The following is a 144179-nucleotide window of genomic DNA, read 5'->3' as shown; positions in this document are numbered from 1 at the left end:
GCCTGTACGGAAGGTGGTGGTGGGGGGAGGAGTGGTGGTGGTGGTGGGGGGAGGAGGAGTGGTGGTGGTGGGGGGGGGGAGTGGTGGGAAGAGTGGTGGTGGGGGGGGGAGGAGTGGTGGTGGGGGGAAGAGTGGTGGTGGTGGGGGGAAGGAGTGGTGGTGGGGAGAAGAGTGGTGGTGGTGGGGGAAGAGTGGTGGTGGGGGGGGGAGAGTGGTGGGGGGGGGGGAGGAGGAGTTGTGGTGGGGGGAAGAGTGGTGGTGGGGGGAGGAGGAGTGGTGGTGGGGGGAAGATTGGTGGTGGTGGGGGGAAGAGTTGTTGGTGGGGGGAGGAGGGGTGGTGGTGGGGGGAAGAGTGGTGGTGGTGGTGGGGGGAGGCGGGGTGGGGTTCATAATGGCTGAGTTACAGCAACCGAAGCAACACTGCTTCCCACCTGGGTTTAATCCCTGTCCACTGGGTGGATTGTCCTCTGATGAGGTTTCGTAATTGCCGTGCTCTAATGCAGAGGCGCACCGCTGAGAGATGCCTCAAAATCGCTGGGTTTATTTTAGGATTGCCTCTTCAGGCTCATTCAGCTGAGAGTAAAACCACTCCTCGGTGTCACTGGGCAAGCCTGGGCCCCATTAAGGGTTGTGTTCAGCGGCTGGGCAAGGAGCCAGGCACTCGCCCCCCCCACCCCCCCACCTAAAATTAAGTTAACATTTATATTTTCCGGGATATAAGAAAAAAAAACAAAGGATACCATCATCACGATCCATGGGCAGATAGCCCGTACATTTCGTCATTTGTTTCTACGTTCCTGAATGTTGTGCCAGCATGCTCACGTAGTGCCACGTCTTTCTGGCACCAAGCTCTCGTGTCGTCGTCAAGCCACTGCTTTGTTAGGTATTCCTCTCTCTCCGCTTCCTTCCATTTTTCCGAACAGACGGATAATTTCCCTATTGTTGTCCATCCTACATACATTATTAGGGTATACACAACATTTATCCCAAAGCGAGCGAGCACAGAGAGTTGGCCAAATCTGAGACTGCGATTATAAAATAAACGGCACGTGCATGATTTCCGAACGAAATAAAGAAATAAAAACTAATCTTGACAAATGTCTAGAAACAATAACGGCAATGATGTCAAACACGCATACATAATTGGACTCTAATTGCGCTGACGTCAGCACGCTGAGCTTGGAGACGAGTAACTATGGCAACCGGACTCCTCTCCATCACAATGAACACGTGACCAGGCTGGCGGAACAGCGCTGAGCAATTGCGGTGATGCTGATGATGCTGCTAGTGATGATACTGCTGCTGCTAGTAATGATACTGCTGCTGCTGGCGCTGCAGCTGATGATGCTGCTAGTGGTGCTGCTGCTGCTGCTGCTGGCGCTGCAGCTGATGATGCTGCTAGTGGTGCTGCTGCTGCTGCTGGCGCTGCAGCTGATGATGCTGCTAGTGATGATGCTGCTGCTGATGGTGGCGCTGCAGCTGATGATGCTGCTAGTGACGATACTGCTGCTGCAGCTGATGATGCTGCTAGTGATGATACTGCTGCTGATGGTGGCGCTGCAGCTGATGATGCTACCAGTGATGATACTGCTGCTGCTGATGGCGCTGCAGTTGATGATGATTCTGCTGCTGATAGCGCTGCAGCTGATGATGCTGCCAGTGATGATACTGCTGCTGCTGATGGCGCTGCAGCTGAAAATGCAGCCAGTGACGATGATACTGCTGCTGGTGCTGTTGTTGCTTATGATGATACTGTCAGTGATGATGATACTGCTGCTAATAATGCTGCAGCTGATGATAATACTGCCAGTGGTAATGATACTGCTGACGATGGTGCTGTAGCTGATGATGATGCTGCCAATCATGATACTGCTGATGGTGCTGCAGCTGATGATGATGCTGCCAGTGATGATGATGCTGCTGCTGGTGCTGCTGTTACTGATGATGATACCGCCAGTGATGATTATACACCTGCTCGTGCTGCTGCTTGCGTATAATGATGCTGCTGATTATACTAGTTATTCTTATTATTACTATGACAAAGATGCCGATGATCATGACGATGATAACAATGATGAGAATAATGATGATCGTGTTTCTGTAAATTGCTGCTACTGCTGTTGATGAAGACGACTGTGACGACGACGACGACAATGGTGACGATGCCACACAAAAAGACAAAGATCCCCCGTATAGCCTTTAACCGGCTGTTGGGACAAGCACACACCCGACTCGTACAAATACAAACACACACTCATGCACACAAAGACAAAGGTTTCCCTCATAGCCCTCATAGCCTTAACAGACGTTTGGGACAAGTGTTGTTAACGAGAACCTATGATGGCCGGCACGGTGCACGAGGGGGTGGATGGCCGGCACCACTGATCTATGGACCAGAATGTACCAACGTTTACATGGCGCGGGGGCAGGGGGTGGGAGAGGTGTGACCCACAGTCAGGGATCAGCAACCTGCGGTTCCAGAGCCGCTTGTGGCTCTTTAAGGACTTGCCTCGTGACGTTCTTTATGAAAGACTCCGCCGTCTCGTGTTCACCACCACCACCACCGCAGTGCTCTTTAGATATTGAGGGGGGGTTTGTTTTACTGATTTCGAAAAAAATGCCTCTTCTTGTTATTTTTGTTGCCGAGCCCTGGCCACAGCCATCACAGCGACGTGCCACCCTCCACCCAACCAGAGTGGTACGGGCCCAACCCTTTAATGCCGCAACAGACGAGGCATTTGAAATGGCTTTGATGGAAATGCATTGAAGGGAAATCCCAATTTGCTGGCCTGACTTAATTGAAAGAGGGAGATCGTTCTGCGAGCAGGAAGCGCCACCACCTCATCTGCGCTCGCCTGATCCGCTCACGCCTTGATTCCTCTACACAGATCGAAAGTCAGTCTCTTGGGACGAGTCCTTCATGCGGCAGGTACAAAGATGAATTAATGCCACAGGTAGAGGCATTGTGGAGAGTGGTGGCGCGAGTGGTTGTCGCACTCTGGCTATTAACCAGTGGCGTAGAGGGGTTGCCACGGGTCCCTGGTGCAATGGAATTAAATGGGGTCCCCTGTTTAATTTGTATGCACCCCTCCCCCCTCCCGCGCACCCAGAGCTTGGGCCCCTCCAGCCCCGTACGACCCCGGTGCAGTGGCACCTCCTGCACACTCGATCGCGACGTCACTCGTGGTGCTATGAACCCGGTTACCTGAGTTCGATTCCTGGGCATGGCTAACAACATCAGAGATATATGAAGGAGTTTGCCCCCCCCCCCCCTCCCATCTTGTCCTCCCCCCATCTTGTCCTCCCCCCATCTCTTCTCCGCACCAACCACTTAATTAATCCACAATGGCAATTACCGGCTACGGTAATACTGCAATTACAGTTGGTTACTGATTGTAACTGTAATATAATACCATTAGATGTACTGCTGTTGATTCGGAACAGTAATGCAACACGATTGCAAACGCTGCGGTGGACTGGACTCCGAGGAGGGCGCGATAACAAACGAATCAGACATTACTTCTTTACTTACTGATGATAACAAACTGTCGCACCAAATACGACTATTCGTGACGCATATTTAGTTTTGGATTAGAACACGTGATAGCGGTGGCGGTGGCTTTATGCAACATTCTTGTCGTTAACCCCTCCACCACCTGTCACTGTTTCCAAAGTGATAATTATTATTAGGTGCCAATGTATCGATCAGATTCTGACCAAGAACGCTGCTCCTGCTCCTCCCCACAGGCGGAGGCTTACGACTTTTCACGACTGAATTCAGTCGACGTCAACCGCTTTGGACCTCTTCCTCGCCCGACGATGTCATCTGGGGCTGAGGGATGTCGCTACCCAAAGACTCCACAGATAATGCTCAGCAAATCTACAAATATGCTCTTGTGGGAATTTGCGCTCGGATCCCCATCAGTTTGCTACTCGCGATCACCACGCAGACCGCGCCTCCGATTATCACGGTTGGCTACGTACGGTGCGAAAGAAGTTCAACATACACACATGCATCATTGCAGCGCCGCGACACGGCTCTCCCAACCTCCGAGCGGAGGCTGTGGGAAGCCTCCTCGTTCTCAGGCGTGGGACATTACAGACGGTGATAATGTTACGTGCGCTGATCATCTGGTAATTGCTGCACACGTCTGTGAATCTCCGCTGCTGACCTGGAGCTTGCCACCAAGAGACGGTGCCTTGCAAGCGGCCACTCGGCAACAAAGCATCTGCATGGCTAGCGCATGTTGTCAAACGCACCACTCACCCTCCTCTACTCTCTCGAGGCAATGAGGCAGTTGTGGAGAGAGTGCGGGAGAGTGAGCAAACGCGCATGGTGGTGTGCTCATGACCAGCTCTGGTTTCCTATCGGAGATCTCAATTCAAATTGGTCGAGCAACGTATTTTCAGCGAGTGCGTGTAACGCCTTGTGGAAGTTTCAGAGCCCTGTTGCCTGAAAGATCTGGACACAGTCCCATTATTAGTAAGCTCCTGTGACAGGCGAAGCTGCTGGGTCACGTAAGCCCCCATACTCAGCTACCGCTTGCTCAAGCAGCTTCTGTTTGGCCGGATAGAGGTGGCTAAACGGGCGTGGCACTGGCTAGATAAGAGATGTGCTAATGTGGTACACCGGAGGATGTGGAGCTGAGTGGACTTGCCAATGAGCGCTACCAGCGGTGTCCAGATCGGCATCTATGGAGGAGGCTCGTGAAGGACGCTGCTGGGCAGTTGGAGGCAGTCACCCTCCGGCAACAGCTCACAACAATGAGCGGAGCGCCGGGCGACTAAAACGCAGCAAGTTGGCACAGTAGGGAGCAGAGCTGATTCACCTTCCAGTCATCTCGCTCGGTCAACCCATAACACCTTGGTCTGTCCCGTGACCTGCCAGTAGTCAGCCTTCCGACACTCGACGTGGCCCCAAAGTGCACCTAGTCTGGCACAGGCGCGGCGGTGACGTCACAGCCACTTTGTAGGTGAACGACGGGTGGTCGTGTGCATTTGTCGTCTGAATCTGTCAATGTGACATTTAAAATGTTGCTATTTAAGTGCAGTCAAGAAGACCCGTTGCGCAAAACTTCGCGGATTTACATGGCATTTAATTTTAAGGCGACGGTGTTATTGACGAATGTGTGGAGTGTTTTGTGTTATTATTGTTAATCGTGCTGGTGCAGCACTGCCAACGCAACAGCAGCATCACCAAATAATATATTCCAATGTGCGCGCGTGTGTGTGTGTCTGTACACGTGCGTGTGTGTCTGTACACGTGCGTGTATACATGTGGGGAGCGGTAGTGGAGTGGTTAGCGCGCTGCGCTGCGAACCCGGCCGCCCGAGTTCTATTCCCGCTCACGGCCAACACCTGTAATGATTATTTGAACCGGTCCTGGGCCTCCCCTAGATCGACTCAGCCTCAAATGAGTACCTAGTGCGGTGTGTAAACATCGTCACTGGGGAAACAAAGGCGGTCGGGCGTGGTACTAGCCACTCACCCCCTCGTGTGCCGTTCCGGCCTTCATAGGTGCTCGCTAACAGCCCTCTCCCAACAGTCTGTTAAAGCTATACGGGGATCTTTGTTTGTGTATGTGTGTGTAAGTGTGTGTACGTGTGTGTACGTGTGTGTGTAATAGTATTTGTGTGTGTGTAAAGTCCTGACCGCCCTGGGGGCGGGGGGGGGTGTGGAGATAATTCTGATTGAACCCTTTTTTAATGGAACCATAATCCCTGGGTAATCGATGACTCTCATTTAGGCTGCGTATCAAGATTGGTTTTGTGTTTGTGAAGAAGCGAGACCAACGGACATGATTGCAATTGCGAGGGAGATTCATTCTTGTGGCTGCCGTTGCCCGAACTGTGGATGGGATGATGGAAGGTGAAGGGGACGGTAGAGGTTGTCACGGAGCCTTAATCTTCTTGAAGACATATTTGGTTCTGCAATCTCCTTTATTCATCCCCGTGTGGCCATATATATATATACCACTGGGGCTATGTTGGGGTTAAGGTCAAGTTAACAATAGCCACCCAGACAAAGGTCCCAAATCATCGGCATTATCGCCATCATCATCACCATCATCAATTTCATCATCCTCCTATAAATAATCATCTTCGTTGGTAAATTGATGACTTTCATCAGCATAAAAGACTCGGAGTTATCATCATTATCGTCCCGCTATTCCTCGAATTGGCAAGTTAAGCAGCTGGCAGCAAATTAAGGCGACTAGACTCAAAAGTACCGATACGATCTTGGTGAGGAGTGGCAATGCCCGAGGATAACCCGACCCTCAATCATACCGCACCCCTATTCATAGCCCCGACGACCTACATTCACATTTACCATAACCCTAACCATACATACGCCTGTCCCTATGTATAGCCCATGTACACGAATCTTGCGCATAACCCTGCCGCTAATTAAACAGGGGAATATATGGTAATTGGTGGGGCGGCCACTATACATGCACAAACAAGTTTCCATCGGGCTGCGGGGCTACGTGATGGACATCCGAGTGCAGTGCAGGAGAATCCAATGTTTCTCCACATCAATTCTGCCATGGCTATCGCCCCCCCCCCCCCCACTTCCCACCCTCCACTTTCACGAACCCACACTGACCAGCGTGGTGAAGTATGGTCAAATCACTCCCACGACGTGGACGGCGTGACAAGGCTGTCATCCAGCAGTGGATTGACAAAAGGTCTGTGCATATCCCCCAAAAATACTGCCCAACATCCTACCCCAAGCGTAACCCATACCCCGAACACGACTCGTGACCATACCCATAATCATACTCCTACATGTCTACCCCTAACTCGACACCTAACCCTCACCCAAACCATTGGCAGAACCCTCTGATCTAACCCTATTACTCATGCGACGCCTACTCCTAACGATGCTCATATTCATACCCTTAACCCTAACCATATATAACCCTAACCCATATACCCTACCCTTATACCAACCCAAAAGCTTACGTGAACCCGAACCCAACCGCTGCTCATTACCCATACACACACCCTATTCATAACTCAAACCCCAATATCTACTCCTAACACTAACACTGCCCAAAACCATGAGCCTAACCCTAACCACTGCTCGAAACGTACCCTTACCCCAACCATTATATCTACTCCTGACCCTACACCTTACACTAACCCGACCCCTAATAATGACAACAACCCCACCTCTGCTCTTCACCATAACCCTATGCCAGACCCCAGACCCCAAGCCCTACCCCTAACGCTCAACCGGATCACTACCTCGAACCTCCCCGTGCCTCACATGCAATGCGCGTGTGCGTGTGCTCCGTGCTCCCGTTGCCTGGAAACGGCTTCCATGGCAACGGAATGGTTTTTCGAGCAGAAACTACAACCTTCTGTATCCCTTCCCCCCCCCCTTATCCCCCCCCCCCCCCCCCAATTTTCTCCCCCCACCTCCCCCATCCACGTATCTTTGCCCGCAGCGTCGTCTTGTCATGGTCTGAGCTCCGCATAGGAATGGGTTGCGTGCAGTCAGGGTAGCGGGACATTGAGGCAAACCCATTGGCTAATCAGCAACAGCAGCAGCATCACTGGCATCGGCTTCTTTGTCGCCATCATCATCCGTCTGCACCAGCAGCATCACTCCACATCAACATCAGCAGCAGCATCACGGTTATCCTCCATCAGTGATGGTAGCGGTAGCGTCGGTCGAGGCAGTATGTAAATATATGCAGCGGCATGAATATTAACAGCAGCAACAGCAGCATCAGTCGCGGGCAGAAATATCAAGAGTAGCATCTTAAGACGCCGCATCAGGGGTAGCGTCACCAGCAACAGCGGAGGCCGCATTATCATCATGAGTTAGTGAAGCAACATGATTACCATGAGCAGCACCAGCAGCAGCAGCATGCATTTCGTCATCAGTTGGGTTGATGGATTGCATAGAGATGCTGTTATTGTGTGTGTGAGGCGCCCACCTGCGTGTGTCTGGAGAGGGGGTACAGCAAGTGGGTGTCTGTTTCATGTTTTTTTTTTTGCCCTCGAGCACGCGGAGAGTTTTACTTATTCGTACTCGCAACGTTGACGGAATGATTACTTTATTCATGGAAATAGCGCAATTAGATACGTGATCATTATTATCGTCAAATCACGATTTCTATATGTAATTATGCTGACTGGTTGTTTTTTAATGTAATTTCTAGAGAGTATGACAGTGCGTGCGTGCAGCATTATGAGGCTTGGTGAAGATTTCCATTTATGGCACGGTTACTGGATTGTGATTGCGATTCTTATTGTCGGGCAGCTTTGCGAAAACGGACGATGATGATGATGACGAGAATAATGACGATGGTGCCGACTACACCTGTTAGCGGGTTACGATGATTGCCACAAAAACACAACATTTTAATGATACTCGTTACTTGGTGATGCTTGCTGCTCCTGCGTTGGCAGTGGCGCACAAGCACAATGAACAACAACAACAACACTCAACACGTTCGTCAATAACAACTATGTGTGTGTATGTGTGTGCCCTGAACAAAATCAAAATAAGTTACGTTTATGGCAATTACCCTTCGTAACACAGAAGGGTCATTGCCTGAAACGTCGCCTCTTGTAAATAGTATTTTTGACGAAGGCCACACAGTCGTGTTATTGACAAGTGTGCTACGTTTATTGTGGCTCTTCACGATGGTCATCATCATCATTAAAAGGTCACTAAATTCATGATTGTAAACATTATTACATTTTATACAAACGGTGCCCGATGTAATTATGTTATTTACGTGTTTATGTACGTAAATATGTGTTTGACTGGGTGTGTGTGTGTGTGATATTCATTGCAAACCATACATGTTAAACATGTAAAATGTGTGTACTGTGTACTCGGTGTCACCACGTGTTTGCTATGATGCGTGTGTCGATGATACCCTAGACAACCCGTGCAGACGAAGTGATACATCTGAAAGGGTTGTTTTCCAGGTGAAATATCTTCATTTATACGTACGAACAATGACTAGACTCGAAAATGACTAGGATCATTTTGATTGACAATGTTGCTAAATCCCGATGATGATGATGATAATGAGAATAAAGCAACCGGGCAGCGATTGTGGCCCAGGACGTGGCCTGTAATCCAGCACTGTGGAGGTTTGGTGGATCACACAAATGCTCTGCAACTCCTTTCCCGTGGACCTCATCGAGGTGCTGTACCCTGGCTCGCCAGCAGAATGCGGTACAGCGAAATGTGGACTCCACGTGTTCCACCTGTATGGGATGAAGTGTTGCACCCCCTCCCCTCGCTCGCACGTGTTGGGTTTCTCCAGGTGTTCCGGTTTCCTCCCATATATAACCCCCAATTAATTGGCCGATAACACCTTCATATATAGAGGACCGCAGAGCTTGCGGGGGCTGAGTTTGCGCCGGCTCACTGCCTGGTCGCTGCCTCTCCTGCTCGTCTGTCATTCCTTTTCTCGACGAGAGTGAGCTAATTCTGTGCGGCAGCGCGTTACAAGTTGACATTCGATTATTATGACTCTAGCGGTTGCATGCGCGCTGCAGAGTAACACGCGGCTGCACACGGAAAAAAACCCCGCGCGGTCTTCTGTGCCCCCTCCCCACTCCTTCAGTAAACATCGCGGTCCTGCACCGCCGTCGTTAATAAGACGAGAGCCCCCCTCCCCTCCCTGACAGGCGAGGGCAGGTGAGACAATGGAAGGGACAATCGGTCACTTGTACCGTCGAGAAAGAAAGAAAGAAGAAAAACTCCACCAACACACGCGCACAACAGAAGTGGCCCACGCCTGCCTCCCGGCAAATGAACAAAAAAAACAGACGCGGAAAGAAAGAAAAACACAACAGCCAAATTTAAAGCCACGACCGCGACTTGCACTGCACACAACAATGGGCTACGGTCACAGGCGCGTCCAGACGCGACTTTCTGATGAGCTCTGCACGCGACGCGGAGGGAGCAAAATTGCACGGCTACGTGATGGATGGCCGGGAGGGTGGTTGTATTGGCTAGCAGTTTGATGATGATGGTGGTGGTGGTACTGCAGCTACAGTTGATGGTGGTTGTGATGCTATTTTTGATGGTGATGCTACTGCTACTTTTGATGATGGTGGTGGTGATTATGCAACGTTTAATGGCGGTGGTGGTTGTGCTGCTGATACTTTTGGTGGTGGTTGTGGTGATGCTGTATTTGACGGTGCTGGTGCTGCTGATACATTTCGTGGTGGTGGTGGTCATGATGATGCTACTTTTGATGGTGTTTATGGTGCTGCTATTTTTAGCGTTGGTAGTGGCAGCAGCGGTGATGGAAGGGCCGCCACAGATGCCCCGAGAGGCATAGGGCTTGAGGCCCGGGGCAAAATGTCACGACAACAAAACAAAAAACCAGGCCCATTGTGGGCCCTCTTTTGTGTGAGGCCCGTGCCAATTCCCCCACTTTCGTCCCCCCCCCCTCCACCTCTGGATGGCCCTGGGTGGTGGCGACGGCCCTGAGTGATCGTCACGTGACCTCCTGCCAGCGAACCGTCGACACTGCACGTGGCCTCAGTGAACCTCGCTTGGCACAAGCACTGTGGTGACGTTACTCTAATTTCGTGGCAAAGTGGCGGCTGTTGTTGGTGATGATGTTGCTATTGATGATGGCATTGATACTACGACTATCAATGGTGGTGTTGCTACGTGTGATGATGGTGATGTTAGTGAGGAGGGGTAGTTTAGTTATGAGCACGCTGCGCTACGAACCCGGCGACCCGTGTTCGATTCCCGCTCACGGCCAACACAGGTGACGAATGTCTTAACCAATCCTGGGCCTCCCCTAGGTCGGCTCAGCCTCAAATTAGTACCTGGTGCGATGTGTAAATATCGCCACTGGGGAGAAAAAAGCGGTCGTGCGTGGTGCTGGCCACCCCACCCCTTATGTGCCGTTCCGGTCTTCATAGGTGCTCTCTAACAGTACTTGCCCAAACAGTCTGTTAAGGCTATACGGGGGATCTTTGTCTTTGTTGGCGCTGCTGCTACTGATAAGGATGACGGCTGTGGTGATGCTACTGTTGTTGATGATCATCATTATTATCGTACTCTTTGGATATAGATGTTCGTGTGATAACCAGGTTACATTCATTAATATTTCTGAAACACTATAAATAAGAACAAGATAAACCCCAAAAATAATCATGTCCCTGTCATTAGCAACGCCTTCAATAACAAGACATCGTAATTATAAACATCATCATCAATATCACCACCGCCGCCATCACCAGTATAATAAAGAAAATATTCGAAAAAAGGTTTGCTGGCTGGCTGGAGGTAAGAACAGATGAACTATCACGTCCAAAGGGTGTGGGGATTGTTAGTAATAATTCAAATCACAATCGTCTTCATCATCAATACAACTCTCATCAGCATGATCGTCGAAAAGATCATAATTTATTTCCAATAATATCATCATCACCACTTAATATCATCATCACCGCCACCACCACCACCACCATCGCACGCACCCACCTTAGCCGCCAGGGAGGAGTTGGGTTTCTCCAGGAGGTCCCACAGCTTCTTGCGCTTCTCCGCGCAGTACGTGGCGTCGAACTGCTCCCCCTCCCGCTCCCGCGCGCTCTCCGCCTCCCTCCTCAGCTCCTCGTTCATCTGCTCCTTCTTCTGGTGGTACCTCGCCTGGCAGCACGACTCCAGGTAGATCTCATCCACGCCCCAGTAGTCGAGCTCCTGGCTGAAGGACAGCGCGCACATCTCCTCCATCATGTGAAGGCGACCCGTGCGGTAAAAGTTCAGGATGGACGTGAATGCGCCCGGGTGTCGATCGAAGAAGAACTCGTTGTCTGCTCGACTGTAGTCGTCGCAGAGTTCCATGATGGCCTCCTCGCTCCCCACCACGCAGGCTTGCAGTCTGCCGAGGCGGGTTCGTGGGAGGCGTTCCAATGTTCGCCAAAGTGCCTCGTGAGTAATGCCCCCGACGTTGATACGAACTCGCCGTGAGTGCGCGGGGTACGGCTGCTGCTGCTGCTGGTGGCTACCGATGCCGTCGCTGTTGTTGTTGTTGTTGCCGAGGTCCTGCGGGACCCGTGGAGGATCGGGAGGTAGCGAGCACGTGGAGCGAGAGGTGCGACGATTCATGCCTGCGGTCGGGGATTCATTCAATCAACCAATCAGTCAATAACGCATCAATTTATATTTCGCAATTATAATAATAATCGGCATCATCTTATTGTTTATCCCGAATAAATGCTCAATGAGCTTTAGGACACGCTATCAGGGTGACTCACTCTGCAATGGGACGTTTAGCCAATGCCTTTGCAACGTATTTTAACTGAAGTTGAACGCGGCAATGCGTTATGTTAGTCCGCCCCAATTGAGGGTCAGATGAGAGGGGGAGGATATCGTGCCGTACTAGAACTCTCGTAAATAATGAACCAGACTGCAGTATAAAATTGTGTTGCTATTAGAGACTTGCCGCATTGAAAACCGGCCAAATTGATCAAAACAGTTTATGTTAGTCCGCCCCAATTGAGGGTCAGATGAGAGTGGGAGGATATCATGCCGTACTAGAACTCTCGTAAATAATGAACCAGACTGCAGTATCACATTGTGTTGCTATTAGAGACTTGCCGCATTGAAAACCGGCCAAATTGATGAAAACGATGCCCAAAACTTGGACATAAACTCTCTCTGACGGCTGCCCGCCAGCTCCCCATCCCGCTAATTGAATTCTTCCGAAGACAGGCAGCGCACGCTGAAATGCATTGCATAATCCACGCGTTGACGTGAAACGTTTCCTAATTTGTTTAAAGCAGGAAGTGTGTTCGTGTTGGAGTAAAACAGAGTACCGGAGAAAATCCGCAATGTACACGTGGGGATAACATCATGCAGAGACTCCGAATCAGAATTTTTATACTGGAGGAATATTCACGAACCGACTTGATGTACTGCCATCCCTGGAGCACAAGTCTATGCGTGATCTATCAACCCTTGCCCCCCCCCAAATCGCCGAATCACAGGCGGGCGTCACCGCGTCTGACTTTATGTGTTTGTCAAGCTGTGTGTTTGTCATATTGTTAGCTTGCTTCATTTTGCCTTTGAGCACCATACATACAAACAGACGGAAGAAAGTGTTCCAACGGTGCACGTTACTCGCTGTGCAATGTATGTACGATAAAGAAGGGTCATTACCCGAAACGTCGCCTATTATATATCTGTCCTTTTTAGGCTACGTGGCGTTATTGACGAATGCGTTGAGTTTTTCGCTGTGACGCGGTTCGGAAGCGTGACCGCTCACAAGGACAATGGGACAGAGACGCTTGGAATCTTCCAACTCTTTCGTCTATCCTTGTACTGGACGTGCATTGGAGATGTGACGGTTCCACCTGAAGACGGAAGCTGGTGTTGCTTCCGAAACGTCGTGATTTTTATTTTGTTTTACTTTTATTAATTTTAATGTTTTACCTACACGGTGACTTTACCAAAAAAAACCTAAGAATATGTGTAGCACAATATCCCATCCCCATCGGAGCCTTTGTATTAATCGGGTTGCCCCCCTTTGAATCATCAATACAACCCGTACCTCCCTATCTCTCTGAATCGTCAAATAAAACAATGAACATTATAGATGTTTTACGCATCCCATTGTGATCACGTGGGGTCTGTGGTGCAATGGATAGCGCGGCTGCCTGCGGACTAGAAGGTTGTAGGTTCGATTCCTGCCAGGCTCGATTATATTTTTTAAATATTTTTTTTATTTCTCGTCACATCTCTAACGTCTTAACAGGGGCTTCAAAACAGCAACATCGAGGGCGATACAGAGCAACAAATACAATTTCACATCCAGGTGGTCAAGCCAGATAATAACCGCGGCAGGATCAGTGGCGGAGTGTGTCGCCGTGATGTCTCCCTTCATATTGTGGATCGGGCATTGCATCGTTATATGTTTGTACGGTCTGTTCTGGAACGCTTGGAATGACACCGAGGGACAGGAGAACAAGGATCAAATCCTAAATTCGAGACTTCGCATGGACTGTTTAAAACAACTATTTGGTGGAAATTTGTACATGACGCGCCACGACCAGATGGAACGACGACAGTGGCAACCAATGGAGGGAACGCGCTCAAAAAGGACCACCACCAGCACCGCCGCCGTGTACGACGGAGCGATTAGATCAACAACTCGTGCGCAGGCACGAGACGGATTTGGGGGCGTCGCGAGACCGTGAAGAGTAGCGACGTTGGGGGAGGCCTTAATTCAGCAGTGGAAAGGCAATGACTCACGGTCATGAAAATTGGACGACCACCCCAAATCGCTTAACTTAGATCATTCGAACAGCTCAATACAAGAGACAAATCAAGACGCAGTAATAAAGAAAACATTACATGCATTCATATTGTAGTAGGTAGGGGTGTAACCGTGCTGTGTGTGTGTGTGGTGTCTCCGCGGGGAGCAATAGCAAAGTGATTAACGCACTGTGACCCCAGTTCGAATTCCGCTCACGGCTAATACCGGTGACGATTATATGAACCGGTCCTGGGCCTCCCATAGGTCGACTCAGCCTCAAATGAGTACCTGGTGCGATGTGTAAATATCGCCACTAGGGAGACAAAGGCGGCCGGGCGTCGTGGTGTTGACCACCCACCCCCTAGTGTGCCGTTCCGGCCTTCATAGGTGCTCGCTAACAGCACTTGTCCGAAACATATTTCACAACAATACGGGGAATCTTTGTAGTTCTTGAATGTCGTAGGCTGTTAAGGACCCGTGGACGCCAGTGTCGGCTTAGAGAAAGCGCATCTCAACTGAGCAGCAGCGAGATTGTAACAGTTCCCGATTTGCTATTTGGCAAGCCAAGGCCACGGTAACACAAAGCCACGGTCTATATTTGGTCCAAGTGAGTGAGTGCCCATTGAGATTAATTTACTCCATATTCTCACGCAAGGCTTCTGCCCATCTCAGGAGAGATTTATTTAATTTATCTAAAGGTAATTTAATCATTCCCAACTTGTGATGGCGATGATGATGTCCTTTATTTAACCAATTCAGTGCCTTTGGTTGGTATACCACCAATATGATTGGTGTCCTTTGCACAAATAGAAGGGAAAAGGGGTCATTGAGATTCATTATCTTGATTGATAGTTTGATGTTCTTCATTTTAAGATGTGATGTCCTGTTGAGATTCATTCTCTTGATTGATTGCTGGCCTTTAAACAAGTGAGAGCCGTTTGAGATGCATTATCTAGATTGATTGATTGCCTTTATTTGAAGACGGCAGAACCTATTGAGGTTTTCTTTTGAGATGGACAAAGATAAACGCACAGATGATAACGACCTGGCACGCGTGTACATGGGCACAGACAAACACAAAGATTCCCCGTAAAGCCTTAACAGACTGTTGGGCCAAGTGCTGTTAGCGAGCACCCGTGAAGGCCGGCACGGTACACGAGGGGGTGGAATGGCCACTGGCGATGTTTACACACCGCACCAGGTACTCATTTGAGGCTGAGTCGACCTAGGGGAGACCCAGGACCGGTTCAGACAATCCTCACTGGTGTTGGCTGTGAGCGGGAACCGATCTCGGATCGCCGGGTTCGTAACGTAGCGTGCTACCGCTTCCTACACAGAACAACAAAGACATATACACACAATCCGCCGGTTGCCACTAAATGTTAGCTATGTCACCCCAACGCCAGTGCCAGGCTAGGTGCACTGAGGCTTCACATTCACTTGAAGACAAGTAAACCATAGCGCTCGTTCCAAGATAAAAAAAAAGTATATTAAGAGCTTTATTGCCAAAAAAGCCCCCAGTGTAACCTGACACAGAATGTTGGTAGCGAACATCGAATAGAATGGTACAGCATACGTGGGGGGGCGGAGAGGCAGGGGGAGGGGGTGGAGGGGGGGTCTGGACAGCCCATCATCTGGCTGTTTTTATCTCCCGCAGTGATGATGATGATGCTTCACACCGCACCAGGCACGCACTTAAGGCCGAGTCTACCTAGGGCCGTGTTTGTCTCCCGCAGCGATGATGATGCTTTACACCGTACCAGGCACGCGTTTAAGGGCTGAGTCTTGCCTAGGGCAGGCGCTGGACGACAACAACAAAATCTGATATCGGTCGTTTGTGTGGCCACGCGGAGCAGAGAGACGTCGACTCAGATTATGCAGCGAGATAGACAAAAAAAAGACAGAGATCCCCCGCATAGCCTTACCAGACTGTTGCGGCAAGTGCTGCTAGCGAGCACCAGCGAGATTGAGACAGCAGAAAACAGAGGCACAAAGATGCACAGAGCGACAGCGGTGATTGGGGGAGGGACACAGAGACACAGACAGACAGCCAGGAGACACTCACCTCGTTACACTGAAGCTCCCGGCCTCATGAGAGCGCCTCTCACCCCCGAGAGCCGACCCCCCACGCGCCCTGGGTCATCGTCAGCGCCTCCAGGGCTTCTCACTTCATCCACCCCGGCGCCACCTCCTCCTGTGACGCGAGGCTGGGAGGCGAGCGTTGAGGAAGTGGACGAGGAGCCGGTGGACGCAGATGGTGGTGGGGGCGGTGATAGGTGCAGCTTGTGGATGAGGTGACAAACGTTGTTTACCATGAGGTGGAGGCAGTGGGGAAGGATGAGCGTACGACAAGTTGGTGGTGGCGCTGGTGCAGTTTGTGGATGACGTGAAAGAGGTGGATATGATGAGATGGAGGTTGTGTGGGAATAAGAGCGGATGACGAGGTGGGGGTTGTGAAGGTAAAAGGGTTTATATGTGGAGGAGGTGGAGGAGGTGGTGGATATATAACGTGGATATGAGGTGGATGTTGTTCTGGTAGAAGAGGTGGACAAGGAGATGGTGGACGTGAATGAGGTGGTTAAATATGAAGAAAAAATAACAGAGGCGGTGGAGGTGGAAGATTCCAACAAAAAGGAGGTGGTTGGGGAGGTGAGGGGTGTTGAAGAAGAAAGAGGTGGAGGTGGTTGTGGTGGAAGTGGTCAATGCAGCCTCTGTTCTCTTTACTGATGATGTGACGATGATGATGTGACGGTGAAAGTGTGCTCGCATGATCATTGCGTGATGATGATGATGATGACGCGTGATTATATTCAATCACAACGTCGACGCATAATGATGGTGACGATGATTATTATGATAATGGAGCACAGTCATAATGATGAAATTGTGGGGTACACAGCGAGAGAGAGGGACGAAGAGGTAGATACGTGAATGGACGGGGTGTTGGATGAAATAAACATTGTAGTGTGTGTTAACTTCACACAACAGTGCAGCATTGACACGGTTATTCCATTTGGATTCAGTACTTGTAACGCACATCTATTGCATCACCCTTGCCATTAGAATGCTATGTGCGGGGGGCTTTTTCGGCACGGGTAAAACTCATTGGGCAATGAATGCTCATTTTCGATAGGGACCTGGTGACAGAAACCTGATCACGACGGCAAAAAAACCGTGAAAAATCCAAAGCCGACTGAGTGCGTGGTCAAGTTTCGAATGGCAAGGTCGTGCATCAACGTCATGGTCGGAAGCAGCACTACACATACCGCATGAAATCGGACAACATTTATAACTTAAAGTCTGCAAATGTAAGAGATAAATTTGCACGTACACGGTCATTCTAAAGTAAGCTATATCCTGTGTACATGTTTAACTCACAATTATTGTAATCACTTGCACGTACACAATTGCTAAAAAAATATGAATAAATATGTATCTGCACGGACATTCAATATTTGTAGCACTGAATATACCAATTATACATTGTATAATTGTACAGATATATTGGTAATTGAGACGCGCATCGGTGCTGTGTGCAATGGTCTCACATAAAATATGATGAATAGTGGTACAAAACGCAAATTCAATTTAAACGAATTCAACATCCACGTTGCCCACGTGTAACCGCTTGTGCGGCAAAGGGCGGCACGATTTAATGGTATTGAGCGAGAGCCAACAGGTGTGGCCAACGAGAGAACAGAGGAGGGAGACAAGAGGGAGACCAGGCAGGATGGGGGTAGGGGCGGGTGGGAGACGTTGAAACAGGGATTGTGGACGAGACAGGGAGACGGGAAGGCTGGGAAGAGACAACGGAGGTAAAGACAGACACGGAGGTGAGACAGGGATGTAGGGAGAGACAGGGAAGGTGGGAGGCAAACATACGGAGAATGAGACAGACGCGGGGTGAGCAGAGTGAAAGGGAGGGAGACGTGGGGGGAGGAAAATGCAGGGACAGAGAGAGAGAGACAGGGAGGGACGTGTAGAGACACACCAGGAGGGAAGGACACAGGATTCAGAGAGTGAGTGAGTCAGGAAGGGCAGCGACGGGGAGACACAGGCATTAGAGAGAGGCACGTGATAGACAAGCATGAGTAAGTGGAGTATGAGGCCAATTAAGCGAACAGATGGGCAAACACACACACCGACACAACACACATAAACATACTGACACGCAGACACACATAAAGACAGACACATGCAGACACAGATGCAGAAAAACACAGACAGACGCAAACACGTGCATGTATTCATAGACAAAGATTTCCCGTATAGCCGTAACCTACTCTTGTTAGCGAGCACCTATTAAGCCCGACACGACACACGACGGGGCGATGTTTATGCACCACACCAGCTATTCATTTGAGGCTGAGTCAACACAGCAGAGGTCCGCAATTGTTTGAAATAATCACCGCTGATGTTAGTTGTAGCCAAAAATCGAACTCGGGTCGCTGGATTCAAAGCGCGATGCGCTAAACACTGCGCCACCGCTCCACCCAAAGCATAGGCTGACACGCACGCGCATACAAAGACGCACACGTAAACACGCAGATAAATACAGACCCCCAGATGCACACAGACTCAAATACACACAAACCTTCAGATCCACAAAGACATGCGTATACACACAATCACATAGATCGACTCCCAGGTGCACAGACTGTCAGATGCACACAGGCGCATAGATATACACAGACACACACATATAGATCTAGAGACGCAGATACAAACATGCTCATATCCACACAAACATGCAGATACAATTACAAATATAAACGCAGAACCAAATATACACGCAGACTCTCAGATACACATAGACACACACAGACACATTGACATACACGCGAGCGCGCAGGCTTGCCTCTGCTGTTGCCTCGTTCGCTCGCTCCCACGCACGTCCAGATGACTAGGGCTGAGCGGCGAAACAGCCAAAGCTGCTGCTGCTGCAGCTGCCGCTGTCTCCGCGAGGAATGTTGAGTCTGCCGGTGGGCAGTTGCTTTGTCTTGATCGCTTTTTCGTCTGCCTGCTGGTCTACGCACACGCCTACCTATCCACGCGCACCTGAATGCATTGATGACCGGCTGATATTGTACACAACAGAACACCCACTGGCTGACTCGCTGAGATAGCCGCTCGCTGTCAATCTGAGAAACGGATTGCCCGCCAGCCGTATACACCGCCTTAGCTGGCTGGCTGAGATACTGGCTGACTATGGGAGATCAAACTAAAACTGGAAGTTTCCTCTGAGAGAATAACTGGCTGGCTGAAATACTGACTGGCTTGAAATCTGATATGATGATAATAAAATAGCATGAAGAAATAACAAGGTAAACTGGTGGTATAGCTGGCGAGCTGGTCGTCTGAGAGAGTGGCTGGTCGGCTAATCATGTGTGTGTACTGAATAATTGGCTGATCGGCCGAAAAGCTGACAAGAGAGCCAGCTGAGCAGGCTGGCTTAGCTGGATAGCTGCCCGTCCAATAAATTGGATAGCGAGCTAAGCGGGTGACTTAACTGATCAGTGGCATGGATAACTGGCTCTCTGTCTGAGTGACTGGCTAGCTGACTGACTGCCTGGCGTGCGTAACTGTTCTGCTGCTGTCGTGGTTTCAATCACCAACCCCCCCCCTACCCACCCCCCGCTCGCTCGCCTGCCCGCCCGCCCGCCTTGTTGTCTCTCCTCCGCTCACACTCCAGTCGCCGCCTCTTGTCGGTCTCTGCGCCACGAGCACGAATAAACGAATTCGCGAGCGCGGGTTTGTTATGCCGAGTGAGTCTGTGTGTGCTGGTGAGTGTGTCTGTGTGTCTCTGAGCGCGCTGCTTTTGCAGAGCGGTTAGCGCGCTGCACCACGAAACCGGCCATCCGAGTTCGATTCCCGATCACGGCCAACACCAGTTACGAATGTCTTAACCAATCCTGGGCCTCCCCTAGGTCGACTCAGCCTCAAATGAGTACCTGGTGCGATGTGTAAATATAGCCACTGGGGAGACAAATGCGGCTGGGCGTGGTTCTGACCACCCAACCCATCGTGTGCCGTTCTGGCCTTCATAGGTGCTCGCAAACAGCACTTGCCCCAAAAGTCGATTAAGGCTATACGGGGGATCTTTGTATTTGTCTTTCGCTGCGCTGTGGATGGTTCTGGGCAAAAGCAAACGCATGCGCATTTTGGCTGCAGTGTTGTCTTCCACGATTAGTCGTTGAGATCAACAGTTATCGTCAATCATTCATTCATTCGCTACTGGTAAACCGTCACTCACTCCATCATGCTTTAATTCAAGCATGCTGTTCAAATCACTCGCTTATTGCCTCCACTGCCAAAGCATCACTCATTCACTCCTTAATTCACTCCCTCGTGTATGTAAGCGTACGTTTATCTATGTAGACCTGTGGGTTTCCATGCAAGTCTATACATGTTAATGATCCGCAGAAAGGGGCGATGATTGAACCAATGAATCAATGACTGTGCCATGCCCTTATTAAATTAAAACCACACCAGCAAGACGCCCATCGCTATTATTTTCCGTAGGTAGCGAATACAACGAGGTGCAAGAAATATGTATATAGAAAGGCTTTGGTTGAGGTAAAGTTTTATTTGGGCTCATGTAAAACCCATTGAGAAATGAACACACAGAAAGCTGGTTACAGAAAAAAAAAACTCATTAACATGACTTTGGGGTGAGCCAACGTTAGCAGAAGGGGTTACCAGGCTCACGTGACCAGTGGCACTATTGTTAGGCTCCAGTTGTTTACTCTACAGCCAGGTGCTACGTTCAAACCCACGTGACCTCAAGTTTCAGCACCCGCTGTGTGGACAGCGCCTCCTCGTTCTCTCTGGCTCGAGTTGAGCTTGTTTGTGCCACCACCGCCTGTGTTTTGAATCCATGTGTTCTGAATCCAATTGCACAAATATCAATTACATATACACACAGAATGTAAATATAATAAAAAAACGACCATCAAATTGTTGGAACATTTATGTAACAAAATAGTAATTGAAAAAAAGAGTGTAAAATATTTCATCCGTGAAAGTCTAACGACTGATTATTCAGGCTCGTTTATAAAAGGTCGTTGCATTCGGATATTTATATGCTATGAAGAGGGGCCATTTTTTGAAACTTTAGGTAATACAGGATGTATAAACATTTAAGGAAATATTATTGACGTATTGGTTGAGTTTTGTCTTCTTATTTGTGCTTGTGCACCACTGCCAACGCAACATCATCACCAAACTATTTTACATTCAGATATTTGGTCATTTTTTTTCTTTTTACCCAGGATATCATCGCCGAGTTTCACATGGCATCTGAAGGTGCCCGAGGAAAAAAAAGCCATCACACATTGCATTGGGACTAGCGCCGGAGTGATCCGCACAGATTAATTCCACAATTCAATTGCTGCACTGCAATCTGCTGACCAAGTCGACTTGCGGCAATGTTTTACTTTGCGTGAAGAAACCGGAGTTGTCGGAGAACATCCCACATATTACGAGGGGACAACATTGAAGTAATGTTAGTGGTAACTATTATTATTAGCGTTATTATCTGGCCAAAGTGTGCCTCCTACTGTGCATACATAGTATGTTAAAATAGTATTAAGCTTATTATTACACTTGTTTACCCAGGAAATGCTGTAATGTAAATTATTTCAGTTGTTTTTCTAAACAAATGTAGGATAATAATGCACAAATGGTAACAATAAATTAATGCATTTTAAGAAATTATAGGCGGTATATGTACTGTCATATCAACCAATATTTTAATATTTGTTTGTAAATTTCATTGTAAATCACATAATAACAATTATTATTTAGAACTCAATTGTCAATCTACTGCTTGTTGAGAATCTTCCCACACCAAAGCTGGTCCGTAGGAGTTATTAGACGATACATCACCACGCTGGTTAGCTGCGGATTAGTGAAGCCGGTGGAGACATAGATTTTCGGTCGAATCGGTTTTGCCCTCTATTTCCCAACACATAACCCCGTGGCAGCCTATACCACCTGGTGGTCGCCCAATCAGGCACTACCGAGACTCAACCCGGCTTAGCTGCTTTAATATAACGAGGTCAGGCACATTCCGGTTGGTTAATAATATTATAGTTTAACACGTAGGCTTTCGCGACCAATATCCATAATACAGGTATTTTTGGGTTAGATCGCGATCTAACCCAAAAAACCTGTATTATGAATATTATCGTTGATGTATATGGCAATACAATTGCGAATTCATGAGTTTATAATAGTTTATTCTGAAAGGTGTATTTTATATATATATAATTATATCTAAAAACGTTCGTTCATAACGTTAAATAAATATATAATTGCCGACATCTTGGATAATGACCCTTCATCACACATAAGTGCCTTGCAGAAGCCAGCTATGATTAATCTACTACGCAGAAGGTAGTTTTTCCGAAACATCTATTATATGTTTCCTTCTAAGGCCACAATGTTATTGACGATTGTATTAGAATTTTTGTGAATTGTGTTTGTGCACCACTGCCACAAAATGCAGCAACATCACCAAATAATTTAATCGGGACCCCATAGCGTAAAGAAACGGCCCTTGCCTGTTATTTTACCAGCATTCTGCTCTTTTCCTGCATATGGCAATATGTTCAGGAGCTATATGCCAAATTAGAGGCCTGATAGCCACGAGAGGGCTTCAAGGGAGAGTTCTTGTACTCTTTGGTTCTTTCGGTAAAGTCACGTAGAAATAAATTAAATTAAATAATAATAGAATACGACGTTTCGATTGCAACACACGTAACCATCATCAGGTACAAATGAATGAGAAAACAAACATAGTCAACTTGGAAATATAATGTAATACAACACAGAGAGTCGGACAACAAAACAGTCAACACCCCACCTGGGTGTTGACTGTTCACATATAGTGTATTGTGCTACATTAAAAACTGCATAGACACTGTCACTGTGGACAAACGCGTTCGGGTTTACCCCAACCAGAAGCCCTGGATGACCCGGGAGGTCCAGCAACTGCTGAAGGAGAGGAATATCGCCTTCAACTCCGGAGACAAAGCTCTCTACAGTACAGCCCGAGCTAACCTGAAGAGAGGCATCCGCAAGGCCAAAGCAGACTACAGGAGGAGGATTGAGGAACGCCTGGACAGTCACGACAGCAGGCAGGTGTGGCAGGGAGTCCAGCACCTCACCAACTACAGGGCCAACCGCGGAGCTGCTGATGGTGACAACGCTCTGGCAGAGGAGTTGAACCTCTTCTTTGCCCGTTTTGAGGTGACACCACAAGGGACAGCATCACCAAACCTCACGGTCCACAGCAGCTTAAACCTCACAGTGGAGGAGCATGAGGTGAGGCGCACGCTGCGAGCCGTCAACCCGAGGAAGGCTGCGGGACCTGATGGCGTCCCGGGACGTGTGCTGAGGGACTGTGCTGACGAGCTGGCTGGAGTCTTCACAAGGATTTTCAACCTGTCTCTGGAACAGTCCACTGTACCAACCTGCCTAAAGTCCTCCACCATAGTCCCGCTGCCCAAAAAAACCCACATTTGCAGCTACAACGACTACCGGCCAGTAGCACTCACGCCAGTGGTGATGAAGTGCTTTGAAAAACTGGTCCGGAGTCACATCATAGGAAGCTTGCCCCGAAACCTCGACCCCCACCAGTTTGCCTACAGAGCGAACCGATCCACGGAGGACGCCGTGGCCACAGCACTACATGCTGCACTGTCACACCTGGAGCAGCAGGGGAGCTATGTGCGGATGCTCTTCGTGGATTACAGTTCCGCGTTCAACACCATCCTCCCACACAAACTGGTGGAAAAACTGGGCGACCTGGGGATTCCACATTCCACCTGCATGTGGATATATAGTTTCCTCTCGGGCCGCAGACAGAGGGTCAGAGTGGGCCGTCATACATCCACAGCCCTGAGCCTCAGTACCGGCTCCCCCCAGGGCTGTGTACTGAGCCCCCTGCTCTACTCCCTCTACACACATGACTGTGCCGCCGTCCACCATAGCAACACCATTGTGAAGTTTGCTGATGACACCACAGTGGTGGGGCTCATCTCTGGGGGGGATGAGTCTGCCTACAGGGACGAGGTGGAGCGGCTGACAGCATACTGCAGGGGCAACAACCTGCTCCTTAACACCGCAAAGACCAAGGAGCTCATAATAGACTACAGGAGAAAGAAAACGGACACTCCACCACTAATCATCAGCGGGGACTGTGTGGAGAGGGTGGCAGACTTCTGCTTCCTGGGAGTCCACATTGGGGAGGGCCTGACCTGGAGCGCCAACAGCACTGAGCTTCTGAAAAAGGCCCAGCAGAGACTTTACTTCCTGAGAATTCTCAGGAATAATAACATCACACAGAAACTGCTGGTGTCCTTCTACCGAGCCTCCATCGAGAGCATTCTTACATACTGCATCTGTGTATGGTACACCAGCTGCACAGTGGCTCAGAGGAAAGCGCTCCAGAGGGTCATCAACACAGCCCAACAGATCGCCGGCTGCCATCTCCCCACACTGGAAGAACTACACAGTTCACGTTGCATCAAAAAAGCACAGAACATTATAAAGGACTCTTCTCACCCTGGACACTCACTGTTTGAGCTGTTGCCATCAGGCAGACGATTCAGATCAGTCAACACAAGGACAAACAGATTCAAACAGAGCTTTTACCCTACAGCGATCACCACACTCAATAATGCTAATTAATTATTAAGTAATAGTGTTTACAATTGACTGTGAAATAGAGATGTGCAATGACAAAATGTAACCTTATGTGGGTATGTGGGTATACTTGGGCTGTTTTTTATATATAGTATAAATTTATTATCTTTCATTTAATTTTATTTTTATTGTTTTATTTAATTTAAATTTATGAATGATGCCCTGACTGGTGAGCATTTTAAATTTCGTTGTACTGGTGACAATGACAATAAACGATCTATCTATCTATCTATTACGCTCTTCCAAAGATTGCTAAATTTGAGAGAGAGACAAAACATAGACAAGGAGACACAGACAGACACACAAGCAAGAGAGAGACTCACACAGAGACAAACAGAGAGAGAGAGATACACACATAGACACACATATATTCCTCTATTGAAGAATCACAGACTGCAGTAGTTTACCAACTGCGTGCTCTATAATGTGTGTTGCACTGCCACGGTCGCACCACTTTGGTTTGTGTTTAACAGTCCACTCATGAAGATGCGCGAATCGGCCCATTGTTGTCCTGGTGCGGTTGATGGCTCCACCACCGGCGTCTTCGAGGAGGCATTTCAAAGCCGGGAGGTGCTATGTTTGGGTCTCGAATGAGGCGTTTATTCTGGACGTCCGCGTGGTTCCACTTTGTTCTTCTGTCACTTGGTGAGATTTAAAGATGTTGGCGGCGCAATTTCAGAACGAGGATAGGGGCTTGAGTCGGCAGCGAGGAACGTTGTTGTGGTCTTGATTGATAGGTAGGCTGTCGTTGGCAAAAACGTCTGGGGCCAGAATGTTCGCCAGGTAACCGGGGTAATCGGTATCGGTTGCAGTGTTCCGGCTCTGATCCGCATTGCGTTATTTATCTGTCCATCTGGCAGTGCTGCGTACAAGCTCCTGGACCAGGCTGGAGCACAATCCTCTGCCACTGAGTAGATCAGTGATAGGGCGACAGTTCGCAACATCTCAGCACCAGGTCGACCCTATAAGTTTCTGTAGCAGAGCGATTCTTGAATTGTTCGTTTCACGGATCTGTTTTTATTGGGGCGTAGAGGTCAGACTTCTGTCCATGATAGGCCCTAGATATCTAGAATTGGGGTCACAGCGCCCTGGGCTACCACAGAAGGACACATCAAGGGAGGCATCTGCAACGGGATTGTTCAGGTGGAAAGCGCTTGTGGTTGTTTCAGAGGGATTTGGTCGGAGTCTCCGTCGATGGAAATAAGCCTCCAACTTAGACCAGCCGTTAAAGAGTACTGGCAGGACGTTTCGAGGGTTGTGCCCTGAGCAGCAAGGGCTGTGTCACATGCAAGTGTGAACTTGCGAGATGATGTACATGGCAGGTCACTTATAATGTTGTGTATTGTAAATAGTGACGAGGGAGGGAGCCTGCTTCTGAGACACCCGTGTGTCGAAACCAGTCTAAGTGTTCTTGTCTTGAATCAATGCTTGCGACTAATGGTGTGTGTAAGAAATGTTTCCTGTAGTATGTGTATATGTGGAGACAGATATGTGCAGACATTGTTCATTTTTTTCGTTTGGTCTCAGTTAAGTAACACGTGTGGCACCACAGTGCGTGGTCAAGGCAACAAAAAAGTTCCCTTTTCTGCGGTACATTTTCACCATCAGCGGAAAATAAAACTCCGCAATGTGTTTTAAAGTTGCGTCCTTGGCAATGAAAGGTTGTGTCTCATTTGTCATTTGCATGAATATATTTTTTTAAAGTCTAAATATAGATGAGATAATGAGACATCACTACACACGCGACCCCGTGTGTGTGTGTGTGTACGCCGAGATTGGGTCATTATAACACACGTACTTGTCGCTCATTGGCTGCTCCAACAGCCAATCGGACATCTGCAAGTGGCATCGACCCCGCCCACCGACATCCCGTGCCGGTGGACTTTCACATTAAAATATAATTTTATTGCAATTCTGACCGAAATAATGACAAGCGCGTGAGTGACGTTGGTGTGCTCGCATTTATTTTAAATTTAAAAATGTTTTAAAAATTAATTTAACCGAGAGCGTACGTGACGTCACGCGCCGATCGGACCAATGCGGAGGGGCCACGGCGCGTCGCGTTGTCGTGGGGCGCGAACAGCTTCTCGATCCGGCGATTCGCGCCGCCGTTCGATTCCAACGCTCCTCTTCGATTCCCCTTTGCGTTCGACTCCAAAATATATGGGCATAACGGAGAATCGATTCGGATTTGTTTGTCGCCGTTGCGGCAAACGTGCGGGAATCGACGGCGCCGACCATTGATCGGGTTCAATCGTGACCGCGAATCGTAAAGGTTAATAATCGCCCGCGTGTCGTGAATCGATTCCTGTATATAAATTCACGTTGGTGGGGAGGGGGGCGTGTTGGACAGCGTTGAAGAGCGACAATCGAAGCATGGGGTTCTTCCACGGTGAGGAACTCGTTAAACTAAACTAACATTTAACATGTTCAATAAGCTTCTTGAGGTACAATATTGTCATAGCGATGCCATTCATTGCAATGATCTGCCTTTCATGTTATTCCATCGTTTGGTGTTAAAAGGCGCGCAGGTCGATATGTTTAAAGGGGACGCGAATACTAAATAATATGTTATTGTGGTAAAGCCGTGCAATGTTATCGTCATATTTATATCAATGTTTAATGTTACACGTTTTTGTTAACGCCGTATTTGCCATACCGTGCTGATGCAAATGGCACTTTAAGTTGGGTCACCGTTGCATTTTAAACCATAGCTTTCTTTACGTGCTACGTGTAACATGTTAAAGTTGTTTATGAAAGTAAATCTACGAATAAGTGTTTCATCTGAAGTTCGGCAACAATTGTAAACAAATCAAAGTTGTTTTGAAGCATCAAACAGGTTTTCTCTCCCACGAACGTGTCCTCTTTAAGAGTAAGTTGAATGTCCTTTATTAACCAGATCATATTTGAGCATTGTGAACTCTATGGAAACGAAATCAGAAACTTTTGACTCCGTAGGTCTTAATTGTTCACAGTTAAAATTCATACCTTTTTGCAAGGCAGGTCAACAATTGCTGTGTCTATTCACCCAGCTGATATTGTATTGCGTTCGATAAACACCAGCAAAGGAGAGCTAGATTGACTACTGTAATTTAATGATATGTCCTTGGACAGTGAGGGTTCTTTTAACATAAAATTTAAGCTGTATCTAAAATATAAATCATCCAGAAATGTATCCTGTTGAATTTCGAAAGATATGCATCGTCTGCTGTATGAGACCGCTCCATATTCTAATACAGTACAGTAGTTCAATTCTGTATTATATACGAAATAGTAAGATCAAATTAATAATGCAGTCTTCTCTACGTAACACGATTGGAATGCGGTCAGTTGTCACGAAGTCATTCTTACATCGCTCATACGTGTCAGTTTTGCTAATGTACACGAGACACGCGCGTAAAATCCTGTTTTAGTTGCCAGAAAATGCTGACAAGTTTCGCCGTTTTTACTCTTAAAAGTAAAAAAAAATGCAGTGGTTTTCCCAATAATGGGGAGGTTAAAGTCTTTGGTCATTGTTGGAAATTCAATATTGTGTCAGCAGCGAGTAAATCCTGAGTACAGCCACTTGTTGACTTGAAAAGTGGTCTGACCCCAAAGAGATGATTGGCTGAGTTGACTCTCGCCTGAGGTTTTAACTCTACAACCTTCCAAATGCAAGTCCTTTGCTCTCACAACTGGTATATGTAATCCCTACTTAAAAATTTTAGTGAAATATGCTGTTTTGCGTATCCCACTGTTTTGTTTCCTGCTTCAATCCCCTCTCTCACACCCTACCTCATTGTGCGCAGGTGCTGTGGTTCTGGGAGTGCTGGTGGCCGGGGCACAAGCCCTGTACTCGCCAAGCGATGATGTGATAGAACTGACGGCCAGCAACTTCAACCGTGAAGTTGTCCAGAGTAATGACCTGTGGCTCGTGGAGTTTTACGCACCCTGGTACGACACTCGCACATGCGTTGGCCTTGTGTCTCGCTTGTGTTTATGACCTTTGATGTGGCCAGAAGATAGCAGAGCATTTCCACAGGAAACCTGGGAAAAAAATAAGTTGGTTTGTGGCCATCTGTCATTTAGAGTCCTGGATAACATTAGTAACATAGGCCACACACCCTGCTGATTAGACCAAGAAACATTGAAATACATCCAGGATATTCCTTTTCTGGTACATGCTGTTGTAAACCCTAGTCCTGGAAGGGCCATTAGTTAGTGATCTTGTTTAATGTCAGCATTTAAACCGACAACTTAACCGTGTATTTATTTTAATACTCGGCAAGTGGGATGCTAGTGTATGTATGCAGTAGATCATTGTAACCTCATTTGCCAGTAAAAAATATGATAATTGGTTTTTGTACCCTTCTATCTGGCAACAAAACTGACACCTTTTTTTACAAGGAGTCATGTTTGTGACTCCTTGTAAAAAAGGTGTCAGTTTTGTTGCCAGATAGAAGGGTAAAAAAACAATTATTATGCAGTAGATGTTTGAGTGCAATGTTCTTAATTGGGGTTTTCTGCATACGTCTTAGAATTGTACCTTTTTTTTCCTCAAGGTGTGGGCATTGCCAAAGGCTAACACCAGAATGGAAGAAGGCGGCCACCGCTCTTAAGGTGATGGATATATGTTGTTTACCTGACTCCCTTACGTTGTGATTTACTAGACTGAACGCTCTCACACTTTACATAAGAATAAGATCATTTAAACACGATTTTTGTTTATCAAACATTAAAAAGGGGGTTTATAAACAGGATCATCGGTCATTACACTCACAACGGAGCCATTTGCACCGAGAATTTTCAATTTCCACGAGCTGCCAAATAATTCCTGAAGTGCATCAAAGTCAACCATGAATTATAAAATGACATTTGCAAAATAAGGTCATTGTGTACCAAGTGACATAATAACTAGTTCATAAATTTGCCAAATTTGAATTAACAATCTGTTCCTGCTTATACGCATTATTAAGGTTCCCCTCCTTAATGCGGTAATGAGTCTTAATAGGCTTAGCTGGTTAAACAAATGACATTTGGTTTTTAATGGTAAAAGGAGTTTACAACTGATAGTAAATGCAGTGGTCGAGCTCATTTGAATTGGCATTGGTAAAATTGAATTATTGATTTAAATAATGTACTAGGTCACTCGGTTGCATCATGTATGCAAGATTGATTATATTGCTAAGTAATCGATTTGCATAACCTGTGCAGCCACATGATATTCATCACGATGTAAAAAAAAATCTCCTTTATTTAGTCAAATTCATGTCCCAGAATCGTGGCAAAATGTGGACTCTCAGGAGGGTGGGGGGTGAATTGTCAAATAGTACACATTTACACATTCTGGAAAGTTAAGAAAGCGATTTTCTGAAACAAAATACAAAACTTCCTGAGGTAGGAGTTAGAGATGTAGGGCCACTCACTTTACCACGTGGCTTGCGGTGTTTGGCACTTTCCTGTAATTCAACGATTTGAAGATATTTATGGTGGATCAAATCTCTTTGTGAATCTCTAAATAAACCTGCTAGGCTGTGAGATGGCAGTACAGCAAATGGATTCTTGAATCTATCAGTGTGGACTTTAGAGTATCGTCATTTATATGGTTGTTTTCTCCCACATGGAAAAACTCGTAAGAACTGGTCAAACATACCAATGCAAGATCCACCTGATGTTAAAGCAGACCGCGACGTGATATTCATTGCATCCATTCGTGTGCAATTTGTAAAGCCGCGGTGACAGACTTCTTTAATTTAAATGTTATAATCCCTTGTTCATCACGATGTCATTTATACTTGTCTCAATAGCGTTATGGAGATCGTGTGTGACGTGAGGGTTGTAAGTTGACGCTGAGGAGGGAGGAGGAGGTGCCTCGCCCCCCCCCATGTGGAGTGACGTCACCCGCTAATTATTATTAATGGGGGGGGGGTTCTCCATGCGGAGTGACATTAATGAGGGGTGGGTCCATGTGGAGGACGTAACCTGTTCATGATTATTAATGAGGGGGGCTGATCGACGTGGAGTGACGTCACTGGCGTTACGCACTGACATTCTTGGGTAAATATCGTAGTAAATTGCACAAAGGAAAACGTGATTTTTTTTTAGGGTAACATTTTTAAGAGTATTTTTCAAATTGCTACAGGGCATAGTGAAGTTGGGCGCTGTGGATGCAGACGAGCACAAGGGACTCGGCTCCACATACAACGTTCGTGGATTTCCCACCATCAAGATCTTTGGCAATAACAAGAACAAGCCTGAGGACTTCAACGGTGAGCTCACAAACAAATCTCGCACTCCAATCGTGTAACTTTTCAACTAAATACCCCAACATTATTCATTGGCAGTTGCTTTCTATGATGCTTTTTTCAAAGTTTTGTATCGTTGAATAAAATAAAGTTTTGCTTGACCTATACAATGCATTGCAACTGGGATTTTCAATAACCTAAATATGATGGTATCTGAAGAGGTGGAGGATGGCCTATTTTTTGATAACTGGAGACATTTAGAAAGGGTGGTGAAAAGGTTATTAGAAGTCAAAACAATATTTCAACAGTGTAGATATAATGAGATTTAGGAATTGAGAAAAAATTATTGACATGATACATTGGACACCATCTTTTATTTGAACAGTGGGAGGGATATGGCACTGGGTTATCCAATGGGAAGGTTCCAGGTACCAGGAAGTAGAGAAGGAACAACTTCACATTGAGAGTGGACGAGGCTGTAAAGGGGAAGTGATCCCCTTGACAGTGCTGACAGAAGGTCCCGGTTGTAAATAAGTTCTCTTGATTGAATTTGACTCGCAGACACTGAGCTGAGCTTTGGTTTTTTAGGTGGCAGGACGACACAGGGTATAGTGGACGGTGCTTTGGGTGCCCTGCGGTCACTTGTGAAGGATCGGCTCGGAGGAAAGGGAGGCTCTGACTCTGGAAAACAGGTACCAACACACTCGTGGCATGCACTTGGCATTACACAACACAGGGCCATGATGGTTTGTGCTCATGTTATATTTGGGCAATAAATTTAACTACGTTTAATTAATATGTATACTTGTTTTTCCTAAAAATTGCAAACCATTCTTGAAAAATAATTGGCTAAAAGTTCCAAGGCCGGACTCTGGAAAAAGTATTGATAATCATTGACGCGTTTCTGTAAAACGACATTATTTGAAGTATTTTATTTTATGCCTACTTGACTTCACCGAAAGAACCAAAAGTATTTTGAATCGTATAAATACATTTTCAGGAAAGGGCTTCTGTAAGCGTAAACCAGTATCATTTAGCATAATGAATGTACACTGTGCTAGGTTGTGGAAGGCAAAGCCTAATTGGCACGTGTAGTAATTCCCTCCAAGAATCTATTAATTGTCATTTATGAAAGAACCAGTTATTATTGCTTGCTGTCATGTGAACCAATTACATACAAAATATAAATGTATCCATTCTTACACAAATCAATGTGTTTATTGTATGCCTAAGAATCAATAACATTGTCTATGGAACATTGCATGCCTCCTGATTTATGCATTTTAACTGCTGAACTTTGTTTCTAAAAATATGCATAGTAATGAGGCCTTTATGGGTAGGGCACATGGGAATAAGCAGAGCTTTGTGTATGCTTTGGAACATAATTTTTGTTGAACAATCCATTCATGGTCTTCCATTACGCAAATACGTTTTGATGCAAAGATGAGTTTATTCAATTGTATTACTCTGGCGGAGCCATTTGTACACTGGCCAGCTTGTTAAGCTGAGTTTTTAAGTACTCATTATGCAAATAGACATGAATGATCCACTTAGTCATTGTACTTCTCGTTTGACCTGTTCGCTGTGGGAGCCTTTCTAGGTTGGCAGGGAAGTGCAGAAACTAATTTTATTTCATGATAAAAGTGCTTTAATTTATGAATAGATCATCAAAATATTAGATCAAAATTTTACTGAATACCACTGAATATATAAAGAAAGTTGGAAAATCTGTAAAATATAATTGAATTGTATATAGTACATAGTTATGGGTCTATTCAAGCACAACAAATAAAATAACATTTACCCCATCAGAAGTTACTTAATACATTTGGTTCAATGAGTGAGAGTGAACATTTTATTTCATCTTCAATGTAGTAAACTCCTAACTACTTTGGGTTGTAACACTGGTATAACTATCCACCAGATATATTGCATGCACCACATGCAAAATATACAATCAAATCGTGATTGTTCATTTGAATGTGAAGGGGGTGCCATTTGGAGATTGGTATATAATTTTGGATATGTTTTTTTCTTTATATTCTCGTGTATAATAAAGCACTGTCACCGTTTGATAGGGAGGAAGCAGCGGTGGTTCTGGAAGTGGCAAAGATGACGTCATCAACCTCTCGGACGATGACTTCAATAAGAAAGTCATCGGCAGTGATGACACCTGGATTGTGGAGTTCTTTGCGCCTTGGTGTGGCCACTGCAAAAAGCAAGTGCATTTTAAAAAAACCACGATGCTTTGCAAACACACCCTCCACTGCAGCACACCTGTACAGCATTGGTCTAACGATGCTGCTCTTAAAAGACAGTGTTTTTACTTTAAAAAATTCCCCTGGTATCAAAGATTGCATAAATAAAAGGTTGTAATTTTTTTGCTCTTTTAGCATATATATTTTTTTAACTGGCTGTGAGGGATGAAATTGGTAGGATTATATCAGGGTACAATGTTTCCAACATTTTTTATGATTAATATTAAATGGCATTTTATACAAATTAGAAAGCATTACTATAGTAATGAGAGAAGGCTATCGCAGTGACAGCTGTTGAAGTAGGCCAACTGTTTTAGATTGAGGCCAAAACCTTATATACAAGTTCTGGAATGAATGTATTTTGTCTTCATTTTTTGACTCCTGATGGTACAATTAATTTATAATGTGAAAATGTCAACGGGAAATCACATTTATATACAGAAATGTACAAACAAGACTCATGAATGACATCTGGTAATTTAGTTCCATTTGTCCCCTTGTGTTGACTGGTCATGTGGTTTGCTGTGTGTGTCTCGGACTGTGTCTAACCAGATATGATTTTCTCTTTGTGGTTGACTTTGTGGCTGTGGTGCGAACAGATTGGAACCTGAATGGGCTGCTGCAGCCACTGAGGTGAAGGCACAGACAAATGGGCGTGTGAAACTCGCTGCTGTGGACGCCACCGTCAATCAGGAACTCTCCAACCGCTTTGGGGTGAGGGGACTGGTGGACGCTTCATTTTCGCACCTCCGATTAGCACGGTTGGCTATGTACAGTGTGAAAGAAGTTCTACATACGTGTAATAATATTACTAGCAGGCTACACGTCCTTTGGACATGATCACGCCTCCCCTCCCCTTGGAGGGCAGTAGTAAAATGAGAGGAGTGAGAATGGCAGGGGGGCAAGAGTCCATTATGAATCTTAACATGGAGTGTAAAACCACGTATGTTCATGTGCACAGATCCGAGGTTTCCCCACCATCAAGGTGTTCCGCAAGGGTGAGGACGAGCCACAGGAGTACCAGGGTGGCCGCACCAAGTCTGACATTGTGGCGTATGCTCTTGAACTGTACACCGACAATGCTCCTGCTCCTGAGGTCGTGGAGGTGAGATTATTTCTTGAAACAACACGTACAAGGCTGCAAGTTCAGTTGCCCATTTTGTGGCAATGCAGCCAGTAGCTTCGCCAAAATTGCCTGCATTTTGATGTGTTTTTTACTTGATGTGTGGTTTTCTACATAACTTCTGATTTTCTCCATTGTGCAAAACAATACATGGGAAGCAACTGGTGGGACAGGCCCAGTGCATTTTCTACTAGACCCAGTAAGGCATTTCTGAAGTAAAAGGTTTTTTGTTTTTATAGTATCAAAAATTATTTACAAGTGAGCTGCGAGTTGAAGCTGTTGCACATGTGTGTTCCGCACCGGGCATTGTGACTATATAATGCAGGCGTGAGATAAGCATGTTGGAGGCATGAAATGGGGTGTCCTTAAATGAAAAGCTAAAATAGTTTTATGAGTTCTGAAGACATTGTTAATCAGGCTGAAACTATCAGGTCACTGCAGTTAAATAGTCGAATCTGATGTAGGTAGCTGCCAGGATTCGGACGAAGGGTCTCTGGTACTGGCTGTGTCGGTGACATGGACAAGAGCTTCATATCCCTGAGACGGGGCCCCCCTGTTTTTCCTCTTGGTCTCTGTTTTAAAACCTTTGTGTGTTTTGATGTCTGCCGTAGATCCTCAACCAGGATGTGGTAAAGAAAAGCTGTGAAGAGCATCAGCTGTGCATTGTGTCCATCCTGCCACATATTCTTGACACAGGTACTTCAACTTATATTCAATGCTTATTCACTATTTCAGATACTAATTAGCTCACTCATTTGCTTCTGTTCTCTTGCTCACTCAACCTACTCAATCGTCCAATCATTGACCTGCTCACTCAAATTCCCACTCGCCAAATTGCACGTTAGCTCACTGATCAGCCATGATTCTTCCACTGCTGGATAAAGGCCTATCTAAGCTACTACATATCTCGTGGTCCTGATATCTTGTTTATTAAAAATCACTTGGAATATCAGTAAAGTCGCGTAGGTAAAAATTAATAGAAATAAAATCACTTGATACAGTAAATTTGGCTGTGACGGTCCTACCTGAAGACTGAGACTTGTGTTGCCTCCGAAACGTCGTGATTGATTTATTTTCATTTATTATTTTATTTCTATTATTTTTTACCTACGTGACTTTACCGAAAAAACCTAAGTATGAATCCTTGCAGTCACGAAAGCTTCAAAACTTGGAATTGAATTGACATAGAACAACCATCTCATTTGCAAGGTTGTCCCAGGGTATGATATGTAACAATTCTCGTGCCTGCCCACAAGCTGATTTCATCACCCCATCTCCACAGTTGACCTTTGGCTGCCACCTTGTTATTAGTCTCAAGCATTGTCCATCGTCCCATTTAGTGGTGTCCTGCCCATGCCCACCTTTCTTAAGTCAAAATTACTGCAACTTTCAAATCTTCTCTAGTCGATGTTCCTATTTCTGTAGAATTCCAAGGATCTTTTTGCGTGTTTTTGACATGTTTTTTGTCAATGTCCCATGTTTCTGCACCATATCACTGATAAAAACATTACTTAAAAAATATGTTTTCAATATTAAATTCAGTTTTCAAAAAGCTCTCCCAACCTGCTGTCATCTGCCTATTTTTATTTCACTAATTTGTAAACTGATGCTGTCACCTTGTGTGCTCGCTCACTGACTCGCCCATTCACATACCCAACCAATTCGCTTACATGCTCGGCCGTTCGCTTACTCAATCTCCCACCCATTCATACTTACGCGCGCTTGTTCACGCACACCCCTACTGGTTGATTGACGGATTGTTCGGTTGCCTCTTGTAGGGGCTGCTGGCAGGAATGGCTACATCACCACCCTACAAGGGATGGCCGAAAAATACAAGAAGAAGCTGTGGGGGTGAGCATTTGAGACTACCTTACTGGGCAGGCGAGGCATTGAAAGCCTCTTTTTAAATAACATGTCTACTTTTTGGCTACCTGGACTTGTGCACTTGTGATTGTTGGAATGTGTGTGCAGCGAGGGCTGGGTGATGCTGGGAGTTGAAACATTACACCTATTCAAGCTGCTTTGGATTAATGCTTCACCAGGATGGATGTGTGGGTGTGTGGGGACATGTATGGATGTTATGGTACGTTTTGAAAGTGCCAGTCAATCTGACGGAAGAGACAGAATCGGTAGTGCAATAAACTGTTAACAGAAGAGAATGCAATGAGACAGTGCAGTGTGCATGCGATACGGCAAGAGCTACATAAGAGATGTCGTGGTCTCTGCAGTTGTATGTGTTCATGTGAGGAACCATAGATATGTGCCTCTGGTGGGAGTAGGTGATAATCACACGGCAGTACAACTCCAGCGACCTGAGTCCATACCAGTCCATAAGAACCCTCAACAATGGGTGGAATAATTGTACTTGCACGGTGTGAGCTGTTCATCCTGAAAGGACGTTATGCAATATTGTATTGCCGTGTGCGATGTGCATTTATCCACAAGGTGGCTGTGGACAGAAGCTGGGGCTCAGCCTGAGCTGGAGGATTCCCTGGGGATCGGAGGTTTCGGCTATCCAGCCATGGCGGCTGTCAACGCGCGTAAAATGAAGTTCGCCATCCTCAAGGGCTCCTTCAGCGAAAGCGGCATCAACGAGTTCCTGCGGTGAGGAGCAGCACGTCACTGCCTGCTGAGCCTCAAACTTTCATTCTGCAGTGACCTTTGCCCCATTCAATTACCTGTCAAGATGGTAAAGTCTGCCTTCCCCACCTATTTGTTGTTATTTATTTATTTTGAGGCTCTTGTGTAGCTCTGTTTTGGATTGCTTTGTTTTGAAGTAAGGTAGTCCAAACTAGATATAAAATGTTGGAGTGCATTGGCAGTGTTGTGAAAGCACAAATTGTAGACAAAAAATGTGACCTTTTTCATTCATGACAACTGAAAACAGAAATATTTAGTCGGCAAATATTTCAGGTAATGACCCTTATTAAGAGCCCTTAGGTAAATAAAAAATGGGGCATGTTACCTGCTCTGAAGGACCAATCTTGTTATAATGTTACATTTTGAAGATGGGACAATTTTCATTCTGGTCAAAACACATGTTTTATAAAATACTGCGGTGCTGTGTTTTGAACAGGCAGTTATACACTTGCTGGGAATGTGCATTGCTATTTTGTGAAATTAAATTATAAAATGTAGTTCTTGTTCAGGAACATACATTGTATTGGGTGCATCTTAATCCTAGCATTAAACCTTTGGGAAACACTGTAAAGTTTTATGTTGGCTTAAGGTTGATCAATTGCCCTTCGAGATGCTTGGGTAGAGCTCATTTTGGGCTATGTCAACTTGTGTAACGACCAATGCACTATTATTTTTAAGTTCTGTCCTTGCTGATGAAAATTGCAAGTGACTAACAAGTGTTCGTCCATCCTACCCTGGTGGCAGGAGTCGGGAGGGCAATGTGTGGGTACAATTTTGAGGCTGGCATACATTGCGAATTGTAAAGTTTTAGCAGAACACGGATGGGAACAAAATGGGCACAAAACTTACAAAATAATTAATTCTACATTTTTTTTGGATGCACATGCAACTTTTAACACGAGTTTCAGAGACTTACACTGCACTTGTGAACTTGGATGTACAAATGTCAAACTCGGGGGTAGCCAGGTGACTGCTGAATGTACAGCGTCAAGAAGACCTATCATGTTCAATTACAAGAACACTGTTGGCATGTAATTTAGAGGTTCAGCAAATAGCAGTTGCTTATCCAATCGAATACCTATTTGGTTGTGGCGAGAACAGAAGCTGAATAGTATTTTATAAGAGCAAATAAGTTGTATGACAGAAATCAGACTGAACCAGATGGAAGACGATGATTCCAGAGAAAGCCGACACAGTGAGAGGAGACATATGGTAGTTTAGATGTGACAAACTATAAGAGATGCAAACAAACAGTGGATGTAGAAATGATGTGTCATGCTGCCAGCTATGGCTGCAAGTTTGGTTGTACATGTTATGTATATCGTTTATTGTTAAATTTGAATCACAGTTCCTATGATCACTGTTGTTACATTGTTTGTATAGCTTTATTTTGGTGATTTCGAAAATATATGGTTAAGTCATGTTTCTTACGGAAGTGGGGAGTTTGCCTGAACTTTTATCTAAATTGTCTTATGGTTGTTATTGTTTGACTTGCATCACACTCGGATTTTTGCACACGGCGTTGTAATACGTTATTTTTCTTTGGAAGATTTGCTGGTTTATCCAGGATGTTTCTGTTGCGTGTCGTCGCTTTAAGATGTTCTCTGTTCATATTTTGTTTGTTGCGGTTGCACCCGACTCAAGAGCCACATGGCTCACCGGGCTATACCTAATAAATGAAACTTGAATGTAGAGATGACAAGGCGAGTGAAGAGCCACGTTGACAAGATAAGATCGATTGAGATTATAGGTTAGATTTATACAGTGGAAGCCAACAAACCAAAAAAACATTTTAACCTGAACTGCATGTAAGGTAGTTTGTTGGAACCATGTTTAATTTTGGCAGCTTTTAAAAATGTGGAAAGAGGAATAAATGGAAACGACTACAATGTTGAGTGGTTCGTATTCTCAAGAGTCTTGCTGCCTTGTGGCGGGGGGTGGTCCCTTTGTCTTGCAGGGAGCTGTCTGTGGGACGGGGCTCGACAGCACCGGTCAAGGGAGCTGCTTTGCCGCCAATCATCAGTAAGGAGGCGTGGGATGGCAAGGATGGAGAGGTGAGGGAGCTGTCGAGATTGCTCACACATCTTCCAGCCACCACCAGGCTGGAAAGCCAACAGCAGTCAAAGCTATGCTTCTACCGACAAAAATCACTCCTCAAATTACGGCCTCGAGGTTAATTGGTTTTATCATGGGCAGGAGGCATCAGTAATTTGTCTGCCGATTTATAAAGCAAACAGTCTGCAACCCGTAATGTGTTTATAGGTTTTGTACCACGATTGATTGTACATGCAAAACAGGCACAAAAAGGAATATAATAATGATCCCAAAGCATGAGAACATATAAAATCATGGACCTTGTTAAACTAAGTTACAGCCTTCGAATAAAACTACAGATCCTGTCAACTGCACACAGGAATTTATCTTTGCCTGTAGTTTATGTGCTTGTGTAGGTCTTTCCCCTAAACTTTCCGGTTTTGTTTTTCTACAGCTGCCAGTGGAGGACGATATTGACCTCAGTGATGTCGAGCTGGACGAATTTGACAGAAGCGAGCTCTAACCACGTCGCAGTAATCATCCCGTCTCTCCTCCCAGACACAACCTCCCCACCGAAATCTCTTCTCTACCTTGTCCGCACACACGTCTGCCTCCTTGACCCACTCTTCCACGCACACACTAGCGTGTGCGCGCACAACCGCGTGTGTGCGCACAGAGCTGTATACGCACGTGCACACGGCGTCGTGCATGCATGCATACAACTGCGTCCACGCGCGCAACCGCCACCCCACCCCTGCACCATACACCCAGCCTTTCCTACTGCTTCTCACCATCAGCAACATGCAATTGCACACACGTGATATCAGAATCTTCATACTGGAGGAATAAGATGAACTATCAAGCTCTTTGTCACACGTCCAGGAGGAGCGGGGTCAGCAAGCTAAACACTGGGGAAACAATACAGCTGTTCCATCAACGTAAAAAACATGACCCGTGTAAAGGTTTCCCAGATATAAAATACGGTCTGTTGAAGGGTGGCTTTTAGGTTTTTTTAATTTTGAATTTGACAGTGCTTTTTCCAACTGCATCCAAGAACAGGGCTCGTCTTAAAAATTAGTATGGGGACGTGCCAGTGGCAGCATGGGGAGGAAAGTGTAAGGGTGCTCGTGCATGATATGGGCTGGTTATCTGTCATAGTGTGGCAATGTGCGAATCGGGATATTCGACTGCTCAAGCAGGGTGGTTGGCAAGTTGCATTTTTCATGATGCGTTCATAAAAGGTGTTCATCCTCCAAAATTACTACCTATGCCACAGTGGCAGGAATAAACAGCAGTGGCAGAAATTGAGGGAACTGCCCTCGTGTTCTCCCTGTACACAAGCCCTTTGGTCTGACTCGTGCGTTTGCAGAAAGGCAGTTTCCACTGGGTTTTTTGGCAGAAAGGTGAAAAACAGGTCTCTTCCTGAATAATCAAAGAAGTCACTTCTGCTGTGCATGCACATGCATTATAAATGCATGCACTTAGGTTGAGAGTGCCCTGTGCAATCCCCATTGTTCTGCACGCTCCACGACCCTTTCATACCTGCCAATGGCACCCCCATGTATTGAAGTCGAGCGTGTGCAAGTCTTCCTCCGCAACCCAAAAAGGCCTATCTGTAAAGGTTGACTCTTCACCTAATGCTGCTCAACAGGTCGTTCCCTTTAGTGGATGTGCAGCCCTGATGTAGAGACTTTTACTGATATTTATAGACGTTCTTGAAAAGCCATGTTCACAATTTCGTAAACGTACGAAGGAGTTTGTAAAATGGCTATTGGTTGGTTATTTTACGTTTTTTGTAAAGGGGTTTGCTTCATTTAAATTAACCACTGCTTTCGAACATCACCTTGCAATTTAATGGCTCGCGTTCACCAACCACGAACAAAGTAAACCAGTGACCATGTTAATGCACCTCCAATTTTAATTCAAAATGACTGCAGTCAATTGGTTATTGTACGCCAATTACATTCGTCACCGTTGTAATGGCTTGGTAATTAAACTTTATTGGTTATTAAAGTTGCTGGTGATTTTGCGCCATGCTGTCCAATAAAATTCCTGCATAAATTTTTGGCAGCTGGTTTAGGCTTTTGGAATGTTTTGGTCTTGCAGTGCCGTGCCACTGATTCCTTGGCTCGGGTGAAATTGTTATGCACTTGCCGTTTCATGCTTTCTTGATGGCGCCGTGTGGTTAATTAAACCACCCCAGTCGCTTCACTTGAAGCCAGGCAGTCTCCCTCCATTGCCAGACAATTCATGTCGAGGAGGATTTGGCTTGACGAGATGCAGTGCACAAAGTCCTACTCGGCTGTTTTAACCAATTAATGATTAAATACTGGGGTGCTGTGTGAAAAATATGGCAGTGTTTGAGGTAGGCATCGGTCTGCTAATGTTCTTAGGATGTTGGTTATTTGTAATGCGCATTCAAGCATAGTTTGCTTGAAATGCACCTTGAGGTGGATTTGCGGGGGGCTTTTCATATAACTCTTCACACGTTTAACAGTTGGCATGGGCAATGACTATTGCCCAACCATCGACCAGTTTACCAATGACTCCTGCTAGCCCAGACCCTAGCCGACATGCAGTACTGTATTTGAATTGGGAGGTTCTTGGTTTATTCATACATGTTTAGTGGGAAATGCACCTATGCTAGAGTGCATTTTTCCCACCACAATGCATCTGAAACTGGTGACACCCTTGCCATTTGGAAGCCTCAATAAAAACGTGGCTTATTTTCCAACATTGTGTTATGGTATGCTTTTTTCCCCCATATTGGTCATCTATTTTTTAATTGGTGGTTGACAACCGTCTAGGCACCCCATCCGAGTGGTCAGTCTGAATTATTGCCACCTAATCTGAGCCCAGTGTTGGTCATTCTCTAAAAACCCCGTTGAGTACCAGTCCATTGTACGTCTATCCCATCGGAGAGCAATATTTCAGGTTTTTGTCTAAGGCCCTTTCAGACCGGTGTGTGATTTGTCTCGTCTAAACCCTGAAGAGCCTCGTTAATCTATCTCAAAACAATTAAGGAAGACCAACATACTAGTGACAGGCTTGTTTAAAGAATAAAACAAAAAATGGGTTAAACGGCTCAACCAAAACTGGAACATTTTTGACTCATTGAGGCTTTTTGGGGTAAAACAAAACGTCGTTCAAAGTGGTGGTTGTTAAACTTAAAGGAACCTAATTTAAACATCAACAGTTTATTTTACATCATTAAAAGTGACTGCATGAATACAATGAAGTGTGTGTTGTGGGCAACATTTACATGTACAGTTTTTTTTTAAACCCATGTCAAGATGACACGGACATGACTCGGAATTAGATGTGTAAATGTTCCACATCTCCATACAATTAAAATATCTCGCAAATGACCCAAATTATTATAAAAACGGTGCTTTAAACCGTAACATGAGTATTGAATGGTTTATTTGTGTAAATTTACAAAATTGCGTGTCTTGTGTGCTGAAATGTGTTTTAGTGGGAAGTCATCGATTTTGTAGCTCAGGATTTTAAACGACCAATGTTTTATTGTCCACGAACTGAGCATTGCTCTTGAGCCGATTGTGGTGAGGAAAGACTTTCACTTTTTAACCGAGATTCCCGGAATAAGTCTTTTTTTTTAGCCACTTGAGAAATGCAACACCCTCATACACAGGCCAGAGCTGAAATTCATACCACTTGATATAGGTGAAAACTTGAATGGTTAAATTTATTTCAATGGCCAAAAAAGTCAACTGAGAACCAACTAATTAAATGTTTTCACAAACTACCTGTATGCAGAAAATTGTGCGTTAAAGTATTTGGTGCTGTATTGACTTCTCTGAAAAGTTTGAAAAGTCAATACAGCAACAGTCAATTAGGCTGTCTCTTCAGCGTTTGGATTCATGCTGAACAACCACGATTTGATACACACTTTCTGGTCATCAAGCGTATAAAAATGTGGGGTTTTTTTGTAAGCGCTAAAACTAGAACACATTTCATTAACGGGTTGGCCTTCTGATTTTATGATAATTCAGTGGACATTTGGCTACCGGCTTTAACGTCACGGAAACCCGTCGGTAACGTGTTGTCTTACGTCAGTGCTACTGGGTACTGATGTGGGTCCTTGCCTTGATTTGGTTACGAACTCCGTCATCAGCACGGTGTTGCTGCATAAACTATTGGCTCCAATAAAGTTTTTATTTAAATATATTGTTTGTGTATTCGCGAGTGAGACTTCGGACAGCCTTCAAGTTTGCCAGAAGATCGTAGTACAGCAGGTAGGTTACTCCATAAGGAATTGTTCAACTATCCTGAGGTTCCTAAAAGTAAGTCTTGGCTCCCTTTGCCGCGTTCATGAATGAAAAGAAGACTTCTTCTTGGTCCTCCTATTTGCCTTCGAGGAGATTAAGGTCGAGACGAAAGTGCACATATGGGTAGTAGTCCTGGCTATTGAAGCTCATTCCTGGTAGATCCATACTCGCCTGTTGTAGAAACACAAGCCCGCATACAAAGACAAAGAAGTGAGAAGTGTCGTTAGCACACTGACCTATGTACCCAGTGCTTGAGTTGAATTCCTGGCCATGGCAAACATTGGGGAATGACATTGAACCAGTACTGATAACCTTCAACGAACACTGACCAGCATGGTGAAGTATGGTCAAACAAAACTCCCATGACCCACGTTGGGAGGCTTTCACCCTCCCCCCCCCCCCCCCCCATTTTTTTTGGCCAAGGGGTGCATTCTACTCATTGTTTTTTTCGGTAAAGTCACGTATGTAGAAATAAAATAAATTAAATAAAAACACATTCCTGCGGAGGGAGCTAGTAGGAACGTTGGGTTGCTCGGTCAATGGCCAGGGTCAACGGCGGCGTGGTGTATTCTGCAAATATGGCCGACTGAGGGCGGGTACAAGCCGGCGTGAGTACGTTAAACGTTGAGTTTTATAAGGGCACCACGGGGTGACCAGCCCCTCCCCACCCTCCCCTCCCACCCCCCACCCAGCCTCACCCCACCCTCCTCTCCCCATCCAGCCCCTCCTCACCCAGTCCCTCCCCACCCAGCCCCTCCCTGCACGACGGACAGACGGACACAATAATCCCCTGTGGGCTGGTGTAACCAGGACGTTCCTACCAGTATAAAGAGGCTCCCAGTATAGAGTCGTCGGTGTCATTAGACGTGAATGCACAAGAGTGTACACACCTGAGGGTGCTGTATGTGTACAAGTGTGTATTTGAGCAGTGTGTACGTTAGTAAATGTTAGTAGCCAGTATACGTGAGTGTGCATACATGATAAAGCATGATTGTGTAGTATGCAAGTGAGACTACCGAGTGTGTATCTGTACATTTGTGAGTGTAAGGTTGTGTTTATATGTGAGTGCAGTGTAAACAATTGCCAGCGTGTACGCAAGAATGTGTGTATACATTAACGAGGATATGAGTAGACTGCATGTGTGAGTGTACAAGTGTTTGCAGAGCTCGCTAACAGCACTTTCCCTAAACAGTTTGTTCAAGGCTATACAGGGGATATTTGTCTTTGTGTGTGGAACAGTGGTTAGCGCACTGCGCTACGAACCCAATGACCCGACTTCAATTCCAGGCCACGGCTCGCATCAGTGACATAGTATATCTGAACCAGTCCTGGGCCTCCCTTAGGTTAATTGAGCATTTAATGTGTACCTGGTACGGAGTGTAAAAATATCAGCACGGGGCAGACGACAGCTCCCTCGTATGCCATTCTGGTCTTCACAGGTACTCACTGACAGTACTTGTCTATGTATGTTGTACATGGTGTCTTTGTAGATATGTGAATTAATACACATTTGCATTTATTAAGTGTTAAAATGTATATGAACTTATACTCATCCATTTTTGAACACTTAATGACATTTAGTCAAGAAATGTATTTTTCCAGAAACGTCGGCTAGGAACGCAACCCCTGTATATAACATTATGTCAATGGGATATTGGAGTTGGCTTGAAGTAATTTCGGGTTAAGTAGCATTTCCCAGGAAAGCATCCCTTGCATATGGCAGAGAGATAGAGATCCTGGAAATGAGACATGAATATGCATGGCCACTCACATCTACAGAGATGCCGGCCCCACTGTCGAGGTGCTTGTACAGCTGCTGTAACACTTCTCTGAGTCGCTTTTGGTTCTTGCGTGGTTTCAGCAGTGCCGCCTGGAAGTTGACAGGGAGCCCATACCTAGGGTGGGTAAGCGGGTACACGCAAGAAGTAGGAGTTGTGATTTAGTACAATAATCTGGGCATCTACCTGCTTACCGTGTCAGGATAGGACTGCCTGACAAGATTGATTTGACATTGTCTTGCCAGACACATTCAAGAGAAGCTTGTGGAGCCCCATTGTACTTTCAGTCAGGAGCAGTCCTGCACAGATTCAATATTGTCTGTCCGTCTACTGCAGATGTGTAGGGAATTTCAACAAGACCTACATCTTTGCTTTGTTAACCTGGTGAAGGTCCGTGGTGCCATATGGAAGCCATGGTTCTGAATTGTCAGTTTCGTCTTTAGACTCCTGAGCACTGTGCTCACAACCATTAAGAATCTTCATTATAGTGAGTCGACCCATATAAAGAGACTTGGTCAGAAGGCACTGCTAGATATATCCTCTGACTCCTTCACAACAGAGGTCGCAATCGGGTACCCGATACCCGTACCCTACCCGATACCCGGCTACCCGTACCCGCCCAGGTACGGGTACGGGTACCCGTTTGCGACCCTGGTGCGGCCGGGTACGGGTACTTGTAAGGAATCAAAACCCGTTTGCGACCTCTGCTTCACAATTCGAACATGTCTAAGCAGTTCAACAATCAGTCCATAGCTATAGCAGTTGAATCTACGACTGGTCCATATATAATGGGACGCCGATCAATGCCCAGGTTAGGCCAACGTTTCATCTCCCTTATCATCGTTATGTCCATGTTATGTCCGCTGAGGGCTTGGTAATGTCTTCCCAATTATATTGAAATTGTGCTGTAGGTGTCACGTGATGAGAAGAACATTTTTATTTGGAATTCCGACAGAAAGCAGTGCACCACCGTGTGTCAGAATTGCTCCAGAAGATAACACGGGAAACGCTTCTAAAGTCACTCTAACAAGCCTTTATCAACACTCGGGGCACACAATTATTGCGTGCACTGTCAAGAGCGTTCGTCACATGTCAATACAATATAGCAACATTGTCCCTTCCTGCGAAAACTTGGTGGGACCCTCCTAAAAAAGAGCTGAGACTCAAAACTAAACAATTTTTTATTTTACCAGGTAAGGCCCACTGAGCTATATAGCTCTTTTTCAGAAGCGACCTGGCCACAAATGATATCTCAACGAAATAGCTTATCATGTGGACATTGATAGTAGCCCAATACTCTCAACGCCTCTTTCTAAATATAGAGGGAAAAACCGGAGGACCCGGAAAAAAATCTACACGACCACGGGGAGAACGTGCAAACTTCAAATATACAGGCATCAGAGTCGGGATGAAACCTACGAACTCCTGTATAAGAGGCGATAGTAGTTAACATCTCGCCATCGTGGGGCTGAGACTTCCCCAGCTAACAAGTATTAATAAATTAATATATTTTTTGCGTTTGATCCTCGGTATTTCTCACTGCAGCATTGGTCTTCACCTGAGTACGCTCTCCACGAACACACGCAATGCCTTCAGGTGGATCCACGCCACAAACGCCTCGCTAAAATTCACCTGCAGCCAGCGCACCATAGGGCCCTGCAACACACACGTAAGAGTGGGTCAGCAGGTCAATCGGCAGTGAGTCAGTCGCATTATCGGTGGGTCATTTGGAGAGTGAATCAGTCAATCCGTCGGTCTGGCAATTGGCCCATCAGATAGTCGTTGGGTCATTATTTGGTCAGTTGGTACGTCAGCTGTCAGTCAACCAGTCACTTGATCATTTGGTTAGCCAGTTGGTCGGTCAATTGATTGGTCTGTCCAACTGGCAATGGGCCAGTCGGTCATTTACTAAATCAGCCAGTTTGTCAGTGGCCTTTACTTCAAACCAGCAGTGGGCTCATTGAGGCAACAGTCTGGCACTGGACGGATTCGGCAGCTGATGCTGATGATGAAACTCATGGTATGACAGTTTCTGATTTTTCTAAATGACATACAATACCAAAGGATCCTTATGATGATGGCTTTTATGACGTTTATATTGATGACACTGATAATGACCATGATGATGGATTTGATGATTATGCCGCCTGAAGATGATAACAATGATAATTGCTAACTTCTTTAAGCTCATAATGGCTGCTAATTATAGAAGTAATAACAAACCGGATCATGATTTTTCTGTTGTTGCTTCATGTGGCAATGCTCACGATGATTATGATGATACATTCAATGACGTTAATTCATATATTCTATTTCGGATGAAAATATGATTTGACGACGATCTTCATTATAACGTAACTTGTAAAAAATGGTGCCGCTGATGATGATGATGACAGTCGTGGTAACGGTGATACTCGTGTTTGTGATGAGTGCATCGTACAAACTGTTTCTTCTTGTCCGTGATGAGTCTGTTTATCTCCTCTTTGTCTGCCTTTAGCGCCTCCTCGTTGTACTGGAAGTCGCGCACCATGAACCTGGGGCCAAAAGTTCGCTAAATTAGCAGCCAACCCAAGCAAACTTATAAATTCATAGATCAGCATCGTCTATTGAATTATTGGGCAGACAGCTGTCCAATTTATTACATATAATTTCCATGTTATTAATCTGATTGGGCAAGTATTTGCCTGGAGGTGGTAGTACAGCAAATGGGTTTGTGTCTGGACTTTTGAGAAAAATCCACGCGACCACGGGGAGAACACGCAAACTCCAAATATACAGCAGGAGTCAGGGTCGGGATCGAACCCACGACCTGAATACCAGGCGAGGGTTGTGAACATCTCGCCACCATATCGAGATGCGGCCACAGCTGTGCGCAGTACGAATCCGTATCGCGTTGATATTTTTTGCAGGTCGTGTTCACGCTATCAAACTGTACTTGTTCCGCCGGGCTTCTAGCTTGAAATCCTCCACAGCTTTTTGCAGCAGCGTCACAGTGCACATGTAGCCTTCTGGGTCCTCAAACACGATCCTGACAGAGGGGCGAAAAAAACAGAGCGAATAGTCGACGATAGAAGCATGTGGGAGCAGCACCCTCTCGTGGCTGATGTCAGCCTGTGATCTCGGATTCGAGATCAGGGGAGGCCAACCTGTAACAGAGCCAAAAAGTACGTATGAGCCATGCAAAGAACTAAGTATATATAATAAGTGTATATATATATAGATTGCCAATTTTCAGCACAGCACGGGCGACATGTATTATTCTTTGCTACTGTGACAGTAGTTCTGCGTTACGCCCCTTTCACAGAGCCGCGTGTGGTGGATGAAAGATCCGCATGCGGCTCGGGAGATGCCAGTTTTGGTTGCCTACCCCTCCTCTAGACTCTATAGATATTGGGTTCGTGGATATTCGCTGGGATTTGATCAAATCTGGAAATGACGAGGGCAACCCATCATAACAGAACAAAATAGTGCAGGGAAAAAAATAGAAGCGTTGAACAAAAACGGACAGAAACGTGCACAAAACTTATTTAACGACAGGATGTGAAAACAATCAGCAGTTCCTGAAGAGGTGCATTGTGGTGCTCTTGTCTTTGGTATGGTCACCATCAAAATAAACTTGAGCAAATGTACAGGACTGACAGCAGCGGTGTGGTGATAGAAAACTGTGGACCAGTTCCATCATTATTAGACTTGATCGGTGCAGTATAGCCACCGGTCATCACTGCTGCAAGGTGTACTTCTAGGAACCATACACTGTATATGAATTCTCCACTTCTGCACTATGGGTGCCACTTAGCATGGCTAAATGCTAACAAGAGTCAAGTTTGTAAATAATGAGAAGAATTCATCATGACAGAATAATAGTGCAGACTTCAAGACCATAACATTTCATACCAAAACATCAATAATGCATTATGTAGTCACCTAAGACAAGAAGACTACAATGCAGAGGAAATGATTATGGGTTTTTGCAGGATACACATTTCTTCGTATTGTTTGAAACTTGGGGGTTGAGTCAAAATGATGAAAGCGATTCTGCTGTTGCTACTAATAATACAAATTATCACGCTGCTGCTTCTGATGGTTGTATATAATTGTATACATTCAAATCGTGTTGTATCGAGATTGGGGCATTTGAGATCAGAGTTCTGCATCCTACCTGCTCGACCGTGGGACAACCATTTCAGACAGAGTCTCGTAGCATTTGTTCCAGTCTCCAATATTCGGCCTGTGGTACACAGCACACAACACACCCACATATACATACACATCATTATCATCAATCAGCCATGATCTCTCCACTGCTCGATGAAGCCATCCAAGAATTCATCCCCATCCCTAATGGTCTCATAATGCCGCAATACATCATAAATATTGCGCACCATTCGACCGCATTGCCCCATCACGTTATCCTCCTTATCCCGTGGCAAAGCACGTGGGCTTCGAATTCAGCATTCTGAGGAGGCAGCGAGGCTTGGTGGATCGCTCAAACGTTGCGAAACTCCCTTCCCGTTGGCGTCGAGGAAGTGCCATAATTCCCTGGCTTTCCAGCAGGAGGTGGTACAAGCAAAACATTTGGAATCCACCTGTTCCCGTCTGTATAGAATAGAGTCGAGCAGAGAAACCTGCTGAAATAAACGAGAGTCTTGAGACTCGGGCTTTCCCGGGTAAATTCATGGCATCGTTATTATCACTTACACACACACGCACACACAAATCAAACAACAACAATGATATTATCCATAATAAGAGGAGTTTGAGTTAGATCGCGTAAATATAAATGTGTCGTGAAACCCGCCACCACCCGACACAGCCAATTAGTAAGGTTTGTCACGTAAACAAAACGTGGCAATTCGTTACTAGTACAGCACACCGGTGTGTTGGAGAGTAAGCCAACAACATTTACAATTCCAAGACGACGTTTTGCCAGCAATTACAACCGTTCTCATCAGGCGACAGCCAGAGCTGTGGAGGTATCCTCCTGTTTCGGTCTTAAAATGAAGGGGATAAATGTGATGTCGTCACGTGTGAGCCAATAGGGAGGGGGAGGGTTAATGTATGCTTATAAATTACAATCCTGTAATATTGTATCTGTCCAGGAGTGCTGGAATTAATCTCGAGACTCATTCACGATCATTGGTGGCAGCTCGGGACATTTACACTAGGTGGCGCTGTTGTGAGTGACCTCTGAAGAAATGGTGTTCTAATTAAGAAAAAGCCTCGTCACGTTATTGGCCTTCCCTGTCGTATCTACCGGCGGGAGGAATTTATAAGCAATTCGAAACAAAACAACAAATTACTCAAATGCTGTCCCCATGACCAAATGGAATATTTGGGAGTGACTCCACAGTCTTCGTTGCTAATTATTCGTCTGCTGCACCTGCTGCCATCGCCGTTGCTGTTGTTTCCTCCTAGAGCGTGTGGACCGTGGACCTGACACATTTGGGTGCCTTTTTCACCGCCCTGAATGGGTCTCAAACGGCGTGGCTAAAATGCAAGAAGCTGATCGCAATGAATGAAGGGGGATATCTCTCACTCGGACGCCTTCACAGCAGCCCCGAGACCTCCCCGAGGCACAAATCAGACTGCATTAGGAAATTCACGTTGAAATAATCATTATACAAAAAAATGTAAATACAACTAAACAAGTGAGAGAAAAAATGTTTTTTATTAGAAAAATAATTTCTCATCTCCAGCTGCTTGGCGGGGCGACGCCCCAACGCCCCCTAGTGGACGAACCGCGCCTGCTCGAGATAGCCCCGTGTTGGAATGTGCAGCCAAATCCCTTGCCGCTTTGCTCGGTGTCGCAGAAGGACACCGGGAGTCCGCGCCCGGAGAGAGCCGCACACCACCCACGAGGGGGCGCCAACACTGACGACGGTGCTGTCTGGCTCGGGCTGAACGATTTGGGGAAATCTTCTTGGTTCTTTCGGTAAAGTTACGTAGAAGCGATATAATAAAATAATACAAATAAAACATAATAAAATACAATTCTCACAATTGTATTTTTAATGTATTTTTATCATGTTTTATTTTTATTATTTTATTATTTCCCTTCTACGCGACTTTACCGAAAGAACCAAGAAGATGAATCCCTGCAGTCACGAAAGCTTTAAATCGAGATTTGGGGAAAATATCTGATTGCGATTTTTCTGACAGATTTTGCGATTTGATTTGCGATTAGAGTTTGTTAAAGTCAAGCTTCAGTTCAATGTTCACTGTGTAATAGATTTAAAACATGTGATGGAGCGTTACCACATGATACCATCAAAATATGAACTGCTCTATATATTCTAATGCAAAGATGAGAACTTAAAAGATATGAATTTCTTCCAACATGTATTTATTAAAATGTTTTAATTGAAATGGAACAATTAAACATATAACAATTGTTAAGTTAAATAAATAAAGTTATAATAATACAAATAATAAAACAATTCCAATAAGAAAGTAAGAGGACTTTTCAAATCGCAAAAAATCGCAGCTTTTGCGATTTGCTCATCTCATTGTTTAAAATTGCGATTTTGATTTGAAATCGATGAATCGTTCAGCCCTATTTCTGGCTGGCGCTGTGCGCCCAGCGGGGTTGCACACGTGCACCCCCCACCGCATCATCCCCACCATCTCCTGAAGGTGGGAGTTCTCCAGGAGGATTTGTTATGTAACCACGATGATGATGTTGATGACGGTGACGTGATGAGGACTCACTTGGGCACGATAACCAGCAGGGTGATGAGGTACTCCGAGTCCAGAACAAAGTCGTCCTTTTTGACGATGTCAGCGAGACTCCGCGTCATCAGACTGCCACTGTGGGGCAGCAGCAGCAGCAGAACCATCAACAACAGCGGCGGTTGCAGAATAATCAGCACCAGCAGGAGCAGCGGCAGCAGCATCACCAGTAGCAGCAGCAGCGGCAGCAATATTATCATCAGCAGCAACATCTAATCATCATGCACAGCAGTGGTATTCATCTTCTTCTTGGTTCTTTCAGCAGTGGTATTATCAGCATCAGCTTCATTCAATTATAATTTTACGTGGAGGTGTAGAGATGCATACTTAGATGCACAGGTGAAGGTGTTTATAGTACGTGTACTCTGCTTGTGCACGTCCAAACAAGTGTAAGAATGTGAAGGTGTGCTGGTGTGTGTATGGGTAGGTCGACTCAGCCTCAAATGAGTACCTGGTGTGTATAAACATTGACACTGGGAAGACAAAGGCGGCCGGGGGTGGTGCTGGCCACCCACCCCCTTGTGTGCCATGCTGGCCTTCGTAGATGCTCGCTAACAGCACTTGTCCCAATTTCTGTTGAGGCTATATGGGGGTTCTTTGACTTTATTTTTGTACGGGTGGACAGGCATAGGATTAGGCAAACTGGTATGTGTGTGTAAACGTCCCTACGCTATCTGCCTTCAACCAAACCTCCTCGATGAACTCCCGTCACTCACGCGCCAGCAGCTAGTCGCCTCCCTGTCACTCTTTTATCGCTACTACTACCACCACCACAATTGCTGTTGCCATGAACTTCGCTCAGTGATTCCTCCTCCCATACTGTCTCCCTCTCATTTACACTGCTCCGCCACCACACTGCACGTCGCCACACACTCGCTCCCTCACCCACTCACTCACCACACTGCAGGCTACAGCGCTTTCCTTTCCACTTCTTCACCTCGCACCGCTCCACTTTGCAAACCATCGTCTATTCTCTCACGCCCCCATACCCAACAACCTTGATCAAACCCAGAAACGTGTTCACTCGTATCTATTACGCATTCAGTGGCACTCGCTGGTTGTTGCTGGCCGCTTGACGTTTTGGTGGTGGGAACAGGGGGGGGGGGGTGGGTAGGGCGGAAAGCCGGCGGGCCTTTAAAGTGGTGCTCAGATAAGGAGAGGGATATGCGCGTGTTTTGTAAGGGCGCACACGTTGTGCTCCACGTGTGCTCCACGCGTGCGGACGGCAGACTCACGTGGCTCTGCGCTCGATGACTTGCAGGCCGCTCTTGAGCGCGTTGTACGCCGAGGCGCGGCTCTTGAGGTCGGAGTCGATCTGCGACACTTGCTGGGCGAGACACGACTTTGCTCGTCAAGTGTGTAACCATCATCCACCTTACGGGCCGAGAAGCCCTTGAACAGCGACGAAATTAACGCAGCTCCCAGTTCCTCCCGCCCGGCTACGGCCAGATGAACGAGTTCAATTCCCTGGTTCGTGGGGGTTAACTCAGCCCATCATCCTTACCGGGGTCGTAAAATAGGTACTACTTTGTGGAGAAAGTCAGCGGTTGTTGTTCTATAGACCCGTCCACCTTTCCCCCCCCACCCCTCGCCCCCACACACATGTGGACATTTCTCCTAGAAGTCCGGTTTCCCTCAACATGCAGCAAATAAATCACTACACAAGCGGTCGTCATCGGGCAAAGGAGTCCGCCTCTAAAGGCAAACTGTTTATAAAGGTTTGGCGATGGGCGTAGCCAAAGTGTATCAGCAGCACCAGGAGCATGGGCGGTGCACGAGTGCCAATGCAGCAGCAGTGTCAATGCAGCAACAATGCCAATGCAGCAACAATGCCAATGCAGCAACAATGCCAATGCAGCAACAATGTCAATGCAGCAACAATGCCAATGTAACAGCAATGCCAATGCAGCAACAATGCCAATGCAGCAACAATGTCAATGTAACAGCAATGCCAATGCAGCAACAATGCCAATGCAGCAAAAATGTCAATGTAACAGCAATGCCAATGCAGCAACAATGCCAATGTAACAGCAATGCCAATGCAGTAACAATGCCAATGTAACAGCAATGCCAATGCAGCAACAATGCCAATGCAGTGGGCGAGAGAGCTACCGTGGCAAGAGGTTATATAAAAAAGAGGTTATATAAGTAAGAAAGGGGGGGGAGGAGCAAGGCTGCGTGAGCGCTAGGGGGAACTGGTAAAACATTCCAACGCAGCAGGACCCTCCTGAAAAAAAGTCTTGAGACTCTGCGAGGCTTTCCTGGACAAGTAAATGACGATTTTACTTCAATAAATATGAGGGAGGTCACTCTTTCTCTGTTGCTGCCCCCATAGTCTGGAGTCCTTCCCCCCCAGCTACGCGTGCTGCCAACTCCATCCCTCATTTCCTCGTCTCCTCTGCCTGTGACAGACTCTTGTCCTAAACCTGGTGCGATGGCTAAACGTCACCACTACGGAGACAAAGGCGGCCGGGCGTTGTGCTGACCACCCACCCCCTCGTGAGCCGTACTCTTCATAGGTGCTACTCGCTAACAGTATTTGCCCCAATAGTCTGTTAAAAGCGATACGGGGAATCTGTGTATTTGTGTATGCGTGCGTATACGGTGTGGGTGTGTGCGTGCGTAAAGTACCTTAGCAATGACATCTGACACGGCCTGCAGTGGCTGCCGCACCGAATAGCGAGCCATGTCCCACTGGAACTTGGTCACGTAGGTCATTGGGTCAGCTGAGGTCAAGAGTTCAAATAGTGAGCACATTTACAAATACAAATATATGACATATTTCCATACAACCTATTGTGCAAGTGCACTTTGCCAGCACCCAATGGCATACGAGGAAACGGTTTGGCGGGTACTACGCCCGATCACCTTTGTCTTTCCAGTGCCGATGCCGAGACCACAAAATTGCTAATTGTTTAAGGCTGAGTCAACCTAGCGGAGACCCAAGACCGGTTCAAATATTCGTCACTGAAGAGGTCGTGAGCGGGAATAGAACTTGAGCACCCGGGTTCGTAGTGCAGCGCGCTTACCACTGCACCATTGCTTCCTATATGGCTGATACAGCAAATAGTAAAGACAAAGCTTCCCCGACAGCCGCACAGACTGTTAGCGAACACCTATTGAAAGCCAAACCGCGCACGAGGGGGTAATAATGGGCAATACCACGCCTATCCGCCTTTATCTCCCCAGTACTCATATTCACACACCGCATAAGCTTCTAATTTAAGGCTGAGGCGACCTGGCGGAGGCTCCTGCTGATGCTGATGATGATAATGGCGATGATTCTGCTGGTACTACTACTGATTATGCCTCTGCTTCATCTGCTCATGATGATTCTTCTGCTGCTGATGATGATAATGATTGCTGCCGATTATGATTTGATGATGATTTGTAGATGATTGGTTGATGATCAATGATGATAATTGATGATTTGTTGATGTTTATTCATGACGAGTGATGGATTATTTATTTTATTACGATGCTATGATGATAATAATGATTATCATTGATGATGAGTGATGATGAGGAGGCTGGGCAGGGCCGGTGATGCTTGTCCACGTGGGCAGGCAGCGTGACCAGACCACGATGGGCGAATCGAGAGATGACTCCGTCATAACCTGGTCACTGTAGCTGCACCACGCAGATATATGAGTCGGCCCTGACCTCAACCTCCCAATGATGTATGTATGTTGAACTTCTTTTGCACCGTATGTAGCCAAGCATGCTATCGGAGGTGCGGGGGAAGGCGGACAAACTAAACACAAAAAAGCAGTTCTAAAGAAGAAAAAGTTTAAATCTATGTTTAAAATCGCATAGCTCCAGTGGCTTCCTAATATTGGAAGGAAGAGCATTCCAGACTGCCGCAAAAGTGCATTTGAAAGCGCGCGATGCAGTGATCGTCTTTGTTCGATCCGCCACACACCATTCCTTTTATCTTACACACATGGGCCACCTTTATCAGGCCAGTTTATCCGACGCTCCACGTGCCTCCTAACGGCCACACAAAATTGTGTTTATCCTCGAATCCGAACTGATATATACCGCGTCCTTGTTCAGCTACCGCTCCCCAAACCCGTTAATCGGCGCCGTACCCCCGTTAGCCACCAGGTTCTCCCGTGCCTTGTCACGCGCGTCCTCCAAGACGTCCACCATGGTCTGTGTGATCTTGCGAACGACGCTGTTCGGACATCAAAACGCCATACCAATTAATTCACGCATTCGTTCACTCATTGGCTAGTTCGTTTCATAATTGATCACAACAATTACAATCCTAATAATAATGATAATCCCCTTTATCCAGAAAAAGCATCGATGAGTCTCAAGATATTTTTGTTCAAGTCGAAAATATTCAGGATTGGCATATTGATGTCTGCGTCTCCTGCTACGATCTGTCCTTCTGTCTCTCCACCACTTGCCCTTGACAGCCTTTTGAACTGCCACCATGAGCGGAAATCGAACACCGGTCCGCAGGCTTCGTAGCGCAGCACGCTAACTACTATGCTACCGCTCCCCAACCATGTGTCACGAAACAAAGACAACGATCCTCCGTATAGCCTTAACAGACTGTTGGGGCAAGTGTAGTTAACGAGCGCCTACGAAGGCCGGCACGGCATACGAGGGGGTGGGTGGCCAACACCACGCCCGGCCGCCTTTGTCGCCCCAGTGACGATGTTTAAACACCGCACCAGGTACTCAGTTTAAGGCTGAGTCGACCTAGGGGAGGCCCAGGACCGGTTCAGATAATCGTCACCGGTGTTGGCCGTGAACGGGAATCGAACCCGGGTCGCCGCGTTCGTCGCGCAGCGCGCTAGCCACTACACCACCGCTCCCCAAACACACACTCGCGCACACACTCGTCCACCCACACCACTTACCCCTCCACGAATGTGTCCAGTTTGACGAGGTCATCAGACATGCTGACCAGCGAGTCGAGCGTCCCCACCTGTGTGCGACATGGGGTGTGGTAGGGGGGCCCAGGGAGGTCAGTGAATCACGTTGGAGATTGTTCCATCAAGCATCCGTGTGACCGTTCCGCGTGCTCTCACGACGATGCTCACTGCCGTCACCGACCCGCACCTGAGCAGCGTGGTGAAGTATGGTCAAATAACGCCTTACAACCAGCACGGCACTCATCTAGCAGTGGATTGACCAAACGAAGGCTGGACAGTATGTACATGTATTATTCACACGAGAATGGTGTGAGCTCACGTGGGCAGCGAAGGAGATGGCAGTACATTGATACATACATACAATTGATTTATTTACTCTATATGTACTAAGTTTTGCGCGTCACGTGATGGGTGTTCACATGGTACGCCGGTTTCCTCGCACATTATAAGCACACATTAATGGATTTACCAAACATCACAAAGTAGCAGAGACTCAGTGAGGATATCCTCTATAAATTATTGGCATTAATCTTCATTAGACAAAGGCGGCCGGGCGTGGTGTTGGCCACCCACCTCCTCGTGTGCCGTGCCGGCCTTAAAAGGTGCTCGCTAACAGCACTTGCCCCTACAGTCTGTTAAGGCTATAGGGGGATCTTTGTATTTGTCTTTGTATGTATGTACTAATCGGTTACCATCAAGCAGAAATCATAAAAGCAATTTATGCAAATCAGCCATCACTGGATCTCAATCCATTTTTGTTTGTTAAGGAGGGTCCTGCTACATCGATTGGCTTGGTTGGCAATTCTCTCTTACTTAACAACCGTCTAGGTTCATTCACGGGTCGCTTGCAACCCGAACCCAGCATCCATGCCATCGGTGTGGGCTCATCGTGGCTCAGTGTCGATGCCAGAGCCAATACACGACCCTCCCGAGTCTCCCGTCACGTCGACCCCTTTATGGGGACTTGTCGAGAGGAGGAGGAAGAGGTGGAGTAATTTGCCCTCTAAAGTGACAGTGGTACACGCCAGCGGGCCCCGTGCTGTATACACAACACTGGCAACCGGTCCGCACCACACCGCACCAGGCGGGTGCTGGGGTGGGGTGGTGGTGGGGTAGGTGGGTGGGTGGGGGGTGAGTGTGAGTTGAAGAAGTGGGGGGAGGGGGGTTTAATGTCCCCATCAGCTGCGAAAATAACCGGAGCGGCCCGGCCCCCAACGGGAGGGGACTGGCGGGCCAAGGTCGCGGGGGACACGTGTCGCGTGTCATCGTGTTGTGTCGTCGTCTCATTGTGTCAGTGGCGATCTTTGTCTGTGTCGTTGTCAGCGTGTGAGTGAGCGAGTGTGTCATTGTCAGTGCAACAAAACTCAACACGTTCGTTCGTCACACTGCGTGTGTGTGTGTGTCGCCTGAAAAAGGAAGATTATATGATAGGTGACGTTTCGCGCAATGACCCTTCTTCAAAGCGCGTACATCGAATGATGTGCTATAAAAATGGTAATTACCCGAAACGTCACCTATTTAATGCTATAAAGAAGGGTTGTTGCCCGAAACGTCACCAATTCTTGCGGCAGTGTAATTGACAAACGTGTTGAGTTTGTTTTTATTTGTGCCTGTGCACCACTGCCAACGCAGTATCAGCAACCACTTTGTCATTGTTAATGTATCTGTGTGTCATTGTAAATCGATATGTCAGTGCACGTGTGTCATTGTGTATCGTTGTGTGTGTGTGTGTCAACGTGTGTGTCATTGTGTCAGCGCGTGAATAATTGTGTCAATGTGTCATTGTGTCAGTGCGTGTGTCTCATTGAGTGTCATTGCGTTTGTGTGTCAGCGTGTGATTCATTGTGTCAGTGTGTGTCTGTGCCATTATGTGTCATTGTGTTTGTGATTCTCCTATGTCGACTTAGCTTCAAATAAGTACCTAGTGCGGTGTGTAAACATCGCTACTCGGGAGACAAAATTGACCGGGAGTGGTGCTGGCCGTGCCGCCCTTAATAGGTGCTACTCCCTTACAGCACTTGTCCCAAAAGTCTGTTAAGGCTATACGGGGGGGGGGGGGGGGTCTTGGTCTTTGTGGATGAGGCACCCCATACCTTGAGTTCGGGGATGTGGAACTTGTGGTTCTCTGAGAGCCCAACTCTCTCCGTGGCCGCCTGGAGTTTCTCCCATGCTTGAGGAGCGCCGGGCTCCCCCGGCGCGCAAACGATCCACAGCTCGCTCGCAGACATGCCCCCGGTATAGGTTCAAATCCTGGCAGTGGTGAAACACAAACATTGTTCGTTATAGTGTGTGAGCCTGTCCGCAACCTACTTGCTGTACCGCAAATGCAAAAGCCCCTGTTTGACCTTCCGAACCAGATGCACCACCCCATCCCTACTTGATCCATAAACCCCGTCTCCGTGTCGCTGAATTGTAGCTGGACGTGGCTTCCACGGCTTCTAGCATCGCCGTTGTTGTAGTCAACTGTAGGCTAAATAATAACAATGGTGTCGGACCAGACATTGAGAGCAGTCGCAGGTAAGTAGTGCGTGATTGGCGATGGCAGTTATGCTGGCAGAGGGGAAAGGCAGTGGTCAAATAATTTAGAAGCAGTAGAGGAGTGGCATCCACTTCGATCTGGCGATGCTCATCACAAAGGTACAGACCTGCAATGACTCACTCACACCATTGTTGTCGGAAGGGACTTCGCTAGAGGGAGCTCTAGGGAGAGAGATTCCCACTGGAGGGGAATTGGCCTACGCTTCCACGCTGGCCAGACCTCTTGGAAGAGAACTATTAAAACGAAACTATTTTTTATTTTACCAGGTAAGGCCCACTGTATGGCCATCACAAATGATAGCCTAACGAAGTGGTATTTCTTACGCGGAAATTTATATCAGCCAAATATGCGAAACGCATGCTTCTAAATGTGGAGGGGCAAACCGGAGGACCCGGAGAAAAGTCCACGCGACCACGTGGAGATCGACATTCCAAACTCCAAATATACAGGCGTCAGGGTCAGGAATCGATCCCACGACCTCCTGTATACCAGGCGAGGTAGTTCACATCTCGCCACCACGGCGCAAGAGGCGGCACTGTCCACGCTCTACCCCACCACACTGCCTGCCGATCGAGGAGTAACTTACCGTGCCCATTAACACTCATTTGGTGGACAGCGGCGGGTCGGATCGGGTATTAAGGATCTGCTCATTGCTTTAACTGCCGCGACGGGAGATAGAATCCAAGCACCCAAATTGTGGATTGCGAGGGCAGCAGCGATAACCCTCACACAACGGCAGCACGACGATCATTATTAATTTACTGATTTCGAGTGAAACGCCACTGGACTTTGCTATATACCTTAGGACCTGTGCCAGAGCAGGAGCATCTACACGATATTCACACACACACACCCCTCATCTCCTCATCCTCTTTATCCCCCGATCCCCTCTCCCACAGCTATCTCGTCTCACAGGTGTGTGCGTGTGTGTGTGTTTATATCGCAATGTGTCTGTTTCTAAGCGCGTCTCTGTGTGCATCTACGTGTATCCATCTAATTCGCATGCATATCACACAATGTAGCCGGTGGTCGTGCGACCCGACTCGCGTATCGCTACACACCTGTGCGAGGCAGGGGGCAGGTAACCGAACGGCCAGTTGCAGGAGTGTCCTCCAGGTTCTGTCCGCTCCCCTCCACACTACACCCCACCGCGAGTAGCGGTCCTAGTCGCGCGAATGGCTCGTGTCCATCATCGGTCTCGACAGAGGACGGACAGCCAGGGAGACTCCAGGCAGATAGATGATGGTGCTGACTTCAATTACTCGACCTTCGCACTCACCATCTAGACAGCGGATCGGTGATCTTCCAGCTTATAAAGCCACCCCATGCCCGAAACCCACATCTACTTACCCACACCTCCCCCCACCACCCAGAACCCCCCCCCACCACCCTCTATACCCTGTGTATGTCTCTATAGGGTGACAGGTACCGGGAGGCCCGAGGTGGTTTGGGACCGGTGTGGTCTGTTGTGACCGGGCAGAGAGCGTGTGTGACTGCTCCGAGCCAGACCTAACCTGCACGGGACTCGTTGGAGATGGAGGACGTGGTGGAGGGAGCAGGTGGTTGAAGGGCAGCTTTGTTGTGAGCTCACTGCTGAGAACATGAATCCTTGCAGTCACGAAAGCTTCAAATCTAGAAACATGCGTGGAGGTTCGCCGTTCGAAGATGTCGCAAATTCGTGTGATTATTTTTGTTAACACTGCCGGATCTGAAATCGTCGTTGTGGGTTAATAATTTAACATCATCCCCCATCATCATCGTCGTTGTCAATGGATAACCAACAACTTTTTATCGTTATATAAACTAGCATCACCATCGTCGCTATCATCATCAATACCATCATTCATACAAATCATGAACGTTCTTAAATGGATTGCAATCATCAACGAATTATCGTAATAACCTTTGTGGTCAAATATGAATAGTAATAATAATTAAATCATTATTATAATCATGGTAAATTAATACGAATCCTTGTCATGGCGGTCATGGGATCGTAATGTTAGGTGAAATCAAATCATTACCATTGTCAAATGATTATCGTCATCATCATCATCATCGAATAATCGCCACAATCGCCGTCGTCAGTTATTCATAATCATCATCCTCATCATCGTTTACTCTGGAGAGTCTCGCTTGCGTCTCGAGACTCGTTGTAAGGAGGGTTCTGCGTTCGGCAGTTTTGCCATTTATTTGTCGATTTTTTTTTCTCGTTTGTTTGGTGTTGGAGAAAACCGGTGACTGTGAGATCGTGAACACCCTCAATGGGGGGAGACGGTCGGGCGTGCATTGTTCCGACCACACTTCCCCCTCGCACCGCGTTACATAGCTACCTTACTAATCGAGTCAAAGTCAAGAGGGTCACGATGGTCAATGCTTTTGATGCGCCAAACCTCGCCATCCCTTCCTTCCTCACTGCCACATCACGCATTCGTTGCGAAAAATCGTCCCCTCTAAAAACATAATAATATTACACGCCGCCGATCGTAGTCTCTCCAGGTTTGCCTGCCGTAACATTGAATTGATTCTCCCGAGAATCAATTCAATAAGTCCAAGTCGTGTAAAGCTCTCGCCTGCGCAGCTCAGTGTAATATCAGCGATAGCGATGCACGTCTTGAATTGGAAAATCGATTTTGATCAATGAGTCAAGGACACGCTTCCTTTTCCGTACCATGTCGTCATAGAGACGCAACTAGAGTGCAATTGTGGCTCGCCTGGATGTCCTTTTACAGTGCCCTGCCTCGTGTGTGAGAAGGGCTGTGTGTAGTGGGTGATGTATCTTGCGGGCTAGGTGTGTGGCAACAAGGCGGGTTATCTGTGTGTTAATCTCTTGTCAAAAAGAATGTGGCCAGAAAACTAGTCGATCAAACTGAAATGCTGTTGCAATGTATCCAAGACGCCTTGTATCCAGTAGACTATTCACACAGGCGTGCGCATTTCGATTTAAAGCTTTCGTGACTGCAGGGATTAATATTCTTGGTTCTTTCGGTAAAGTCACGTAGAAGGGAAAACACAATAAAATAATAAAATTAAACAATACAATTCTCACGACGTTGCGATTGCAACACAAGCAATCATCATTAGGTGTGAAAACCACAGCAAGAAAAATGTCTTGCTGTGAAAATTTTCTTGCTGTGGTTTTCACACCTGATGATTGCTTGTGTTGCAATCGAAACGTCGTGAGAATTTTTTTTATTTTATTCTATTCTACGTGACTTTACCGAAAGAACCTAGAACAGGCGTGCGTATGTTTAACACGTAGGCTTTCGCGACCAATATCAGTCCATAATACAGGTTTTTTGGGGTTGAATCGCGTAAATATAAATGTGTCGGGCGGTGGCGGGTTTAATTATCCACATTTATATTTACACGATCTAATCCCAAAAAAAACTATATTATGGCGTGCGTATCTTGGTGGAACACAAATCGACCGTGAAAATGTCAATAAAGACATCCAACGTTGGGCCAATTTTGGTATGTGGTTGGTCCAACGTTATAGCCCAACGTGCTACGTTTACAGGGTTAGTACAACACAAATTTACCGTGATTACTGTGAATATAGGGGCCGTCCATAAATGACGTCACGCACCTGACGTCACAAAGCTCTGCCCCCCCCCCCAAAAAAAATGTTAAATATGCTTCAAATCGCGTTAAACTATTGTCATTGTAGTGCGTATTTAATGTGGCGCTGCACTCTGATGTTGTAGGAGAAAACATTAAAACGTATATTTACTTAAGTAGAACGTGTTGTCTATTTTTAAAGTTACGCATTTTGATATGACGTCACATTTCTCACCCCCCCCCCCTCAGTCACACATCGTCACCAATGTCTGACCCCCCCCCGCCCAGATGCGTGACGTCATTTATGGACAGCCCCTTAATAAAGCCCTCGTTCGGGTTTGTCCTCCACCAATCATGCGGGACCGCTCGTTACTTTGATGCGATGCTGCGCCCTGTCCGCTAGGAGGCGTAGCACTCAATGCAATTCACGCATAACTCAAAATACAGTGGTCGTTGGCGTCATTCATCACAAACAGCATCATTACACCAAGCATTATAATAACCAGCATCATCAGGCGGTTGCCATACATCTCAGATTGCCAAAGGCCTAGGATTTATGATGATGATGATGGTTGTAACTACCAGCGAAAGGTCGTACCAAATTGTAAAATGTTGCGTATTGCTTCTCCAATAAAATCGGTGGTGCTGCAGAGGCGTTAATTGGCACGTTTGTGCATCACGTGACAAATTTATGAATTGGCTGTGTCGGATGGAGGAGAGTGCACGACACAACAATTAGACTTACGTCATCTGACCCAAAAAAATATATATCAATCGTATTACAGTAGTTGCAAAACCCCTTCACGTGTTAAGAATAATAATTGGCATCGTTGTGGAGAAAATATAAATAACAAAATAAGCAATGTCTCCTTCGCATATCCGTTTCTCCGCATAGATATTCAACTAATTATTCCACAACCCATCAGCCGCACGGCTTTCTGGAAGCGCGTCATTTCAGCAGCAATGATTCAAGGCATGAATAACTTCATGCACCGGTTTCGATATTCAGTGTCTCATCAGCAGGGTTCAGGCTTGCTTCAGCAAAGGCTGGTGAACTGCCAATATTCAGGTAACCACATCCCATCACTTTAATATACATTAACCAACACTGTTCTGTTTCGATTTATAGCTTTCGTGACTGCAGGGATTCATCTTCTTGGTTCTTTCGGTAAATATACTCTTAGTTCTTTCGGTAAAGTCACGTAGGTAAAAAATGAAATAAAAATTAATAAAAATAAAACAATAAAAATAAAAATCACAACCGGTCCCACCTGATGACGGAGACTTGTGTTGCCTCCAAAACGTCGTGATTTTTATTTTTTATTGTTTTATTTTTATTAATTTTTATTTAATTTTTTACCTACATGACTTTACCGAAAGAACTAAGAGTATGAATCCTTGCAGTCACGAAAGCTTCAAATCTTTCGGTAAAGTCACGTAGAAGGGAAATAATAAAATAATAAAACATAATAAAATAAAATTCTCACGACGTTTCGGCCACAATATGGGCAAACCGCATGGGTTGATTGATTAAAAAAAAGTGTTTAATCCTCATGAATATTCATGAGTCTGCGCCTCTCACACTCGCAGCGACGCCCCGCCCCTTGCCCAACCCCGCGGGTTTGACCCGGAAACGGAAGCGGCGAACACATGGCGAACACATGTTGGCGCGTGGAGCACGTGTAACGCGAAAGGGGTCTCGAGCATCTCGACTCTTGCCTTCGAGTCGCAATGCAGGTGTCAAGCATCAACAACGTGAAGATCTACAACCTGAGCAGCGGAAAATCCCTGCCTGAGGTGCGTGGGGAGAGTGGGGGGGGGGGGTCCGCTTTGCGAGCTCCTTGCCGCGATGAATGGGAGAGTCGGGAAAGTGCTTTGGGCAGTAAAGCATACGACGTTGGCTTGTAGTTCGAACCGTCGGTCCAACCATTTCGTTGTTTACTTGCGGGTTACACAGGAGTGTGTGCTGGGTGATAGACCACGTACGCTTGGGATTGCACCCCAGACAGAAAAAAGGAAGGCGTGGATCGGAGAGTAAAAAACGCAACCTGTTCACTCCAACTGTGAAGAAAAGTTTGGTGAGCTCGGGCAGGACACGTGATTTGGGATGATGGACGATGGTTTAAAATTCATGACGAGGTCGCAGCCAAGTAATTGGATGTTAATTGAATGTTTAATTGGCACATTTATCTTACGGTGGCGCAGTGTTTAACGTGCGCTGCACTACGAACCCGGCGACCCGAGTTCGATTTCCGCTCGCGGCCAACACCAGTGACGATTATCTGAACCGGTCTTGGGCCTCGCCTAGGTCGACTCAGCCTAAAATGAGTACATCGTGCGGCGTGTAAACATAACCACTAGGGTGACAAATGTGGAGCTGGCCACCCATCGTTTTGTGTGCCGTGCTGACCTTAATATCTGCTCGCACACAGCACTTGCCCCAAAAGTATGTGATGGTTATACGGGGAATCTTTGTCTTTGTTTCGTACGCAGTGGCTCACAGACCGCAAGAGGCGAGAATTACTCAAGCAAGATGTCGGTGAGCGTCCACCTTTCACCGCAAACTACTCACTGACAGCAGCCACTCGATACACTCTGATCCACTCAACCTGATATGAATGCTAGCAAGTGCGTATGCTATCATAGTGATCGCCATCTCCGAGTGTCTGTTTATGTCTCGCACACGTGCATGCATTAACGCGTGTGTGCGTACATGCGTGTGTGTGTGTGTGTATCTCACAGCCGTACGCAAGCGAATCAACCTCATCCAGGACTGGGAGATGCCAACCGTGTGCAACAACATCCGCGTGTCGCGGGACGGGCAGTACCTGCTCGCAACAGGTGAGCCAGTGGGACAACACATGTGCACGCGTCCAACACGAGTGATCGCGAAAGAAATTCAACATACATCAGAGGTCGCAAACGGGTTTTGATTCCTTACCCGTACCCGGCCGCACCAGGGTCGCAAACGGGTACCCGTACCCGATACCCTACCCGATACCCGGCTACCCGTACCCGGCCGGGTATCGGGTAGGGTACGGGTACCCGATTGCGACCTCTGGGATGAAGCCATGTTGCAGGTGCGGGTGGGTTGATTCTAGGAACTTGAATTGTGAGAAGAGACAAGACGTTGGGAAATGAGTGACAAACGGTTACTCACCAGTGACTCACGGCCTACCCGTACCCGGCCGCACCAGGGTCGCAAACGGGTACCCGTACCCGGCCGGGTAGCCGGGTATCGGGTAGGGGTACGGGTATCGGGTACCCGATTGCGACCTCTGACATACATTCAATAATAATTTGGATGATCTAATGGAGACGCGTGTAGATGACGCGGTGACACTGTGTTGACTGACTGACTGTCACGTGCAATTAATGCGACCTTCCCTGGCCCTGAGCCAGAGTCACAGGTGTTATGAGGCCAGCGAGTCAGTTTGGTTCCTGTCCGGCACGGCAAATCGTGTCTTGCAGGGCCTCCCAAACTCCAGTCCTCGCAACCCCCACCATGCTCCGTCTTTCCGTGTTCACCAATTTCACCAATCTACTCCTCCCCATTCGTTACGCGCTGCATGCGCCCGATAAATTGTAAAACATGTCCCACTTGACGCGCTATGAATTGAACGCTGTCTGCGTGAATAGATCCGATTCAAATTAAGATTGGGATCTCAGGCGATGTGCGTGCACACGTGGTCCCCGTGCGTGTGCACTCGTGGTCCCTGTGCGCGTGCACACGTGGTCTCCGTGCGTGGGTACACGTGGTCTCCGTGCACGTGGTCTCCGTGCGCGTGTACACGTGGTTTCCGTGTGTGCGTACATGTGGTGCGTGTGTATATGTGGCGCGTGTGCACACGTGGTCCCCGTGCGTGTATCCACGTATTCTGCGTGTGCATGCGTACACGTCCCCGTGCGTGTGTACACATGGTCCACGTGTTCCATGTGATGCAGACAGCGTTAATTGCTTAGCACGTCATGTGGGATTTGTTTAACAATCATCGGGCGCGTAAAGTGTTGAACCAGTTAATTTATATTTGAATCGGGAGTACATTGGGAACAAGGGAAGAAGTAGCGTGGTGAGTCAAGAGGACTGGAGTTTGCGAACCTCTGGTGTAGTGAGTTGATGGCTTCATCCCTGTGACTGATGTTATGAGTACATATATAATCTTAAATTTGCTATCCAGTGATTACGGATGGAACTTGCTGTAACACCCATCAATTGTTTACCATGCCTCACTGCTGATGAGACGAAGGCAACTCGAAAATCGGTCCAAGCATTGTCTGCTTAAACAAGCTACTGGAAGACATTGTTGAGGATGGTCGGTAATAGATTTAAATGTAATTTTATTTTTTGACGAATAAACAAGACATTGACTGCTAGTTTATTGTGTTATCACGTTGTCCATGTGGTTGTGCAGGCACCTACAAGCCACGGGTGAGGTGTTATGACGTCAATCAGCTCTCCATGAAGTTTGAGCGCTGCATGGACTCAGAGGGTGAGCCCCCTTTCATCGCCTCAATTGAGAGTTTGGAATACTCTGAACAGGTGTGGGATCTGGCAGAAGGAAGTGATGGCGAATTGTGGTGGCTTCAATAAGGATTGGCTCATGATTGGCCATCTTCTTGACCTTGATTGAGACAAAGAGGTGTATTGCGAAGGAGGACCTGGGCTGTGGTAGGCGAATGTGCTCGCTGATTATGTAGAGATAACATCGGTAAAGTGATTTTATATTGATGAGACACTCTTGCCAGTTGGGGCCAGTAAAGCAAGTAGATTTTTATCATTCTTTTTTTTATACGTGTGGTGGGTTTTCAACCAAGGTACTTAATTTTTGTCCCACGTATATTAAAAAAAACTACTCCACTCGCCAAACATCCCAGCGCAGGATCCTCGAGTGATGCGGCAGTCTGACGACTTGGCGAGGCTTTCCTGGGTAAATAGGAATTGTTTTTCTGCATTCACATGACCGTGCTCTCGCCCCCTGCCCTTTCCGTGTCTCCCTTGCAGTGGTCACCTTTGAAATCCTCTCGGACGATTACTCCAAGGTGAGTCTAACTCGGCGAGTACTCCGCTAAACTAATTACAGTGCGATCTATCGCATGGCCCCATTAGAGGAGTCGCTGCCGTGAGTTGGCGCTGTGTGTTGACGCTGGCACTAATTGAGGGTCGGATCCCAAGGCTGATAATGGACTGCTCTCTTTTTGAACGACCAATAGCTTGGTTCTCGTGTGAGAGCTGAGCTTTTGTTAACACCTAACGATGCTGTATGTAATCTCCAGAGAAACGTCGTGGAAAGGTTTCTGACATTTTTGTTTGTAAACGTTCCTCCGGTTAACCAAATGCAATTGGCACATTTGCCTTCGTGACAACTTGATTCGATTGGCTCTGTCGGGTTGTGGAGGGTTATCGTGAAACAAATTAACGTTATTCTACGTGATATATGCCAAAATACACTGAATCAATTACCTTCAAACTTTCTATCCCAATATATATTATTCGAATGATTTTGAACTTTGAATTCTGAACTTGCCTTGATTGTGTAAATGCCCTTCTGCTTTTGATTCGAGCTCTGGATAGTCTTATGGGTGGTGACTATTTTTGGGGGTTTTCGTCTGTCTGCTGCAGCTGGTTTTCCTGCAGTGCGACCGATACGTGGAGTTCCACTCTCAGAACGGCATCTACTACCGCACGCGCATCCCCAAGTTCGGACGCGACTTCGCCTACCACTATCCCTCGTGCGACCTCTACCTCGTAGGAGCCAGGTGCGTGCTGCCCTCACGGTCTCCCTGCCAGAACCCGAGTAAGGCGACCGGGTGTGGTGCTGGCCACCCACTGCTCTCTTGTGCCGTGCCGGCCTTCATAGGTGCTACTCGCTAACAGTACTTGCTCCTTCAGTCTGTTAGAGGCTATACGAGGAATCTTTGTCTTTGTGAAGCGGTAGTTTAGCGGTTAGCGCACTGTGCTCCGAGCCCAGCAACCAGAGTTTTAGTTCTCGTTCACAACCAGTAACAGTGGCAAATATACGTGTGTTCCACAGAGTGTTCGCTCTGTGTGTATTCACTTTGCTGTATTCACTGCTGTTCTGTTTTCACCGTGCGCTGTGTGCTGTATTTACTGTATTCTGTGTTCACCGTGCACTGCGCTCACTTGTCGTCTGCAGCTCCGAAGTGTTCCGCCTGAATCTGGAGCAAGGCCGTTTCCTGAATTCACTTCAAACCGAGGGATCGTATGTACTTCTTCCTCCTCCTCCTGGCAAATCAACAGCCAATATTACAGCACGAATTCTGCTATGGGTAGACTGGTCCCTTGCATATATAGATTTGGAATACCATTGGAACCTCCTTGGCCAGTAGCAAAATATGATAATTGGTTTTTTAGCCTTTTATCTGGCAACAAAACTGACACCTTTTTTACAAGGAGTCATGTTTGCATTGACCACAATACCTGCAGTCGGAATGCAAACAAAAAACACAACTCTGATAATATATGCACTGTCCTTGAAATTGATTGGTCCACACCCGAGACAGCTTTGCTTAGAGCCTAGTCTCACATGGTGTTGGACCAGATGACGCCAAAAGGCGCACTTTTTTTGTTTGCATTCCGACTGCAGGTATTGTGGTCAATGCAAACATGACTCCTTGTAAAAAAGGTGTCAGTTTTGTTGCCAGATAAAAGGGTAAAAAAACAAATGATCAGATTTGGAATAGTCCACCAATTGAAATGAGTGTTGCCCTATTACTCATTTGAGCCAGGGGGGCACAGCAACTATTGATAATGTAACGTCAGTCTCTAGGGGGCCAGAAACCTCCAGGGTCAGAGCACTGAGTCGGCACCACTTGAGGTGCTGTGTTCGAATCCGGGTTTCGGCCGCTTCCCGCTATTAAACTGGGTCCCCAAGTGCAGTGAGTTGATGGTTTCATCCCTGTTACCGATGATTGAAACAAAAAAATTACTTCATCCAATCACATTTGGTTTGTGACAGTCAATGGACTTTAATATCCCGAGACATCTCCATATATATGAAAGGCAAAGTTGTGAATATGTGTGTCTGTTCAAAATGTTTAGCGTACCTCCCGACATGCAACAAACTGCAAATTTGCCATGTGGGTACTTTCCAGACTGTACACCATCAAATCTGTCACGTGACCCGCGCATGTGGAAGCTTAACACATTGTACTGTAGTGGTTAGCGCGCTGCGCTACGAACCCGGCGACCCGAGTTCGATTCCCACTCACGGCCACCGCCAGTGACGATTATTTGAACGGTTTTGGGCCTCCCCTAGGTCGACTCAGCCTCAAACGAGTAACTGTTGGTGTGAACATCGCCACTGAGGGGACCAAGGCGGCCGGGTGTGGTGAATCCAAGGCCCGGGCGAAGCCGGGCAGTACAGCTAGTCGTTAATAAAAGCAGGCCATTGCATGCCGATGCCATGGTTTAAATTTGCCACATTTGAAAAATCACGCCGCAGATTACTCACTCGGGAATTATGCCTTGGCAATAGTAGCCCCCTGCTGTGAAAACATAGCAAGACCCTTTTAAAAAATGTCACAAACTTAGGGGGGCCTTCCTGGCTAAATAGACGCAACAATAACAACACTTCACGCTGATCATTGCGGGTTGGCAAACTAATAATCACTTTTATATTGTTTGTAATTTTTTATAATGCAACAAAAGCTGGTATTAACAACGCTAATGAACCACCCTGTGCGATGGTGTGTGCACCAGCAGATCCAACAATGTGTGCGGGATTAATACGGAGCATCAGCTGTTTGCCTGCGGAACAGCGGAGGTCAGTTATCGCCTGTTCCCGCCTACGCGCCTGTTGTGCACACACGTGTACTTGTGTACGTGTGTTCGTGTCTTCATATGCATGTGTATATATGTGGGTGCTTATATGCATGTATCGGTATGTGTTTGATATTGCATGCGCCTGTGTTCTGTGTGTATATGAATGTATGTATGCAGCGGTGGCTTTGTGGTTAGCGCGCTGCGCTACTTACTCGACGACCCAAGTTGGAGTTCCGCTCACGGCCAACGTTGGTGTCGAATATCTGAATCGGTCCTGGGTCTCCCCTTAAATGAGTACCTGCTGCGGTGTGTAAACATCAGCACTGGGGAGACAAAGACGACCTGGTGTGGCGTTGGCCACACTTTCCACCTTGTGCGCCGTGCCAGCCTAAATCGGTGCTCGCCAAGAGCTTTTATCCTGGCGGTGTGTAATAGGCTATGGTGTGTGGGTCTCATCTCTGTAGGGCAGGGTGGAGTGCTGGGACCCACGTGACCGTACACGTGCCGGAGTGCTTGACTGCGCCCTTAGCAGCATCACAGCTGATACAGAGTAAGTGCTACTCATACACAACAAAGATAAAAGATCCCCCATATGGCTGGGATTTGAACTCGTGACCTCTAAGTTGTGAGTCGGGATCTCTGATCGCTGTGACCGGTTGTTGAACGGCCATGTCTGTGCCTCAGGGTCACCGGCATTCCGGCGATTTCAGCACTTAAGTTCCACGGAGCCCTGAACATGGCTGTGGGCACCAGCACTGGGCAGGTATGGATCTCCCCTCCCCGCAACACTCTACAACAGTGGTGGGCAATCTGCGACCCACAAGCCGCACACGTCCCGTGCAGCCCCTCTTGGTGGCCTAGTCCAAGTTTGTCGAGGCTTCTGCGTGGGAACATGATCGGTGCACAAACACGGTGTCAAGCTCGCGGCCCACTTGGGTGAAGGAGGGCCGCTCATGTGGCCCACCGACTCGTCTGGGTTGCCCGTCGCCGCTGTACGACCAGCGGCCAGTGCAGTAGTGAGCGCTGCCCGTGCCGCCCGGCCAGGTGCTGCTGTACGACCTCCGCTCGGCTCGCCCGCTCCTCGTCAAGGACCACCGCTTCGGGCTGCCGATCCGGAACATCGAGTTCCGGGAAGACCTGGACCTCGTGGTGACGGCCGACTCGCGCATCGTCAAGATGTGGAACCAGCACACGGTGAGCAGCGCCAGCAGCGAGCGCACGGCACCTTCGCGACGCGACCCTGCCCGGTGCCGTTAACGAGCACCTATTGGGTTTCGGCGAGGGACACGATGGGGTGGTGGTGTGGCTGGCGCCCATCCGCGCTTTGCCTGATGTATTTAAACATTGTACCGACTACTCGGTTAAAGCTGAGTCGACCTAGAGGATGTCCAGCACTGCTTCACATATCACTTGACGTACGATGATTAGTCGTTACTGGGAATCGAACTCGGGTTCATAGCACAGCGCCCTAAGCGCTTTTGTCGCCGCTCGCCACACTGGTACACACACCCATACGCCCGTATAGATATTTACATTTGCGCATAATAATTAAATGCATGCTATAGTCATCCGCTAATGTGCATATACACTGCTCGTACACTCGGTTTATTCTCGATCTTACACAGTGACCTGCTCACAGACATTCACTCTTTTGACACTCGCACACTCGAGTGCAAATATGCTGACACTCGCCCACATTTATTCATTTACCCGTTTGCACTCTTTCTTGCTCACTCACTCGCACTTGAATATCCCTCGCACACTCACACGTTCACGAGCTTACATATTTCTATGCTTTTACACTCGCTTATTCTTTAATGCACTCTTGTGCCTGTTTGCTTACACTTGCTCGCAACAGGTTCACGTACACTCACACGCTCATTCCCCCATACACTCGCACGCTCACGCGCTTACACACTCGTACATGCGCACAGGATACAGTGCTGCACTTGTTTCTGGGCTTGTGTCTCTGCTGCCAGGGACGGCAGTCCGAAATCTAAACGTTGCTGTTGTTTTGTCTGCGACTTGGCAGGGCAAGAATTTCACCTCCCTTGAGCCCGAGTACAACATTAACAACATGTGCCTCTACCCCAACTCCGGTACGCGGTAAACGCACTCCTCAGCTCTACCTCCATCGCTTCCGTTTTTCTGTCACCTACCCCCCAGTCAATTCATCACCCGCATCTCTCCATCACTCTTGTCTCTCCATAACACCCGTCTTGCCATAACCCGCGTCTCTCCATCACTCCCGTCTCTCCATCACTCTCATCCTGCCTTTCTCTTTGACTCATATTTCTTACATCATGTCATTGATGGCGCCTCTGCGTCTTTGTATATATTTTTTTCTGTTTTAATCATGGAGTTGGCTTTAACCTTCGTTGTTGGGTGCATGTGGTTTTATGCGATTTCTGTTCTGTTACCTCTAACCGTGGCTCGACCCCTAACCCACAGGGATGCTCTTCTTGGCGTGCGAGGCGTCCAAGATGAACACGTACTACGTTCCGGTGCGTGGGCTGTGTGGCACGACCACTGTGATGGTTACCGATGATGACGCACGCGCGTGTGTGTTCGTTTGTGTGTGGGGAGCAGTCGTGTAGCGGTTAGCGCACTGCGCTACAAACCTGGCCACCCGAGTTGGGTTCCTGCTCACGCCCAATACCAGTAACGATTATCTGAACTGGTCCTGGACCTCCCCGAGGTCGATTCGGCCTCAAATGAGTACTTGGTGCTGTGTGTAAACATCACCACTAGGGAAACAAAGGCAGCTGGGTGGGTTGCTGGCAAGCTTACCCCCCTTGTGTGCTGTGCTGGCCTTCATAGGTGCTTGCTTTGTCTTTGTGCATCTATCAGTCATTTCAGTTAATCCATGGCATCTTGGTCTGTCCCGTGACCTCAAAGTCCATCAGAGCGCCCTCGCGTACACCGCAGCGTCTCGAAACACCTCCCATCACATCTCAACTTGCGTGAAAGGGCACCCCCAGTAGCGGTTGTCCCTGTGCGGCACAAGGTGACTCGGCACCTGGCCTGCAAACGGGCATTCGTCTGCCATTGGGGGAGGAGGGCGATGATTGCTGTGGGGTCTAGCCTAGGGGTAGCTGACCCTGTGGAAACGAGCATTACCCTGGCAGTCGAGGGGTAGAGGCGGTAGCTGCCACGTGTCTTTACATTTGAGTGCATTGCAGCGGCGATTTTCCCATCTGCGCATTCAGGCGCTGGGCTCAGCCCCGCGATGGTGCTCGTTCCTCGACAGTCTGACGGAGGAGCTGGAGGAGAACCCGGAGAGCACCGTCTACGACGACTACAAGTTCCTGACGCGCACCGACCTTGAAGCGCTCGGTTAGCACGCAGCACTGCCACCAACACCAGCAACAGCACTGCCACTAATAGCAACACCAACACCTTTAGTAGCACCGCCAGCACCAGCAGCACTGCCACCACCAACACCAGCAGCAGCACTGCCAACAACACCACCAGCTCCTAGAGTAGCACCACCAGCACCACCAACACCACCAACACCAGCACCACCAACACCAGCAGCACCGCCACCAACACCACCAAGACCAACAGCGGCACCAGCAGGGATTTCCGTAGCACCGAGAATGCAACCCCTACGCACACTCTAGAAACAAAATCGCGTCGGTAGAGGCACGTGGCGACAATTGACCCGGTCACTCGGCTCCCTGCGTGGTTTGATGACTCGTCACGATTCGGGGTCGCGATTAGGGTTTTCTGGAGTGCAGCCCTTAGGCGCACTACGCTATGAACCCGGCGACTCAAGTTCAATTCCTGCTCATGGCCAACAACCCCCTCGTGTGCCGTGATAACTAACGGCTCTTGTGCCTACAGTCTGTTAAGGCTTTATGGGTTGTCTTCGTGTGTGTCTGTGTGAGCGTGCCTCCTCTGCATATCACGCCATGTGGCCATCTCTCATGTGCGTGTGGCAGGTCTGACGCACCTCGTGGGCTCCCCACTACTCCGCGCCTACATGCACGGCTTCTTCATCGACATCCGCCTCTACCACAAGGTTCCGCTCGCAGAGCCACGATGATGGTTTCTCCCGACCAGCGTTTCTCACCTCTATTTCTCGTCACCGCCACACCCGCCAAACCACCTTCCCCTCCCCCCCCCCACCACGATCCCCCATTTCGTGATTCCTAATCTTTTTAAATTACAACTGGGATTACGCGTCGATTCGTCAATGCCACAGTTGGTCAGCCTTTTGGGAGTGGTGTCTTGCATGGACGACGCTTTGTGCAAATGAAACGGTTGTTGTTGAAAGTTCCCAGGGATTTCGCTGTTGATGGCTGCTTTGCCATCGCCCCGCCTGGTTCATCTTGCGTTTGAGAGACGGCGAATGCGATGGGATAAACAGGGGAAACATGTACAAATGAGGCGATTAAAATTAGTAAAAATAATTATCGATTCTTGATCGAATTGTCACATGTGATTCATTTATTCTCTGGGAGCAGGGGGCCGTTGGATGGGAGGGTGTGGGTCAGCTTGGTGGGAGGGGTGGCGGTGTGGGTGAATCATCACCTCATTTAATCTTCCTTTACCCGACTCTCTTTGAAATGGGTTTCCTTGAGGTGATGGTCTGGCCCTGTTGGAGGCCTGGCCCTGTTGGAGGCTAGGCGCTCCCGTCCCGTTGGACATCTGTGAGAAAAAAAATCTCCGCATCTTATCGGATTTCCCCAGTCTCGAATGTGAACGTTGTGATTGTGACACGGCACCCCGCGTGCGTTTTCAGGTGAAGGCCATGGCGAACCCGTTCGCCTACGACGAGTACCGCAAGCAGAAGATTCGAGAGAAGATCGAGGAGGGCAGAGTCCAGCGAGTCCAGACCAAGGTGGGTTTACCGAGAAGCGCCGTCCCCCACCGGACCGCCCCCACCCCGCCGACTGGGCGTGCCCCCTGACGCGTCGATACTTCGGGAGCGGCTCTCGTGAGCGTGGAATGGGCGCCGTAGGAATCGGCAGCGCCGATATGCTGGGCTTGGTTAAACCTAGGTGCTCAAGTATAGTATTGAGTTGTTTTAGCACAGTCGCCAGTGGCTGTGCAACAAAAACTACATTTATTTTTCATGAATTTGTAAAATTTCCATGACAAATATTTCTCTGTAGCAGGGCCCATGCCAAAATATCCCCTCGTGTGTGGATTTGGTCACTCGAAGAGATTTCAGAATAAGTTCTGTGATAGCCACGTCCTTGGACCATTCTCTAACATGGTGCGATGCATTGCCATGTGTGTGTGTAGACACGGGTATGTAGGTATACTCCTCCGTGCACACCTGTGTGTATACACCTGAACATACTCGAATGTACACACTTGTATGTACACACTCACAGGTACACGCCCGTGCGTACACACTCACACGTGCGCCCATGTGTGTGTGTGTGTGAGCAGCGCCTGCCCCGCGTCAACGCCGACCTCGCCCAGAAGCTGCTGGATGACGAAGAGGACGAGGCAACCTCCTCACGAGCCCTCAAGCGCAAGAAGGTCAGAGGTCACCTCCAATCACTGGGGCCCCACTTATTCATTATGAGGGCCTCCGGTGCACAATCCATGGTTGGGGCCTTTGACCGATGTGTGTCAATTGGTAATGCTTAAAAGTGAAATGCGGGGGATTTCTCCTGAGAACCTGCAAGGCTTATGCAGCAGCTGAAAATTGTGCAAAATGTATGTGGCCGGGCAGTTCAGGAGAGGGGTAATGCTGCATTAGAGACACTGAGTCAGCAACACTGGCAAACCTGCGTTTGAATCCGGGTTTTGGCCGCCCGTGATTAAACCGGCTTCTTGGCATGGTCACCGATGCCTGCACACAAGAAAGCATTCGCGTCAAATTAGTTTTATTTTCCAACTGCATTTGGCTAAAATCCTGTTCTGAGAATGAAATACATCATTCTGGACTGCCATCCAACAAAAATATGTCTCTGTGGCAGAGCATGTTTAGACTGTGCAGTGCCCCTGGGCATGTTGCCAAAAGGTCATTTGAGGGGCCTCAAAGGTCATTCAGTGATGAGACTTCAGTAGAATGTTCCGCACACAAGGTGATGCATTGCTTCCTGCGATCGTTCGGAAAGGAAAATTCGTCAACCTAACCCTAAGCCCAACAATGTAAAATTAAATCTCGAAGCATGTTTTTTTGCCATTTCACTAAATTCTTAAATCTCTCCCTGGCCTCTGCCCTCGCCCCCCACCCTCCATCCTCCGCCCCCCCCCCCCCACTCTCTACCCCCCACCCTCCTGCCCTCCGGCCTCCACCCTCCTCCCTCCACCCTTTGACTTCCATCTTTGGCCCTCTGCCCCCAACCCCCCTGTGCTCCACCTCCGCCCTTCCTGCCCTTGCCACTCCACGTGCGCAGGCGTCGGTGGGCAGCATCCTGCAGGACGACCGCTTCCGGTTGATGTTCGAGAACCCAGACTTCCAAGTGGACGAGCAGAGCGAGGACTTCCGCCTGCTCAACCCCGTGGTGTCGCGCGCCACTGAGAAACGCAAACGCAAGCGCAAGGGCATGGAGCGAGAGGCAGAGCAAAGGGTGAGAGCGGGAGAGAGAGAGAGTGAGTGTGGGTGGGTGTGAGAGAGTGGGGTCGGTAAGTGTGGGTGAGTGGGGTGTGTGAGAGTGAGAGCGAGAAGCAGTGGTGAATATTTTAACCTGTCCTGGGCCCTCTCCTAGGTCGACTCAGCCTTAAATTAGTACCGGGTGTGATTTGCAATCATCAGCACTGGGAAAACAAAGGCATCCAGGCGTTTTTCTGGCCATCTACCCCCTTCCTCGTGTGCGGTGCCGGCCTTCATATGTGCCCGCTAACAGCACTTGCTCCAACAGTCTGTAAAGGCTATACGGGGACTCTTTGTGTATTGTCTTTTCGGTGGGCGAGTCACTGTGAGTGAGCATGTGGCGATTTCCACACTGCGCTACAAACACAGAGAGACCTGTGGTTCAATTCCCGACTGCGGTTAACATCACTGGCAACTGATGTCTGAACCAGTCCTGGGCCTGCTCTAGGTCCACTTGCTGTATCCTCCAACATGACCATTAAGAGCCCTGTGCTGTTCCTTCCCACCCCGCACACCCTATCTCACCACCCCCAACGCCTTCTGTCATCCTCAGAAAATCTCCGCCACCGAGGAGAACGACTCGGAGCCCGACGGACGCAACAGCTCGGACGACAGCTCGGACGACGATCGCTCCTGGGTCCCCGAGGTGCAGAGGCAGTACAAGCTGCTTCGCCTCGAAGCGTCCGGCAAGGAGTTGCGGCGAGGGGCGGCCTCCGGACCGGGATCTGGTGGTGGTGGTGGTGGTCGTGGAAAGACAGACGTTTCGGGAAGGAAACGACCGTGGCAAGGCAATGAGGAAGCCGATTCTGCTGCTGGGACGATGACGACAAGAGATCAGCAGCAGCAGCCACGCTTCTACGAAATCCGGCAAGGAGTGGAATTCAACAGCTTCAAGGATGCTGCAAAGAAGCGGAAAAGCCTCACGTGCGTACAACTTCTCCCCTTCTCTCCAAGACTCGTGTCGCTTCTGTTTTGGCACCTCACTGTTTCACTACAATATTCCTGTCGCTTTCCATCGTCATTCAGTGTTCAGACAATTTCGTTAATACATGTGTTTGGCTTCATGTGCGAGGAAACCGGAGCCCGGCGTGCGTGCGAGAGGCCATTAACAAAAGCGCTCACTATCTGCTACGCGTCCCTGTCTCTGGCTCCAGGTCCTCGCTTGCCGATCGGGTGAAGGAACAGGAGTCTGATCTTCCCGTGGGCCTCGCACACTCTTCCGTGGGCAGCAAGGAGTTGACTTTCCGTCTCAAGAAGGTGACTCTTTGAATGGCCGGGTTGGCCCAGGAGTTCATAATGGCCATGTCGTAGATGCAACACTGTCATCGTTGAGATCCTGCACTCGAACCCGTGTTTCGCTCATCCGTGATGAGTTGACGCTCATCCTCGGGACTGCTCATTAAATTTGGTTTGTCACTTAATATCGATTTTTCCAGATACCAGAATTAAAAATGAGGGTGTCATTGGCTCTTTGCAAGGCATAGGAGTGCACCGAGTGTGGATCCAGAGGGCAGTTGATGTGGCTTGACAACTCCCATGTCATCTTCCACGGTTGTTTAGACACGAGGTGGTGCAATGCCCATCGCCCACATACTCCCACCACCTACACACTCCACCACCCAACAACAACCGCCGTTCAGCACTGAGTGGTGGTGGCGTCGCCATGACACTTGTGTCATGCTAGGTGCACTTTGAGGCCATGTGAAGTGTCGAAGGCCGGCTAGCAGAAGGTCACAGAACAGACCATGGGTTGACTGCGGTAACTTGCAGATGCACCAAATGTGTTGCCCACTGTGCCAAATCTCTGTGTTTTAGCCACCCACACCACCACCAACACAAACACCATCCAAACACTCCACGATCACAAGTCCCCAAGTATAACTGTTCCAACAACCACACATGTACGTATGTATATATTGAACTCCTTTCACACTATTCGTAGCCAACCATGCTAATCGGAGGTGCAGTGGAAAGACACATGGTGTGTGTGTGTTTGCGGGCCCTTGCACATGTGCGTGTGTGGCCGACACCGCGTCGCGGTCGATGCGGTTGGCGTCGTGGTCGATGATGTGGCCCTCCGCGTGGTTGGAGGCGTGCGCGTGCCGCTAACCGGAGCGCCGCGCTTGTCTTTCCCCGCCGCAGACGGAGCGAGAGGAGCGGCGCCACACGGCCGAGAGGCAGCACCACCGCGAGCGGAAGGAGCTGCGGCGCTCGGCTGGGAGCCTTCCAGGGACGGCTCGTGGGGGGCGGGGTGGGTGGCGGGGAGGCAGGGGGAGGGGTGGGGGGCGCGGAAGGGGACGAGGTGGGGGCCGGGGCAGGGGTGGACCTCATTGAGGACATTGCAGGCGAGCGCACACGTGCAACAAAGTAAATAAATAAACGCCCCCCTTCCCATATTTGTGTCTTCGCATAAAAAAAAATAAAGTTTTTACATAACTGATCGGCCGCCCGGCCTTCTGGGAGTGCGTCTTATCAGCAGAGTTGGTTCTTGATTCAGTTCAAGCAAACTAAATCGTTTTCAACATTCTGTGTTTCATCAGTAGTACTTAGGCTTGCTTTTGAACCCTTGAGTACACCTGTACCCCTGCACACTCAGACAATATGGTAATACAATGCGGTTTACATATATATAGCAACCGCATCTGAAGACGCCGAATCTACACGCCTCGTCTCACCTGCCCGCACAACTGACCTCTCCACACCTGACTCGCCTGTAGGCAACCAAGTCATCTGTACTAAGCTCACATTTTATATAACTGACCTGTATACAGCTGGCTTATTTATACAAGGACATTAACACGTTTTGCTCTAGTATGCACACAAATACAAAGATCCCCCTTAAAGCCTCTAGACGTTTGGGGAAAGTGCTGTTCGGGAGCACCATGCCTGACCAACTTTGTCTCCCTAGTGGCAATGTTTACACACCGCACCATGTGCAGTAGAACCTCTGGTCACGAACGCTTCTGACCACGACCAAATCGGGTTACGACCAAAAAATTCACAACATTTTTTAATCTGGGCACGAACACAAACTCGGGTGACGATCAAACACGGCCGCGGCCGATTTCCCCTTCCGCGCAATTTTTTATAAGCGCCAAATTTCCTGTTGTTTGTTTACAACAAACAACACAAAGCGTAACAGTTATATATATAACTTTTGTTATATAAAATTCCTAGTAAGATATTAATTTTGTGAGTGTAGTCATACCCCTCCCCCCTCATTCAAGCCGTAATTTAGAGAGCGAAAACACTGAGTAGGTAAATCGCTAACATAAGAACCCGTTAATATCTTCTCGCATCATTCATACGATGATGCGGTGAAGTAAACGTTCATACGATATTACGGTGAATGCTTCCAAAAGCAATAGTGTACCCAAATATTACTGTTAACTTATTTTCAATCGAAACATGAATCGCTCATACGAATATTCTCTCTCTCTCAGAATCGACCGACTGATGTAGCAGACGAAACAATCATCTTGTTGAACGATTAACACTGAGGTTTTCTCAGTGTTATTCAATGTTTTTACATTTAGTTTACTATTACACTGTGAAGTCTATGGCATAATTCACTATTTTTGTGCTTAAAAATCTTTAAAAAACAATATTTATATACAGTTCGTAGGAGTCTGGAACGGATTCATCGTATTTACATACAATCCAATGGGGAAATTAGGTTCAAGTCACGACCAAATCGGGTTGCGACCAAAGTTATGGAACGAATTATGGTCGTGACCAGAGGTTCTACTGTACTCATTTGAGGCTGACTCGACTTTGGGGAGGCCTGGGACCGGTTAAAATAATTATCACTTGTGTTGGCCGTGAGCTTGAATTGAACTCGGGTCTTTTATTGGTATCGTATTTCCTGATGAAATATGAGGAAAATGACGTGAAAAATATTTTCAAGGTCCAATTAAATAGCTGCAATGATTTTCCTGTACAGATTAATGCAGCGTGTGCATTATTAGTGTTCTAGATGGTAAAGCTGCAATGAACGATGAGTTGACTTACTAATGATGTTCAGTCAAATCCAATGAGAACTTTAAAGGAATCCTATTTTTACTGGAATTGCAGCAATGCACACGATAGTCAATACCATAAAATTATACAATATAGTTCCAAGTATAATTAAACGTTATGGGAAACTGATATTGCCATAATCGTCACGTGAAATGTTATACTGTCCTGTGAAATACTACAGCAACCCCAGTATAGTAAGTCCTCGTTTCGCGTGTTAGATGTGTTCCCGAAAAGTGCCGGGGAAAGCAATAGACAGTTTCAACGAAAACAGTTTCCCCACAATGTAAGAATAAGGTTTGCCGAGTTACGATGTACACACGCGCACACAGAGATGGTGGGACAAAACTGAGGGTACGCTGCCACGTTACTGTATCGCAATACTCGGCTATGCAGCTCAATAAAATAGTTCGTCGTTGACCACTCAGAAACCGCGTTTTAACGGGCGTGTGCGTTATAATGGTGCACGTTCCGCGATGTGCCAAAAGGGTTTCCCTGACAGAAGAATGAAATAGCGAAAATGTGTTGTGTGAACATGCGTTAAGCGAGGACTTGCAGTACTCGTAATGCTCATTCGAAGACATCACCTGACATCATGGCGGTACACGAGCCAGTGTCATTGAACTATGGGTGCGTAATCCTTGTTATCTCGGTCATTCATTTGTAAACATTTGTACAGATACAAATATTTTTTAGTGTTCAACTTGGATGTTGAGCAATGCAAAAACCATGCCAAGTTACCTTAAATGATCTGAGAGAACCAAGAATAAGTCTACATTATAGACTGCCAGTACGCTCAGGTTAAGAACCAGGCTACAGTCTACATTATGGATTGCCAGTACACTCACTCCGATTAAGAACCAGGCTCCAGTCTACATTAATGCTTTTTTGGTTTATTATTTTTATCATTTGTATTCACTTTTTTATTGTTATTTTTCTATCTACGTGACTTTACCGAAAGAACCAAAGAATATGAATTCCTGCAGTCACGAAAGTTTTAAGTCTTTAAACCCGCCCGATCCTTAACGCTAACCCTTGTGTCAACGTGACCTTAATTCATCATCAACAGATTTGATTTTACTACTTTAAACCCCAAACATCCGGACTTCAATTTCGATTGAAAGCTTTCGTGACTGCAGGGATTCATCTTCTTGGTTCTTTCGGTAAAGTCACGTAGAATGGAAATAATAAAATAATAAAATAAAACATAAAATAATTCTCACGACGTTTCGGCCACAACGCAAGTAGCCGTCCTCAGGTGAAGACCAGGTCTGTCGGGGAGACAGCGTCTGAATGAAACAGTACCATGCTTGGAGCATATATTTAAGCTGGGTTGGAAGGGGGGGAAAGGGCGCCTTGACAAAAAAAATTGCATATCAAGATGAATTTAGCATATTTATGGGAAATGCAGTTATGTGATTAGTACTGCTTATGCCCGTGCATTATGCAGGATTAGCAGCATCAAAGGGAGGGGATATGGGAAATGCAGGTATGTGATTAGTACTATTTATGCCCGTGCATTATGCAGGATTAGCGGCATCAAAGGGAGGGGATAGGGGTAGCATTAATAATATACATACTATTAACACTCCTTCCCTGTATGAAACCTAACCTCAATAGAAACCATAACATCTATAAATTACTACCTGCAGCCTTTAAGAGTTAAGGTGAAGTCCAACCCTCTATTTGTAGATGTATATTTGTAGCTTTTAGGCCATCAAGAGCTAAATTCCCATAGGGCATTGTCTACTAATGAGTGTCTTAAGCATCCAGGTTTTCGTCGATTTACAAACGTTTGTTTTACGAAATTTGGCGTGAACACAATTGACCTTTCGATGAACGAGATCGAATTTCTGCGTTAACGAAATTTCACTCCGGCACGCGCCATAATCATCATCAAACAAGAAGCACTCTGGAGGCTGCGTCCACCATCCATGACGGCGTCACGGTATCCCTGCAGTGCAACGGTAACGCAGCCACTTCACCTTGCCAGCCATTCCAACGTGCAGATCTCTTGGCGAGTTCCCTGAAAAGATTGATTTTGTTTAAAATTACTTATTCTAACGTTCTTCATTATTTTCGTATTGTGAAGAGTGATATAGGCGTATATTTTAAGTTAGGAGGAGAGTTGGAATGACTGTCCGAAACACATCCCAAATTTCGATTTAAAGCTTTCGTGACTGCAGGGATTCATCTTCTTGGTTCTTTCGGTAAAGTCACGTAGAAGGGAAGTAATAAAATAATAAAAATAAAACATAATAAAATAATTCTCACGACGTTTCGGCCACAACGCAAGCAGCCGTCCTCAGGTGAAAACCAGGTCCGTCGAGGCGACAGAGTCTGAATGAAGCAGCACACGAGCTTGGAGCATATATATAAGCTGGGCGCATTGACAAAGGAATTTGCATATCAAGAGGAATTTATGAATATGCTAAATTCCTCTTGATATGCAAATTCCTTTGTCAATGCGCCCAGCTTATATATATGCTCCAAGCTCGTGTGCTGCTTCATTCAGACTCTGTCGCCTCGACGGACCTGGTTTTCACCTGAGGACGGCTGCTTGCGTTGTGGCCGAAACGTCGTGAGAATTATTTTATTATGTTTTATTTTTATTATTTTATTACTTCCCTTCTACGTGACTTTACCGAAAGAACCAAGAAGATACATCCCAAATTTTTGGCATTAAATTCATGCGGAAAGCCGTTCCAATTTACGAACAATTCCGTGTCACGCGTGTGTTTTTTTACGACGCATCCCTTTCGTAAATCGAGGGAGACCTGTAATGAACCGCGATGGAAGTGGTCATGTGGTCAACTTGCAAGGCCTTTTCCTGACATGATGATGATGGTGTGAATCTGCTTATTGGACGAGGCAAGGGTTGATGGATCGCAGAGATTTGTGCAACTCCCAAACCCACGGGGCCGTTGGGTGACCAGGAGATGCTTAAACAACGAGTGGGTTTGTGAAACCCATCTGTGCAGACGGACATCTAAAGCTTGTGGTTGATTTTCTCCGTGTACTCCACTGCGCTAGTGACCTGCGAACAGATACAGGACACAACTAGACTCGGCAACGAGTGATATCCTTACTGATCCTGGGCCCCCCCCCCTTGACCAATCTGTACTGAGCAGCGTGACTGACGTGGCATGGGGAGGCTTTCATCTGTCGCACAAAACACATTTAAAAGATATTGGACAAACATCCAAATACAGGTAATTTTTTCCTTCCATTATCTGGAGCAGTGTTCATTGCAAGGCCCGCGGGCCACTGGCGGCCCCTGGCGGCCTTTAGTGCGGCCCCTGACGTGTGGTCCCGACAATACGCACATGTGAAAACACCCCCATCATGCTATCGAACCCAGTGGTTTCAAATGTGTGGCGGCCCTCACACTGCTGATGGTGTATATTTGGCGAAAGTGGCCCTCCTCTGATAACCAAATGTTACTTTGCTGGGTTTTTATTGTGTGTAGCCCTTGGTGACCGGGCTGAGCCAATCAACTATTTGAACTTGAGGGTCTGGTTTAATCACATGCATTAAATCTGAAGCTTAAACTAAAATTGTTGCTTTACCAGGTAAGGCCCACTGAGCTATGTGGCACTTTTCAGAAGCGGCCTGGCCACAAATGATAGCTCAACGAAGTGGATTATCATCAAGTGGAAATGTATAGTAGCCGAATACTCTAAACGCATGTTGATTTTAAATGTGGATGGCCTGGAGAAATATTCACGCGACCAGAGAGAACATGCAAATTCCAAATATGCAGGTATGAGGGTTGGGATTTAGCCAACGACCTTCTGTATACCAGGCAAGATACTTAAAATCTCGCTACCTTGGTGCCATTATCCAGGGTTGCAGTAGTGTCTGCTCAGTATTCTGCCCTCTAAGCCACATGGCTGCATCTCCAAATATGCATGTTTTTAATGTATGACACTGCGTAGATAAGCTGTTCTAGTCAGCGTGACCCTTTGCTGAATTCACGTGTTTGCATACTTTTTTGGATCAGGACATAAAGCCATTAGGACACCGTGTGAAACATGGTCTCTTGTGCAAGGGCGATAATAAAGTCGCAAGGAATCTATGGAAGTGAATTTTGTTGGAAAGTTCTGTAAATACAACTTTTCCCACTCCATGCTCTGCAAACAGCTCCCGTAGCAAAGCTTTCTAATAAAATTTGGACTTGTATGCTTTGTATTTTTTATCGATGTTAAGTATCTTGCTTAGCTTTCTTATACTTTGCACTCGTATCAGTTTTTGTATTTGTTGTTGTGACTTTCTGACCCGCCCCTACTGGACATTTATATAAAAGAGCTTCATAGCTCATTGTATTCTTCCATTCTAAACAAAGATTTTGATTCTGAGTTTCTGCTCTGAAGAATACAAACATATCACACGAACAGCTTTTATTCAAGTTTGTATACTTTAGGGATGGTGAAGGCTTTGCAAGGCCCTTCATCCAGAAGTGATAATGAAGTAGTCACCTTCGGGGGTTATAATGGTGGCGCAGTGCTTTGTCCACTCCATTGCGAGCCCGAGATTGATTCGGGGCCACGGTTGCAGTGACATCAGAATCAAAATCCGTGATCTAATCCCATCTGTGAAGGATGTCATTCCTGACATGCAATATCCAGGAGTCTACAATCTAAGTTGCTCCTGTGGTGATTGTTACATTGGGAAAACGAAATGGCATTTGTTCGACCGTGTTCGCGACCACAAGGCAGATCTGAAACACGGCAGGACTAATACCTCCGCCGTGGCTGACCATTGTTATAACGCTGTGGGCTCTCATGATATAGTTTTTTCCGAGACCAAGGTGCTCTGCTAACCTTTGGGCTACTATCAAAGGTTTGTTCATGAAGCCATCCAGATATATAAACATAGACATAACTTCAACTGAGAAGATGGATACAAATTGAGCAATCATTGGAAGGATGTTATTAACCAGGTAAAAACGTAACTGCTTTATAATTTGCCTTTGTATCCGCATCTCCAGTTTCTTCAGCCTCCTACTCTCCAGCTCCACTCATTTCCCAGACCCGGCATTGTGTTGTACTTGAGCTCGGGTTGGGGCTTACACTTCACCACTCCCCCTACCCCACACCCCCACCCTCTTTATCTCTCCTCCCTGGCTCCTCCCCCCCCTCTTACGTATATATAGCCTCGTGTCACAAGCAGCCTCCTTTTGCCCACTTAAGCAACTGTTTATTGTTGTGGTTGTTTCCACCTGATGACGGGCACTTGTGTTGCGCCCGAAACGTCGTGATTTAATTTATTTTGTACCTACGTGACTTTACCGAAAGAACCAACAAGTATGGAGAACATTTGTTCGATTCGAGGAGGCCTATACATATCTAGAGTGGACAGAGCCTGAAGCACTGAAGGCTCTCCCTATGGCCCTTAGCGACAATGTTTTAACTATATATTCCTTAATTCCAGCGTAAAAAGAAGACCCTGTAAACTGCTCATCGAGAGATGGCAGAGATTTTTAACCCGCCATCCAGCGCGAAAAGACAACTTCAGAACCGTCAGCGGGAAGAGGGACAGTCAGCCTTGGCCTATAGCAGTGCTTTCATGGCCCTAGCACAGGCTGCTTTCCCAGGCCTGGACGCGGGGGCCTTGGACTTTATGGTGGCGGACAGTATGTTGGCACAGGCACTGGCTTTAGAAATAGTTTTGTCGGTCACAGAGGAGGATAAACAGACCTCTTTGTGGATCGCCAAGAGCATAAGAGCCCATGAGGAGGTGATGAGGCTACAACGTATGGTCACGCAATTAACGGAACCAAAATATCAAGGACTGGAGGGGGTTCCGGGAACGCGGAACAAAGAGGACGACGCCGAGACGGATGTAAACATTGAGCTGCCTGGGGGAGAGATGTTGCGGATGCAAGGGGACGTTTTGGAGCCCTACCCAGAGGACCCATCGCTGGACGCCCCGAGGACTCGGAGCACCTAGCCGAGGTCGGAACCCGGTGACCTGTCACCGATGCGGCCATGCCGGCCACATCACCCACGGGTGCCGTACCGAAGTTGCTCCATCGGGCCGACTTCGCGCCAACAGCCATTCTCTACTCCTACATATAACCAGAAGCCAAGTGGCGGCACCCCGAACACCTCGGAAATTCCCCATCCCAGACCTCTCATACACACCATCAGTTGATACACCTGCCACTTCCCGATGATCACAACCACCATCGTATAATGCAATCTTTCACCACAATGATGGCCGGCTTCGGGTACACAATGGCGCAAGTGGTGGCAGGCTCGGTGGGGGGAATTGAGGTTTTTGATATGCTTCCCAACAGAGCCCAGCGGTTGCCATCTGTACAGTCATCCTACGTAGCGGTAAAATTGGGGAAGCATTGGAATTTTGGGAAAGTTGGAAACCAAAATCTCTGTAGGAGAGCTGGTATAAGTGAGTATGATCCGTGCGTTGCCGAGGCGACCAAGTGGATGGCACAATCATCGCACGGAATTCCTATTCCTCTTCGAACAAAAACCGCCAACAGAAGTGGGCAGTGAGTGTGCTCAATTTGCCATCCCCTCAAAAACCCATGTTTTTATGTTTGGGGGTGGAGGTTGTGGTTGATGATCGTTAACATTGATAAAATGTCACAATAACTTGAGAACTCAATCCCACCGAAACATGGTCAATATTTACCATTGAAATTCATGCAGAGAGATCAAGAGGTTACTTTACAGAGATACTAAATAGGACAGTATGTTCATACACTTTTAGGTCACCATGCAACTATATATATAAGTCCGGATGCTCAAGAGATCATTCAAGACCGAAGTCACACGCGCTCAATGAAGAGGACTTATTTACTAACATGGGTAAGACTCATCGTGAGGATTTATGATAATTAATCGTATGAGTGGTATTTTAAGATCATTGTAATGAGTAGATGGTGGACGTAATCATCAGTTATGGCAGTGATTGATGTGGAGTGGTGCATGGTGACAGTGGTTGGAACACGGCGCTATAGATCTGGCGACCTCGAACACATCATTGGTGATTGACATCTGAACCGGTCCTGGCGACCACTTTCCCTCCCATTGAACAGTGTGCTGAGGTATGGTCAAACAACCACTAAGACCGACATGGTGCGGGCAGGCCTCCATCCAGCAGTGGATTGCAAAATACATGTACATTATGTTTTAGCATGTATACTTTATGACGCTGATGTATGAAGACGATGATGCTGATTTTGTTCTATGTCTAAGATGCATGGATGGTGATCGTGAATTTGATATAAATAATATATATCCTGAGGATTTGTATTCATAACGATGATCGTGATTATCTTTCCTATGACGATGCGTGGATCAGAAACGTGTACTGCGCTATATGACGATGCTGTACAGTATTCCAATATATCATTGTTTTTATTTATTGTTATTATTTCCACATTACCTGGCCGTCCTCAAATCACGGGCCTCGGTAAACACATGGACACTAATGTCCTCATCCATCAACTTCTCATTCCCACCGATCTGTGTGGTGGAATTGCATCCCTGCAGCACATACGGACCAGCAGCATCATCAAATCCATTCACTGCCACTTTTAAGAGACTGCTGAAGGCTGCTCATCTGTTTCGTCGAACGTTATTTGTGAGAAGCAGGAAACCTGAACCTGGCTCTGCAGAGCCTCCGAGTCGCGGCTGGAAATTCCCTTTTCATGACAATGTGCGCGTTATGTGGGGAGCGGTGGCGCATTGGTTCGTGTGCTGCGCTACGAACCCGGCGACGCGAGTTTGATTCCCATTCATGGCCAACACCAGTGACGATTATTTCAACCGGTGTAGGTCGACTCAGCCTCAAATTAGTGCCTGGTTCGGAGTGTAAACATCTCTACTGGTGCTAGCCACCCACTGCCTCGTCTGCCGTGTCGGCATTCATAGGTGCTCGCTAACAGCACTTCACCCAACAGTCTGTGTGGGCTATACGGGGGTGTTTATTTGTGAAAAAAATTGCATGATTACTTCTGTGCTGTTATTATTTTGTACGATATGAGACTCACGGTAATTATATCGCACCATTTTGGAAAATATCGTATTGTCTTGATTCTTATTAATTAAACGTTGCAATAATTTATTTTAGAAGATGTTTATTTCGAGTAAAGCCCGCTTGTTTGACCCACGAGAACCTCACTGAGTCTCATGACTCTTCTTTCAGGAGGTCCTACCAAGTTTTTCGCAGTAGTGTCGAGATGACTGCCATAGGGCAGCAGTCCTTAGGGCAAATGCCCCCAGTAGGCTGGTCCATTCCGAGGACCAGGGGGCCGGTCTGTGTGGGGAAATTGCAAAAATTATCAGATTAAAAAAACCTGTTTCTAATTCAAATATTTTATTACTTCTAATGTGTACACTTCATTGCTTATTATTGACTGGTTGGTATTAAGTCCCCATATTTGGCTGCCCCAAAGATTCTTCCTCACCAGCCCAAATGAGCTAATGAGATCGCATGGCAAAATCACGCTCATATCTCGTCACATCGGAACGTCGAGCTACTGCATAGCCCCAATTAGGGCCGGTGTGTTTGTCCCATACCGTCACTGGTTACTATGCATGTGTGATCCCCATTGAGTAAATCTGCGGTGTAGCTTTTAAAATGTTGGCAACATTTGAAAGGTAAATACGACACAATTACGGTTTCGAATACATACTAATTATAGTGCTTTGCAATACGTTGCATTTTTTGGGAGTAACTGACACCGATAAATTTACATGACATCATCTTTGCAATCGGTATTGGAATTACCTTTGGATTATACAGGATACAGGACAGTAGAATGGTGTGACTATTGCTGAGGCTATAGTGATGTGAATGTCATCTGTAGTGGTGTGAATCTTTTGCAGAATGAATGTACAGAGGTTGTAATAGTCAGGGGCGGCCCTAGGCTAGCTGCCAACTGGCGCCCTAGGCGATCAATACAATCGGCACCCCCACCCCCAAGGGCAGATCTAGGCTAATGCTTTTTGTCGCACGGCGCCGGGGTGGCCGGAGGGCAACCGCCGGCAGCCGGGCCACCAAGAGTACGCCCGGTGGGCGCGGGGGAAGGCAGGAGATGGGGGAGGGGAGCAGTGCCCATCGTAAGAGGCAGCGAGGAAGCCACCCGGTGCGGGCGATGGTGCGGCCCAGCAAGGAACCGGTGGCAGCCAGGCTGCCTAGAGGATGCCCAATGGGCGCGGGAGCAGGCAGGAGACGTGGTCGGGGGAGTGGCGCCTGCAAAAAAACAAAGGCATCGGCAAAATAATAAATGAAACAAATAATGGTGGAGGACGGGAAGAAGGGGAAGAGAGAAGGAGAGAGGGGTACGGGAGGTAAGGGATGGCAGAGGGAAAATAGGGATCAAGCAGATCGCTGCTGCGCCATCTTGTGCGGCGTTGCCGCCATCTTGCTCTGGTCATTTTATTACTTTTCCTCGAATTTGGTGCCACACTTAAACACATTCCTGCGGAGGGAGCTGGTAGGAACGTTGGGTTGCTCGGTCAATGGCCAGGGTCAACGGCGGCGTGGTGTATTCCGCAAATATGCCCAACTGTGAGGGCGGGCACAAGCCGGCGTGAGTAGGCTAAACGTTGAGTTTTATAAGGGCACCATGGGGTGACCAGCCCCTCCCCACCCAGCCCCACCCAGCCCCTCCCCACCCTCCCCTCCCCACCCAGCCCCTCCCTGCACGACGGACGGACACAATAATCCCCTGTGGGCTGGTGTAACCAGAGGTTCCTACCAGTACTTGGTGCCCTAGGCGACCATCTAGTTCGCCTATATGGACGGGCCGCCCCTGGTAATAGTATTATTATGCAATTTATAGTGGTGTTTCTGCGGACAATGTATTCTGATGGTGATTTCATTGACTCTCGTCTATTGGTAAACTTTAGAACGTGAATCTATAGAACTACAAAGGTGTGTGACTTTATATCGATAGGCAATACAGTGCTGTATATTGGCCATACCTTTTGTACCCTCACCATTTGCTAATTAGTTAGGAGTTACCATTCCAAATCTGTTATGCATTCTTGCATTAAAGGTTTCATTAAAGGTAGTGCCAATCACTTTCAATCACCATGGGACGTAAAATAACAATAATACCCATTTGTTTCGCATTCAGTAAAAAAAAACAATAGTTCAAGATCCGCGTTACAGTGTGAATACAAGACAGTGGTCCTGAATAAATAATGTGACGAAACAGTCCTTAATGAGCCGCATGCGCCTCTGGAGCCGCAGGTTGCCAAGCCCCTGCCCATTGTAAACTGGACTGCCATGGAGAAGTGGACTTCCATGGTCAGGGGTCGACAACCACAGTAACAAGAGCCATCGTTTTCGAAATTCAAGAGCCGCACTGCAATCATTAAAGAGCCCCATGTGGCTCCGGAGCCACAGGTTGCTGATCCCTGGTCTATGGCTATCCCGTTTTCTCAATGTTAGTCTATGGGCATCCCGTTATCCCTATTCATCCATTCCCATTCAATTTAGTGATGTATAATGGGTCACTATGGCGTTTAGCGCCAGCTACTGATAGAAGAGTGGAACTGTGAGTGTTAGAGCCTCTTTCTGACACCAGAGTATGGTATGGAAGGGGGCCCTAGGGGGCATGGTTCTGGGGACTGTCAGAGGTAGAGCAGTTAAGGACGTGACAGCAGGGGCGGTTTCTTCATTAGGGCGATTGGGCGACGCACCACCAATGTCATTCAACCACAGAGTTACGCTCGCCGTTACTGTGTCTCTGGATATAGTCCAATCAGCGTCATGTCACGTTCTGTGGAGTACCGCCTCTTTTTGGGCGATTTCACTCTGGCTGAGAATCGCCCAGAATGTTCCCATAGACTTACATTCAAAGATGTTTTTTTCGAACGGCGGGCGCTGCAATGCATTCTCTATGGCTTCCGGGAGGGCTCGCACTAACGTGCTTACGTCATCATACGTAAGCACGTTTCATCCAACAATATTATTTGTCGCCACCTAGTGAAATCTTTAATAAAAGAAACTGAGTGGATTGTAATAATAGTGAGTATAGAAACAAACAAGATGTATTGTAAGAGTCACTTTATTTTTCATTAATATTAAAGAAGTGAAGTTGCCTTTACATGCTTAAGCTGTTAATTTATCCATTGCATGGGTGGACCATATCCTTATCAATCATCCAGACATTTGCCCCCCCTGAGAGATTTTGCAGGAGCCGCCACTGCGTGACAGTCTGGTTGAACCCGAGAGGGCACGTGACCAGGACAGGGTAAGAATGTGGGCCAAAGGTGGCGAGAGGGACACGTGGTGTTTGGCACAGAACCTCCTGGGAGGATCCAGAAGGGGGCGTGGCTGAGGGCGGAGCCAGGCCACGCTCAGGGGCATAAATGGGAGGTTCCCGAGAGCCGATTGGGGCTGTCTTCTGGAATAGAACCCGCCATGCTACGTCTCTTTGGTCTCCGGTCTTCACGCTCGGCATCGTGGGCCAGGTAGTGCGTTAACTGACCTGACCCGGTTATATAGTTACCCCATGGTGGTTACCACTATATAGTTACCCTGTGGTGGTTACCACTATATAGTTACCCCGTGGTGGTTGCCACTATATAGTTACCCCGTTGTGGTCAGAATAAATGTGTTGCCTCCTAAGTCAAGTGTGTCTCTCAAATGAACCCACTAAAAATGTATTTTTGAGTTAACACTCACCCCCACTAAAGAAGGCATCGCAATACTTTACAGTATAAATTAAACGAAGCTAGTTCGACCTATAGCATTAAGACACGTAATAATATCAAGGAAAAGCTGAAAGAAAACAAATAGTATTGCAGAGTTTCCTGAACTGTTCAGTGTTCAGAGCCAATCTGAGAACCAGGGGAAGAGAACTCCACATTTTAGGTGCCACACTCGAGAAGGCCCCGACTACCGCCCAGCGTAGAGTAACAATTCTAGGTTGTGCTTGCAGGGCGTGGCCTAAGGAGCAAAAGGTAGTTTGGGGGCCAGACGGAACTGCAGGTACTGAGGGCCAAGGCCGTTTTGAGCTTTTCATGGAATTACAGCTAACTTTAATTGTATGCAATAGCTGACTGGTAGCCAGTGCAGATCACGTAATCCACGTAGTGTTGTTGACAAATGTTGTATATAAGCCTTTCCCAAAAATATATATTAAGTGTGATATTTTCTATTTTTAATTCCATGGCTTCTTGGAAACAAGATAATGAAGCGAAAACAGCACTAGAATGAGAAGCAGGGACATAGAATGCGAGAGACATCGATCAGATGGGCATGATGAAAATAGCCAGAGCTGAGGAGGGCCTTGCATCCGTAGTATATTTTCTTCCCAGGAATTAACCTAACTCATGTTGCAAAGGAGGAACACGTTCATGACAGGCCATAAATAAATAACTCTTGCATGAGCAAGGAGTGACCCAGGGAACTTTCTGAGAGAGAAATGTATGCAAGGGAGGACCCACGACAAAACACCATAAAAACTCGCTGCCCACCCGAGAATGACCCTTGCCATTTCACTCTCTCAATTAACAAATCCCGGTGCCTGGAATGTTGAAACGTTCAAATGTCAACCACTGCATATGAATATTCTTAAACATCATGATAGTAAACGTTAACTTTGGTGATAGGATACAATGTTACATGACAATACAGCACATTGTCAGGGAATTTTGAATACGACTAGTTGCATGTTTTATTAACATCCACTTATTACTACTATAATGAGCCAAGAATGTCGATTTGTGTGTAACGTGAGTGACGTCATTCCACATACCGCACCCCCCCCCCCGTCATTAATATTCATGACCGGGTGGATTTTACACTCACGCAGAATGCTAACGGCTGACCACGAACCCGTTATGAGGCGGTTTATGATGAACTACTTTCTTGAGTTGCACCGCTGAGTGGTACGATGTGGTACGCGGAATGATACAGTATGCGGCAGTGTACCGTTACCTCAGTTTTTTTGTCCCGCCATGAGTTAATTCAGTAAACAATTTCTCGCTGAGCGCGGTTTTCTCTTAACATTGCACTTTTCAGGAACACATCTACCGTGTTAAACAGGGGATTACTGCCCTTTAATATCTAAATGAAACTGGCTACGAGAGGTCTCACTCGCCGTTTGTGTGTGTGTGTGACAGAAAACGTATGCAACAGCCACGTGCGTGGAGTGAGCAGACACCTGAGTGAACTGTGTGAAATTCAAGCCCAGAAGACGTGGCCAGCAAATGAGAGAACAACTACGCCCAACATAGGTACAACAAAAACCCCCACAATATATATCCGTATCGTGTCCACTTAAAAAAAAGGTATGCTAGTGTAGTGTTGTCTGTGCGTGCGGGTGGCGTGCATCGCACACACAGTCAGCTGGAGACGATGTGGTCGCAGGAGGCACCGCTCTACCGTCTTTATTCATTGTTGCCAAGCTCACACCACCACTCGGGCCCCATCTCTCTCTCACACATGACCCCGCTGCCGCACGCCCCGTCCCAGACACGATCCTGTCCACATTGCACCGACGGCGTCGACCAGGACAGTCAACCACTGTCTGGCCGCGCAGTGATCGGGCAAAGGCGGCAGCGACGACAGCGACGACGAGACGAGTCCAATCCCAGAAGTGGTAGCCCAGAGCTCTCGCTCTCCGCTGCTTATATTCTCCTCGGTGCGGCTTGGCTCCGCCCTAGCCGCGCCTCCCTTCTCGAACCCTATAGAGGGTTTCAGGGGCTTCTACACAAGGTCTATCATGACCCTTGCCCCAGTTCCTCCGCCCTGCCGGCACACCCGCGTGTATGCTCAGCGGCGTGTGCGCTAAGTGCCCACCTGCAGTTGCTACTGCTGTCCAACAGACTGCGCTATGTCACTACACAAGTATTCTTTCCGCAACCCATTGGCTATACTGCCTTCTGGAGGTGCATACAGGGAGTCCACGACTTACGGGCATAATTCGTTGATGAGACCCGTTCGTAAGTCGAACTAAATAATGTACTGCATTTAAATGCCCATACGGTCAATGTTATGAAATGTGTTACGGTTCAACAAAAAGGGGAAGCACTGTTAAAGTCATAATTAAGAAGGAATATTGTACAATTACATGCAACACTATAAAAACACTGTATAGTAAATAAAACACAAAATAAAGTAACAAATAGAAAGAAAGAAAAATCTGTTTAATTTTCACTTACCTTGAGTCCTGATGCTGGCTTGCTTGTCAGAAGGGTCGCAATGAGTAGACACACAAACACTCCAACGATCCCCCTTGTAGCTTTAACACGCTATATGAAGGCCGGCATGGCACACGAGCAGGTGAGTGGCCAGCACCACACCCGGCTGCCTTTGTCTCCCCTTGGGCAATGTTTACACACCAAACCAGGTACTCATTTGAGGCTGAGTTGACCTCGGGGAGGCCCATGACCCGTGAGTAGCACAGCATACTAACATCGGAGGGCCCTCGACCCCGCAAGGGGAGGCCCTTGGCGGACTGGGTCGACCAACTAACAGAGGGGGTCACGCTGCTAACCCGGCGACGCCACCCTTGGCGTCCGCAGCGGCTTCTCCTCTCGCACGAGCGGGAAGTCCTACTGTGGGGACGCCACGGGCAACAGGGACAGCCGGGGTGGTCGCCACACAGGACAGACCAATGGAGATGACAGCGCCAGAGACGGAGAAGCCAGCGCCGCCAATGGGTGAGAGCATGGCGCCACAAATGACAGCACCGGGACCACAACGAGACGGGGAAGGGTCCCCTCAGGAGGGGGGAGAATCACCCTTAGTGGGGCCGACACCGCTAACCGCCATTGGACAAAAATGGTGCAAAATTCTCGAGGCCCAGAGGAAATGGCCACTCCGGGCTTTAGCAGCAGAGCGTTGGAGCCACGTGCGGAGGATTTTTGACCCGCGATCCAGTGCAAATAGACGATTCCAAAACCGTCGGCGGGAAGAAGGGGAATCAGCCTTGGCCTACAGAAGCGCTCTCATGGCCCTGGCACAGGCTGCTTTCCTGGGCCTGGATGCAGGGGTACTGTTAGCGCTGGCACAGACCTTTAAAATAGTTTTGCCAGTCACTGATGAGGACAAGCAGACCTCATTGTGGATTGCGAAGAGCATAAGAGCCCATGAGAAGGTGATGAGGCCACAACGTGTGGTTGCGCAAATAGCAGACCCATAAACCCATCAAGGACTGGAGAGTGTTCAGAGAAAATGGAATGTGGGAGAAGACGCTGAACTAGATATGGATGTGGGACTGCCCGAGGAGGAGATGCTGGTGGCCGTGAGGGTGACATACTGGGAACCGGCCCAGAGCACTCGTCATTGGATGCCCTGGGGATTCGGAGCATCCAGCCGGACCCAGGACCCGGTGACCTGCCACCGATGTGGCCACACGGGCCACATCGCATGCGTGTGTCGATGCTGCCCCACCAGGGCCATACTCACACCAACGGCCGCTCTTTACCCCTATGTACAACCAGCAGGCGAGTCGCGACACTCCAGACACCTCGGCAGTTCCCATTGCAGACCTCACACACACCGGCTGTCAATGTATCTGCTACTTCTCGACGATCACAGTCACCTTCGTACACACGCGATTTTTCACCACAATGATGGCCGACTTCGGGGACACAATGGCGCAAGTTGACACGGACGGTAGTAGCAGCCTCAGCGGGGATGTCGGTGGTGGTAGACTCGGTGGGGATAATTGAATTCCAGATGCTGGTAGACACGGGAGAGTCGGTGACTATTATCTCCCTGCACGTTTTTTATATGCTTCCCCACAGGGCCCAGTGCTTGTGTTTCATTCAATTAATTATCATACATAGCGGCAAATGGGGGAAGCATGGGGCAGCTGGAGACCCAAATTCGAGTGGGAGAACTAGTAACATCCGTTCCTGTACTCATCTCCAGCACGTTTACGGTTCCCTGTGTAATAAAGGATCTCGCCGACACACTGCTGGGTCTCCGTCTCTCTCTATTCTCGTTGACGCTCGGACTCCGCTGGTCCCGACAGCGGACTGGCTGCTCCTCGTGCGCGCCCCGCGCGCGCCCTTCCGTCAGTCGCACCGCTCCCCGCTCCCGCACACCGTTGGCCGACGGTGTGCTCGAAGCGTCTCCAGCCACGTGGCTGATGGCGCGGGTGCCCTCCGGCCACCCAACGTGATCCTGCTTCGTGACTCCACCAACTGACCAGGAGCCCTTCCTGGATCCCACCTGTATTCCCTTCACCACGTGATCCTGTCTCCTCCCTCTCACCACGCCCTTCACCGAACCTTCTAGATCCCGACCTCCTCATAGCGCCCCGCTGGCTCTGCCCTTAGGTTCCGCCCCTGCTCTCCTCGCATCCGATTGGACCGGAGGTGAGCGGCGGACCTTCACATACGCCCCCATACTGGGTCCCGCCCCCAATACCCCGGGCCGTATGATTGGACGGACTATTTGAACCAGCTCCCTATAAAAATTGTGACGGACCAAGGGTACATCGAAATGCTGTCGGGAGAATGTCTATATTTCTTGCGTTCAGGTGCAGGCGGTCACAAAAGAGACGCTCATGGTACCTCCAGCAGCACAAATCTTAATTCCGCTTCAATATCGCACACCACTTGTGACGGCTCGACCAGACACAGCCATATTGGTATCACCAGCGATGGCGATCATGGATCGACACGCCACCAAAAAATTTTATTCAAGTTTTTAACACGGCAACCACACCTGTCACTATGCATGGGGGAACGGTTTCGGCACATGTGTGGCCCATGCCAGCAGGGGGCCGAGAAGTGCAGGCAGGAATAATGACGGATGCAACTGACCCTGCGAGCGAGGAAGTTATGCCCTGGCTGGAAGCCATGATATCGCAGGATCCTAACTTGTCCGAGCCACAGCGTCAGGGCCTTCGGGAATTTTACAAGACTTTGAGGACATTTTTAGTTAGGGACCATATGATTTAGGTTGTACTAATGTAATGTCACATCACATAGACACGGCAAACGCAGATGCACCACTACACTCGGAAGAACAACCATGCACTACACTGGCCAAAAACCGGGTTACCGCAAATGCCTACACCTTCATCCCTTCACTCACCTTCATCATCACTGCCGAGGTCAGGAAAGTTACTTGCCATGACGAACCAGCCTAGGCCATCCGTTACCAAGGAGGTGAAGCAACATCCGACCGAGCCGCAGCTACACCGCCCAGTTATCCGGGCACGGGCCCGCGTGATGCTCCCACAGTAACAGACAACTACCGCATGCAAGACCACAGGACCGCAGATGGAAGAAAAAAAACGGCAGTCTTTTTTCGCGCCGGAGGTTTTCGTCGGTTGTTCGCATGTCGCGGTTGGGGGGTCCGATTGACCTGTTGTGTGTACCGTCTTGTCTTACGGTTATTCGTTTTGTTGCTGTCTTAAATTCTGTTCTGTATACAGATGCATTCCACAACTTACACACACAAAGTTCAGGACTCCGGTTGAGTCGAAGTTGCTTGTTTGTTGATCAATAAAAGTGTTTTTTTTTCTACCGTTAGGATTACCCCGAATCCCATGGATTTGCATGGTTTGTGTTTAGTCGAGGACGACTATTTCTTCAGAGGAGGGGTGGTGGATGTAGAGCTGATACTTATGAGATTTGAGGGTACAATATAAAGATGACGTTACGAGGAAATGTAGAGAGAGGCGGCGTCATCGGGAGAGGCGAGGCGATCGGGGCACTTCTGGGAGAGGAACGGAACAGGGTGGACACGTATGGCGTGAGCCCACGGAAAAATAAAGTGTTGACCCTCATACTTCGTCTGGTGGACTCACTACACTACGATTAAATGGCTACAATAATGCTCAAATTAACAGAGCACTGAATGCCAAACCAATACCGAACAGCAATACTGCTGAAAGTGATCAGCCTTCTAAATAGTTTCCCTTAGAAGCTAACAGTGGCGGCTCCTGCAAAATCTCTCAGGGGGGGCAAATGTCTGGATGATTGATAAGGATAAGGTCCACCCATGCAATGGATAAATTAACAGCTTAAGCATGTAAAGGCAACTTCACTTCTTTAATATTAATGCAAAATAAAGTGACTCTTACAATACATCTTGTTTGTTTCTATACTCACTATTATTACAATCCACTCAGTTTCTTTTATTAAAGATTCCACTAGGTGGCGACAAATAATATTGTTGGATGAAACGTGCTTACGTATGATGACGTAAGCACGTTAGTGCGAGCCCTCCCGGAAGCCATAGAGAATGCATTGCAGCGCCCGCCGTTCGAAAAAAAACATCTTTGAATGTAAGTCTATGGGAACACTCTGGGCGATTCTCAGCCGGAGTGAAATCGCCCAAAAAGAGGCGGTACTCCACAGAACGTAGCATGACGCTGATTGGACTATATCCAGAGGCACAGTAACGGCTCGCGAAACTCTGTGGTTGAATGACATTGGTGGTGCGTCGCCCAATCGTCCTAATGAAGAAACCGCCCCTGGAAGCTAACCACCCTTTTCCTGAAGACGACCGCTTGCGTTGTGATAGAAACGTCGTAGTTTTCTGTTATTTTTTTATTATTTTCTTTGAACCTATCTACGTGACTTTACCGAAAGACCCAAGAATATAGCAGTATTGCTGTTAGAGTTTTGGAAAAACAAAAATTTTTAAGTAAGATTTGGCACGGTACACAGAATTCTAAAACTAGTATCATGTACTAAAGATTAATTGCCTAAGTTATCAACAGAAGGTGTGTATCGGCTTAATTGCTTATGTAGCAGATGCTATATTGGGCAGACGGAATGTAATATTAGTGTAAGACTAAAAAAACACCAAATAAATATTAAATACTCTCAAACACAACTGTCGGCAGTTGCCGAACATGCTGCCAATAAAGACACTCAATTGAATTTGATAACGTTGAAGTGTTGTGTAAAACGAATAATTACTGGCTGAGACTATTTCAAGAATCCATTGAAATTGCGAGAAATACAAATAATTTTGACCGCTCTGACAGCTACAGGCTTAGTCCGGCCTGGAAGCGTATTATTAAGTAACTAGCCTTTTGCCCGTCCAAGAACGGGTGTATTGCAGTAAATCTGAAACTTGCAAGCGAAAAGCAAACCGCGACGTGATATTTCGTGTGCAATTTGTAAGGCCGCGGTGGCACAGACTTCTTTCATTTAAAGGTTATAATCCCTTGTTCATCATGATGTCCTTTTTTCTTCGATGTCTCAACAGCGTTACGGAGATCGCGTGACGTGAGGGTTTTGCCTTTGTAGTGAGTAAAGGAGGGGGGAGGAGGCTGGAGGAGGCGACTCGCCCCCCTATGTGGAGTGACGTCACCCGCTAATTATTATTAAGGTAGGGGGTGTCCATTTGGAGGATGTCACCTGCTCATGATTATTAATGAAGGGGGGGGGGGGGGTTCTCCATGCGGAGTGATGTCACCTGCTCATGATCTCTGCACCTGATGAATTCAGTGATGACGTCGTCCTGCTCTATTTAAGAGCGGAAGCAGGTGGATTACTTCACTATTCTGGAAAATCGCCCAATGATGCTGGATGTAATGCCAGCGAAACGGCGTACGCCAATTGTAAATGTTGTGGATTTACTCTCCAACACACCGGTGGGCTAAAGTAGTAACTAATTGGCACGTTGGGTACGTGACAAACCTGACTGGCTGTGTCGGGTGGTGGAGGTTTACGACACATTTCATTACCTACGCGATCTAACCCAAAAACTTTTATTATACATAGTCGTGTGTATGCTTGTTAAAGATGTTATTTGCAAAGTCAAAGTAAAGGAACCGCGTTGCAGCGAACAAACGCTGGATGGTGCTCCGTATTTCTGTCGTCGGTCCAGGTCGAGTGGTGGAAATTCCTCGTTCCTATGGCGGGTGCCAAATCATGGAAGCTTATTTCTTTTACACTACTTGCTGAAAATGCACTGTGGAATATGATGTTTCCCATTTTACCAGCGCTCTAAAGAGGTGACTAGTGATGATGATTATTCCGATGCTGATGCCTTTGATGTTGATGTTTCAACTGCTGCTATTACTGATTCTGCTGCTGCCGCTGATGATGACACTTGTTGATTATATGCATTATTCTTCGGCTGCTGCTACTTCTGCCCTGCTGCTGACTCATGATGATTCTGCTGTTCCTCAGAAGAGAGTGAGCTGCTGGTTTTTGATGATGATGTTGAAACTGAGGAGGTGTTGAGATCGCTCAGCAAAGGAGAATACGCGGTAAGACCGGAACCAGGCAATGCTTACCAACCCCGGCACTAATAGGGGTTTTCCCCTTTTTTTCTGGCAACGAAACTGACACCTTTTGCAAGGAATCATGTTAACATTAACCAAAATACTTGCAGTCAAATGCCAACAAAAACAATACTCTGATAATTTATGCATTGTCCTTGCAACTGATTGGTCCACACCAGAGACAGCTTTTCTTAGAGCCTCGTCTCATATGGCGTTCGACTAGATGACGCCAAAAGGCGCACATTTCAAAGACAACGCACTATCAGGAGTAATGAGAGCTCGGGCTAAGCATCTACAAGTTGCCAGAGAAAAAGGGGAAAAACCCTATTAGTATATTTTGGTACTGGCAAAGGAGGCCTCATGATGTATGTTTGTTAGATTCCTGGCCACGATGCATATCACAAGTGCCACAAGGAGCATATCCTCGGTTGACTTCGCCTTAAATGAGTACTTGATGTAGTGTGCAAACATCAGTGCTTGGTAGATGAAGCTGGCCCGGCGTGGTATTGGATTTATCCACGGTGGCGAGATGTCAATTACCTTGCTTGGTATACAGGAGGTCGTGGGTTCGATCCGAACCCTGACACCTGCATATTTGGAGTTTGCGTGTCTCTCTCCGTGATGACGTAGATTTTTCTCCGAATCCTCCGGTTCCCTCAACATTTCGAAACATGCGTTTAGAGTCATTTGGCTGCGAAACATTTCCACGTGACACGCCGCTTCATTGGGCTATCATTTGTGATGAAGTCGCTTCTGAAAAAGAGCTATGTAGCTCAGTGGGCCTTACCTGGTGACATAAAAAAAAGTTAAGAGTTTTGTAGGATACATTTCTAGGTGCTTGCTTACAGCACCTGCCCCTACAGTCTGTATTAATGTGGGAATTATGGAAATATGTGTAACACACAAATACCTCCAGCACCTCCGATTAGCACGGTTGGCTACGTACGGTGCAAAATAAGTTCAACACACAGTACACAAAGGTCCACCGTATAGCCTGATCAGACTGTTGGGGCAAGTGCTGTTAGCGAGCGCCTTTGAAGGCCGGCACGGCACACGAGGGGGTTGGTGGGACAACACCACGCCCGGCCGCCTTCGTCTCCCCAGTGGTGATGTTCACACACCACGTACTTTGAGGCTGAGTAGACCTAGGGGAGGTGTTGACCGTGAGCGGTAATTGAACTCGGGTCGCCGGGGTTCGTAGCGCAGCGCTACCGCACCCACGAGTACATAACATACATGCCCACACACACATAATGGTTTAATTTCTCAGCAGCAGCTGCTGCCATTTGCCACTAGGTGGCAGGGACCTCACCACATTGGGGCCACGTGCAGAGTATTCGCGAATGTAGAATTCCCATACTGTAGCTGGCAACCCACACGGTTTACCCCGTAGTCTTGTACAGGGAAATTTAATTTTCAGCTCCATACAGCGTACAGCTGTTTCAATACGGGCAAAAAATGTATGTCTTTGTGTTTCTCCCTTGTGATGGGACTTTGTAAGGGGCCGTCCATAAATGATGTCACGCTATTTTGGACGATTTTTTACCCCCCCCCCCTTCGTCACACAACGTCACAAAAAGTCAGACCCCCCCCCTCAAATATGACATCACAAAGCTCTGCCCCCCCCCCCCCCATTTTTTTAAACATGCTTCAAATCTCTTTTGTCATTGTAGTGCGTATTTAATGTGGCGCTGCACTCTAATGTTGTAGGAGAAAACATTTATTAAAAAGTCTATTTAATTAAGTAGAGTTGCGTATTTTGATGTGACGTCACATTTCTCAAACCCCCCCCCCCCCCCTCATCACACATCGTCACAAATGTCTGACCCCCCCCCCCCTAGGTGCATGACGTAATTTATGGACGGCCCCTAAGATGAACATTGAGATTAATAAGGGCACGGGTGACCAATTAGGTCTGGATTGGCAAGTTTCAGGTAGTCACTGATAAGGGGTTGACAGGTTTAACGGGAAAAATGTGGGTTACGTTCCCAGTACAAGTGCACATAGGGGGAGAAATGGTAAATGTTTTATAACAATGACTACAATAAATAATACATTATAAAGAACAATGTGTTTAAAAATGTTTATATCTGATGGTGATGATGATTCGACGATGATGGAGGTGGCGATGGTGAGGAATTCAGGAGGATGCCTCCATGGCAGATGCGGGTGTTTGATAACACAGAGGGGGGGGGAGTAGCTCGAGCCGCAACACTCCTTGATTGCATTCGCATTTTTAATAATCGACCTCCTAGTCGACGCATTTATACCACAATGTCGATCTACCGCAAACGCACTCTCACTGATATCAAGCCCATCTACCACCGTTTAACCATTCCACTCAAACTCAACATCTTACTCTGCTTCTTTCTCAACAGACGCACTTCCCTCTATCATTTGATGCTTGAGAACCATGATTAAGGGGGGAATTAACAAGCGAGTTCTGCATGAATTACGAATACACATGTCCTACTGTGCCGCATCAGCCCCATCCCTCTCGGCTGTGTATGTACGTCCACGTTGCTTATCTCTGTGCTCGCCTGCCAGGATGAGAAGGATGCCTTCTACGTGGTGGACCTGGGAGACATCGTCAGGAAGCACCTGCGCTGGCTCGGCGCCCTTCCTCGTGTGTGGCCCTTCTACGCTGTCAAGTGCAACAACACTCAGACCATCGTACACACCCTCGCCACGCTGGGCACTGGCTTTGACTGCGCCAGCAAGGTGCCTTCAGTGTTTGTGTGCGGTCAGAGTGTGTGTGTGTGTTCTGTGTTCACATGCCTTCTATGACCTGTCCCAGTTTGTGGCCAAAGTGCTACATAGAGATGGGGTAATTGTGGTGGGTGACTTTAATGACCGAGTTGGTCATAACGCAGGCACTTGGGCTGGAGTAATTGAATGGCATGAACGAATATGTGTTGTGTGTGTGATCATTGAGTGCAGTTTGTGTAAGTGTGAATGGCGATTGTGTGTGCGAGGTCTTTGAGAGTAGTTCGAGAAGCTTTCCATGGCTGTACCGGAGGAATTTCCATCTGGTACAGAAACAACTGGGAGGCTGATCGATGCCTAGGTGCGGTCGAGCGATGGCTCCCTATTTGTCAACCATGTTATGTATTCTGATGATCTGGTGATTGCTGCTCACGCAGAGGAGTTGGAGGCGCTGCTGCTGAATCTGGGGTGTGCCATGAAGAGGTGGGGTTTTACCATCACCCCCAGCAAAATTAAGCACCTGCCTGGGTATTGTGTGCCACCAAACACTCCACCCCCTTAGCTCCCCATTGCCCATTGAGCAGTTGTGGAGAGAGTGGAGAGTTTCTCATACCTGGGTAGGGTGCTTATGACCAGCTCCGGTTTGATAGCAAAGGTCTCACTCCGAATCAGTCGGGAGCAGCATTATGTTTTAATCGGCTGTGCAATGCTGTGTGGAAGTTACCTGGTCTGTCGCTCCGCACGAAGCTTCGTGTCTTCTCAGCCACAGTCATGCCCCCCCTTCTCTGTGCTTGTGACACGTGGACCCATCTAATGGAACACCTGGGCTGGTTATAAACACTCCGGCTGGCATGTCTACCATCCATCCTGGGTTTAACCAGGCTGGGTTGTGAGAGGAGCTCATAAATCCTTGAAAGATTTGGACACATTCCCATCTGTGAGATTATCTGGCAGGCAAGGCTACATTGGCTGGGTCATGTAGCCCGCATGCCCAGCCACCGCATGCCCAATTAGCTTCTGTTTGGCCGCATAGAGGGGGCTAAACAGGCACGACATGGGCTGAAGAAGAGCTAAACTGATGTGGTACAGGAGGATGTGCAGCTGGGAGGATTTTCTGACGACTGGTACAAGCAGTTTCAAGATCGGCCTCTTTGGGGAGGCTCGTGAAGGACGCTACTGGGCAGTTGGAGGCAGTCGCCCTCCAGCAACAACGGAGGGCAGAGGAACGATGCTCACAACAACAAACTGAGCGCCGGGCAGCTAAAATGAAGCAAGTTGGCAGAGTAGGGGGTACAGCTGGTGGATCTACCCAGTCATCTCAGTCAGCCAACCCATGGCACCTGGGTCTGTCCCAAGACCTCCTCCTGTCAGCGAGCCTTCGACACTTACTGTACTTCAAGTGGCCTAAATGTGCAGCTGGCGTGGCACAGGCGCCGTGGTGACGTCACCGTCACTTCGTGGCGAATGGCGGGTATTGGTATTGGTTGGTGTATGTGTGACTCAAATGAGTACCTGGTGCGGTGTATAAACATCGTCACTAAGGAGATAAAGGCGTGTTTTCTGGCCAACCGCCCCCTCGTGTACCGTGCTGGCCTACATAGGTGCTCCTCGCCAACAGCACTTGCTCCTCCAGTCTGTTAAGGCTAGACGGGGGATCTTTGCCATTTGTGTATCTGAACATGCAAACAATCATTCTTTGATAATGTGTGCATTGTCCTTAAAACGGATTGGCCCACATTTGAGACGGCCTGCATTTTTTTACCACAAGCACATTGAGTGAATGCAGACTTGATGCCTTGCAATAGGTGCCTATTTAATGTTTGAAAATCTCAACCCACAGAGAGGGTAAAGCCTGTTCCTTTTCACGATCACAGTCATCGTCGTGTGTGTGTGTCGCAACAGGCGGAGATAGCGCTGGTGCAGAGCCTCGGCGTGAGCGCTGACCGCATCATCTATGCAAACCCCTGCAAGCAAGCGTCGCACGTGCGCTACGCGGCCGAGCACGGCGTCAACCTCATGACCTTCGACAACGATGCCGAGCTGCACAAGGTCGCCCGCGTCAACCCCAACGCCAGGTGAACGCAAACGGAGGGGAAAGCGAATTTATTTATTTTTTTCTCTCATGGATGGGCGGCAGCAGCAGCCGCCATTCGCCACTCAGCGGCGGTGACGCCACCACGGCGCTTGTGCCAGGCCAGGTGCACTCTGACGCCACGCGAAGTGTAGAAGGCTCGCTGACAACATTCTTTGTCAGAGGTAGCGATGGCATTGCAAATAGTACATTGTGAAAGTGGTGCTCTCATATCAAGGTTAAGACTCTCTAACTTCAGGTGATGGGATGACACGGCTCTACCGGCAGAGAATGAGGTGGATCTTCAAATACTAATAACCAGGGTGAACAAGACCCATATCACTTTTGGCGCTAAAATCAGTACAGTTGTACCAAGACTTGATCAGGACAACTTAGAATTTAGCAGAAGTAAAGAGGTGAGATGAGGTTGCATCAACAAACGCTGGCCGTGACAATGTGTTGTCAACTTTTGTCCACAAATACAGAAGTTGTCTGCTAGTTTAATGCCCCCCACACGCTCTAACCCTAACCCTAAAGGCTTGTGCTGAGAATCGCCACCGATGATTCCAAGTCCATGTACAAGTTGAGCCGTAAATTCGGTGCCAGCGTCGAGTCGAGCCATCAGCTGCTGGAGACGGCGCAGGGACTGGGACTGCTCGTCGTGGGGGTCAGGTGAGTCTACCTCGAATGGCGATGAGAATGGCACAAGTGAAAGGCGAACCAAACTGTTAAGTTGCCATCCTTGGCAGTGAGGGGAGGAGCGGACTTGTTGTGGATGAGAGCACGCTAGCTAAGTCGATGCTAGTTCAACTCTTAACCAAACCAGCCAACCAGGTGACATGGCCTAGTGGTCACGTGTTCGCAGATTGTTGTTGCAGAGGTTCATCCACAGTTTGCCGAAGAAAATGGCCCTACAAATTATTAAATTGGAATGATATCAATTAACGTACCCTACTGACAGACAAATGCCCAGGTAATTCTTGAAAATTAGGCTATGCTGGTCCCTTGAGGTGTCCCCTGTTTAATTAAAATAAACTTCTTATCAACTGGATAACCAGACAATAGCTAACAAAACATGAACTCAACCCCTAACCTCGATCATCCCACTACACACAGCTAAACTACCCAAGAAATACTAGCCCTACACCCTACCCTCATAGCCAACTTAACACTATCACAACCTTTAAATTCCCATTTAAAGCTTTCGTGACTGCAGGGATTCCCTTCTACGCGACTTTACCGAAAGAACCAAGAATACTATCACAAGCCCTTAACCCTGATCCTAACCCCTAACCCGAGTTCCACCACTGCTGCTTAAACCTGCTCCCAATTAACTTTTGGCGTTCACTGTGTGAAGTGGTGATATTCATCAGTGAGGATCCATCTGTAGCGTTAAACTGGGTGTGTTGCATATTTCTTAAGCGTTGGTGGATCACATAGAGGTTTGTGAAACTGAAACACCCGCTGGGGTTCGTGAATTTCACAGGTACCTGTTCAATCACGCACCTTTGCACGTGCACTCAGAATTTCTGGCGTGAACACCATCCGCTCCAGGGCGTTCCTGAGCCCGCTCCTGCCCAGCAACAACCGTAGCCAATCTTGCCGCCCTCTGTCACATGCTCCCTGCTCATCCCTTCGCAACTCGGCATGTCCTCGCCATTCCACAAAATACCGTTGGTCGAAGGCCATCACAATTGTATGCTTTTTAAGTTAAGCATCACAAAATGGACTGGCTTGGCAGTTTAATTCTTATTGTCTGTGCACGTGTTGTCGTGTGTGTGTTTCTTCACCAGCTTCCACGTTGGTAGCTGCTGCCAGGATGTTGTGACCTATACCGAGGCCATTGCAAATGCCCGTCAGGTTTTCAACAACGCCGTAAGTGACACCCCCCCCCCCCCCGCCCTCAATCGCTTGATACTTAAGATTTTTGATGAAATTGTCTGAAGTGCTGACTCTGTAACTCTCCATGGAAATGCCTCTTCTGTCTTCCAACACAATCAAGGATCTAGTCCTGTTGGGCCTCTCTTCCCTCTCTCTCTCTGCTGCCTCCCTTTGCCTCTTTTACCGGTGCTTCCTTGGTCTGTGCTTTTGCCAAGTCGTTCCCATTGGTTGGCCCATGTGTCTGTTGGCCCCACTTGTGCACGTGCCCTCTCTTCATCTCTTCACGTGAATTATGTTTCCTTGGTGATCCTAGTTCACACCCCGTGCTGCTACACTCTGGAAAACATCGCCCACATTTTGTCTTTCTATTTGATTGCAACTCGGGTATCACTGGATTTATAGCACATTGCACGAACCAGTGTCACTGGTCCACCACCTCTTCCATCCTCTAGAAACATAGTAAACTAAACTGCTCAATTTTTTTTTTATTTTGCCAGGTAAGGCCCACTGAGCGATAGTTTTTTCAGAAGTGACCTGCCCAGAAGTGACCTGGCCACACGTTTTAGCCCAATGACGTGGCTTATCATAAACAAATTAAAGCAGCCAAATGCTCTAGGCGCACGTTTTTAGATATAGAGGGGGAAAAACTGAGGACCCGGAGAAAAATCTACATGACCACGAAGAGAACATGCAAACTCCAAATATACAGGCATCGTCAGGGTGGCTGTATCGAAGAATGCTGAAAATCCCATGGACAGCCAAAACCACCAATACACAAGTTCTGCAAGATATGGGCACTGACAGGCAACTGCTGAAGACCATCATTAGCAGGAAGTGTTACTACCTAGGCCACATTGCCCGAAACGACCACAAATACCAGCTATTAAAGCTTATCCTGGAAGGAAAAATCGAAGGGAAAAAACGACCAGGACGGCCAAAAACGACATGGCTCAGTAACATCAAAACATGGCTACAATTAACAACAGCACAAACTCTACACGCCGTGCTAGACCGGGACCAATATCATCGTGAAGTCGCACACGCCGTTAGGCAGCACTAAAGAAGAGAAGTCAGGGTTGGGATCAGACTACAATCTCCTGCATAACAGGCGAGGGAGTTAACATCAAGCAAACGTGGCGCCCCATGAACCTTGGAGCATAATGCCTTCACAATAGCCGTTGTGCTTTAATAATGGCATGAATACCACAAGTGCTTACTTTTTTATCATTAATGACGGATTGTTTTTTTTACACTTTTTAATACGTATACAATTATAGCGATGTGCAGTTGTCAATGTTTGGCGAGGCATTGTTAACTCTGCCTCCGCTGCAACACTGTTTCCAGGCTGAACTGGGATTGAGGCTGACTCTTCTGGACATTGGAGGAGGCTTCCCAGGCCATAATGGAGAGTCCAAATTTACATTTGAGGAGGTCAGTGTTAGTAGGGGTGGAATGACTGCACATCACCTCCCACGGCGATTCGATTAAACTTTTTGATTTCGGGTCGCGGTTCGATTAAAGAATAATTCTGTTTAGATATTTGCACTGGTTTGTAGCTCCTCTGTATGTTGAGCTTCTTTTGCACCATACATAGCCTCTAGTGGCTGCAGGAGTGACATCAACACATTGCAGACAACATCGATTCTGACATGCATGAGTCAACGCACATATTGTAAGCTGGAGAGGGAATCGATGTTTTGTCACACCCAGAGAGCAAACGTTTTCAATTTAATCAGGATGACATGCTTGCCATGACTTATCTACGTTTAGCTTATCTGAAATGTCCTTGCGTCAGGTATGAACGTGAGCTTCTCAAGCATTTTCATTAATCATAACCGTGGAGCGATTTGATCTGTAAACAAATAAATACATCGTTTATATATACATCTAAAAAATAAGCCCGCAATAATTTCCCCTGATGTGCTGTCAACATCATGTCACACACTGTTGTGCGACTCTTAAGTGTCTGGCAGCAGCTGTGCAGCAAGAGATTTTCTCAGAACTTCTTAAAACCCCTGCCAAGTGGCCTCTTCATCTTCACACAAGAGACACTGATCCCCCGTATAGCCTTCAACAGCAGACTGTCGGGACAAGTGCTGTTAGTGAGTACATATCAAGGCAGGCAAGGCACACAAGGCGGTGGGTGACCAACATCACAAGGTCACACTTTCGTACACACTCTTCAGTGAGATGGGTGTTTGTCACGTAAAGGTCAAACCTACATTTTAATTCTCGCAGCTGTATTTCAGCCAAATTCGGTTAAAACGAAATGTGAATGATGTTTTGCAGTCACTGATAATGACCTTGGCTGAGTCCATGAACTCATCAGTGGCTATTTGACCTTGGATCCACCAAGCCACCTCAAATCACAGGTTTTGAACCTTTCAGCATGAACTTTTGTGGTTCCATGAATTTGCATGAATTGCAAATATTCAAGCCCATTATTATTTAAAAATATATTATAATTTGTTTACATTGGGAGTGAAAGTAGTGCCTTTAGTGGCTCCAGGTGCCACACGCCCATTGCATATACCATATATGAATTGAAAAACATTGATTCTCACGTGGACAATTTTCTGCATGTATTTTGAATGTAAGAATTGATGCTCGTCAATTAATCTATGGATCAATATATGCCTGGTTGCCATGTGATAGATACTGCAGTGCAGTGTTTGGACCTTGTACGAATGAGGTAAAAGGACCTAGCTGGGACCAGAGACAGACACTGAGAGACAGAAGCATAGAGACAAACGCAGAACGAGAAACATCAAAACTTTGATATAAGTAAAAACACAGAGTTGCATCGAGTGTGAGGCATACATAGAGACAGAAAATCACTTTGGAACTGGTGGCCCTGTATAAATACACTCTTTGCACACTCATTAAGGTCACGTTGATTCAGCACTGCTGCCACGCACGTGTCTTCGCAAATCCGACTTCTCAGATCGCGGCCGTCGTGAACTCTGCACTGGACACGCATTTCCCCGCGGGCTGCGGAGTGAACATCATCGGCGAACCCGGCCGCTACTACGTCAAGTCGGCGCTTACCCTGGCCGCCAACGTCATCGCCAAGAAGTCGTTCGTCAATCCGCTGGCCGACAGTGTGGGCATAGGCAGCAGGAGGGGGGGGGGGCCGCGGAGTTTAATGTCATTTCCAGAGCATGTTCGCCGGTGAAAGTCGTTGTAAATCAATTTAATTGAGATACGATTGCATCGGGATGCGGTTATATACCAGCTTCTGGAATGTTGTGGTGGACTTGCACAACGTAAAAAAGTACTTTGTGGCATTGGAATCTTCTCATCCGTCGGGAGGTCGCTGTTTTCTGTTGCAGCTGCTGTTGTCTGGAATTCCCTCCTTTGTAACCTTGTGAATATCTATAGGACCTTTTTGCTAGTATCTAAATATTATGAAGAATAAGACATTTTACCCTTTCTAGCAATAAAACAGGTGTCAAGATGTTCAAACAACAAATACAGTAGATCCCTTTTCCAAGGAATAAAGTCTGCATTAACCACACGTACTTGTGGTGAACATACAAATAAACATGCTCTAATAATATATGCATTGTGTTTGAAACTGATTGGCCTGCACCAGAGATGGCCTTGCCTTGTCTCGCCAGTGTTAGACCAGAGAACGCCAAAAGGCGAACAGTTTTTCCACAAGTATGTTTGCATGGTTAATGCAGATGATAAAACCTATTCTTATTTTTCATCAACCTTGGCAATGCTGGTGCCTTGTGGCTGTGTTTACATCTGGTCTGAAGACTCGTTCGGGTTCGCATGCGTTCAAGTGAGACTCACTCCTTACGAGACTGTCCCGTCGTTTGAATAGTTTCTACGTCAATAATGGCTTCATTATGCGAAAAGTTTTCCGAATTTAAGTGAAAAATAAGTAACGAAAATGACAAAGTTACAGGAGCTCTCTGCCGTGCACCCTGCTGGGGGTATTAGAAGAAAGGGACGTTCTCGTTGTATCGTAATTGTATTTTAATTGAATTGTGATTGCATCGTGAATGTATTGTGATTGTATTGTGATTATATTGGAATAGGAAACGGATTTTGTTGTGTTCTTGCCTCCGCCACAGGTGAGGGGCAGCCAGCGCACATGTACTACATAAACGATGGCAACTTTGGATCGTTTAACTTTGTGTTCTTCAAAGAGAAATGCACTCCCCCAGTTGCATTGAAGGTAATTGAGAATATTACATAATTTGTAAAATGAATGCTACTGTACAGTCACAATGTATGAGGACCTCTGTGTGAAGTGAATTTGCAGAAGTGCGAAGCAGGTTTTGCACCCTGGCATGTGTCATGGCCCTTTAAACAAATCCCACTGGCGTTCCTGATGTCATATCGACGTCTACGCGGGGTGTTGTGACCTGTTAAAAGTTACTGACCCGCCCAATACTGAAGATCTGTGAAAAAGAGCTTCATAGCTCATTGGAATCCCCCACTTTCACAATGTGGGGCCCGTTCAGCGTAGTACAGCAAGTCCCCGCTTAACATGGGCGTTGTGTTCCTGAAAATTTCCGCATGAAGCAAATTCGTGATAAGTCACAGGAGTGATTTTCTGATGCAGGCCAATCATTCTCAAGATTGTGTACGGTATCAAAACATGCGTGAAAGCTCTGCGCCCACCCAATCCCTCGTGTTCATGGCCATTCTTTCGCGCCTCACCGCTGCGTCTTCCTTTCTTTCTCTCTGCTGTGCAGCGCGTGGAGCCAGAGGAGCCGCTGTTTGAGTCGTCGGTGTGGGGCCCCACTTGCGATGGGCTGGACTGCGTGATGGAGCGGACACAGTTGTTGGAGTTGCACGTGGGCGACTGGCTGCTGTTCCGCAACATGGGCGCGTACACTCTGACCCTCAGCTCAGGGTTCAACGGATTCCCGTTGCCCAACATCCACTACATGATTGGTGATGCCGAGTGGTGAGGCTGGGCAGATGGGCACTGTTGAGCAGACAGGGTTAGGCGAAGTCAATATTGCTGACGAGTGGCTCTAAGTAGATCGGATTAAGTGGTCCGTTGATGGTCTAGTTTTGGGTGAATGTGTGGAGTTGGTGGTCTTGGTACATTTTTTGTTTTGTAAAAATGTTTAGTAGTATCTTAAGTAGTATAATATATTGTTATGCAGATACCTCATGTACGAGTGGAAAACAAAACACTCCTGTGTGCGACTTGAGCTACGAACACCAAACAGACTACAGAACTTCGCACTGCCCCATAAATAATTCTGAAGGTTGTGTATCGGCAATGGCGGAGCCAGGATTTTCAGGTAGAGGGGGGGCAACCCCTTCAGAAATTAAAAATGATAGGAGTTGTTAGTTAAGTAAGGACTTGTACCTTGCTTTTTATTCGACGCGTGTGCGGCGATGGCACAGCCATCGATCGAGGGTCGAATTAGAACCGTGTGTAATTGGCATCGCGCTCACTGAAGGTGTTTGCCTTCAGGGAAGTCGTGTACTGTATACGCAACTGCGCACAATTCTATGAGATACTTATAACTGCGTTGATGTTACTTATTGCCAATTATGAACTCAGACTATTGCCCTATCACCTCATTGAGTCCCTGGCACATAATAATATGCTACACAGTGGCAATGGGGGTCGCAAAATGCCGATTTGTTACTAATAAACCCCAATGATCCGATCGAAATTAGGGATTTCGATCAGATCATTGGGGGGGGGGGCACGTGCCACCCCACCCCCCCAACTGGCTCTGCCAGTGTGTATCGGAAATTCACCAACTCTCAGACAAAGCAATTTAATGGCTAAATCACATCGAACTCAATCTCGAAAAGTTTCTCTTTATTGGCCATATGAAATTAATCAATACATTTTGAGAAGTTAGGAATGCATTTAAGAGGAATGAGTGTGGAAGATGATTGAATTGCAGGGATGGATATTTTGTGGCAATGATGTGATTGTCTTGAATTGATGGGGTCACGTGGTCTCTATAGATGGTCGAGTGCTAGCATCCAATGGTCTGTTAGCAGTGATAGATGGTCTTGAATATGTTTCATAAGTAAGTGGTGCATGGTACTGCTGGGTGGGCTGGTGGTTTTGATGGGTGGTGTTGAGCGGGTATGGTTAGGTGGCACTGAGCAAGTGGCGATGTGGATGTGTGTACACGCATCTGTGTATCCGGGAGCGGTAGTGCACCGGTGAGCATGCTGCACTACTAACCCGCTCACAACCAATAAGAATGGGAAATATTGAAACCGGTACTGAGCCTCCGCTAGGTCGACTCAGCCTCAAATGAGTACCTTGTGCAATGTTTAAGCATTGCCAATAGGGAGGCAAATGCGGTTAGGCATGGTGCTGACCACCCACCCCCTCTTGTGCCGTGCCAGCCTTCATAAATGCTTGGTACTGCTAACATCACTTGCCCGAACAGTCTGTTACAGGCTATAAGGGGATCATTGTATTTTTATAAGGAGTAGAGGCTTATTTGTTAATGCCATTGCGCTATAAATATATGGTGACCTGAGTTTGATTCCTGGTAACGGCTTACATCAAGGGCATGAACGGGACCTAGGCCCCTCAACTCAACGTTACCATATGCAGCGTGTGAACATGAGCAGCAGTGAAACAATGAGGGCCGGGCATGGTCCTGGCCGTACAACCCCCTCATGAATAAGCTTCCCCTGTACATTATTCAGTCTCCCTCCTTATCCTCCTTTCGCTCCTCTCTTAAAGCTCCACCTCTCCTCCATTGCCATACCCTTCCTCTTCCCTCCCCTCACCCCTCCACTCCATCCCATCCCTCTCCTGTGCATTCGTGGCCCCTACGTGATAGTCATTCCACGGCCCTTGCACGCCCTTGCCATCACTCTAATTTTTGTTACTGCTTTATAATCTCTGTAAGGCGCCTGGGACTAAGGCACTATATGAATATAAAATAAGATAAGATGTGTAGTTCTGGCCTTAATAGACGCTCACTAGCAGCACTTGCTGTGTGTGTGGGCACATGTACGTGTGTATGCGTGTGAGCAGGTCTTTGCTGGTCAAGGAAAGTAAAGACCAGGAATCAATGTCATCCCTCAACTTAAAAAATGGCAACTAAACTGCATTTACCAATATGCTTAAGCACATTTAATAATTTCACACAGCATCACGTATTGATGTACATCATGAAGTAATTTCAACAATGCCTCGTCAAAATCAATTAATTACCAGGCGACTATCGTGGGTTTTTTTACGGAAAATGGGTGCCAAGAGACCGGGCAATGGGTACGTCGAACAAGCACCGGGCGCCAAGAGACCCACACATATACACTGAATCCTCGCTTGATGCGATAAATGTGTTCCTGAAGAGTGCTGCATTACGCGGAATCAATTTCCCCATAAATGATAACCGTCTGGCGAGTTACGATGTACACAGATTGCAGGAAGATGGTGGTGCAAATAATTGAAGGTTACTTGAAGTTGCATAAGTACATCAATTCCCAAGCTTGGGAAAGGCAGTAAAACAACAGCAAAAACAGTCCCATACCATATCAAGACAACACATAGTCCCTCAATACAATTGTACATTGCAATTGAACTATCAATACGTTAAATTTAGATTTAAAACTTTCGTGACTGTAGGGATTCATATTCTTGGTTCTTTCGGTAAAGTCACGTAGAAGGGAAATAATAAAATAATATAAATATAAAACAATAAAAATCTCACGACGTTTCGACTGCAACACAAGCAATCATTATCAGGTGTGAAATCCACAGCAAAATTTTTTTTTATTGTTTTATATTTATATTATTTTATTATTTCCCTTCTACGTGACTTTACCGAAAGAACCAATAATATCAATACATTGTTCAGAATCAAATGTACAAATCACATTGGCAAATGTGGCTATAGCCAGCACTAATCTTCTGCTTCAGAATTTTTTTTGAAGGAGTATTTCTAAGAGAGGAAACAAGATTGTTATTCCAAAACGTTGGTGCTGGAAAGGCAAATGCTTTGTCACCTATTCCAATTCTTGTTCTTGGGATAGTTAGAAGGCAATTATATGGACGTCTTAGGGTTCTTGGATTCAACAATTAGGGTAAATGAATTGGCTAAAAGTATAGTGCAGATTTGCCAATAAGAAATGTTATGGAAGAACAGGACTCAATGGAGATGTATTCTTGCATCAAGTGATGTGAGATTGGATTTTAAGTATAAATCACAATGGTGCGTCCTGCATGAGTACATTCAGTGCAAATCGAAGAGCAGAATAAAGCGGGTTTAGTCTGTGATCAAGTTTTTTTGGGTCAAATTGCAAATGCAGGTTTCCTTTACAACACCGGTTTTCTGAAGTAACTAATTGGCACGTTTTTTTTACGTGACAAATATTTGCTGTGTTGGGTGGTGGTGGGTTTAACGACACATTCACGCAATATAACCAATAAACACCTTTTTTATGGGTTTAGTGATTCGCTAGTAGCTGATCAGTAAGCAGCGTCACATTCGTCAAACAGTGGTTAAATGATAGCTTGAACTATTTGCAGGCGTAATTGAACGGGAAAACTATTTGTTTCTACATATTAAAAATAAATATTAAGATGTTCGTTGATACGTTATAAATACGGGGTTGAATTATAAGTTTTGAATCAATTAGTAAACCCAAGTATTTGAAGCACTCCGATTGTTCAATTATGTTGTTTTCTGATATCCATAAGAGAATGAAACAGGATTTTTGTTTGAAGAAAAATTCCCATGATCTTCGTTTTTTGAGGATGTAGGAGCAATGTTAGTGGTGACGATTGATGTTGAATAAAATCTAAATCGTGTTGGACATTCTCTGATTTCGTTTGGAGATTTACCTGATACTAGTGTAATAAAATACTTCGTCACACACTGCTGGTCTCCGTTGCTCTTTATTTAGCTTCTTGCTCGCACCCCACTGGTCCTGACAGCGGACCAGCGTCTCCTCACGCGCGCCCCACACGCGCTCCCTCGTCAGTCCTCTCGCTCCCCCACTCCACACACCGCTGGCCGACGGTGTGCCGAAGCTCCTCCAGCCACGTGGCTGATGGCGCGGATCCCCTCCGGCCACCCAACGTGGCTCGGCTTCTTCACTCCAACCACTGACCCGGAGCCCTTCCGGGCTCTCACCTATATCCCCTTTACCACGTGATCCTGTCTCCTCCCCTTCCGGACCGTCAAATCCGGCCTTCCCATAGCGCCCTGCTGGCTCCACCCCCGTTCACCTCGCTTCTAATTGGACCCGAGGTGAACGGCGGACCCTCCCATATGCCCCCATACTGGGCTCCGCCCCCCAATACCCCGAGCCGTATGATTGGGCCAGAGCCCAGCAGCGAACCCCGTTTACGCTCGCATAACGCTAGTGTAGCCGGCCTGCCCTTGCCCCTCACCTCCCGTGAATCGCAATGAGCGGACAGGTCGGCTAAATAGACAACAATAAAAAATATATGTAACAAGGTTCGGAGACGAGTAGATGCTCTGCATTGTGTTCTGTTATCCTGAGATGTGGGCGACTCCACAACAGACGAGCACCAGAGGTTTGTGAATTGTCCACAATTTATTTCAAAGTGTTCTTCCAAGGGGCATGACCAGAGACACCCTCATCACCCTCCATGTCACGCAACATCTCGGCTAAGTCCCTCGGCACGGAATCCACCCCAAATCTGAATTTGAGGGTGTGTCCCGTACTCGTGCACGTGAGTATCAGGGTCCTTTACCTGATCATCATTGCCTTTCACTTATAATACAACAAATATGCACCTGGCTACCCGTAGCCACATGCAGCTGCGAACTGGAATATAAAACAGTTTTCTTGCGTCGCATATGATGCCAAACGTTGCAGAGTGTGCAAATATAAGTGTGATTCGTCACAGACAAGCCCACACTGGCCACGCTCGCATGACCATGTAATCAGAAAAGAGGTTTAATGTTGAATGATTTAAAAATTTAGATGAGTGATGGAGAAGATGCAGTAGTAATGGGACAAGGATTGGTTTCAAAGCCTGACCTAATCAACAAAATGAATAGATTTACAATTTATTTTGTAAAACGTTTGGCATCATGAATTTGAGGGTGTGTCCCGTACTCGTGCACGTGAGTATCAGGGTCCTTTACCTGATCATCATTGCCTTTCACTTATAATACAACAACAAATATGCACCTGGCTACCCGTAGCCACATGCAGCTGCGAACTGGAATATAAAACAGTTTTCTTGCGTCGCATATGATGCCAAACGTTGCAGAGTGTGCAAATATAAGTGTGATTCGTCACAGGCAAGCCCACACTGGCCACGCTCGCATGACCATGTAATCAGAAAAGAGGTTTAATGCTGAATGATTAAAACATTTAGATGAGTGATGGAGAAGATGCAGTAGTAATGGGACAAGGATTGGTTTCAAAGCCTGACCTAATCAACAAAATGAATAGATTTACAATTTATTTTGTAAAAGAGTTGCTGTCCTAAACTGCATTTTCTGATATGTAGTGAGGCATGTCTGAGAAAACTTTAAGCTACGGTTGACCGGTGAAGACATTGTGATACGAACAATATGAAATTGCAGAATATTGTATTTTGGAGGAAAATAAATTAACAGAATATGGGAGTTGCCATTGTTTAACACAGTATAGGGGTGTGTTGTGTGCGTGATGGATGAGATGAAAGTGACGGCAAATTTGATAGATTGAGTGACAATGGGGTGAACATGCAGAGCAGAGTAACTGGGTGGGAGACGAGCAGCAGCTCGCTCTTCCAGTTCCAGACAACCCAGTCAGGAGCACAGATGTAGAGACGTAAATAGCGTCTCTGTGGCGTATAAGCCAATTACTACCACAACGGGTGAGTGAATGCGCACTTACCTCTCGATGGGGGCTGACGGGGACGCGTCAGATAAGCGGGCCCCGCAAAGCGGGGTTCCGTCGGAGAGAGAGGACATGCCGACACAGTGGTGAAGGGGGCCTGGAAACGGGGGCCATGTGACGCTGGCTCCGGTTCCCCCACGAGAGGCCGAAGAAGGGACGTGGCGAGAAACGGAGCGAGGCCACGCTCGAGGAGGATATGAGGGACGGAGGGGGAGCGGAAGAGCTGTCCATTGGTGGTCGCGTTGGGGGGAGCCGGAGAACGTCGGTCGGAGGGACTCAGTGAGACAGGAACCCCCTCTCCCTTTTTGGGGTCTAGAATAGCCCCGAGTATGGTTAACTTGTAAGCCTGTTAAAGTGTTAATAAATCGAGGTGCCTCCAGACTTCAGTGTGTGCCTCGTTTGATACACACTACATCTGGTGCCAGAAGTGAAAATACTTACTGCTAAGATTGGCATAGGCTTCAAATGTATACGAGATGAAGACAACCTACCAAAACATCTTCGGAGAAGGAAGATGAGGAGGGGGCGATCCCCCAGACGGCCGGATATGGACCGCGAGGGATTTGGGCCTGCAGAGCAGCGGCAGGAACGCAACCTCACCACTCCGCCGCCTGCGGGGAGAGACAGGCGAGCACATGGCCAGCGGTTGGCCAATCTGCTGTCTGCCATGGCAGTACTCGTGGCAGAGATGGGCCTGGACGAGCTGGCCAAACGAGTCGGAGGATCGGGGCCACGAGGAGAAGACTCTGCCGCCGCTACGTCCCATCCACGGGAAGCGCGGGAGATGCAGCCCACGTAGGCGGCCGCCATTTTGAGCGGTGCGCGGGAAGGGATTCCCGCCATTACGTTACAGCGTTGCCTCCCTCGGTAAACGGTAGGGGTCAGTGAGAGGTTAGAGCGGATCGAATTGACAGATTCCCGCCAGACAAACGGCCAAGGGTCAGCTAAGGGGAAAGAGGATCCAAACAACAGATTGGGAAGGACCAATCAGAGGGGTCCACAAAGTGGCGTGGGATTGGACAAGCCCAGCCACAAACCGGTATAAAAGCCAGAGCGCTGAGAGCTCTGGCTCAGTTCTCCTCACACGAAGACCGAAGCCCGGGCTGAAGAAGATAGAACCCTGGACCAAGCCGTCTAGCTCTTCTAAGAGCTGAGGCTCAGTGTTCCAGTGGTCAGGGGAGAATAGGTCCTGGCAAGCAGGACCCTGGCTCCCCAGCCCTCCAGCTCTTCTAAGAGCTAAGGCTCTGCGCGACCAGTGGTCAGGGGACCCACCGAACCAGCGGTGGGTCAAGGTAGCCTCCCCTAGGTCCCAGCCGGAGGACGCTAGGGTATGGGTAGACTGTGTGGTTCCCGCCAGTTCGGAGGCTGTACCTCCCTGGGCTAGCAGCCAGACCCGTGTATAGGTCCCACCAGGTACGGAGGCTGTACTTCCTTAGGCTACGAGTAAGGGAACCGTATATCCCTCCGTGTGTGTAGGGACCGTGTCGAAAGAAAGACAATAAACCAGTGTGTGCCTTAAAGGAGTTTATTCATCTGTTATTTACAACACTACACAGACACCAGCCAGGGCAAAACCTTTCTCGAGCAGGAGCCCATCTTGAATGTCACGGACAGTACACGAGATCTCTAAGTCGAGCAAACTCTGAGAGCAGTGGCTGAGGCAGCCGAGCATCTGGGGTTGTCGCTGCGTCGACAAATTAACCTACGCCAAGGGCGTTCCAAAGCTGCCCAGGGGCACCGCACGATGGTACGAGACACACTGCTACACACGCCAACTTACATGACAGACTGCAATATTTATGAGGGGGCTAATTTAGCAGAGGGTTAAATAATCGGATTGTATTTGTCGGCTTATAACCCATAGTGTCACCAGGAACGTGGGTCTACTTCTGTGACTATTGCTGGTAGAAGGAATTCCACGATGGCTGCTAACGAAGCCTCCGGTTCTGCTGTTACAGGTACGGCAGTCATTCAAGCACACAACAATCAATTCGACAACACAAGTCCAACTCCATGTCGTTGACACTAGCTTGTAATTCGTCAATAACGCGCGGTGATACATGCAGGTTTTTTGTTATTCGTGTTATTTTATTACCGTTATCGTTACATGATAATAAATACGTCAAATATATTAACTATTAAAGCAGAAATGTTTGCTTAAAACTTTAGTGACTGCAGGAATTCATATTCTTTGGTTCTTTCGGTAACGTCGCGAAGATAGAAAAATAATACAAAAATAAAGTGACTAAAAAAACACAATGTAGACTGTAGCCTGGTTCTTAATCGGAGTGTTCTGGCAGTCTATAATGTAGACTGTTACCTGGTTCTTAACCTCGGTGAGCGTACTGCCAGTTTATAATGTAGACTGTAGGCTGGTTCTTAACCTCGGTCAGTGTACTGGCAGTCTATAATGTGGACTGTAGCAATGGTTATTAAATTTGGTGAGTGTACTGGTAGTCTATAATGTAGACAGTTACCTGGTTCTTAACCTCGGTGAGCGTACTGGCAGTATATAATGTAGACTGTAGCCTGGTTCTTAACCTCTGTCAGTGTACTGGCAGTCTATAATGTAGACTGTAGCCTGGTTTTTAAGTTCGTGAGCGTATTGGCAGTTTCATATTACCGAAAGAACCAAAGAATATTAAAACATAATATAAGAATTAAATACGTAAGAAGCAGCAGCAGCAGCTAAATTGTACATATCTGCCAATATTTCAACGAATGTGCTTCGTTTTTCTTTTGCTATTTGTGCTTGGGTACTATTGGTCGACGCAGCAGCGGCATCACCAAATAACGAATCTTCTGGATACTTTGCGCATATCAAGATAACAAAAAAAGAATAGGATTTACCCTTTCCAGCAATAATACTGGAGGTGTTAAGATGGTAAAACACCAAATACACACCTATTGCAAGGCATCAAATCTGCTTTAACTACACATGCTTGTGGTAAAACATGCAAACAAACATGCTTTGATAATGTACGCATTCTCTTTGAAACGGATTGGCCTTCACCAGAGACGTCCTCCTCTGGGGGACTGGTTTCACAAGTGTTGGACCAGAGAACGCCAAAAGGCGAACAGCACAAAGGCATCATCTTAACACCTCCATTATTGCTGGAAAGGGTAAAGCGTATTCGTTTTTACTAAATCATAGGGGCCGTCCATAAAAGACGTCACGCGATTTTGGACGATTTTTGACCCCCCCCCCCCTAGTCACACGGCGTCACAAAAAGTCAGATCCCCCTCAAATATGACGTCACAAAGCTCTGCCCCCCCCCAAAAAAAATGTAACATGCTTCAAATCGCTTTAAACTATTGTCATTGTAGTGCGTATTTAATGAGTCGCTGCACTCTGTTGTAGGAGAAAACATTTATTAAAAAGTATATTTATTTAAGTAAAACGTGTTGTCTATATTTATTTAAAGTTGCGCATTTTTACGTGACGTCACATTTCTCAACCCCCCCCCCCTCGTCACACATCGTCACAAATGTCTGACCCCCCCCCCCTAGGTGCGTGACGTCATTTATGGACGGCCCCATATTGACAGTTTTGTTATGTATTATTCCTGTGCAAGAAATAATTTGTTCGATTGCCCAGTGTCGACAGGAGGAGTCCAGGCCAAGTCGGTTGTGATGCTTTACCCACCTGTGTTAGTCAGTCTGGATTATCATCATCATTATCACCACCATTGTTACGCATGGTTATACAGGAAACACCCCACTTGAGGTAGCTGCCAATTGAAAAACGTGCAGGTACTTTTCAGCATTGGGATGTTTTGGCCAATACCCTCATATACAGGGAAAAAAAACGTGCAAAGGTTCACACAGCATGGCGTCTAAGTCGGGAATCGAACCCAGGAACTTTTATTTTAAACTATTTCAACTATTTTTTATTTTAGCAGGTAAGGCCCACTGAGCTAGTTATTTTTCAGAAACGATCTGGCCACAAATGTGGCGTCTCACGTGGAAATGAATAACAGCCACGTACTCTAAACGCATGTTGTAAATGTGTAATGCGGGCGTAAACGACCTTCCGGATGTGACGTCACGGGGGGAGGAGTTACGTCACGTGGGGGAGAGAGTTCAAGTCTTAAAGGGGAGAAACCGGAAGAGAAGGGGGAGTTGTTGGAGACTGGGATAGAGTAAGGCCACGCAGGGCGGAGGTTGGTGGGGTGGCGAGATCGCCACACACACAGAGTAAGGATCGGCACCGTTGGCCAGCGGTGACCGACCCCGGAGAAGCGGGGAGCAGCAGTGAGGCTGCAGTGAGGGCAGCCGGGGAGGCTGCACAAGGAGATCAGCAGCGGGACTGCTACGGAACAGAGGGAGCAGCGGTGAGGCTGCAGCGAGGGCGGCCGGGGAGACCGCACAAGGAGATCAGCAGCGGGGCTGCTACGGAACAGAGAAAGGCTACGGGAGCGACGGCAGCCTCGGGCTGCCAAGCGGGGGGTCTCTGGAAGAGAGCCGTGTGGGAAAAGTATACGAACCCGAATAAAGGACACCAAGACAGATACAGTGGTCGAGTCCTTTATTACAAATGTGAAGGGAAGGACCAGGGGACCCAGATAAAAACCCACGCGACCACAGTGAGAAAGACATGCCACTACATTGCCACCCTGCCGCCCTGGATGCGAGCAGTAATGGAATACGGCAAAGTGGTCACAATGCAGACGCTGTGTCATAACAATATTGAATTTCCACATTATCATGGCAGGGCCCGGTGTATTTGAATCGAATACAAGAATCAATTTAAATGGAATTCAGGCGAGACGTGCTTTCCGAGTGCTCCATTCTTCATCGCAAACGACCTGCCTTGTGACATGCGGTCAATCGCCTTCACGAAACGCAACGGTTTGAAACTCCGTAACTTCAGGAAGACAACAATTGGGACCATATTCTTTACAACTTCCCCGCAAAGGAGCCTCAGAAGTGGGGGGGAGAGAACGGAGAGGACAAAACCGGTGAGGGTGGGTGGCTGAGCAGGCTTCCTCGTGGTATGGACGCTAGAGGTGATGCTTGGGTGGGTGAAAAGGGAGGTCGAGGCAGTGCGTCCCTTAACGGGTTGGTAAAAAGGGGGTGCTTTGTGGAAAATGGGGGGGGGGGGGGGAATAGGGTGACGTCTCATCAGAGCCTACGGGAAACGCTGCAGCTGCAGAGCCGCATATTTATTGACAGTGATACATAACACCATGGCATGATCGTTCTTGCCCGTTTCGACACTAATATGACGATGCCATTGGTACCTCATTTGCCAGTAAAAAAAAATATGATAATTGTTTTTTTACCCTTATTTAAACATGACTCCTTGTAAAAAAGGTGTCAGTTTTGTTGCCAGATAAAAGGGTAAAAACCCAATTATTATAATATGACGATGCTTTACATAATGGTGCAATTTGATCATGCTGATACTGACATGTTTTGAAGATAATTATGCCTTTATCATGCTGTTGCTGATAAAAAAAAATTATATTTCAGATTTTTTTTCTATTTGCTTACTCACATTTTAAAATTATGAAACATAAAGTGACAATTTACCACTGATGCCACTCTCGTGCCCACAGGAGAAACCAGAATCCTGCAGGTGCTGGACGACGGCACTGACCTGGTAGAGGTGGTGAGATCCATTAGTGAGGGTGAGGCCATGGTAAGAACACGGCTTCCCCTGCGAGCCGATAGTAGGGGATGTTAGAGGAAAAGTCATGTTTTACACTCACATTTCATTTCATACTTTATTTTAATATTCACCCCCCCACCCCTCATGTTATTCTAATTGTGCTCTCAGCGGCAAGTCATAATAATTATAATCATGTTTGGTTTTATAACGCGTTGTTATGCATGCAAATTGCATCTCACGATGGGTGAGGAACCACAGATCAAGCCGGAAGGCGGCAACCAGGCGGTGAGCTAGCACTACCAGCGATTGCCCAAGCTCTGCAGTCCTTTATACGTAAACATATTTCCATCCAAATCATAAGCAATTATACATGTGTAGTGAGTCCAACTGAGTCGCAGACGTTATTTTTCAGAGGCAACACATTTATTGTTACACGTATATACAAAGGGGTAACTGCCCCTTTATCAGATATAGCCTGGGGTGGTGACCACCCAGCTAACTAAACGTTACATAGGGGTTACAGCTACGAAGGGTCGGACCCTCACTCGGGTCCCCGGCCATGTGTTGATGCCTCTTCAGACGTAGGACGTAGAGCTTTCAGCTTGTAGAACGAAGCGACCCCGGTCCCTCTCAGGGACCCACCTTATATCCTCCCGGCCCCGCCCCCGGCCCCGCCCTCGGCCCCGCCCACCTTCGCGAGCGTTCCAGCTCCCTCTCGATCCCTCTCGAGAGCTCTCCCTGGACACGTCATCACCCCCTAGCCCCCCCCCCCCACCTGGGGCCATCTCTGTGGACACTCCAGATCATGTGTCTTCGGGATCAATCAGAGTGCCATGGACCGGGGCAACCCTGTCCCTGGGCTGACACTCTCCCGCTCCCCCTTGTGGGAGCCCGCACTACACGCTATGCGTAGAGGCCCGCGCTATCCCAGCGCTCACCAAGCCCCGCTAGGGCTAGTACTACACCCACCACGGGATGTACGCGATGACAATACATCGCACGCCACGGCCCTCCCGGGCCGGCACCATACAGTGACATCCCCAGTGTCACTGTGGCGCGTGCCGCTTGGAGATTGGTAGACAATGGAATTAGGGGTAACAGCCCGTTCTACCAGTTGGACCTGTGGGCAAGGCACGGAGCCCTCTGGGGAATCCAGAGGGTTGCGGGACCGAGGGTGGAGCCTGGCCACACTGGGCAGGATAAAAGGCGAGCTGTGACTCACAGTCGGGGCTGCTGCGATCTGGAATGGAACTCGTTGTGCCGTCGTCTTCGTGATATTTGCCCTCTTCAATCTGTGGGTCTGGCAGCGTGTTGGCTGTCGCGACCCGGTATGTAGTTATCCCTGAAGGCTGTGAAGGCCGAAATAAAATAGAGAGTACCTCCTACTAGTGTCTGTTAATTAGAACACTACACATGTAAGAGGGAATCGGAATGCATGGCGAAAGCTCATACATGCGAGGGAGCAGCACTCTAAGCCATCGAGAAGAGACACTATATTAGTCTGCACTTTGCTGTATCCCCTTCACCTGGTTAAGCCAGGGTAAAATGTGTGCGATCCATCAACCCTCGCTTCCACAGTGCTGGATCGCAGGCCATGTGCATATAGCTATCATCCCCCGACTGTGGAGTACATCACCCATGTAAAAAATGCCACCTGAAAAAAAGGGTTTCACGTTGGCACACAAAGGCCTTCTCTTACAAATGACATCACGGGATATTTATCATCGACTGTGAAACTGACGGCAGCATAGTAATTTTACGGTTAATAAACACACTGCTGGATTCGAACCATGATCCTCTGCAACAAGCAGCGAACCACTTAGACATGCGTGTGTGCGCATGCCTGTTTCATTCCCGCTCATGACCAGTCCTGGGCCACCCCTAGATGGACTCAAAATTAAAATGAGTACCTGGTATGGTGTGTAACATTCAGCATTGGGGAGACAAAGGCGGCTGGGTGTGGAATCGGCCATCCACCCCCTCGTGTGCCGTGCTGGCCTGCATAGGTGCTCACTAACAGCACTCGCCCCAACATTCTGCTAAGACTATACGAGGGATCTGTGTCTTTATGCACACCTGCCAGGCCGAGAAGGATGCCTTTTACGTGGTGGACCTGGGGGACATCGTGAGAAAGCACCTGCGCTGGCTCAGCGCCCTGCCACGTGTGCGGCCCTTCTACGCTGTCAAGTGCAACAACACTCAGACCATCGTACACACCCTCGCCACGCTGGGTGTCGGCTTTGACTGCGCTAGCAAGGTATGGTGTGTGTGGTCAGTGTGTGTGTGTGTTCTGCGTTTGGATGTCTTCAATGACCTGTCCCAGGTGCTGGCTAAGGTGCCACCTAGGGATAGAGTAATTGTGGTGGGTGACATTAATGCCCGAGTGGATCATGACGCAGGAACCTTAGCTGAAGTAATTGGAAGGCATGGACCAAAGAAGCTAAATAACAGTAGGAGGCTGCTCGACTTAAGTACAGCTTTTAATGCCAAAGCACTGTTCAGGCATCGGCGCTTCCACACAACATCATGGATGCACACCGGGTCCAAAGATCACTCTGAGAAGGAGTTGGAGACTGCTCCTGAATCTAGTGTGCCACTAAGCGGTGGGGCCTTACAATTTTCCTTGCCAAAGAAAAACATCTTCTTTGGTATTTTATGTCGTCAAACAATCTCCTTGAGTGATGGGGCATTTGTGGATAGAGTGGAGGAGTTCACATACCTGGGAAATGTGCTTTTGACTCGTTCCAGTTTGGGAGCAGAGGTCACGTTCCATATCAGTCAAGAGACATCTTTTCATTGGTTGCATAACGTCGTGTCGAAGCTGACTGGCCTTTTGCTACATATGTAGCCTCATATCTTCTTGGTCACAGTTTTGCCCTCCCTGCTGTATACTTAGAAATCATGAACCTCTTTAAATGAACATCTGGCTAGGTCGAAACATTTAGGCTGACTTCCCTACCATCCAACCTGGGTTTATCCAGGCTGGATTGTGTGAGGAACTCACAAATACTTGAAAGATCTGAACACGGTTCCATCAGTGAGCTCCTCCGGCAGGTGAGGCTGCATTGGCTAGCTCATGTAGCCCATATGCCCAGCCGCCGTATGCCCAAGCAGCTTCTGTTTGGCTGGATAGAGGGGGCTAACCGGGCGCAGCACGGGCTAGATAATAGATGGCCTGATGTGGTATAGGAGGATGTGGAGCTGAGTGGACTTGCTGGTGACAGGTACCAGTGGTGTTAAAATCGGCCTCTGTGGCGGAGGCTCGTGAAGGACGCTGCGGGGCATTTAGACGCATTCGCCCTCTAACAACAACGGAGGGCAAACGAGCGACGCTCACATCAACGATTGAAGCGCCAGACGGCTCGTAGCATTTTGACACAGTAGCGAAGCATAGCTGATGCATCTGTGTCATCTCACTCACTCAGCCCATAACACCTTGGTCTGTTTTGTGACTTCCTGCCAGCGAGCCTTCGACACTTCACGTGGCCTCAAAGTGCACCTAGCTTGGCACAAGCGCCATGGTGACATCACCGCCAATTATTGGCGAATGGCATTTGCTGCTGCTTTGGATAACAAAGGAGTATGTCTGTGGGAATGCACTAGAGGTTTTTGCATGTTGCAACATCGTGGCAAACGGCGGTTGTATCGTTTCCCTTCGTGCCCGGTTGTTTGCTTCACTGTTTTAATCGCATAGAAATGCAATAGACCCTGGTCTTCCTTAGGAGCATCGACTACACAACTTGGAGCAATGTTTTTAAACACACCAGCTTGGAAAGAACATTGTCGAGTTGTGAGCTTGTCGTTGGTAGCTATGCACGTGGCCTGTAATCCAGCACTGCAGCGAGGGTTTTTGAATCACAGACATTTTTGAAACTTTCTTCCCGTGGCCATCAAGGAGGTTTGCTATACCCTGGCTCGCCAGGAGAATGCGGTTACAGCAACGTGAGGACTACAGTAATATCATCTGTCCCTTCTGTATGGGATAGAGTGTTGCTCCGTCGCACGCATTCATTTTCTCCGGGCGCTCTGGTGTTCCTTCCACATGCATAGAACAATCATTTGCTGAAAATCATCTTATTATACAGATGACTGCAGTGATTATGTAACTGTTGGCACCTGGCTGCCTTCCAGTGTTGTGCTTTCTCGGCAATTGTGAGATAAAATTTTCGTGAACACAGACGCTATATACATTGAACATTAATATTGTTATAGTTTATGAATCAGAAATGCGTTTTCAATTAACTTTATTCCGATTGCATAAAGCGCCACTTGGGATGTTTTAATACTGCTCATCAGCTACATACATTTGTCAAGATAACACATGTATTCGGTTTTTTAAACCCTTACACATATTAATATCATACTATCATATATTACTGTAGTATAAAAAACAAGTTTTGCTAGCTGGATGCGCATGCGGGCATTTGCGCGATGGTAACGTCACAGCGCCAATCTTGCGTGATGACGTCACCTGCAACCCACAGATGCAGGTGACATCGCACCAACGTCACCCCCTCCTTACCCACCCTTGTATCCCGTGCAAATGTGTAGGCAGTGTAAGTACATACACATGCGGTCCTCAGTAAAAAAAAAAAGTCTTTCTTAAAAAAAGTAGGAGCTTTGGAAACGCTATTATTGTACTTTAAATATGATTGTTAGTTGATTTAAAAACTATTTGTATTCATATCCATAAAAAGCTGAACATTCAACCCTTGGTCAGGAACGTAACCCCCTATTATAGCATTGTTCTTGTGGGAAAATGGGTCTCGACTTGCATCGTTTCGACTTACGGCACCTTTTCCAGTAACGTAACCTGGCGTAGGTCCGAGGACTGTCCGTACACATATAGCAAAGAAAATCGCTGAATAAACTTGTCATGAAATTATAACCGTACATTTCATAACATTTACTCATAATACCATATAATTGTTTTGTATTAACGATGAACCTTATTTCAAATTATTATCATAATAATTATTATTACATGGAGTAACGAATGACGATTGTAAACACTACTATTCATTGATGATGATAATCATGATATTTTTTTCAGAATCAGAATCTTTATTCATATTGGAGGAATGCAATGAGCTATGAAGCTCTTTTTCACGGATGTCCAGTAGGGGCGGGTCAGAAAGCTCCAACAAAAAATACCAAAATCGATATGAGTGCAAAATACAGGAAAGGTGTGCAAATCATTGAAAATAAATACATTTTAAAACAAAGTATATGAGTTCAAATTGCAATAGTATATTAATTCCGGCAGATTTTTTGAAACATGACGATGACTCATTTAACATGCGTTTAATGGTTCGCGACATTAGCGACACGCGAACAATGGTTGTTCGAACAATGGTTGTTCGCATGTTGATAATGGTTGCTCGTTTATGGTTGTTCGCGCGTGCAGGAGGAGATAGCGCTGGTGCAGAGCCTCGGCGTGAGCGCTGATCGCATCATCTATGCAAACCCCTGCAAGCAAGTGTCGTACTTGCGCTATGCGGCCAATTACGGCGTCGACCTCATGACGTTCGACAGCGATGCTGAGCTGCACAAGGTCGCCCGCATTAACCCCAACGCCAGGTTGAAGACAAACGCGAACGGATGGGCAAAATCGACTTTGTGAACAAACTTTGCTACTTTTTCACCTTGTAGACAGACACATTGGATTGACGGATACGCAAGCTCTGCAACTTGGCCTTTTGCTGAGATTCATTGTCCTATCCGTGTTTGCGCATTTGTACGTGAACCAACGTTGTGACTTTGACTTTGAGTATGGACACAATTCACTTTTTCCTATATTTTGCACTTCTATACTGGACATCTGTGAAAAAGATCTTCATAGCTCATCGGATTCCTCCAGTCGAAATAAAGATTCTGATACTGACTCCGTTGATAAAACGATGGATGGACCGATGGATTTTCTGATTAGGATCAAACTTAAGACTGAGTTGGGATCGCAGCTCGCTAGATCAGGGCTCCCCCAATGCCTTGTGTGAGCACGGAGCCAGCCACCCTACGTGGAAGGTCGTGCCTGTTTTTCACTGCATTACTTTTTGCCTGCTGGGGTCTAGGCTGTGCCAGCTAACCCTATGTTTTTCCTGTTTTCTCTGTTCCTTTTATTATTCACTTTTATTCATTAACGGTTTGTGTTCATAACTTTCCACCCGCCCCCACCCAATGCTTGGGCTTGTTTAGTCATCTACCGTGTGACTCCCTCCTGACCTCGACCTCTAGACCTCCACTACTGGGTGTCGTCCTTAGACCTGCCCAGTGGTGCGAGGCTCTGCTGGGGCCTTGCAGCTGTAGTGGGTTCGAATTAGGTGCACACACACGCAGCCTGGAGGCAACACTATTTATTAAACGGTAAGTAACATAACGCTGTACATGAGGTGGTGACCACCTTCCTCAACTCACTAACACTCTGGAACGCGACACAGACTGGACCAGGCAGGCAACGGCCTGCCTGGCCCAGGACGACGACCCATGATGTCTTCACTTCGGAGTACAGTACAAACAGCCTCGCTCTGCGTTCACACCACGCTTATATCTGCTTTGGCGTGGCTGGCTCCGCCCTGGCGTCGCTGGCTCTCTTCAGGCCACGCCTCCCTTCCCAGGACACGCCTCACTTCCCCCACCTCTGGGAAGGTCCGGATCCCTTCACCACGTGACCCCCCAGGCACCCCCTTGGGGCCCCCAGCCTTCGTACGGGCCAACACAGTAGTGACCGTTCTATGTCACTACACAGCTACGGAGTCACGACGCGGAATGGTGGTTGATGGAGATCGCTTCAATATCTCGAAGCATCGTTACCCACTTCATGCTGATGCTTCCCCACCCAAATAACGCATCTTCTGATCCCTTCAGGCTCGTGTTAAGAATCGTCACCAACGACTCGAGGTCTGTGCACAAGATGAGCAATAAGTTCGGAGTCAGCCTCGAGTCGAGCCGTCAGCTGCTGGAGACGGCATTTGGCCTAGGTCTACTTGTCGTGGGAGTCAGGTGAGCGCAAAATTACGGAGTGTTTCGCGTCGTCGGTTATAACGGAGAGAGATTTTGTATTGGCTGAACCACTTGCCACCTCCATCTGTTGCCATGGTGGTGTTTTCATCGTATCCAGTGCGTTCAAGATAAGGGAAGGGTGGATGTTATACAGTAAGTCGTCGTTTAACACAGTCGATACGTTCATGAAAAGTGCCGCGTTAAGTGAAAAACATAATATAATGATAAAGTTTGGTGAGATACAATATACGCTCACACAGATGTATTGTTGTCAGAGTGATTTTGGTTATTGTGAAGCGGTCCCACTCCTTCCCCTGTTGTTCCTGCCCACCACTACAACCTCTGTGGGGGCACACCCCCACCCTATTCTTCCACAGCACTGCTCAAACCAGCCCAACTCTGTGTGTGGGAGGGGGGGATCAGGCCCACACAGAACGGTTTAAAGAGTAAGAGGGTGGGTGCCTAGCAAGCAGGTGTCAATAAAGAGGAGGGGGTTGGGCCTATACAGGAAAGGGTGGAACCTAAGAGAGGAGCTTCCTAAAACAGAAGAGGGTGTGTGGTCTAAACAAGTGGACGGGGCCTAAAAAGGAAAGGGACGGAACCTACGCAGGAAGGGGTGGGGACTAAAGAGGAGGGAGAAGGGTCTAAAGGTAGGGGTGGGACCTAAACAGGAAGTGGTGGAGCCTAAACAGGAAGGAGCTGGGCCGTGGGAGAAAGTGGGTGGTGGTCTAAATAGGAGGGAGTGGGGCCTATAGAGGAAGGAGCGGGGCCTGAAAAGGTCATTCAAACAAGCCATGTCCAATTAAAAGTCCCAAAATCTGCAAACCCGTGGATCGTTAATAAAACTACAGTATTATGCATACAGAGGAGAAATGAGTGTTTCAACCATGACCATTAAGTAAAATAACAACAATTAAGTTACGTAAAATAAAGCGGAGGATCAAATCCCTGCAACAGGCCGCAAAAATATGCACAGGGGTGGCCACAGACCAACTCGTTTAATTCATGATCTTTTTTTTTAATAGCCACGAGTCACTATAAGATGTGTCGTGAGTTCAGCTGAGTCGCAGACGTTATTCTTTAGAGGCAACACATTTATTATAATACGTAAATACAAAAGGGTAACTGCCCCTTTACCAGATACAGCCTAGGGTGGTGACCAACCAGCCAACCACACCATACGGAGGAGTTACAGCTACGAAGGGTCGGACCCTCATTCGGGTACCGGCCACATGTTGATGCCTTGTAGGACGTAGAGCTTCCAGCTTGTAGGACGTGGAGCTTCCAGCTTGTAGAATGAAGCGACCCCGGTCCCTCTCGGGACCCTCCTTATATACTCCCGGGTCGGGGCTGGCTCCGCCCAGGCCCCGCCCGCCTTCTCGAGTGTTCTAGCTCCCTCTCGATCCTGGGCTGACACTCTCCCGCTCTCCCTTGTGGGAGCCTGCACAACACGCTATGCATGGTGCCCGCGCTATCCAGCGCTCACCAAGCCCCACTAGGGTTGGTACTACACCCATCTACGGGGTGTACGCGATGACGGTGCATCGCACGCCGTGCTATAGTAAAGGCAGCATCACACAGCAACCCATCCAGTGCTGTCCGCGACATAGGAACATCGCACGCCACGACCTTCCCGGGCCGGCACCAGTGACATCACAACATCTGCATAAACATTACATTAACCAGACTTAGCGATTGCCTCTTAAAGTTATAACCTCTTCAATGTGTTGATGATCGCTCCATGTTTTATTCAAGTAATTTTGCCTTTTTGCTTCTACGCAGTTTCCATGTTGGAAGCATCTGCAATGAGCCAGAAACCTTTGCGCGATCCATTGCTGATGCCCGAAGGGTTTTCAACATCGCTGTAAGTGGAGGTGGCCGAGTGACACAGGAGAGATTATTGTATCCGTATCTGAGACATTCGGTTAGAATCTGGGTGTCATCTGCCCGTGATTAAACTGGGTTCTCAAAGTGCAGCAAGGTAAAGGCCTCGGCAATGGCTGCACGAAAAGCCTATCCTGTTGAAAGAAAGTGCTTTCTTCACTTAATTAGACAAAATTCCAGCTGACAAGTAAAACATCTCTGTTTGTCGTGCAACAAACACCAATTTTTGGTGCACTCCCTATTGTGTAAATGTAACAAGACCACTTGAAGGATTTTTTTTATTGTGAAAATCTCAGATGAGCCACAGATACACGGCGAGATTGTTTTTATATTTTGTTTATTTGTCTCGTTGCATGATGCTGATCGTGCAGTGGGAATAAAAAGGATAAAAAACATCAAAAATATAAATTGTAAAATAAATGTATACCTCTGTTGCTTCTATCTCCTGGGCCCCTCTTCCCTCCATCTACACAGAGCGTCGCTCGGTGTTGAGATGGCTCTGCACCATGGGTATAATTTAATCCTCCTTGTGACCATAATCGCACAGCTCTGTGCGGTGGCCTCACCTGCATTGGTCATTATAACCTCTTGACCTGACTTCACTTATTTGCCTAGAGATGTGGTCTGCTTTTTAACCTAAAGCGAAGTGTCCATTTGCAGGCTGAACTGGGAGTGAAACTAACCCTTTTGGACATTGGAGGAGGCTTTCCTGGTTACAATGAACATGTCAGGAATAACTTTGATGAGGTCAGTTCGTCGTGTGGAGGCCTTACACTGTGACTGATATTTTCGGATTTTCAAAGCAATACCTTTTGCGAGCAGTGGGCAGTAGCGGGCAGTGCATCCACTTTATCAACCCACACTGAGCAATGTGACTAGTGTGGTTTGAGCAATATGGTCAATTATCCTCAAGCACCACAAGGTGTGGAGAAGGCTCGTATATATCCAGCAACTAATTGAAAAAGCGGGCTGTGCTTGCGTATGTACCCGTGGGTGGCATTGTCACAGTAGTTATCGCACTGTGATGTGAGTCTGGCAAGTTCAGATGAGTTCCATTCCTGATCACAGCTTACATCAATGGCCGGTGAAATCTGATCCGGTCCTGGGAGCCAACCCCCTCGTTAAACGGCACATTGTGGCAGTGGTGGGGAACCTGCAGCCATCACAGCCTCACACATCCCAAGGAGCCCCTCGAGGTGGCCTGATCTAAGTGTAAAGTCACGTAGAAGGGAAATAAAAAAAAACATAATAAAATAATTCTCACGACGTTTCGGCCACAACGCAAGCAGCCGTCCTCAGGTGAAGAACAGGTCTGTTGGAAAGACAGCGTCTTCCTCTTGATATGCAAATTATTTTGTCAAGGCGCTCTTCCCCCTCCAACCCAGCTTAAATATACGCTCCAAGCCTGGTGGTGTTTCATTCAGATGCTGTCTTTCCAACAGACCTGTTCTTCACCTGAGGACGGCTGCTTGCGTTGTGGCCGAAACGTCGTGAGAATTATTTTATTATGTTTTATATTTATTATTTTATTATTTCCCTTCTACGTGACTTTACCGAAAGAACCAAGAAGATGAATCCCTGCAGTCACGAAAGCTTTAAATCGAAATTTGATCTAAGTGTGTCAAGGGTTACGTGTAGGGTCAGGATCAATGCACAAGCACGGTGTCAAGCTTGCAGCCCACTGAGGTGAAGGAGGCCTGCTCGCGTGGCCCACTCACTCGTCTGGGTTGCCCATCGCTGCACTGTGGGGAGGGCCTTCAATCATGCAGTGGATTGACCAAGAGCTGCCAATAATTATTACTGTTTAATTCCCAATGATCAACCCAGCTTTCGGGGGTTGATCAATTGAGTATCAGCTTGTGGGAAGTCAACATTGGTCGACCTATGATGAGACTCTGCCTTACCATGGAAATGTGGAGTTTCCACCACTGGTTCGGGGTCTCCAACGGAAATGGGCGCCGCCCCAGTGCTCGATTCTGCAGCGAGACTGAGACTTAGGCCCACACTTTGAGTTTGATGAAAAGAAGAAAAAGCTTTACCCTTTCTAGCAATGAAAGGTTAAAGCCTATTCTTTTTCCATCATTTAATACTGGCAAAAAGGTCCCACTTTGGGAGTTTGTTGACCCGAGCGAAAATGCGCTTTTGAAATAATGTTTTTGTGACCATTCGTTTTATTTCTGCTGCATTTTTATTAATTGATAAATGAGCGACAAGGTGCTCAGCCACGCCACCACCGAGATCCTGGGTTCCAATCCAAGATTCGGCTACCTTGCGATCTAAGCTATATAATCTGGGTGCTCAAGTGTTATGAGTCAATGGCCTTAGCGCCCAGCCACCAGTGAAACATCAAGAGCCGCCGCCGCAATTCGCCACTAAGTGGCAGCGACATCACCACGGTGCTTGTGCCATACCAGGTGCACTACAAGGCTACGTGAAGTGGCAAGACAGGAGGGTACGGGACGAACCCGGGTGCCATGGTTTAACTAACTGATATGACTGGCAGTTGCATCACCTTTGACCCCTAATGTGCCAAGCAAAAATAAGACTAAGATCCCTCTATAGCCTTAACAGATTAAGATTATTGGGGCAAGTGATGTTAGAAAGCACCTATGAAGGGGGTGGGTGGACAGTACCATGCCCAGCCACCTTTGTCTCCCTAGTGGCGATGTTTACACACTGCACCAGGTGCACATTTGAGGCTGAGTCGACCTAGGGGAGGCCCAGGACCGGTTCAGATAATCGTCACTGGTGTTAGCCGTAACCGAGAATCGAACTGGGGTCGCCAGGTTCGTAGCGTGGCACGCTAACCGCTACACTACCACTCCCCACTGCCTCACTACTGTGCCAAACACACACAAAAATTATCATCAAATTAAAGTTGGGTTTTCATTCCATTTGTCTGAATTCCAGCTCTTGCTAAAATGTGATTCGATTGACATTGAGAAACACTTTTCAGGGAAGCATAAGCTGATCCAGGGCTGAGCTCCAGGAATCGTTATGTGGTGAGATAGCTCATGATTTGTGCATTCGCAGTGAATCCGGATTCACAAACCTACTTGCTCTACTTCCGTATGTGTCATATTTGTGTCACATACTTAAAAAGACACACGTAGACCCAGCGGTACACACAGATTCAGCAAGACAGAAGATTCCACGTTATTTCCCAAAGTATTTCCTCTTGTGAATTATGAGTTTTGTGTAATTACAGAACCAGGTGAAGTTGGTGGTAGTTTTTTAATTTTCTAAATGCCTTAAAGACACACTAAGACCAGGGTATGTATCTCCACATTGACTAGACATAATTATACCATCTCAATGAAAAAAATGAAAATGCTTTACTCTTTCCAGCAATAAAACAGGAGGCGTTAAATGTTCAAACACCAAATAGAAACCTTTTACAAGAAATCAAGTCTGCATGAACCACACGTACTTGTGGTGAACATGCAAGCCAACATGCTCTGATAATATATGTATTGTCTTTGAAACTGATTGGCCTATACCAGCAACGGCCTCCTTTATGGCCTTGTCTCACCAGTGTCCGGGTCCTCCAGTTTTTCACTCCATATTTATAATCAGCATGCGTTTCGAGGATTTGGCTTCTATAAATGTAAACACAGTAAGCCACTTAATTATGCCATTATTTGTTGCCAGGTTGCTTCTGAAAAAGGGCTCTATAGCTCAGCATACCATACCAAGTAAAATAAAAAAAATGGTAAATAGTCAAATAGTGAAGTGTTAGACCAGAGAACAATGCCAAAAAGGCGAACGCCAAAGAGGCAATGAAAATGTTGAAGCATTAATAGCTCGGAACGGCGTAAAGCGTGTTCTTTTTTTAATTTTGATACCGGAAAAAAAGGGTCCCATTGATACGTCTCTCCACGCTTGCTCGCAGATCGTGGCCGTCGTGAACTCGGCACTGGACACGCATTTCCCCGCGGGCTGCGGTGTGAACATCTACAGTGAACCCGGCCGCTACTACGTCATGTCGGCATTCACCCTGGCCACCAACGTCATCGCTAAGAAGACGCTCGTCAAACCGCTGGCCGACGGTGCAGGTTAACCTGACATCTGTAGTTGCACGTCCTCATTGGCAGAGAATGGCAAGCATCCAGCAAAAACCTCCCATAATCCATGGTGCTCATTTTAATTTTGAGTCCATGACCCCAAACCAGATGTTTCACTTGTTGGTACTACCCGAGGTAGCATAGCTTTAGCGGTTTCAGTTCATTTATGGGGCCAATAACAGTTAATTATGTGATAACCGTTTGAAATTAGTGGGATTATTAACTAATTTACTCTTTTTGTCCATTTAAAAAAACGGTACGAATAGGTGGTACCAATTTTTACTTCTTTATTACTTTTACTCTGACCCATGGACCATAATGAGGACATATCAAAACAAAAACCTCACCCATCGCGGGTTTAACCATTCGCGCCAAATTTATTGAGGGTAGTTTTCCTATCGTACCCCCGTGGCCTATCCATTCGTGGTTAAACGCGAGATTCCTGTACAGGTACTCCAACTGCACTGCTTGCGATGATGATGCTGCCGCAGAAGAATACACATGGTGGCATATCTCCCACGCGACCCCCAAGTGGGTTCCAGGTCACGCGGTGTTCCTGGCGTCCAGTGAGGAGGCAGTGAGGTTCAGCTACCCACGATTTTTTTTCCCTAAATCGAAATCACATTTTACATTACAAATACTCCCTGTTTAATGGTTGGGTTGATGTAGGGCAGGGGGTCGGCAACCTGTGGCTCCGGAGCCGCATGCAGCTCTTTACGGACCACTTCGTAACATTACGTACGTGTAACAAACTCCGACACGTAGGTTGAGTTGAAAAGGCGCGAGAAAATTGTATTATCTTCTGCAGCATGCGTTCACTTCAACCTCCACCATCTAAAGCGCCGCGAGCCCTCTCCTCTCTCTTTCCCACTCTTTTCCTCCCGTTTCTGTCTTTCCAATCATTTATATCTCCTCCCTGTCCCTTGCAACACCTCTTCGCTCTCTCCCATTTGCTGCTGCGCACACCTTCCGATCTCTCTCACCTTCCGCGTGGGGAGGTACGTCTGATATCATTCGTCTCCCTCCACCAACGACGAGTGAGCTCATTCGTCGGTCCGCTCTTTCAGCCAATAGGGAGCCATGTTTCTCGCCGGCTCCGCTGTCCCCATAATGCTCGCGCATGTGTCTGACCGCCTCTTCGTTCGTGCACGTTAAGTACTCTATACATGTACGTATTCACATGCATTGTGGCTCTTAAAATATTGAGTTTTGTACCGAATTACGAAAAAAATGGCCCTCGTTATTTGTGTTGTCAATCCCCTATGTAGGGGAGCATAAAACAAAAGGAGTGGGCGTCGCAGTACGAGCCGTGAACCACAACCCCAATTGTTTTCCCATTTGCCTTTGCGGATCGCGGATTTGCCGATTGTGGCAATTTTCAAGAACGCAACCCCCGCGATGGGCAAGGGTTTGTTGTATATAAAACAGCGGACCATTTTAAATGAGCTACAAATATGAACATTCAGTATGACGGTGTTGTAGAATATAAAGACTTGCATCTGAACAAAGCAACATTGGTGGATATAATTTCCCATGACAGGAAACCCCTCCAAAACAGCAGAGGTTTAAAACGTCGACACTGCCATACAGACAGCAATGTTCAGTGAATCAAAATGCACGATGACGGGCAAAAGGCAAGCCGCTATAACGCTTGTAGCGCCCAACAATTAAGACAGCCATGCAAATATCAATACATAGAAAAACAAATGCAAGATGAAAAAAACAGATCGCTAAAGGATAAAGAGTGGCCCGATGTGTGCCGATGGCCTCGGCCCCAAATGTGCCATATTTAAATGTTACTCGCACAATTACATGGTTGGGTAAAGCCATCAAGCAACGGTCGCCCCTTACCCGATGAAACTTACTCCCTCAATGACATGGCGCCTTGGCGATGGCCGAGAGCTGTGAGAAAAGCGCAAGTGCTAAACGTGCAAAATTATTAGATTTTTATTCGCCCCACAGGTGTTGGGGAGCCCGTGTACATGTACTACATGAATGATGGAATATTTGGATCCTTCAACCTCGTTATCAATGACATCGAAGAGGTGGTCACAGAGGCACTAAAAGTAACGCACCGCACCGACAAGATCGGGTCCATCACAAACACGAACGGCTGCGCTTGGTTCAAACGAAAATCGTGGTACCTTCACAGAAACGATTTTATTCGGAAGCCACTGGAGCTATGCACTTTGAAATCGTCAGGATTGAAAACCAATTTCTTTAGACAACCATGGACCATATCCTAAACCACTGCCCCACAGGTTAATTCCAAAGGAGTGGAGAAGTTACACACACTGCCTCCACAAAGGCCAGGAATTGGCTCAATAAACTGGACCTGAATATCTAAATTGCTTTTTGATTGTTTATATTCAATAATGCTGATCTCATCAAAGAGCACAAACCATGCAAACTCCAGTCATCTTCACAGCGGCTTTGGCTAGCCATCGAACAAAGACGGTCACTGCATCACGCACTTTAAGATGTGCTTCTGCAGCCATCTGGAATGCTCTTCTGATATTAGGAAGCCACTGGAGCTATGCACTTTTAAATCTAGATGGAAAACTCACTTCTTTCGAACTGCTTTTTATGTTTAGTTTGTTGTCCTTCCCCCACACTTCCGGTTATCACGGTTGACCTACGTACGGAGCGAAAGAAGTTCAACATACATACATGACAAAACAATACTGTACGTACAGCACGAGAGAGGCAGAACAAATAAGATGGACAATATTGACACAGTACTGACATTGTTGATATGTGTTTCCCAACTAAGTCATTTGCGGGTTTTTTTTTCCTTCAAATATATAAAATTAGGAAGACTGTGACGCTGCCACACATGGTCTACTCTTTTCGAATGATGTTACGAGATCTTTCACATGCACTGTGAAGCGGATGGTGTGTAATATTTCCAAACCATTTTATTTTTTACCAGATACGGCCCACTGAGCTATATAGCTATTTTGCAGAAGTCACCTAGCCACAATTAATAGCTCAGTGAAGTGGCGTATAGTGTTGAAATGTATAGCAGCCAAATAATGTAAACGAATGTTAATTATAAATGTGGAGGAAAAAGCCGGACGACCCAGGGTAAAATATACAGGCGTCAGGGTCGGAATCGAACCCACAACCTCCTGTATACCAGGCGAGGTAGTTAACATCTCGCCGCCGCAGTATAACCAGGGAGGACGTGGGGTGAAACCGCAAAACGTCTGCAACAAGCAGCAAATGCACTGGGGGCTCAACTTTGTCACTGCCTCAGAGTGCACGACGGCATTTATCATTGACCGTGTCGTTCCCTCCCTTGAGCTGCAGCGTTAATCTGCGGATCTCTGCGTAAAATTATGTAACGCGGACGAAAGACCTGCCATTGGATAGAGGGCTTAAAGAGAAGAGGAATGGATGATGATTGTTATGGACACCCTACACAGGGAAGGTCCAGCAGCTGCGACGGCCGATCTGGGGATGACTGGTTGGCTCTGGTGGCCCAGAAAGTGGCCGGACTCCTCCCTGCACGGCCCCCAGCTCGATAAAGCTCTACCCCCACCGACCCCTGCCTCAGCGCTGTTCGCGGGCGTCTTCCTTTCTCTGTCTCTCTGCTGCGCAGCACGTGGATCCGGAGGAGCCAGTGTTTGAGTCGTCACTGTGGGGCCCCACTTGCGATGGGCAGGATCGCGTGATGGAGCGCACGCAACTGCCGGAGATGCACGTGGGCGACTGGCTGCTGTTCCGCAACATGGGCGCATACACAATGGCCATGTTCTCCGAGTTTAACGGATTCTGCCAGCCCAAGTTGTACTATGTGATCCGCAAAACTGAATGGTAAAGCCCAGGAGATGATAATGCCGTAGTAGTAGTATTCATCATCATCATAATGATGAGAATCTTACCTATTAAAGCAATGTTTAATCTGTCTGTCTCTCTGTCTGCACACGCCTTGCAACGCTTTTAACTGACAAATTGTTGGGTTTACGTTTCAACAAAGGACACGGATACAACACACTAAGCCCCTGAACGAAAACACGATAATTGTTTTCCCCTCCGTCAAATGTAAACTAATTAAATCACACAATTTTGGAAATCTTTTAGATCAACTATTTACCCCCCACTTTCTATTTTCGATTCAGGACTTCTGCAAGCCTCTTATAATTTTGTTGACGGACAAATGAACAAACAAACGGAATGCATTCACAAAGCTAATTGTTTGTGTATGTATATGTTATGTTTTTTAAGAGAGAAGACAAGTTTAGAAATATATATTTCACTGGGCAAGCCGGGTACTTCCTGCTAGCTTTGAGGATTGTGTAGTTGGAGTAACCATCACTCCAACCATGAAGAAGGATCTTCTTGAGCCATTCAAAACCATAACCTTACCCTACATTTGCGGGGGTCACGAAAAAATATCTCCAAAATCCTGAATAAACACAAGATCCAGATCCGATTCAACACAGTACATAAAATCCGTGATCTGGTCCCGTCTGTAAAATATGTGGTTCCAGACATACAGTACCCGGGCGTCTACAAACTAAGTTGCCTCTGTGGTAGCAGTTACATTGGAGAAACCAAACGACATGTCTCGGACCGAATCCGTGAACATAAAGCAGACCTTAAACACGGTAGGACGAACACCTCAGCAGCCGTGGCAGATCACTGTTATTATTCAGTGGGTTCACATGACATTGACTTCTCCAAGACGGAGGTTCTCTGCAAGCCATCCGGCTACCATGAGAGATTCGTTCACGAGGCAATCCACATATACAAACACAGAGACAATTTCAACCGAGAAGATGAATTCTGGCTCAGCAATCATTGGAAGGACGTGGTAAACCATTTCGGGTCTTCATTGATTTTGTTTTACGGTGACTATCAGACTGCAGTCCATTCGCTGTCATTGCCTCTTAGTGCCTTTCACGCGACGGTCAATGGAATGGTTTATAGCAGATTGTATAGTAAATAGTATAACAGTGTAATGTTTAATATCATTCACTAGGTAATATATAGTATCGTAATTGCATAGTGAATATACAGCAGTGTGGTATACAGTAGGGTTGGTAGAATAATGCATAGTGTAATATTAAAAGTCTAATATTATAGTCTATAGTAACGCAGTGTATAATTCAATGTTGGGGTCTGTCTATGGCAGTTTATAATACGGGGTATAGTCGTGTGATGTAAGAAAAAAGATTATATGGAGGCATATAATAATTTTTTGCGACATTGACGTGTAATGTATAATGACTTATTGTTAGTAGCTCAGCTTATTGGAGATTATATTGATGTAGTTTATATCTTAGTTTTTTATCGGTTCACTATATGATAGTCATTATATAGTGTATTGTATACCCAGTTACTTAATGTTAATAGCTCAGCTTATTGGAGAAAATATATTGAGTACATTCATTATATTGATGTAGTGTATATTTAGTTCTTTCACATCGGCTTATTGTATGATAGTGGGTGTTTGCAGTTCTTTAGCGTCAATATACTAAATGCCTCTGTTGATATGTAAACTCTGACTTTAACATAGCTACTTCCGTGACCAGTTACATGCTAATTCCTCACATTAAACATCCTGCTAATTCTCTCACATTAACACAGCTTATTCAATGCTAAATTCTTCTGTTGATATGTAAACTCCTTTGTCAAGGCGCTCTTCTCCCACCCAGCTTAAAATACGCTGCCAAGCTTAGCAGTGTTCATTGGAGCGCTGTCTTTCAGACAGCTCTGTCTTCACCTGAGGACGGCTGCTTGTGTTGTGGCCGAAACGTCGTGAGAATTTTATTTATTATGTTTATGTTTTATTATTTCCCTTCTACGTGACTTTACCGAAAGAACCAAGAAGATTAATCCCTGCAGTCACGAAAGCTTTAAATCGGAATACCTATTACTTGCCCCGACAGTCGAAGGCTGAATGGATAATATTTTGCCGTGTTCACATGTGTTTCCAGGACTTTGCTGACAGCGCTGTGTCCAGAAGAGCAGTTGAGTCCATTCCTGGGCTTCGGAACTTTCAACGCATCACGTTTGCCAAACAACAACGTAGATCACTTGATTTAATCCACGTTCTTCAAGTTTTAGCCGGGTGGTGAGAATTGTAGAGACTGTTTGGTTTTATTTGCAAGATTTACCTGTGTCACCAAAGTATAAAAATCTAACTAAAATAGAGCAATTAAATGGAAATAAAAATCGGAGCAAAATTAACTGAGTCATGATGTGAGAAAAAGTAGAAAAAACTAGATATATCGCACAAACACAAATCAAGTGTAAAGAATATTCCCTGTCGTGTGATTCTTTTCAGGTAGATTATATTATTTTAGACCGATCGTAGTACAATTACAAATTAAGTTACGGAAACATTAACAGAAATAGGATTAGAAAAGGGTTAGAAATAGGTTAGAAATAGGGTTGCACTAATATGAAAATTCACACTTGCACACGCACACAAGGACATCTCCCCGATATAGCCTTTTAACAGTGTTGGCGCAAGTCCTCTCTTAGCGAGCACCTTTTAAGGCTGGTATCGCGCACAAGAGGCTGGGTGGCCAATGC

General features: G+C 47.2%; 6 protein-coding genes across 6 annotated transcripts in view; 4 read left to right on the top strand and 2 right to left on the bottom strand.

The window, feature by feature from the left end:
• The window catches only part of LOC133352855 (potassium voltage-gated channel subfamily B member 1-like), a 30169-nt gene extending 11072 nt beyond the window's left edge, over positions 1-19097 (bottom strand). The window contains exons 1-3 of the mRNA XM_061568817.1: positions 17806-19097; positions 16323-16980; positions 11485-12110 (exon numbers count right to left, since the gene is read on the bottom strand). Coding sequence (XP_061424801.1) covers positions 11485-12108 — 624 coding nt within the window. The 5' untranslated portion in view covers positions 12109-12110; positions 16323-16980; positions 17806-19097. The remainder of the gene's footprint in view (positions 1-11484; positions 12111-16322; positions 16981-17805) is intronic.
• Positions 19098-27226: 8129 nt separating this feature from the next.
• Positions 27227-41980, top strand: PDIA6 (protein disulfide isomerase family A member 6). The gene is made up of 13 exons (XM_061568863.1): positions 27227-27359; positions 28756-28900; positions 29509-29566; positions 31089-31215; positions 31780-31883; positions 33270-33409; positions 34049-34163; positions 34411-34554; positions 35184-35268; positions 36351-36423; positions 37018-37176; positions 39170-39266; positions 39701-41980. The coding sequence occupies exons 1-13, from the start codon at positions 27344-27346 to the stop codon at positions 39767-39769; spliced, it is 1332 nt and encodes a 443-aa protein (XP_061424847.1). The 5' UTR covers positions 27227-27343; the 3' UTR covers positions 39770-41980.
• A 672-nt stretch (positions 41981-42652) lies between these two features.
• On the bottom strand, positions 42653-60770 carry LOC133352887 (V-type proton ATPase subunit C 1-like). The gene is made up of 13 exons (XM_061568878.1): positions 60532-60770; positions 59025-59181; positions 56917-56984; positions 56134-56219; positions 54674-54768; positions 53278-53369; positions 52022-52120; positions 49473-49541; positions 48249-48341; positions 47754-47847; positions 46872-46969; positions 45307-45430; positions 42653-43706 (listed from the first exon to the last, which is right to left on the bottom strand). Exons 2-13 carry the CDS (start codon positions 59157-59159, stop codon positions 43611-43613), a joined length of 1149 nt encoding a protein of 382 aa, XP_061424862.1. The 5' UTR covers positions 59160-59181; positions 60532-60770; the 3' UTR covers positions 42653-43610.
• Positions 60771-64664: 3894 nt separating this feature from the next.
• Positions 64665-82095, top strand: NOL10 (nucleolar protein 10). Its single transcript, XM_061568828.1, has 21 exons — positions 64665-64828; positions 65525-65570; positions 65774-65872; positions 67444-67521; positions 68034-68071; positions 68652-68788; positions 69187-69252; positions 70755-70815; positions 71279-71364; positions 71499-71577; positions 71859-72008; positions 72847-72913; positions 73266-73318; positions 74024-74150; positions 74759-74838; positions 75562-75660; positions 76218-76310; positions 77177-77350; positions 77927-78297; positions 78528-78630; positions 79516-82095. The coding sequence occupies exons 1-21, from the start codon at positions 64763-64765 to the stop codon at positions 79705-79707; spliced, it is 2265 nt and encodes a 754-aa protein (XP_061424812.1). The 5' UTR covers positions 64665-64762; the 3' UTR covers positions 79708-82095.
• Positions 82096-90661: 8566 nt separating this feature from the next.
• Positions 90662-115850, top strand: LOC133352915 (antizyme inhibitor 2-like). Its single transcript, XM_061568919.1, has 12 exons — positions 90662-90713; positions 94503-94616; positions 101493-101572; positions 104135-104308; positions 106196-106368; positions 106902-107036; positions 108158-108239; positions 109590-109676; positions 111190-111346; positions 112331-112434; positions 112958-113172; positions 115240-115850. Exons 1-12 carry the CDS (start codon positions 90662-90664, stop codon positions 115307-115309), a joined length of 1443 nt encoding a protein of 480 aa, XP_061424903.1. The 3' UTR covers positions 115310-115850.
• A 4780-nt stretch (positions 115851-120630) lies between these two features.
• LOC133352875 (ornithine decarboxylase-like) lies at positions 120631-143729 on the top strand. The gene is made up of 12 exons (XM_061568856.1): positions 120631-120819; positions 120937-121030; positions 124634-124716; positions 126770-126943; positions 130094-130266; positions 131551-131685; positions 133468-133549; positions 134230-134316; positions 137462-137624; positions 139596-139699; positions 141238-141452; positions 143579-143729. The coding sequence occupies exons 1-12, from the start codon at positions 120817-120819 to the stop codon at positions 143685-143687; spliced, it is 1422 nt and encodes a 473-aa protein (XP_061424840.1). The 5' UTR covers positions 120631-120816; the 3' UTR covers positions 143688-143729.
• Positions 143730-144179: the final 450 nt, after the last annotated feature.

This window comes from Lethenteron reissneri, chromosome 42 (genome assembly GCF_015708825.2).
Source record: "Lethenteron reissneri isolate LAM-NWPU_2019-01 chromosome 42, ASM1570882v1, whole genome shotgun sequence".
In the NCBI taxonomy this organism is placed as follows: domain Eukaryota; kingdom Metazoa; phylum Chordata; class Hyperoartia; order Petromyzontiformes; family Petromyzontidae; genus Lethenteron; species Lethenteron reissneri.
This window is presented reverse-complemented; position numbering and strand designations above follow the sequence as displayed.

Excerpts from the sequence above, each read along its gene's own strand:
- LOC133352887 (XM_061568878.1), bottom strand. The coding sequence starts at position 59,159 with ATGTCTGCGAGCGAGCTGTGGATCGTTTGCGCGCCGGGGGAGCCCGGC. Across the intron at positions 54,769-56,133 it reads GAACCTGGTGGCTAACGGGG|CTGACCCAATGACCTACGTG; the intron begins GTACGGCGCCGA and ends TCTTGACCTCAG. Across the intron at positions 43,707-45,306 it reads GGGCCGGCATCTCTGTAGAT|GCGAGTATGGATCTACCAGG; the intron begins GTGAGTGGCCAT and ends TTTCTACAACAG.
- LOC133352915 (XM_061568919.1), top strand. The coding sequence starts at position 90,662 with ATGGTGGAGGACGGGAAGAAGGGGAAGAGAGAAGGAGAGAGGGGTACG. Across the intron at positions 94,617-101,492 it reads AACAACTACGCCCAACATAG|AAGAGAGTGAGCTGCTGGTT; the intron begins GTACAACAAAAA and ends GCTGTTCCTCAG. Across the intron at positions 108,240-109,589 it reads GTCAGGTTTTCAACAACGCC|GCTGAACTGGGATTGAGGCT; the intron begins GTAAGTGACACC and ends CACTGTTTCCAG.
- PDIA6 (XM_061568863.1), top strand. Across the intron at positions 33,410-34,048 it reads TGGTGTGGCCACTGCAAAAA|ATTGGAACCTGAATGGGCTG; the intron begins GCAAGTGCATTT and ends TGGTGCGAACAG. Across the intron at positions 37,177-39,169 it reads GGCATCAACGAGTTCCTGCG|GGAGCTGTCTGTGGGACGGG; the intron begins GTGAGGAGCAGC and ends TTTGTCTTGCAG.
- NOL10 (XM_061568828.1), top strand. The coding sequence starts at position 64,763 with ATGCAGGTGTCAAGCATCAACAACGTGAAGATCTACAACCTGAGCAGC. Across the intron at positions 71,578-71,858 it reads TGGGCACCAGCACTGGGCAG|GTGCTGCTGTACGACCTCCG; the intron begins GTATGGATCTCC and ends CCGCCCGGCCAG. Across the intron at positions 74,839-75,561 it reads ACATCCGCCTCTACCACAAG|GTGAAGGCCATGGCGAACCC; the intron begins GTTCCGCTCGCA and ends GTGCGTTTTCAG.
- LOC133352875 (XM_061568856.1), top strand. Across the intron at positions 121,031-124,633 it reads CTCCGGTTCTGCTGTTACAG|GAGAAACCAGAATCCTGCAG; the intron begins GTACGGCAGTCA and ends TCGTGCCCACAG. Across the intron at positions 133,550-134,229 it reads GAAGGGTTTTCAACATCGCT|GCTGAACTGGGAGTGAAACT; the intron begins GTAAGTGGAGGT and ends GTCCATTTGCAG.